General features: G+C 38.9%; 11 protein-coding genes, 1 long non-coding RNA gene and 1 other non-coding gene across 24 annotated transcripts; 9 read left to right on the top strand and 4 right to left on the bottom strand.

Moving 5' to 3' along the window:
- Window positions 1–4,724: 4,724 nt before the first annotated feature.
- LOC122641061 (signal peptide peptidase-like 1) lies at window positions 4,725–24,126 on the top strand. Of its 2 annotated transcripts, none has more exons than XM_043834380.1 (4): window positions 4,725–4,777; window positions 5,320–6,278; window positions 15,892–16,092; window positions 23,822–24,126. In XM_043834380.1, the coding sequence occupies exons 2-4, from the start codon at window positions 5,481–5,483 to the stop codon at window positions 23,936–23,938; spliced, it is 1,116 nt and encodes a 371-aa protein (XP_043690315.1). In that variant the 5' UTR covers window positions 4,725–4,777; window positions 5,320–5,480; the 3' UTR covers window positions 23,939–24,126. The 2 variants fall into 2 exon arrangements, with proteins under 2 accessions (XP_043690315.1, XP_043690323.1); XM_043834388.1 differs by lacking the exon at window positions 4,725–4,777 and adding an exon at window positions 4,951–5,199.
- A 3,951-nt stretch (window positions 24,127–28,077) lies between these two features.
- On the top strand, window positions 28,078–28,151 carry TRNAV-CAC. The gene has a single exon. It is a non-coding gene; the product is annotated as a tRNA-Val (tRNA).
- Window positions 28,152–34,632: 6,481 nt separating this feature from the next.
- On the top strand, window positions 34,633–36,769 carry LOC122654702 (protein IQ-domain 26-like). Its single transcript, XM_043848914.1, has 4 exons — window positions 34,633–34,722; window positions 34,786–35,076; window positions 36,116–36,286; window positions 36,368–36,769. The coding sequence occupies exons 1-4, from the start codon at window positions 34,633–34,635 to the stop codon at window positions 36,767–36,769; spliced, it is 954 nt and encodes a 317-aa protein (XP_043704849.1).
- Window positions 36,770–40,327: 3,558 nt separating this feature from the next.
- On the top strand, window positions 40,328–42,292 carry LOC122654692. Its single transcript, XM_043848905.1, has 3 exons — window positions 40,328–40,417; window positions 40,525–42,200; window positions 42,248–42,292. The coding sequence occupies exons 1-3, from the start codon at window positions 40,345–40,347 to the stop codon at window positions 42,290–42,292; spliced, it is 1,794 nt and encodes a 597-aa protein (XP_043704840.1). The 5' UTR covers window positions 40,328–40,344.
- A 55-nt stretch (window positions 42,293–42,347) lies between these two features.
- On the top strand, window positions 42,348–43,894 carry LOC122661812. 2 transcript variants are annotated; one of them, XR_006332924.1, is made up of 3 exons: window positions 42,348–42,692; window positions 42,893–43,067; window positions 43,848–43,894. XR_006332924.1 is itself a non-coding variant. In XM_043857330.1 (2 exons), exons 1-2 carry the CDS (start codon window positions 42,375–42,377, stop codon window positions 42,986–42,988), a joined length of 414 nt encoding a protein of 137 aa, XP_043713265.1. In that variant the 5' UTR covers window positions 42,348–42,374; the 3' UTR covers window positions 42,989–43,113. The 2 variants fall into 2 exon arrangements, 1 of the variants encoding a protein (XP_043713265.1); XM_043857330.1 differs by lacking the exon at window positions 43,848–43,894 and having other exon boundaries at window positions 42,893–43,113.
- A 2,339-nt stretch (window positions 43,895–46,233) lies between these two features.
- Window positions 46,234–54,315, bottom strand: LOC122661799 (30S ribosomal protein S6-like). 2 transcript variants are annotated; one of them, XM_043857318.1, is made up of 3 exons: window positions 54,304–54,315; window positions 47,228–47,443; window positions 46,234–46,725 (listed from the first exon to the last, which is right to left on the bottom strand). In XM_043857318.1, exons 2-3 carry the CDS (start codon window positions 47,408–47,410, stop codon window positions 46,447–46,449), a joined length of 462 nt encoding a protein of 153 aa, XP_043713253.1. In that variant the 5' UTR covers window positions 47,411–47,443; window positions 54,304–54,315; the 3' UTR covers window positions 46,234–46,446. The 2 variants fall into 2 exon arrangements, with proteins under 2 accessions (XP_043713253.1, XP_043713245.1); XM_043857310.1 differs by lacking the exon at window positions 54,304–54,315 and having other exon boundaries at window positions 47,228–47,466.
- Window positions 52,474–62,019, top strand: LOC122661713. 3 transcript variants are annotated; one of them, XM_043857212.1, is made up of 10 exons: window positions 52,474–52,772; window positions 55,586–55,672; window positions 55,946–57,030; window positions 59,368–59,456; window positions 59,606–59,709; window positions 59,833–59,932; window positions 60,480–60,555; window positions 60,655–60,769; window positions 60,865–61,396; window positions 61,551–62,019. In XM_043857212.1, exons 1-10 carry the CDS (start codon window positions 52,493–52,495, stop codon window positions 62,017–62,019), a joined length of 2,937 nt encoding a protein of 978 aa, XP_043713147.1. In that variant the 5' UTR covers window positions 52,474–52,492. The 3 variants fall into 3 exon arrangements, with proteins under 3 accessions (XP_043713147.1, XP_043713152.1, XP_043713160.1); XM_043857217.1 differs by having other exon boundaries at window positions 52,748–52,772; window positions 55,575–55,672; XM_043857225.1 differs by having other exon boundaries at window positions 52,759–52,772; window positions 55,572–55,672.
- Window positions 62,020–63,757: 1,738 nt separating this feature from the next.
- Window positions 63,758–65,401, bottom strand: LOC122661825 (60S ribosomal protein L36-2-like). 2 transcript variants are annotated; one of them, XM_043857339.1, is made up of 4 exons: window positions 65,258–65,401; window positions 64,577–64,684; window positions 64,079–64,278; window positions 63,758–63,879 (listed from the first exon to the last, which is right to left on the bottom strand). In XM_043857339.1, exons 2-4 carry the CDS (start codon window positions 64,676–64,678, stop codon window positions 63,849–63,851), a joined length of 333 nt encoding a protein of 110 aa, XP_043713274.1. In that variant the 5' UTR covers window positions 64,679–64,684; window positions 65,258–65,401; the 3' UTR covers window positions 63,758–63,848. The 2 variants fall into 2 exon arrangements, with proteins under 2 accessions (XP_043713274.1, XP_043713280.1); XM_043857345.1 differs by having other exon boundaries at window positions 64,577–64,681; window positions 65,258–65,363.
- Window positions 65,402–72,760: 7,359 nt separating this feature from the next.
- On the bottom strand, window positions 72,761–73,155 carry LOC122661840. Its single transcript, XR_006332928.1, has 2 exons — window positions 72,986–73,155; window positions 72,761–72,945 (listed from the first exon to the last, which is right to left on the bottom strand). It is a non-coding gene; the product is annotated as an uncharacterized LOC122661840 (long non-coding RNA).
- LOC122661742 lies at window positions 73,000–81,886 on the top strand. 2 transcript variants are annotated; one of them, XM_043857245.1, is made up of 5 exons: window positions 73,000–74,191; window positions 76,940–76,998; window positions 79,358–79,486; window positions 80,585–80,720; window positions 81,482–81,886. In XM_043857245.1, exons 1-5 carry the CDS (start codon window positions 73,487–73,489, stop codon window positions 81,788–81,790), a joined length of 1,338 nt encoding a protein of 445 aa, XP_043713180.1. In that variant the 5' UTR covers window positions 73,000–73,486; the 3' UTR covers window positions 81,791–81,886. The 2 variants fall into 2 exon arrangements, with proteins under 2 accessions (XP_043713180.1, XP_043713188.1); XM_043857253.1 differs by lacking the exon at window positions 79,358–79,486.
- Window positions 81,887–83,204: 1,318 nt separating this feature from the next.
- LOC122661734 (beta-amylase 2, chloroplastic-like) lies at window positions 83,205–96,531 on the bottom strand. The gene is made up of 10 exons (XM_043857234.1): window positions 95,979–96,531; window positions 95,086–95,376; window positions 94,363–94,440; window positions 93,934–94,137; window positions 92,972–93,166; window positions 90,997–91,161; window positions 84,576–84,836; window positions 84,039–84,257; window positions 83,335–83,554; window positions 83,205–83,253 (listed from the first exon to the last, which is right to left on the bottom strand). Exons 1-10 carry the CDS (start codon window positions 96,480–96,482, stop codon window positions 83,231–83,233), a joined length of 2,160 nt encoding a protein of 719 aa, XP_043713169.1. The 5' UTR covers window positions 96,483–96,531; the 3' UTR covers window positions 83,205–83,230.
- A 7,953-nt stretch (window positions 96,532–104,484) lies between these two features.
- Window positions 104,485–119,441, top strand: LOC122661783. 2 transcript variants are annotated; one of them, XM_043857290.1, is made up of 5 exons: window positions 104,485–104,766; window positions 105,340–105,406; window positions 118,222–118,270; window positions 118,852–118,896; window positions 119,154–119,441. In XM_043857290.1, the coding sequence occupies exons 1-5, from the start codon at window positions 104,503–104,505 to the stop codon at window positions 119,218–119,220; spliced, it is 492 nt and encodes a 163-aa protein (XP_043713225.1). In that variant the 5' UTR covers window positions 104,485–104,502; the 3' UTR covers window positions 119,221–119,441. The 2 variants fall into 2 exon arrangements, with proteins under 2 accessions (XP_043713225.1, XP_043713233.1); XM_043857298.1 differs by lacking the exons at window positions 118,852–118,896; window positions 119,154–119,441 and adding an exon at window positions 118,423–118,693.
- A 2,332-nt stretch (window positions 119,442–121,773) lies between these two features.
- Window positions 121,774–133,569, top strand: LOC122661755 (probable prolyl 4-hydroxylase 7). 4 transcript variants are annotated; one of them, XM_043857270.1, is made up of 8 exons: window positions 121,774–121,927; window positions 125,859–125,978; window positions 126,250–126,307; window positions 127,122–127,219; window positions 128,265–128,271; window positions 132,597–132,654; window positions 132,743–132,915; window positions 133,065–133,569. In XM_043857270.1, exons 1-8 carry the CDS (start codon window positions 121,854–121,856, stop codon window positions 133,431–133,433), a joined length of 957 nt encoding a protein of 318 aa, XP_043713205.1. In that variant the 5' UTR covers window positions 121,774–121,853; the 3' UTR covers window positions 133,434–133,569. The 4 variants fall into 4 exon arrangements, with proteins under 4 accessions (XP_043713205.1, XP_043713198.1, XP_043713209.1 ...); XM_043857263.1 differs by lacking the exon at window positions 128,265–128,271 and having other exon boundaries at window positions 127,122–127,226; XM_043857274.1 differs by lacking the exons at window positions 121,774–121,927; window positions 128,265–128,271 and adding an exon at window positions 125,700–125,803 and having other exon boundaries at window positions 125,835–125,978; window positions 127,122–127,226.
- Window positions 133,570–139,744: the final 6,175 nt, after the last annotated feature.

The following is a 139,744-nucleotide window of genomic DNA, read 5'->3' as shown; positions in this document are numbered from 1 at the left end:
AGTATTGAGTGGGTTTGTTAGAATTAGGGGTTTTGATATCGTTCTGGATATATTTGCAAAGATATTAAGGTCTGGTGTTCGCTCGGATTTTTATGCTTACACGACGGTGGTTCGTAGCTTTTGTGAATTGAAGGATTTTTCTGGGGCTAAGAATGTAATTCATCACATGGAATCCGATGGGAGTAATTTGAGCACTGTGACCTATAATGTCTTGATCCATGGTCTCTGAAAGAACCAGAAAGTATGGGAGGCTGTTGAGGCGAAGAATTCGCTGAGGCACAAAGGATTGCAAGCTGACATTGTGACGTACTATACCCTAATTCTTGGCCTTTGCAAGGTGCAAGAAATTGGAGTGGCTTCGGCAATGATGGATGAATTGCTCGAATTAGGACTTGTTCCCAGTGAAGCTGTTTGCTCCTGCCTGGTTGATGCGTTGAGGAGAAAGGGAAATATTGCAGAGGCTTTTACCTGGTTGATTCTGTTATTCTTTATTCCTAGGAAATTCAGAGTAAAAGCCCATTCAGGTTACTTGTAAATTTCAAACCTTACTTGTTGGGTTTTTTACTTATAAAAACATTTCCAGAACAGGTTTACCAAGCGGGTCAAAAGCGGTTTCTCGGCTCAGTCTCGAAAAAAATTATTCTGCTGTTTCTCAGCACAGTTTTAGCATAGAAACAGTAGTAAGGTTATCAAGCGGGCACTAAAAGTTTCGTAATTTCCAATACAAACAAGTCACAAGTGAGTCATTTACACTATTTACTACACAATAATAGTATATTAATTGCTACCAAAAAATATATATAGTATATTAATTGTATTTTCCAAATTAGAGAAGATACCTTCTCATCAAAAAAAAAATAGAGAAGATACCCCTTGAAAATGAATGTCCGTAATTAGCATGAAATACATAAGGGCTTGTTATTAAATAATTGTATAAAGCATTAAAGTCCATTACTATCTCAAGGGTGTGCTAGTCAATGCTTGAATTACCAAGAGAGTGCATAATCCCATGTCGCCCTCCTATGTGTTATTACAGCAATACAGCCCACTTTTTATCTTAGATATATTATATGGATAAAAGTTCTTAAGTGGGGAGTGTACCACCCACGGTCAGACAGAGAGAGAGAACGAAATGACCGCCCCACTCCCATGAAAGGTAAAAATCCCGCCTCCTTAAATTTATGTTCAATTTCAAGATATCCATAATTAAAGTGGATATACTAGATGGAGTCTACAAGGTCAAGGAAGGAGAAAGACACTTAATGTGGGATATTAGATTGCAGTCATTCATTCAAAGTCTATCGCTGTGGTTGTAAGTTGCTAGATTTTAACCACATAAGTTGAAGAAGGAAGAAAGAGAAATAGGATAACCATATGATTTTAAAGATTTCAAATTGGATAATTTAATGATCCACCTAAAGTTACCTTTCTATATTGTTGCAACCATAGAACTTTATTAGAACAAGCATCATGACAATTCTATCACAATGCATGTGCATCTTATTTTAAGTCACATGGAAGAGCTAAGTGGTCCATCCAACCCTTTCGTTGGATGGGTAATCTAATAGATTGACCACATGCCAAATCTAGTGATCCAACTCAATCATACAACACACTTTACAATAACGAACAATTTCTTGCTTTATCCATACCTTTAATTTTTAATCAACTGTGACATTCTTTTAGTCAAGTGTATATTTCCATTTGAGTAGTAATTATGCAGGTGTATCAGTTATGGTGGGTGTGCTTCCACCAATGTTTTGGGTATTCAAAAGAATTGCCGCATTCCAATAATAAGGTTCCAGATGTGAATGGACTAGCGCAATTTGTTATTCCACCACCCTTCCTATTTAGATATCAGGTAATAACTTGTCAGTATATTTGTTTCGATATATTATACAAACTTGTTGTCAGTGTCACCAAAGTGATAAATTCAAAAATTATAATCTTTTTCTAAATGCCCCTTATTTTATTTTCAAAATTTATTTAAGGTAAGGATAAAAAGAATGCAGACTTATCATTTTGGGTTGTCATTGTTTTTTGTGAAATGACAGAATTTACTTTCATTGAAAGAAAAAAATTTGTGTTACCTTAGAAAGACCAAAAAAAATAAGGGTTACATCTTTTTTTCACAAATTTTGATTACAAGAAAAAATTTCCTATTATATTATATATTTTATAATTATTTCTATTTACATAATAAAGAAAAAATACTTCTTGGGAAACATCATGGTACTCTTATTAGTTTCTAGAATATATACAACCTTATCCCAATTTAATGGGGTCGGTTACATGGATCCAAACAGAACAAAGTAGGGAAAACAGAATTTAAAAAAAAGAAAAAATAGAAAAAAAAAAAAGATGAAAGATAGTAAGAGGAAATAGGCACAACCCAGCACGTCAAGAGAATCTCAACTAAATGGGGTCTGTAACATAAATCCTTGCTCTCCAATAGGCTCTGTCTAAGGTCATACTTAGTTCAAGACCTAGGTCATGCATGTCCTTCTTCACCACTTCTTCTATGGTCATTTTAGGTCTATCCCTAGCTCTTTTAACTCCTTCAATCGAGATCATATCACTCCTCCTTAATAGAATATATAGCACCCAAAATTAGTCGGATATCAAAGGATTCAAATTTGAAAATCTTAATCATTAATCGATCTAAATTTGTTTAAGTGAATTAACCATTAGACGTCACATATATGCTAATCAGGACAAATTCAGGTATTGGTACATTTGGATCTAGCTCCTCTCCAGGGAACCCAGCGCCCAGGAATGGCCAGGGGGACATCTAACGGCTGGGTTGTGTCGCACACATCCTGGCGCACACCAATCAGCCGTTGGAATGTGTGTGGCACAACCCAGCCATTGGATGCCCCCTAGGCACTCCCTGACGCTAAGTTCCTTGGAGAAGAGCTTGATGCTAGTACATTTTGCTCCATGTAAATATCGGATCATGTAATTTGTATTGTGCTTATTTCAAGTTGACATGCTTCATAAAAACTAGTATATTTATTTGGAGAGAAGTTTCTTGTGGGAGAATGTACTGTCCACGCCCAGACACAATAGGAGGCCAAATGACGATCCTACCCCCAATGAAAGGTGGAAATCCCACCCCCATGATGTGTCCATGTGTGCTCTTATTGGCCCTCGCATACACGTAAGAGCCACGCTCCCTCACAAAGAGCTCTTATCCGTTTTATTTTTAGATTTACATGATGAGGCACGTTCAATTTTGATCTGAACCAGCTTAAGCTCCAACCATTCCCGCCGATTTGTACTGAATTTTAAGGGTCCAAGCCAATTCCGTGCCGATTTTAACTGATTCCCGCTGAATCAAAATGGAAATCGATAGATGTTGATCCATTACTTGAACCATGGCTCCAACTATTCGATTAAATGTCTAGGAGAGATCCATGCAATTTGGAACTTGTAGTAGGAAGATTGGAATATAGGAGCGGGAACTGTAGGAGTTTTTGTTTGTGTGGGTGGGGTGATGGGCCGAAGGGTGTTAATTCGGTTTGGTTCGATTCGGTGCAAGATTTTTTAAGTAAAATCGAGATCAAACCGTTTAGTAACAATTTCCGTTTTAAACGGTTTTATTCGTTTTAATTTTTTATTCATACAATTTTATTCTCATTTAATTTTTATATTGAAATAGATGTAAATGTAACATTAAATTGATTATTGTCATATGTTTTTTTTTTTAAATAATAATTGTAAGATTCTAATTGTTTATATGCTTCAATTTTTATTCAAAAGGTTTGAATGTCTCAATTTTTTTAATGGATTTATTTATTTTAATCATGAATGACTTAATTTACCATGTATATATTAATAACAGTTTATTGTCGGTTTAAACTGTTTAACTAATCAGTCTCAATTTTGCAAAAAAAAAAAAAAAAAATCATTTATTAAACGGTTCCATAGTTAAAGTGTAAATGGCTCGATATGGGTTTGGTTTGGTTGACACCCTTAAGAATTAAGATGGGGTAGGGGTGTTAAAAGTTGGTCCGCATCAATAAGTCCACATGAACTGATCAGTTGAAACCCAAAATCGATTTGATCAATTATAAACGAGTCAGGCTCAAGCACCAATTGATTAATAGTCAGGCGTTTCCAATGCAAGGTAGTGACCATCGGGCTTATCTGAATATTGTAACCGATCAATAAATGATTGTTTATAGTTGAATTAGTCAATTAAACCATTTAAAGCCCAACAAGCATAATTACCTTGACCTTGATTATAAACCATTAACAAGTGGACCGAATATCAAAGTCTTGACCTATGAGGCCTGATTACTTGGAAACATTTCATGATCTTCAATTGGTGGAGATTGATTCGGCTAAATCGAAACCGACCGGTTGACACCCAATTCGGCTCTCCTCCAGATGTGAAAATGACCAAATCCCCTCTATTTTTGCTGGGCCGGATCTTCCAGCTCTCGCCACCACTGGAGGAGTGCCAATTCGGGTTGACACCGAATTTTTATCCTATGTTGTAACTGCACAGTGCTGTACTGCATCGTGTGGCGATACTGTGCCACATGGTCTATGCAACGTCGCACGATGCAGTACAACACCGTACTCTAACAGTAGAGGATAAAAATTGCCCCATGGGCCATGGCTATCGAAAATGGAATAGAGCCCTGCTCGTCCTTTCCTCGGAGAGATGGCATTGTTGTTATTTCGTTAATGCAGAGGGGCAATGACGTGAGGTGTCCCGTGAAAACACTCTCCGCTCAAGGAGCTCTCTTGGTGGAATCTTCAGTCCAAGGTGAGTCCATCCAAAGCCTCTTTCAGTTTTTGTGTTTGAGAGGAACTGGAACAACTCTTGTCGCTCTGAATCTCATCGTCTTTGTTGTTCATTATTTTCTTTTTCCTTTGTTTATTATAGCTGATAGGAAGAGGTTTCAACTCTAAATTCACATGAATTGATATCGTCAGTTGTTACTGCCGATCTTGAGTTTTCTTAGTTCGATTCACTGTCTAATCGCTCATTCTTGTTCTTGATTACCCATTTATTTATTCGAAACATCTTTTTGGAAGATTCTTTCTTTTTCGATCCCTGATTCGGATCCCTAGATCGCCGGATATGGAAAAAGAAGTTTATCTTTACCTTTTAGAAATTTGGTCTCAGATTCAGTTGTGAAATTCTAGCGTTTTCAAAGCTATCAGTTCATATTGGGGGACTTTCGTGTAAGCTTTTTGTTCTTAGTTGCAGGTGATTATTTTGTATGTCGTCTAACACTGTAATTGTTTATCTTCAGGTACACTTTGCGTGCATTTTAACCTCATTCTGCGGTGATTATTTTCCAGGTTGCATGAATTTCTCCAGGCAAGTTTCCGTTGGAGAAAGACTGCAGCCTTGGTAGCAGATACACGGCATCTTTAGGGCTTTGTTCTTCCGAACATGTTAATTTCCTCGCAGAAGGACTAAGTGGGAAGAGATTTAAAGACAATTGTTTATATATTTGATAATGGAGCCGTTATGGAAGCTCGCATTTTTGCTGGAGCCTGCTCCGGTCACTCTTATACTAACAGCAGTAGCAGTGACCTTTGGATCGGCACTTCGAGCTCTGAATTATGGGAAAGAAATGGAGCGAAACCGGGATTTGTCAGAGGCATCCATCACATTAGATAGTTCCCAAGCACTCATGATCCCAGTAATGAGCTCTTGTAGCCTACTGCTTATGTTCTATCTCTTCTCCTCTGTATCGCAGCTACTTACAGCCTTCACAGCAGTGGCATCTGCCTCTTCCCTCTTCTTCTGTTTATCTCCATATGTCACATATTTCAAGGTACAATTCGGCCTGGTGGACCCTTTTGTGTCGCGTTGCTGTTCGAAGCCATTCACTCGATGTCAGGGGATACTTGTATTACTGTGCACAGGGATCGTTGTAGCCTGGCTTGTTTCTGGGCATTGGGTGTTGAACAACTTGTTGGGAATTTCAATTTGTATTGCGTTTGTTAGCCATGTTCGTCTTCCAAACATCAAAATCTGTGCACTGCTTCTTGTATGCTTGTTTGTGTACGATATATTCTGGGTTTTCTTTTCAGAGAGATTATTTGGTGAAAATGTCATGGTCTCTGTTGCCACACAGCAAGCATCTAATCCTGTTCACACAGTGGCTAATACTTTGAGCCTTCCAGGGCTGCAACTGATTACTAAGAAACTGGAGTTGCCCGTAAAGATCGTCTTTCCTAGAAATTTGTTGGGTGGAATGGTTCCTGGAGCTAATGCAACAGACTTCATGATGCTTGGGCTTGGTGATATGGTACGGAATTCCACTTTCTTAAATGATTTAGTCTGATTCTAGCAGGCTTTGCAGATGATGCCATAATTTATCACTGTAGCAATTCGGTGGTCTGCTGGAATTTAGCTCTCTTTTATCCATTAATGGCTGTCCAGTAACATGGATCCATTTATGCGAAGAACAATAGATACAATTTTTTATTTTTTTTTTTCTCTTGGGATGATTAAATAAGGTTAATCTGATATCCATACTCACTGTTTCAATTGACAAGATCCAAATTTGGGATTTCGTAGGTCAAAATAATGCCTTCCTAAGAAATTTAAATGTTCTAGGATTCGACGATGTTATGGATCTGATTCAGATCATCCATTTGGTATTGCTTCAAGGCTCAACCTTCAATTTCTTTCTGTTCTGCATGACACATTATTTCTTATTTGAAAAGGATTGCCTTAAATGCCATCAACTGGCCTCAGGCTTCTTTTTTTTTTTGGGGGGGGGGGGGGCTTGGGGTGTTGAAACTTGGTTCTGTACTCTGTCATGTTGGTATATCTCAGTTGGAGCATTTTGTAAATGGATGTTAATTGTACAAGGAAGCTTTCTGTCATGATCTCTGCATTGTGTACTTAGCCCTTTCTTCATTATTTGAGATGCAGAGTATAAACAAAAGAATTCCTTTAGATTGTTGTCATCTGTGTTTTAGGCACTGATTGCTCTCTATGTAAGACGAGTCATTGGAATACAACGGTTGGTTATCATCACTTATGTTAGCTCACTTATGCTTCATTGCTGCTGCAATGGAATGCCGCAAACAAGCTTCTTTACCACACAAGATTTAGTGATAATATTTTTATAGACAAATAGAACTTGTTCTTTGACAACGGAAAAATTTAATAGCATTATCTTAATACATTATTGTGAAGGGCATCTGTCTGGGTTGCCGTCTACTACTGCATATTGTATGCCTACATTTCTACAGGATTAGGGTTCTCCTTGGTTGTGGATTTTAGTTATGGAGTTGAATTTCTCCCAGTTCTTTTGATGGAGCCTTTGTGGTTCCTTGGAATGCTTGTTACGACATGAAATCTTCTATGGAGAATATCCATTGTCAGAATTTCTTCTGGCTGTCAACTCCATTTTAGTACCTACCAAGAATATCCTATATGTCAACTGAATTTGCATACATAGGAAATTTTATTTTCCATTAGAAATTCTTCTGGCTGTCAAATCCAATTTAGTACCTTCCAAGAATATAATATATGGCAAGCAAAATGGGAATTTTTTTTTTATTATATTCCATTTATTTCTCTTTGGGTTGAAATTTCAATTTACCATTGAAGAATTAATGATGGAATGCAAAAACTTGAAATCCTCTCCCACCATTTGTTGGTTGATAGGCAGCATCATTCAACCACTTATCTTCATTCTTCCCTATAGTATCCATTGCAGTCCCAACTCTTTCAAGGGAGCGATGCACTAGCCTTTGGGTTCTTCCCATAGCTGCTGTTTCTTTTTCTGTTTTACTGTTGAGATTCTGGGGTATATGCATTCAATTCCTTCTTAGCCAGAACGGAAAATTGGGGTAAGTTGAGAATAGATGATGGAATCAAGGTATCCTTGAGGGAGGTTTCTGATTCCAACCCAACAGGTAGAATCGTAGGACATAAATAAATGCCAGAATAGGAATAAATTAATAACAACCAAATAACAAATTGGATCAGCCTCGAAATTGAATCAATTATAGGGCTGGTATGGGGGAATAACTTCCCTAAACCTCGTAGCAATCCAACGGTTGGATTCAAAGATATGAGTGGGTGAATCAAAATAGAAACTCAAGTTCCGGATTTAGCAACTATGCTGTATTGCTGTAACTTCCAATCCACAAAACAAAACAGTACCAAACTAGCATTGATTTCACCATTCAATAGGTAGAACATGATATCAAAACATCCCTACATCTAACGGCAGGAACCTCTCAAGTGAAGCATAAAAAAGTAGCAACAAAAACCCATCGTAGGGCTGTCTTACCTTCAACAGTAGCTTACTATGAGGCACTGATATCTCCTTTAAAACAGTGATATAACTCAACCAATATAGCCCACATAAACTCAGTTTTCAGTTTGAGATGATGCACGACTGAATTTTGTATACTCATCCAAGCTTGAAACAATAATATATCAATGAAAACAATTCACAGCACTTACTTGAATGCGCAGAACATATTTGAAGAGAATAAAGTAGAAGAAGATATGACAAAGGCATCTAATTCACACCTTGCTAGCCTCTCGCCAGCACCACTAGAATCCCACTAGGGTTTTCTGCATCCCACAGAGATTTCCTGGTTCACACAAGAAGAACAGCACATGCTATAGGTATTTTGCCAAAATCGTTGGCTACTACAGCCCTCTCCTCTTATTTATAAACTTGTAGTCAATAGTACAAAATAGAAGCCTTCTAGAGATTCCCAAATTAGTAACTAACATGTAGTAACAGAATAGTATCTATCTACTACCCTATATTTAGTAACAAAATAGAAACAACCAACAAAAATAGAAAGTAATAAGGCTTTATAAGATCCAACCTTCTAAAACAAAGTTTAAACACCAAAATAGAAACTAACTAATTGGCAGTAACTAATCACTATGTAATAAATTCCAAGCAAGGACTCAATAACATGTGTATTGGGCCCAATCCTGGCTCATAAAGACTTGGACCTATGCTGAGGCTACTTGGCTCGATGGCTGGCTGAATGAGGGCTAAGCTCGATGGGCTTGGGCTGGTCTTTCTTCTCTTCTTCCTCCTTCGATCTATATCAATAGGTTTAAGTGTTGGCCTACTATGGCCCTAATATTGCCTAGGTATGTGGCACATGTGGTGAATGTTCAGCATCTTGACCACTGTACCAAAACCACAAATGGCGAAGATAATTTAAAACATTCTTGAAGGAAGAGAATAGAAGTAAAATTTTGAAGACATAAAAAAGAGAAATGAAGGTAGGTTTCTGAGATTTGGAAAAACAATAACTATGAACTTCATTATTGACAGATAGATTAAAAAAAAGAACTTTGACTAAAGAAAATAAAAAGAGAACTTTGACTAAAGAAAAAAATCATGTTGATTTAATTATGAAAATGAGAAAAAAAAAGAAAAAGAGGGACTTGATTCATAAAATAAGGAAATAACAAATAGGATAAGCAACCTAGATATTCCTGTTAGAAATTTAAAAAAGGGCATACCCAGTGCACAAGGCTCCCTCCACTGCGTAATGTAAGACTGGAATACCAGTCCCCAAAACCCACAAAAATCCAAACAAGAACAGAACCAGAATTAGAAACTTAGGGTTTATGATCAAACCAACCAAGTGATGGTCACTACACTTGGGTCGAGTGTAGAGAACAGTAGGGGAAAGCTTGTCTCCAAAGTTGATTCAATTCTGATGGTCTGATGTAGAGATATCAAAGGATTCCCAAAATAGAAGGTTTGAGGAAAACCTTCCAAACAATGCTGTTCTGGGCTTCCAGCAGTAGCCAAGTGTCAAACTTGTTGATTGGAATCTGGTCTGCAACTTTGAGTCAATTCTGATGGTTAGAATTGAAGATGGAAGGGTGAGAATGAAAATAGAAAGTGTGTGGAATATGGAAGTCTTAGGCAGTGGGATGGTGTGGAAGTCCCAATCGAGTGGAGGTAATGGAGAGGGGAATCTGAGCTTCAAAACTAAGCAGGGTAGGTGGTGATTTGAAGGAGATTTGGAATTAGAAGGTTGCAGCCTTGAGAGTTGCAGAAGTTGTAACACAGTTCCAATCAATGGACCTTCCAACAGCAACAGTCACAGTGAGGGAGAGAAGTCTTCAGTCTTGAATAGGTATCAGCAGCAACAGCAGCAGTAGCCTGTAGCAACAGCAACAGCAATCAGATGACTTCTGGGCAAAGAAATAATCACCAGCAACCTTGGCTCGATGGAGCTTCTTAGCACCTGTGGAGAAGCAGCAGCAACAGTTGCAGTCACAGAACAGTGGCGGTAACACTGAAGGAACTCGAGCAGGGTAATGAAGAGGAGGAGAAGAGAAGATAGAAGAAGGGGGTAGGGGGATGGCTTTCTCAGCCTGGGTCTCTCACCCACAGCTATCTCAGCTGTTGCAGCAAAGGAGGAACTCCCATACTCGATGGCTAAAGTGGCCAAAATATTCTTTTCTCTAAAAGTTCTGATCTTTCATTAAGATGTGATGCCTTTTAATAGCTTAGGCAAGCTTACAAAAGAATAGAAACTTCCAAAAAATAAAAGCTAATCTAAGATAGAAACTTCTAAATCCTAACTAAAGAGAAGTTAACTAAATCTACTTGGCTTTATAATTCAGCCACAAAATAGGAACTAAAACAAATTAGAAACTAATAAATATAGAAACTACTAAAGTGCACCAAATCCAGCTGACTGGTCAAAGAAGGATCCTAGCAAAATTGTGGAGCATCTTTCTCTCAAAAGTGGAGAGCATCTTTGACTGGTCAAGGAGGGTCCTTGTCACAATCGTGGGGCATCTTGGACCCCTGCTTGGCTGGCTCGAGTTGGCCCTGCTGGGCTGACTCGAGTTGGTCCATCTCTGCCCCAAGGGGGGGGGGGGCTTGGTCCTTTGTTTCTTCCTCTGGCCAGAATCTACATCACTGCGGAGTCTGAGGAGGGTCATAATGTACACAGCCTTACCCCTGCTTTCACAGAGAGGCTATTTCCAGATAAGCAACCTTGATATTTCTCTTAGAAATTTAATAAACTTAAATGTCACACTTAAAAAATAAGTAGTTTACTTAAATACCAAAACATAGAGTACAGTTTGCACGCTTTACTTTTGCTACACTACTGGACATCTTTTATTTATAACTATTGCCCCAAAATATTTGATTGTCTTTTCCATGTTTTCCATTTTACCTTTTCTTAGACTGATAAACTCGTTTTTATCACTTTTCTGGTATTGACCAGAGTAAATTATACTTGTCTTTAAATCAGAAGATCGGTAAATTTTATGAGGGTCTAGAAATGATAGAAGTGGAGACATTAAGTTGTGCTGTGATAAACTTGCACAAAGTATATCTGTCTTCAAGATATGAAGAGGTTTCATCATGAACTAACATGTCTAAGAAGGGCAAACTGGAATTTCAAAAGGTCACTTAACACCTCTCATCCCAACTGTTATTTTAGGGTGGTATTTTATGAGCTCTTTAGAGCTCCATTTAATTACTTTAAGCGGAAATTTCAATTGGTGAGCAAGGGAAATTGATGGAATTAAGGCATCCTTAAAGAAGGTTTCAGATTCCAACCTAACAGGCATAGTCTTAGGACTCACAACCAGCAGGCTAAACACCACAGATAATCCCCGATCTAGGGTTCAGATTAACCTGGCAGGACTTCAATCCCTCAAAGTATGATGACAATCCAACGGTTGGGTTCAAAGTTATTTACCAGGGAATGAAGATAGAAATTAACTTTCAGAATTAGAAACAATAGTATATCTCCAAATCCCGATGGCAGAATAACACACGAATATGGACAGATTCATTACTCCATGAACAGATCATCATATGTAAAAGTCGGTACAATCCAACGGCTGGATGCCTTACATCAGTATACAAAAATAGAAACTTAGTCTCAGATTTGGTAACCACCAAGATACATGAATCCACAAGATAAAACAGTTCAATACCCCTAGTCGAAGGCAGCCTATGTTTACCTCTTGGAAGCCTCAAAGCTGCTGATTAATCCCATGGCCAGAATCTCAGATCAATAACTTATCAAAATAGAAATTTAGTACAGAATTTAGAAACCAACAGTACTTTCTATCCACAGAGTAGATCAAGCCTTAAACTACATTTCTAATACAATCAGTTATAAATTAAATTTATATATTTGATCCTTGTAATTATTATGTTCCAATTGTGCTGGGATAGTATGTGAAGTGTTAATGTGTATGATTAGGGTATACCTTGTATAGTTGTATTTGATAAACTTAGAAGGTGCTAAAAAGTTTCTGATTTTTCATACCACAAAACCTGGGTTCTAGGCAGATAATCTCACTAACCTCAAGTTGCCTGTAGCTGTTATATGGAGTTATATTTAGTTATTTATTTTTTTGATAAACAATGTAAAGATTTTGGAGAAGAGGATGTCTTGCATTTCAAAGTTTTTATTTTTTATTTCGTATGTTTTTAATAAGTTGTGGAACTTGTTGATTAACTCATATAAATAGGAATATTTGAATTCTAGTTGATTTAGTTTTTAGCATTTTGAATTGAAACATTAAAAAAAAGTGTGGTAACATTCATCATCTGTGTGAGATATGCTAGAATCTGTAAGGCCTTTACTACAGAAATTGATTCCCCAGTTCTTTACTTTTGTAGCCTTCACAACAGAAGTTCATTATTGGAACTTGCAAGGTTGTGTTTATTATATAACAAGCCATTAATTGAGTTATGAACTTCTTGGCGGGAATCTGTCTCTGAGAGAGCTTTGATGAAAATTTTTGTAATGTTACCTGTGGTTTCCGTTGCTTAAGATGGCCCAAGGAAACATAAAATTTTCCTAGTTTTTGTATGGTTAACAGTTAGTTTTGGTTGGTGGGTTCATTGGTCGGTCTTCTCTATTACTTATGCTTATTCTTAATTACACTTAGGCTATCTTTGGTATCATTTTTCTTTTTGATTTTTGACTATTTAACATAAATCAATAACGAAAATCATTTTTGATCAAAACATAAAAATGGTTTGGTAACCAATAGACACAAAATGGTTTTTTTGAAGAAATGGTTTGGTATCCCTATGTGCAAAATGGTTTTTTTGAAAAAATGGGTTAAGAGATGCTCCCTTCACCCACCTTCCTTATAGCTCGATACTTTTCCGTTTCCTTCCCAGGTCTTGCTGTGCAACCATGGAAGTGGGTAGAATTACATTTACATCCAGGAAAGGAAAAGAAAAATAAATATAGAAATCCCAATTCAAATTCAAATTGCAGGAATTGCTGATGAATGATTCAATAATGCGTGGAAATGGGAAAATAGGAAAGATTTCAGTCGGTTGTGCTCGGTCTTGCAGGAAGGGATTTAAAAATCAGAACGAGAAATGGGTCTTGTGTAACAAATGGGTTTGATTTTGGGAAGAAAGTGGGAATTAAAGAGAGTATACAGTCAGTCGATTAGAAAGATGAAAATGAAAAAGGGAAATGGAGATGATAGGTTGCGGCTACTAGGTTTGGAGTATTAAAAAAAAATGGAGAAGATGAGAGGGTTCGGTCAGTGGGTTTTGGAAAGTGGGAAGGTCAAAGTGCTGACAAAATTTTTGGCCAATGGAGATGGAGATGGGAAGAAGAAATAGAGAAGAAGAGCTATGGAATCTGGGCGACGGAGATCAAAAATGAGGGAAATGGGTTTTGGTCGGATCGCAGATGGTGATGGCGGTTTCCATCGGTGAAACAGAGAGATTAGGGGAAATTTGAGGGCATACATTTGTAGAAGAAGAAGTGCGGGTGGGGTTGCATGAAGAAGGAGATGAGGGAGGAAGAAGAGGATGGTGTTGCAACAGGAGGAAGAAGAGGAAGAAGAAGAAAAAAAAACAAAGGGTCGATCTTCTAATTAAACACGAAATGACACTTCTACCCTTTGATTTTTAGACTTAGGAACACGTGCTCTTTAAAGTGCCCGAAAAAATGACCAAAAGTGATTTTTGGCCAAAACACATAAATGAGTCCTAACCTATTTTTGGTTTTTGGGTTTTTTCAATCTTTTTTAAATAGAAGTAGGCTCCATAAACGATACCAAACGCAACCAAAAACGTTTTTTAAGGCAAAAATAAAAAATAAAAACTATACCAAAGATGGCCTTAATCTAACCAATTGTATCATATATCTATTTTGTCATGCCATTGGTTAAATTCCCTTTTGATGTCTGAAGTGGTCTTGGTTTCGCTAGGCCACGAAACCGAGTTCTTCCGAGATCTCGGTTAGTTGGTGTATTTTTTCCCGTCTTGACTCAGTTGTGGGTTTCGATGGCCATATGACCAAGATAAGTCTTGAAACTTGACATCCACCCTATTTTAAACCTTCTAAACACAATGGAAACATTAGTTTTTACAAATTCAAACCCAAAATGGTACTTTGACTTCGGACCCTAGGTTGGTAGTCTGCGACATAGGTGAACTCTACCCTAGGCTATTCCACACAATATTTAGAACATATAATTAAAGTTGAGATGTAAAACAATATAATTAAGCATTAGGAATTGAAAAACATCAAACCATAAACCATTTAAGCATTAGGCATCATATTCATAATCATAGGTAGTGATGGTTTGACAGTTTGTTAATAATTATTAGAAACTTGGAAAGAGACATAGATTAAACAAATACAAGTGTAAGTGTGTAACCAGTCCTACCATTTGAGAGTAGCTACTACTGAAACGAGTGTCGGACCAGATCATCAAAACAACCATGTTGTTGTTGTTGTCGAATCAAGCTCTGCTCTTCTTTTTTACTTAAAACTGTTCTTGAGATGCAATGCAGCGCCCTCTCTTGATGTTGAAGGTTCAATCTTGAATCTCCAAGCTTTAATCTTCAGTTAAGGTGAGATTTGCCCCAAAAAAGCACCAAAATCCTCAGCTCCAAGTGCTTTTCCTGTACAATAGAGCAAGAGAGGGGAGACAGAGGCGAGATTTCGAGTTGAGGTCGAAATCTCGCGGAGAGGGTGCCTTTTTATAGCTTGTTTTGGTCTCGAGTCGAACCGAGATCGAGATATACCACGAAATCTCAGCGAGATACCGAGATCTTGACCGAGATCTTGCTCAAATCATGTATCGCCTACCGTCTCATCTCGAGACTTCACGAAAACGAGATTTTTTCGAGATCTTGGTGAGATCTATCCGAGTTCTTGTTCTATGTTATTGACAACCTTCCCCTCCCCTCCCCTCCCCTCTATCCCAACTAAATGAGGTCGGCCACATGGATCCTAGCTCTCCAATCAGCGCTATTCGAAGTCATACATGATATGAGGTTTAAGCTAAGCATGTCTTTCCTCACTTCTTCCCCTATGGTTATTTTAGGCCTGCCCTTGGTTCTTTTTGGTTCCCTCAATCTGAATCAAGTCATTCCTCTGTACTGGGGCATCCGAAGGCCTCCGTTGAACATGGCCATGCCACCTCAAATGACTCTCTCTTGGCTAGCTTATCATGGGTTGGAGCTACTCCCAACCCAGTTCTAATATGTTTATTCCTTACTTTATCCTTCAACTTGTGCATGTTGGCTCTGAATTTTTAGATTTTGTAAATCTTCTCATAGTTAACTTTTGCACATGATAACTCACAGGATAATTTCTTCTCTATGCACATCTTTCACTTCATTATTTTGCATGGTAATATAACTTTTGGCTTCCAATAAAAAATAAATTGGAAATGTATTTTAGTGGAATTTCTTCTTCTTTTCTCTTCACCTCTCAACAATTTTATTATTATATAGTTTATTATGAGTATAAGTTTTTTTTATCATAATCTTCTGTTGGAGTGATAATCTCATATTTGACCTCCAACATTGACATTTCTGCTTTCATCATGAAAATTTTCTGTTATTTCTTGGATACTCAATTAGTTCTGATTTGATGTTGTTTTTACAGGCTATCCCTGCCATGCTTCTTGCATTGGTGCTCTGTTTTGATCATCAGAAGAGCAGGGATTCAGCAGGAATGTTAGATATATCTTCTCCAAAAGGACACAAATACATATGGTACGCACTTCCTGGATATGCTATTGGACTTGTATCTGCTTTAGCGGCTGGGATCTTGACTCATTCACCCCAACCAGCCCTTCTGTATCTGGTACGTTTCCATTGATATTGCAACTGTCTGCTAGAAAAATAGCATCTTGTTTACCTTATCTTACTAGGATGTTTTATGCTTCATCTGTTATTGGTCCCAGAACTGGCCCCAAAAATTTTATCTGGATAGAGATTATTCTCTTATGTGTGATTTTCACCTTCTATACTCAATCCGAGACCTTAACTGAAAATTTTGAATTTGTCCTTTGTTTTCTCAACCCTTTTGTTGAGCTGCTTTTACCACTTGTAATATCAGGGCTTTTGATAAATACTTTTAGGGGGGAGGGTTCCCTCCGACGCCCGTGTGCAGTTTCGGGTGTTGGAAGGGGGGTATTAAGGACATTTTAAAGGGGGATTGCTACAGTAATCTGGGTGGGGAGGGGTGCCGGAGTGCAATTTCGGATTTCAGCTGGCATCGTGGGGATCTTTTCCCCATACTTTTAAATCTGCTCTATGTAGCATTTTCTGTATGTATGAATGTGATGGACTTGATTTTCCTTATTGCCATATTTTGACTCCATCATCAAATGTGTACCCATATTTTTCATTTTAAGAATAGGGAAAGAATTGACAACTACATTAGGCATGTTATAATTTAAGCCAGAGGATGTGCTTTGTACTAAATGCTAGAAATTACAGGATTTGAGAAGATTAGTATTAGTAGTAATTTAGATGTGTTAGGACAAAATGCTAAAATGCCCAAATCTCATCTATATTTCAATAGCATCTTATTAGGATGAAATTCCATCTCTAGATTAATATTAGTAGTAATTTATGTGTTAGGACAAAATGGCAAAATCTAATCTAAAGGAAATTGATATCATATTATTTTAAGATTTCAATAGTGTCTTTTTTTTTTGGATGAATAAAATATTCATTACCAAAGGAAAGAGAAGGGAGGGAGGGAGAGCAAGCAAAGAACAAGGCCCTGCCTTTACAAAGGGGGAGGCAAGGGCCAGTAAAAAGGAAGGGGAAGAACCCCAAGGAACCACAACCAGATAAATTAGGGAAACAGCCTAATCACAACCCGACAAACTGACTCATCATCAAGAAAGCCCACTTTGTCATGATAAGTTGTCTTGGCAAAGGACATGGTAACGAATATCCATAGTTAAAAGCAAAAGTTTTTTGTTTTTGGGCAAGTAATAGTTCCAGAGGGGCTGTCTCTTGGGATAAGGAGGGGAGCTTATGTCATGCCGGTGGTAGACACGAAGGGGGGGGGGGATGAGGGACAACAGAGGGCTGAAGGGGACCGGAGGGAGGGAGATGGGCACTGATGAGGGTGCACGGTGAACCATCCTAGGGGCAGCATGAGGGGGCAGAATTGGGTGCGCCAAAAGGGATGAGCTGGAGTTGTTAAGGTGAGAACACTGACCCGAAGGCAATGTACCCAAGGAAGTCAGGCGATGTGGCGGGTTGGGAAGGATAGGTACCCAATGGACTTGAGCAGCTACAAAGGGATGAGGGCCATCAAGAAGGGGAGAATGGCCCAATAGGACTGATTGTTGGGCTTGAATAATAGGACTAGAGGAGGGGGAAGGGTTAAAAGAGTCAGCAGGCCCGTAGGGGGGGAAGGAATAGGGCCCAAGGGTAAAGTGATGGGGCCCATCGCAATAGAAAAGGAAGGTATTTGTAAAAAGGGGGTAGGGTGAAGTTTCTCGAAAGGGAGGGGATCGCACCAAACGAAGGAGATGGCAGAGCGGCTCGTGGAGAAGGGGAGGAGAGGGGTGGGGAGACCTAAGAGTGGCCAGAAGAGGTCAACAAGCAATGATGACTAGTCGACTAGCAGAGAGGAGAGGATTTGACAACAGGGGTATCTGCAATCGTCTCAAAAGGGAGAACAGAGATGGTGACAGCAGAGGGGATGGTATCAGGTGACAGCAGAACCGAGAAGGCATTTGGACCAACGGTCCCTGAAGCTAAAGGATGGACCGATGGGAGGGATGGAGCAGCTAAGTTTTGAATCGTCTGACCACACGAAGGGGGGGGGGGAACCAGAGGCCGGTTTGTCTTTCTGGCGTCCGGCTTGCCGACTATGGCTTTTCCAACAGTCACTGATGCAGTAAAGAGAATCCTGCGGTTCTCATATATAACCTGGTCCACATGTTGGTCCAAGATCAGCACCAAGCAAGCTCAGACCTTGCGGATAGGCTGGCCAGAACCTGGTCTGCTGAGTTTATTTTATATGGTTCTTTTTTTGGTTCACTTGGGTCCATTATTTTGGAACAGCTGCTGGAGAAGACTTTTGGTATTCTTAATGTGTCTTTTAGAATTCCAACAGTTGGTTAATTTTCTTGGTTTATATTTTCTATGTATGGGAGATAGGATCAATGTATTGGAACTCCTTTTCTTGTTTGGAGTTCTAAGAGTGCATTTAATACTTTTTGATGTAACCAAGAGGCCACAACAGCCTCTTCTGTCCCCCCTCCTATATAATGAAATTCGTGGGTTGTGGTTACAACTTCCAGAACATTGTGAAAAACCTCTCTCTCTCTCTCTTGAGATTGAATGCTTGTGTAACTCAAGTAGGGATGGAAGACTGGTGGGACTCCAGTTCTACATCTATCTATCCATCTCCATTATCATCCATCTTCATCTTTACCACCACCAGCATCATCACTTTCATCCAAGGTAACCTCCATATCAGATCTGAACCACCATATCAGATCTGACTCTTCATCTTCCGTCTCTTATATTACCTATAGGTCCCAAGATCTGAACCTGATCCTGAAACCCATAATCCCTCTATCTATTAACTTATAACCTACCCCATAATAGCCCTATCAAGTTAGTATTCTCATCCAGATAGATCCTGGTATGCTAAGCCTTCCCGGCTCTGCATCAGTCACGACTAGGAGAGTGATTATCATTACGGGGGAAAGGGCCATGGCTGGATGAAGGAGCAAGGGAGATAGATGGAGAAGCGATGGTGACTTGGATTTAGGGCATTGGAACCATATTCATTTTTGGGTTTTAAAAGACTTAAATAGTATCTTACTAGATTGAAATTTCATATTAGGTGAGAGATATTCTACTTTTATAGATAGAGAATGTGAGCTGCGATAGCTATTTATTTCACACAAACAAGTGCACCAGGAAGAAACACTTTCTTTTTTGGTACCCAAAAGGAAGTCTCTTGGCCCATTCCAGAACATTCGATGTTGAAAGGACTCAACTGGGTCTTGATTTTACCATCTTGGGAGAGACCCCTAGCCGCTATAACAACAACAGCATTGTCAGTGGGTGAACAAACTTAAATCAGACGAGTTGAGTTGTATATTACTAGTGTTGAAGGCCAATTAAGTGTATCCATTGAACTCTTTAAAACTTGCACAGAAGTCTGTTCACAGCTTAACAGGCTAGAGCCTTGTGGCATATTTTTGGGAGTTTTTATAGCTTGCGGTTGTAAAGTTCCTCAATTTCAGGAATCCTCTCTACCAAAATTCTTGGGCTAGTTATTTTAAGTCATTTATTTATTTTCCTTCCTTGATAGTTTAGCTTTGTTTTTAGGAAGTTTGAATCAATCAAGGATTCTCCCAATAGCCCTACGGTTGTAGATTCATAGTTTGTCTTTTCTTTATTTATTTATTTCCTTTTTAGATAAGATTAGTGTTGGAATATGTAATCCAGAATACCATGGGGGTATTCTGGTTCTTTTGGGGTAGTTTTATTTCTATGTTATTAGGTTTAAGTGGCTGCAGAGTCAGCTAGTTAGGGGTAATTATGTCTATAGTTGGCTATGTGGGTTTTAGTCCCACATCGCCTAGTTCATTCCTTTGTAACTTTCCCCTCTATTATAAATAGAGGGGCTTACCCATCAATATGATTATTATTCCATTCTCTCATTCTCTCTTTCTAACTCACGATTCTTCCAACATGGTATCAGAGCAGGCAGGGGTCACGGTATCGAGTCCCCCTGGGAGCAGGCAGGTGTTGAATTATTTATCCACCCGTGTGCCCTTTTGGATAGTCCGCCATGTTAGAGCTCCTGTATGATATACATATTGTTTTCTCCCTTTCCTACAAGGTTGGCCTTTTAGAGGAAGCGGTTCCAACAATTAGTTTGATTATTATTAATATATGTAAGGCCTAACAGCCCCCCACAATATGAGTTATGTTTGTTTGAATTGAAGAGACTGTAATCTTTTCTCTCTCCTCCCTCTCCCCCCAACGATTTGGGCTTTCCTTATCCCTATTTTCTCTCTCCCCACTGTCTAGTCTCTCTCCTCTCTCTTCTCTCAAACTTGTGATCTGAAAACTCACCACAGCAGTTCCTCCAATTGATCTGCATCAAATCCACTTGAAGAATTTGATGAGACAGTTCAATCTTGTGTTATGGGATTCGGGATTGGATAGGACTGATCCTGGTTTGCATTGTCCCAATTTTTTGACTGTTGCCCAAGTGTGTCTTCTATTCGACAGAATGTAATGTATCCATTTAACACGAGTTTAAAAGCAATCAAAGCACAATTCCATTTGATTGCTAATCTAGGATAGAAGTCTCAATGTTTCAAAGTTCCCTTCCTCCTTCTCCTCAAGAATTACCTAACCAGGGTAATGTATTTAAGTAAAGTGGGTATTCTGATACAGTTGTTTGGCTGGACCGGTTTGACCTGACGGGATTCCTAGACCACAAGGAACTGGTTCTAAACTGGGTTGTCGATTTAGTAGGATATTTAGGGAGATTTATTTTGTTTGGAAAAATATTATGTAATCTTTTATTTTGGGTAGGATAAGTAGGAAGATTTCAGCAAGTTTTTGGAGTTGTTTTTGGTTAGGAATCTTAGTAGAGCTGTTTCCTTACTGGAGTCTTTTTTTGTTTTCTTATTTATAAAAGTGTAACCATCGACATATTAGGGAGATATGGAATTAATTGAGTTTTGTTTTGGTTATAGCCTGTGTGGCCTGAGGCAGCCGGTTGGCTGAGGTGATCCTTTTCTTCGCCCCCTTCTTCTGGTACGATTACTCCCCTCCTTTTCTCTTCCCTGCGTTCAAAACCTCCTATCACAGGGGTGTTCTTCTGTCCCTCTTCTGTTTATTCCTTTACTTTTCTCCTATTTCCTATTCTGTTATGGTACCCTGTCCTGCAAACAGCTCTACTGTCTCCTACAGGTTGATGTTGGTCTCTTTCCTCTTATTGTCTTTTGACCTGATATTTTGGGCGAAGGTTGCCCTCCTATAGGCGACCCAAATCCCAGATATTCAATTCCCAAGTCTCATTCAGTTGTGAGCTTAGTTGCCACGGCATCTAGGACTCTAGGTGATCCTAGACGTTAGAGGAGGCAAAAAATCAAGGCGCCAAGGTGTTGCTTATGCACATGGTGGCAAGGTTCAAGGTCTCGGTATCTCGGCTGGTTTCGGTCAGCCAAAAAATCGAGTTGTCTCGGTAACTCTACGAGATCTCGGCCGAGTTGGTGTATTTTTTATGTCAAATTTCGGCCCTTGGTTTGGTGGCCATATGACCTAATTAGGTCATGAAACTTGCAGGACAGCCTATTTTAGGCCCTAAAAACATGGTGGAACACTTAGTTGCTTTTTTTTTCTTCTTCAAAATCACATCCAAAATGGTAGTTTGACTTAGAACTCTAGGTTGGTAGTGTACGCTGTACATATATAATGCCATGACCAATTCCACACAATCTTTAGTATTAGAACACATATAATTCAAGTAAAACAACTTAAATAAGCAACAAGAATGAAATTTCTACTCGACTCAACCGAGATCTCCTTTTTTTGGGAGGTCGAGTCGAGTTGGTATACGAGTTCTCAACTTACATTTTCTTGGTCGAAATCTCGGGTAACTCAAGATATCGACCCGAAATCTTGGGTCGACCCAGATCTCGACCCATCTACTTCTTTAAAAGTCATCTAACTCGACAGAACTCGATATTTCTCGATCGAGTTCTGTCCAAAAGCTATTTTCTTCCCCATTTGAAGGCTGTGACTCATTTTACCTCTGGATTTCAAGTTGTAACCTGCGGGAGAGTTGCTTCAGTTGCACATTTGAAGGATTCAGCTACACATCTTCAAGATTCATCTCAAATTTGAAGGATTTTTCAAAGGCCTATATTCCTATTCCAAACCAGCCACACCCATACATACCTCAATATAACAGTAGCAGTGGGTCTCATTCCTCATGGCAACAGCTATACCCTAGGATAGGGAACTTGACATATGCTGATGATAGCTCTTATGCACTTGCTGTGGAGCACTATATGCAACAGTGCAGCAACTCTATGTCATGGGAAGACTATGTGGCACTACTGGGGACTGAATACTTGATTCAAACTCAGTTTATGTGATGATAGTTGTAAATTGTAACATTGTTAAACAGTTTGATGTATCACTTTAACATTTCTAATGCTTATTTAAGTTGTTTAGTTATTAATTGAATGTTTTGCTTGCTTTCTATTACTAACTTATGTGTAGAGTAGGGTATTTTAGTACATTGTCGCCTAACAACTCAAGGTCTAAAGTAAAACTCCTATTTGGACTTTGTTTTTGCAAAATCTGATCATGCATTGTGTTTAAATGGCCTAAAATAGGCTGAATACCAAGTTTCAGACCCAAACTAGGTCTAAAACCCACCGAGTTGAGGTTTCGAGTTGAAAAAAAAATGCACCAACTCAACCGAAATCTCGAGATCTCGGTTTTTCCTAGGGTCGAGTTGGGGTCGAGTTCCAAGTTTTAGTACCTTGAAGAAGCCTAATTCAAATATGAAACATGAACTAACTTGCAAACAACTCTATCTCCTAATCCAACTCTATGACTTTAACTAGCCTATTCCTACGTTTCCAACTCAAACAAATAAAAGACATAAAGAATAACTAAACTACTTCCAACCCTTGTTGGACCAAAAACCGGGGTTGGACTGGTTCTGTCTGAGTTTGGGTTTCCGAACTCTATCATGCTGGTCCAACCAGAACCAGTCAAATGCTACTGCTTATCTTTATACGGGTTAGTTCACATATGATTTATGCAGGGAACATTGACACGAGCCATGTAAATCTCTCTATTATATTGGAAGACAATTGATTTTGAGAAAGTATTACTTTTTGCTGGAGTAATTTTCTTGTCTTAAGAGCAACAATATGATGATACAATACATGTATGAAAATTTGCCTGTTTAGGATATGCAATTGTTATGTAAAACAGCAACTCGTACTGAACATTTTTCTTGTTCTGTTCTTCTGAGCTTCATTTCTTAGTGGGTCCTTGTCTTCATTGTGGTAACAGTATAGATGTATTCACTTACTGGCTATCCTTGTCTTTCAATGTTCTGCACCTTATATCCGTGTTTGATTATTTTTTATAACTTGAAAGTTATTGTCAGCTGTGATGCATCAAATTGCTATAAATGCCCCTAATCAGAAGTTTTTAATTGATTTTGGTATTCTTTTTCTTGATAAATAATTGGACATTTTTGGATGAGTTGTAGTCCCAAAATTAGAGATATTCCCTTCAACTAATGAATTATTGCATATATGGCAGGTTAGATTTCACCTATTTGTCAACTTTTTCAGGGATTTCTGTAAGCCTCCTATTTTCTAGAACAGGGAAAATGGTAGAGATGGGAGTTAATTAGATCAATTTTGCTTCCACCTATAGATGCTATCAATTGGCAATCTAAATAAGTAAATATATCTAGAATGCTTATTTTTTATTTTAAAGAAGCACTATACTTTGACCTCCTGAACTGAAATTTTTTCTTCTACCATATGTGAGTGCAGGTGCCATCAACTTTGGGACCTGTTGTTGTCCTCTCATGGCTGAAAAAGGAACTCTCAGACCTATGGGAAGGGACAACGCAAAACCTCAATGAGAAGTCTCGTTTGCCAGAGGTTTAAGCCACTTTATCTTCAGCATCCACCACCGGCATAGATGTACTGGTAGAGCCAACCTATACTGTAAATTCCCCTCCGGGTAGCTCTGTCTTTATCAGAGGAACCTAACCATAGAAATAGCAATTTAATGTTTATCAAATAGTAATTAACTTTCTGATATTTGACTTCACCATATGTTCTTGCCTGAAATGGCCCTTATCAGAGAAAATATGGACTATCCTCCACTGTCTAAGACGACTTTGATGAGGTACTCCAGAAACAAGGTATATTTGTTATGGACAATAGTCTGTAGTTGCATATATATATATATATATATACTAGTAAAGTTGCACGTGCAAATGCACGTGTTTGTTTTTTTTCATGTATGAGTCATCGATGAACACCCAACATTTTAGATGTTTTAAAATTGTTTAAGATAAGATGTTATTAATGGAACAGGGGAAGATAAGATGTTATTAAGAGATAAGATCTTAATTAATGCAACATTGAGGGGGGTTTTATCATGGATAATATTGTAATATTTTTTTAAAGCTAAGATGTTATTAATGGAGGAAGAATTGAATTTAGCTAAAAATTATAACAATTAATTGAGGAGGGTTTTCTCGATTGTTCAAGGAATAATGGATAATATTGTAAATTATTTTTTTGGTAAAGATAAGATGGGATTATTTTATACATTGGAAAGTGGGGTTTTATAGATTGTTCAATGAAAAATGGGATTAATTTACTCTCTTTTTTTAATTTCTAATTTCTAATTAATACTTAATAATAGTTATCTCTTATTGAATTTATCTGAAAAAACGTGAGAAAACTGAGTAGGGAAACGATTGGTCCCTTAATTTTTATAAAAGAATGATTAATTTAACAAGAGGGGTTATTAATAGAGGAAGAATTTAATTTAGCTGAAAATTAAAACAATTAATAATTAATAATTAATGAAGGGTATTTTTTAAATTATAACAATTAATTGAGGGAGGGTTTATCAATTGTTCAAGGAATAATGGATAATATTGTAAAATTTATTTTTGGTAAGATAAGATGAGATTATTTTATATATTGGAAAGTAGGGTTTTATACATTGTTCAACGAAAAATGGGATTATTTTACTCTCTCTTTATAATTTTTAATTAATAATTAATAATAATTATCTCTTATTGAATTTATCTGAAAAAACGTGAGAAAATTGAGTAGGGAAACGATTGGTCCATTAGTTTTTATAAAAGAATAATTAATATAACATTGAGGGGGGTTTATTAATGGAGGAAAATTTTAATTTAACTGAAAATTAAAACAATTCATAATTAATAATTAATGAAGGGTATTTTTTTGGGCTTATTGATATTGTTGAAGGGTATTTTTGGTATGAAAAGATTTACCATGACTTTTGAGTTTCTACATTTATAATATAGTATAATATGATATATTGATTGTGGTGGAAGCACTCCAAAGCGGCTGCTTAGCCAGTGCTTTGCATGGGGACTACTGCAGTGAAAGAGCAAAACCACATTTGGAGATTGGAATTTAGCTCGTCCTTTCCCAGTATGTAGTTGTTGACTTGTTGCACACTTGCACAGTTGCATCATCTCAATGCAGAGGTTCTGGATATAGATTGCAGGCCAATCTCCAAGTGCAATGTATCTCACTTTCACTATTGGGATCGTCAAATTTTTTTTTTTATAGGTAAAGATTGTTACGCTGCCCTTGTACAAATTTCTTTATTCCCTTCTCACATAATAAACAGTGGGGGTCCATACTGACACTCTTTCCATTTCTGATCATGTGGACGTGATGATATCATTTTCAACCCTGCATTGGTGTAGTGTGCAGATTTCTTCTTACACTGCCTTTGTAGAAAACTTATTTTGTTTAATAGAAAAATATTATATGTTAGGGAAAAGGGTTTTTTTTAATAACGCAAGCACCCTCTCTATCTCTCTCCTTATATAAATGATCTTGCTGCCCTCGTATGTTCTGTAGCCCCTTATTGGTGCATTCTTTTATGTTGCTTGCTCAGAGAACCCTGCTTATATTTTAGGGAAAGCGATCGCTGCCTGGGCCTCTAGAGCTTGTATGCATGTGCTGGTCAATAGGAGCGTATACGCAAGCATCGTCATGGGTGATATTTTTGTCTTTTCATGGGGTAACATGGTACTTTCATGTGCTTCTGTGTCTAGACATAAGAGCCATGTGGACCACGTGACCAGGTAACGTTATTTCTTTAAATGCCCAAGGGATTTGGAATTTTTCATATTCAACCACGGCACTCATTCTACATTGTGGAAGGATCATATAATAAATTCACTCACGGGAAATCTAGAGATTGGTTTGGATTGGACATGTGACAAGTTTCAACCTCAGTTTCAATCGTTTACCTGTACAAGTAATGGCATACTCTCCATAGTATGTCGTGCATTCCTTTAATTTTTTTTAGTAGAAGATTTTCTTTAATAGTTTAGGCCTGGTCTCAAAATTGATTTCTAGGTTGTGTTTTGTATGCATTCTTGGAATGCATTCTAGGTCGATTTCGCATTATGTCGAAATTGTTCTTGACAAAAAAAAAAAAAGTTTCATTCTAAGGGTGAAGTCAGGTTTTTGTTTTCTATCGGTAAGTCCCTAGGAAATTTGACTCATGACCTCTTATTTGTGAGGTGTTGGTCCTTGCCAACTAAACTCTTCTTAGGGTTTAGGTGAAGCCAGTTTTCTGAGTGATGAAATAGTCTCCTCCATCTCCAGCACTATATCTGCCACTTGGATGATTTTTACCTTCTTGGTGCTTTTAAAACTTTGTACACATTTTTGTACACACCACTTTCTAGTCACATGTCCAGAAACAATTAAAGGTCTAGAGAGTGGTTAAGAAATCTAGATGATTGACACAAGGAAAAAATCCAATACATGGTAGTACTTTACAGTGGGAGAGACCTAATTCGAATTGGGGACCCCGAGCGTGTGAGGGTACCGTGATGAGCAACTTAAATTTATATGTACATGTCCATATTATTTCTATCCATATTGTGAATTCTAGTTCAAATTTTTTTTTTTCACTCGATACAATAAAAAGCTCAAGAATGTTACTGCCAAGTTCTAAGGATTGAATCCCTCCTTCACCAAGGGGTTAGGTTGAGAGATTAAAGAGCGCCAAAAAAAGTTGTAAGTACAAAGAATAAGAAAAACATAAGAGGTCAAGAATTCTACCTTAAAAAAGAGAGCTAAGAATGCATTTTTGAGAATGGGAAATATAAATTCTAAACACAAATCCCATTCTAAAATTATGAAAGCATTCTAGAAAGATATATTCCAAGCAGCATTCCCATTCTATGTTAAGAATGTATTCTTCACTTTGAGAATGAGAATGTGTATTCTAAAAATGAGAATGCATACCAGATAGAACCTCACTAAAAATATTAATTTGCACAAGGTGGACGGAGAGAACTAGCAAGAGAGTGAAATAGACCCTTTTGGTCTCATGTTTAAAAACTGTGATTGGCTAAGATAAAAGTAAGGGTGTCAAATTGGAATCGGAACTGAAAACTAGAACCGGATCCCGATCGAATCGAATCAAATTGAATTTCGTTAAAATTCGAAACTAAGGAACATAACTGAGGCGAGACTTGGTTGGTTTCCGGATCAACATAGGAACCGATGGTTATAACCGAAATTGAACCAAATTTGGATATCAATATATTATAATATATTAATATAATATAATACTAATATACATAGTATATTAATACATTATACTAATAATATATTATCATATATATTTTACTAGTATTAATACTAGATTTTATAATATTATTATATTATATAATATATTATACTATACATTTAGTGTAAACCAAGTATAAGAATTGGATCCAAATTGTGTAGGAACTGGAACCGTACAAGTTGCGAGTATCGAATTTCAGAACTGAGGCGGGACTTGGTCTGGATCTGGATCTCATTAATACTCCCTGTATCCGAACCGAATACTTGGCTCCGGACTGATTTACACCGTTAGATAAAAATATATTAATGACCACATTAGTGAGTAATTCACTCGTGCTTCTTTAACATGGGCCGGCCTTCATGTCTACAAATTTGGGGCCCTAGGGCTGTACATTTGTACACTTACCTATTTAGGTGAGAAGATTTATTAATTCGTCTGGGTGGTGTAGTTGGTTATCACGCTAGTCTCACACACTAGAGGTCCCCGGTTCGAGCCCGGGCTCAGACAAATATTAAACTTTTTTGGCATTCTTGCTCAATTACATTTCCTCATTTATTTTTGGCAAGCACGTGCCAATAGTCTTATGCCTAGGGTGTCCGAATCCGTCCGAAAGCTAAACGGATGCGGATACGGATAGGCTATAGCTATTCGAAAAGCTATATTTATATGTAAACGGATAAAATATCTGATCCGTATCCGTGTCCGTTTCCGTTTAGCACTATTCGAATCCGTCCAATAGCTAATCGGATGCGGATGCGGATATAACACTATCCGAGCCGAATCTGATCTGTTTACAGCCCTAGTTATGCCACCTAACAAAATTCAATCTTCTCATTTTTTAACAAATCCTAGTAATTTTTTTTATTTTTTTTATTTTTATCATAGTTATATACTTATATCATTAATTCTTTTAAAGAATTAATGAAAGTTATTAAACAAATGAGGCTCCAAATCGATGTTGAATAGGTTCTCTGTCCTAGGGGTTGTAGGATATATTCCTATCATGTGGTAATTTAGTTTGCACTCAAATTTCATAAACAAATAGTCCATTTGATCAGTCAAGGGGTTTTGGTTTTGGGTGTTTCGCTGGTTTGGTGGGGATTCTCCTCCCTGCTTGTACAATTGACTTTATGTAGGAGGTTTTCCTTCTATGATCTCTCTTAATAAAATTTTTCAAGGCCGCGTTTGGTTGTATGGGAAATTAAATGGAAGATCGAGTGCATATTTCAGACCTGAAAAATGAATTTTTATAATTAGTATCTCATGTGATTGTAAAATAACGTGAAATTTAGTAACCATATATGGAATGATTTGGAGTAAGTGATATAGTCACATGAGGTAATGGCTAATTCCCCTTGCAATCAAATGAAACTGAATTGTTATCCCCCCCACCCCCTGAAAAAAAAAAAAAAAAAATCATAAATAATAGTCCACACCATCCCCTTTTCAAGGTATATTATTGTTCTCTATACCATGCAATGTCACGTAAGCCTTCAATTCTTCTAGCTTATTTGAATAAAAAAGCGTCATATGCTTACATTCCGCTTGTTGCCTGTTCCAATTTCCTCCAAATCCTCACATAGGAATAAAAATGACCATCCTACCCCAAGGGTAGGATGGTCATTTTTGAATTGGAGGGAATTGGAGCGGGGAGCGAATTGGAGGTGATAATTATTCTCAACCTACTTGATATCATCACTATATAAGGATGTGAGAAATACTTATTGTTTGGTTGCAAGAGAAAAAACAAATAATATTTTTTCAGAAAGTGAAATATATTTTTATTTTTGATATACAAATAAATTTTTTTTTCACTTTCCTTGCCGCCAAAGAGAACTTTAAAACTCGAAATAAACGAATAACCCTAGAGCATGGTGGGCCATATGGGATGAGAATCGACCATTGAGTCTGACAATGGATCTATCCAAAAGTTCCCCATCTATCCATCTATCTATCTATCTGAATGGTTGGAGTGGTTAGAAAGGCCGGGCTGAAGCAGGACCATATGAAGAGACTTTTGCTTCAGGTGTCTTTGGTATCATTTGTATTTTTTATTTTTATCTATTTAACAAAAATCATTTGTGAAAATCATTTTTGATCAAAACATAAAATATGTTTGGTAACCAATAAATATAATAGTTTTTCAAGAAAAATCATAAACGAACTATCAATCTTTTTTGGTTTTTGTATTTTTTCAATCCTTTTTTAAATAGAAACAAAATAACAAATGCAACCAAAAACATTTTTTTAACCAAAAAAACAAAAATAAAAAGCATATTAAAGATGCCCTTCCAAGAGAGAGAGAGAGAAAAAATAAAAATGGAATTTCGAATTTGAACGAACACCTACGAGATCTACGGCCACACAGAGACCGAATTAAAACAATGGCGGACGAGCATTGGTTATCTTGAATTGAACACATATTGTTTGTACAATGTACAGTTGCATACAAAAACAAAACATATAGAGTGCTTTCTTTTGCACTTTGATACTTGGGGTTTCTTCTTGAATAGCATTACTTTATAGATTCCATTTCAATACATCCTTCTCTGTTCTGAACTTTTTATTCCATCAAATGTATCTTTGAGTTGGTTACCATCTTGAAACTGTGCAAATGCAGGTGAACATATTGAGTCAACTAAAGCTGCATTACTACCAGAGGAGGATCCGGAGATCAAGGAGAAAATATGCTTGCTAAATCTAAAGAGTTCTAGTAATAAAGTCTCTGCTATGCCCATCATTTTGAAGAGGATGAATGACCGTATTTCTATGATTGATAGACTAGCTAGATTCACTCAATGGAACCATACTTAAAAGGAAACGGACAAGTTGTTGACCAAATTCACTTAATTGTGAGAGTCCTTGCTGTCCATGTCATTTTGAAGGATGAACGACTGTATTTCCCTGATTGAAAGTGTTGGTATACATACACAAAGGAACTACACGTACATCATGCTTCTAAAAGGAGAAAGGCAAGCTAACTAATCTTATGTTATTGATATTGAGTTCCACATTATTGTATCATAATTACTAACAAGATATGCTTTTGGGTGTGTACTAGTAGTGTACCATAATGTATTTGCCACTCGTGTTCCAAAAGATTCATTTCAATACACTAAGGTGACCAAAATGAGGCTGATTGATAGAGTTGTTTTCTTTCCTTAATTGCTTTCTCATCTTGCTCCCAACACCAAAAGGTGCAGTGCAGTAGCATGTCCTTAAGCATTTGGTAAGGAGGATTCATTTTATAGTTTATAATTCCTAATTTACTGGCTCACAACCAATAAACATTTATTTTTTCATGTTGCAAATAATCTGCTCTGTATGTTTTATTTATTTACTTTTGGATTTTCTGTTTTTGTATTTCTTTTTCCCTGGTGTATGTTGTATTGGGAACATAAGTTGGTACCCGACCGATCAAAGAGAACTAGAACCGGTAGTTGGTTTGGTGAAACCACCTTTAACTGTGAGCACAAAATTGAGTTTTTTTTTTTTTTTTTTAATCATTAATTTTGTCCCCCATGTGTAAGTGTATCTATGTTATCATGCATTGCATTTTTCAATCGATGGTTTTTTGGTCATGAACTTTATAATAGGTGGTTGGAAAACCTGGTGTTTTCTTTCTCAGCCTTGTTAGCTAATATACATTTAAGTTTAATATCTGAAATGAAAGCTATGGTTGTTTCATTGCACACGCTCTACAATCTTGTCCCTCAATTCCTTTGTCGGTGAGTTTTTTTTTGTTTGTTTGTGAAAAATGTACAGTAACTCATGGGAGGGTGAAAGGATGAGTGTTCTTTTAAAACTGAGGTCTGACAAAAAGTTTGGGAAAACAATGAGATGGTCAGCTTTGTTGTATCTTCTCTGCTCATGTTGCTTTAAGACATAGGAGGCAATAAATGTTCATCCTCCAGTTTTCAAGCTATGATAACTTATAAGGTTATCAATGCATGAAATTTATCAAGGATGGATTTATCAAAAAAAGGGAGAAAAAAGGAGAATAATATAATTAACTTGAACTGCTGCTAAGCTTCATGATCTTTTATTATGGTGATACAAACTCATTCTTTAGGCTGCATTTGGGTGTTTCCAGAAGAAAACAACCAGAGGGAAGGGAAAGGAAATAAAGATACTTACAATAAAACCTTTAATGTTCAGTTTTCCTAAGAAAAGGGAAGTGAGAGGTGTCAACCCTCTCTTGTTTTAGTCTGGTGCTATGCTCATCTTATCCCTCAATTTTCTCAGCTCATGGGTTTCTTTCCTAATGATTGATGTGAAAAACTAGGGGTGCTTTCTCTCTAAAATTGAAAGTTGCCTTGCCTTTCTCTCATTGTCCAAACAAACACATGGGCAGACCAAATTTCTCTTCCTGTTACCGCATGGGAAGACAACTAGATGCAGCCATAGGGTAGCTATGGAGAATATATATTCTATATTTGACAAGGATGATTATGAGCCATTTGTCATTCATTGTGTTTTCGTTTTAGCAATGGAAAATTTTCCTTTTTTCCTTTTTTCCTTTTTTCCTTGCAGCTCTATGAGAAGGAATGGGCCACCCTTGGGATGTTGAGTGCTTTGTTTAGGGATGCCCTATGTTAGAGAACTTGGTTCCTTTTAAAGTATGTTGGTGTTTAATGAAAAGGAAAGATTAGCACAAGGAGGAACCAGTGTAGAAGGTTTTCAGTGTGATCTATCTATAAATCTTAATCCTCAAAAGGTTTTATCTTTCATTATTTCCGTAGTAGTTGGTTTGCTATTATCTGTGACAATTCATACTTCATTTAACTTTTGTACATGACCCTACTCACGGTTCTTGTTTATTGATTTAAGTATTCAATGCTTGTGATGACCTTTCTTGGTAGAATTCCAAAGGTTAGAGGAAGTTTGTTTTAATATTAAACATGACCTTCAGAGCCCCAAAGGATCTGGGACAGGATTCTGTTGGGTTTAAGGATGGTACACTACATGTAACTCAACTTGTAGTCATTTGTGCAACCTTATCTCTTTATAGTAGAATCTGCTCTGGTTCAACAATGATGTCAGGTGCTCACAATTCTTGGTCTTTGTTTATGGAATCCCCTAACATATTTGAACTTTTGTTTCTTCACTTTTTTTTTTTTGGAATATGAAATATAAAACCAGCAGAGGCTCTTAACGGCTTAGCTAACCAGCACCATATTTCTTCGCTTATTCATGCTGTAACATTTTTTTTTCCATTAAGATATGTGGTTTATGATTTCTCTTGGATTTCTTTTGATGTTGGACACACTGAAAGGAATGATACCCTAAAACTACAGTTTGATGAACAATTCCATGATTTTATTTCAAACTACTTGATATTTTTGTGAGTCTAGTTTCTCTTGGCGGGTTTGTCTACATAAATAGGTGGACGAACACCTATTTTTCTTGTCACATGGTAGATTGGATGTGGCTGAAATTTTGTTATCAGGTAAACCCCAAGGTTCTCTGCTCACATGTCAAATCTCGGTTAAAAAAGAGCTTACATGTGACCAATTCAGACCATTTGTTACATATCCATTGATCTGAATGGCTGAATCACCCTTCCACAACACAATTAGGGGTGTTTGCTGAGAAAATTTTACCTAATTTTATTTTTTCTTTCAGGGAGAGGTTTTAGTGCACTGTCGTGCACCAATTGTTGGATGGGGTGAGGGGTCGCATACCATATACAGTCAGGCCCATCCAACGGTTGGATGCACGACCCTGCACAAAATCTTTTGCCTTTTCTTTATAAGTAAAACCAAAGGACTCAAATCAGTTCTCATATCAGAGGTATCATACTAGTCTTCTGGTTAACGCAGTTGTTGCAAATGGATTCCCTTCCTACTAAGAGGAACTTAGGTTATTTTGTCATTGGGAAAATCTTTCTAAATTTAGAGACGGTTTATTATAAACATTCCTAAAGCCATAATTAAACTGTCTCTAATACCCGGTTGTGCAAGTAAGGCTTCTCTAGGAACTAAATATATGTATAATATAATGCGCAGGAGCAAATTTAGTAACTAAATATGTACAAGATAAATGCTAGCACAGTCACAGCTATACACAGAACAATTTTATTTTAGGAACTAAATAAATGTACAATATGATGAACAGAAGCAATTTTAGTACCTATTACCTAAATATGTACAAGTTAGAGATAATGGCATCAATCTCTAACTAACTCTAATATAAATGTGAAAACCCAAGTTGAGCTTTCAATGTTGCAAACTGAGAACTGAGTCAACTGACAATCGAAGAGTGGAGAAAAAAAATATTAAATTAAAATAAGTGAAAAGGAAAATAACAACTTGAACTCAAATTAAACAAATGAATTATACGTAATACCAACCATATATGGTTTGAGGTATCGGTATCGTATCGTTCATATCGGGCGATATGTACTGGTTTTGCAAGTGACTGTGCCGATATTGAATACATGACACAGTACGGAAAAAGGAGTACTATGGTCAAAAAATCCATTTTTAAAAGAGAATCAAGGGTAAAATTGTCTGATATGGCTGATCTGTGTAGATACCGATCCGATACTGTCTCGGTTTCCAAGTTGACTGATACCTATTTTGATACCGTATCAGCTTCCAAGTTGACCAATACTCGTTCCTCAAATTATTTTTTTTTAAAAAAAAAATCCAAAATTTCCCTCTTTCTTCAATGAGAAAGTGAGGATAACTACAGAAGGTAGGAAGGAACACCCTGGACTTTCTTTCTATTTATTTCATGGTTTCACTATCCCTTGCCTTGCAGTATTTCCATTTACCGCTTTGTGTAAATATTGTATTTCTTTTATTATCTCACCCTCAATCCCATGATCAAATGAAGAAGGGATTCATTCATTCATTGTATAAATATGTTTCTGTCAATATCATCAAAGAAAGCACACAAACTATTATCTACCTTTTCAACATTTGCTAAGTTCTGACATAATTTTACACATTCTTCTTTGTTTTATATCTTGTTTTCCTCAAAAATGGGAAGAACCCTGAGATGGTTCAAGAGTCTGTTGGGGATGAAGAAAAAGAAGGCACAGAGAGAGAACTCTAACAGCTGTGATCGCAAAGTTAAGAGAAGATGGAGTTTACCAACGAACTTCAAGAGTCTGTTGGGGATGAAGAAAGAGAAGGCACAGAGAGAGAACTCGAACAGCTGTGATCGCAAAGTTAAGAGAAGATGGAGTTTACCAACGAACATTCCTGTGGCTGAGGCTGCTTTCTTGAGTTCCCATTACACCGAAATCGAGGGAGAACGGAACAAGCACGCAATTGCCGTGGCTGTAGCCACAGCTGCGGCAGTTGACGCTGCTGTTGCCGCTGCACATGCGGCGGTTGCCGTGGTGAAACTTACTAGCAATGAGAGAGAAACTGTTTGTTGGTGGGCTGCTTTGAAGATTCAAAGTGTCTTAAGGGGATATCTTGTCAGATTTAAAATATATTTATTATATATTTTATTTTATTTTTTAAGTTTTAAAATATTTTGATTGCTTTGTTATGGTGTGGGACCTATGTAATCAAAGATGTAATGGTTGAATTCCAAAGGTTGTAATATCATATGGGTACCCTAAAGTCTATTCATGGTCATTATCATGAGTGGGAAGGTGGGTCAAGGATATTGAATGAGATTAATTTTTCAATTCATGGCCATAGGTGATGTCTCTCCCTTTATGGGGTATTAAGGCCTTTATGGTCCTTAGTGAAAGATGATCATTTATGGGGTTTTAAGGCATTTATGGCCTTAGTGGAGAATGAATGAATTTTAAGACCATTCATGACCCTTAGTGGGGAATGACCATGAATTTGAAATTAACCTTCAATTTATGTCCATAAATCTCATTCTTTAATTTGATCATAAGTGGATGATTATTCTTGGGAATTCCAAGGGAGTGCAAGGATTGGTCTTAGGCCTATATAAACTCAACCAATTGCATTGTAAGATACATCTTTGGATATATGTTCATGCTCATACTTAGAAGAAAAGAGAGAGAGAGAGAGAATAATACTCTTAGTGATTGCTAAGTGTGTTAGACGACTGCTGTGTTGAAGCTCTTGGTTCCTTCAAGGGACTAGAAGGACTGCTTCATCTTCTAGTTGGAGGTTGTTTTATCTTGGGGTAGTGGTGCAGAACACTCCTTGGCAGTAGGAGGCATCAATTACCTTAAAGGCAGCACCACAAGTGTGACTCAACCTCAAGCTTGTTCAAGTTATTGCAGGTGTGGTTCTACATCAAATTCAAACTTTAGTCTTCTCATTTCAGCCAAAGGTCAAGCCTAGTTTCTACTGCTCAATCTATTGTATTACAATTTGTGTTGTTTCAATTATTTGTAAAGAATTGTAATACAATTATCCAACATATCTGGTAAGTAAAGGTTGAATGGGTTCTTCTAGATTTGGTACTTGTTCTGTTTTTGCTGGGAGATTGAATTGGTTAATTGGGTACCTGGGTGGTATTTGTTGTAGGCCAAAAAGGCCCTTCGAGCTTTAAAAGGGGTGGTGAAGGTACAGGCCCATGTTAGAGGTTACCTTGTGCGAAAGCAAGTAGCCGCAACTCTGCATAGTATCCAAGCTCTTACAAGAGCCCAAGAGACCATCATCTTGCAAAGAGCTCTACGACGGCGTAACTCCATTATTGTAAGAAAGATTCAATCTTTTTCACATCTAAAATCCATTAGGTGGGTTGTAGTATAAACAAATTACATTTTCATCTTTTAGGAAAGATTTGAGGGAACAAGAAGCAATCACAGGGCTTCATCAATTCATAATAGGAGGCTATCGGGATCCCTAGTAGAGAATTCTATCATTAACAACTTGAATGAGAGCCCAGAAATTGTGGAAATCGATACGTTTAAGCCAATATCAAGATCAAGATCCCGTAGAACCAACTCATCAACCATATCGTCACCTCTGTCGTGCCCCAATTACATGGTGAACACGCAGTCGTTCAGGGCCAAAGTGAAGTCTTGCAATAGCACGAAGCAACTGAATAAGATAGTTGAGTCGAGGGCCAGGTTTAGCGGGGTTGGGATGCAGAGGTCCTGTTCTCAGGTTCAAGAAGCTTTCCATTTTAAGAATGTAGAAATGGGTAGACTGGACAAAGTGGGCGGAGTTTGTTAAGGGGGAGAGAGAGAGAGAGAGAGAGAGAGAGAGTTTTAATGGAGCTTCCTTCTGTGCTATGAGCTCTGTTCTAGAATAATCAAACCCAATAGGACAACGGATCGGATTCGGCTCGGATAGTGCTATATCCGCATCCTCATCCGATTAGTTATCAGACGGATTCGGATAGTGCTAAATGGATACGGACACGGATACGGATCGAATATTTTATCCGTTTACATGTAAATATAGCTTTTCGGATAGCTATAGCCTATCTGTATCCGCATCCGTTTAGCTTTCGGACGGATTCGGATAGTGCTGAACGGATACGGATACGGACACGGATACGGAAATGGATTTCGGCTATTCATTTACACCCATAGATAGAACACAACAATGTTAATTTGTGTTTGTGTTTATATATAGGGTCCTTCTATTTGTCACTATAAATAGTGAAGCAATTCACTTCACTATTTTTAATTTACCTTTACAAGTTTTTTTTAGTTGAAGTGAAAGGATAGTTTTGTCAATTCATTTTAAATATATCACGATAGCAAATCCTTGCCCCTTCCAACTCTCCCTCTCCGACTCCGGCTTCCCTCCCCTACCCTCTCTCTTTCTAACCCCTCCATTCCGGAGCGGTCAAGGAATTCAATAATCAGATGGCCAATTTCAAGAAGTTTGACACACAGAAATCTCTGGAGACGTTGGATTTTCTGTGTCGGGTGTCAATTTCCAAACAGAAGAGCGTTGGAATAAGGGAATCCCCAGGAGTGATGCCATGATTGAGCATCAACCCTACAGATTAGGCATAGCTTTTTGATACTCACAAAAAGTCTTCTCCTCCTAATTAGACACAGATTTAGTAGGATCTTCCACAGTAAAACCTTGCGCTTTGATTCTGTGATTCTATTCTCCACGAATGCACCCCTGAACTCCTACGACTTATGACCACATTGAAATTTCAAAATGGCTCGGTTTCTTATTGATGAAAATGTTCTCGCGTTCAAATTTACACTTGAAAATAGGTTATAAATCTTGCTGATGGTGTTAGTGCAAGTCATGCTCTCATCGAAGAGACGATCGTGTTAGAATAAATCGATCCGAATAGGGATAAAATCCCAAAAGCCAGGATCTCCATAGGGCGTTCAAGAACACAATCAAATAAATAATAGAAAATAAGGATAGAACCACTGACCTTGTTTCACATCCATAGTGATGATGATTGCAGCAGAAAATAAAGAACAAAGATCTAGGTGCTTCCCCTCTGTTCCCAAAGTAACTGGCCTGATGAGAATACCGTATACGCAAGGATGATGAACATTGAATATCTCACTCTCTTTCCAAAATGCACTCCTCAATAGTGATTAAGAATAATTAGTTGTGATCGGTAGAGGGGGACCTAGCTCTCCTTATATAGTAATTCCTATAGGATCTGACTCATCACAGTCTCAATAGGAATCTATCTGGCCCACACTAAGCCAGTCCACATTAGACTTCTAATATAACTTAATGACCCCACTTTATTAGACCAAAACCCTAATTAGCTTGGTTTAGGGATTTAATTATGTCCATATGGAATTTTATTAGAACTAAAATTCTAACAGATCGAACTCAAGGTTGGCTGCAGTAGTCCCAGATGTGGCAACCATGATGAGCCTTGGAGAAAGCCACCGTACCTTCTTGGACACATTTGTTGAAATAATGCCCTCCACTAGCACCATTGCTACCCGGCTTGGCTTGGAGGAGTTGGTCAGTCCATAGCCTCTTGCCATTGATAATGGATTGGGATTAGATGAAAGATGCGTTTGAGCACAAATAGCCGCCTGACTCATGCGAGGCAGTCAATATAGCCAAAGGAGAGCCGATGTTGGTAGTGAAACAATCCACTTCGCTTGCCTTAATGCTACGGAAGATAACCCTCGAGTTTGGGCTTGAGCTTAGATTGAGTTAAGGAAACCTAGGGTTGGGCTGGGATTTTAAATCCCTAGTAAACAAAGACTTGAAGCTTAAAATAGATCTCAGTTCGCCAGATACCTTGTCCAATTTTAGTTACCAGTTTACCACAATACACTAATTATATTGGGAAAGCCATTGATTAATATCGTCAGATTGGAATCTATTTCAACCCAACAATATCTTAGCCTGAACCTCCACACACCCCCTCAAAAAAAAAGTTGTAATGCTACAAAAGTTTACTTTAGATTATTTGACCAAATTTGACCAATCCTAAATTTTACAATTACAAGTCCTAAGCAAGACAATATTGACTAATTTTATGGCTCCATGGATCTTGTACATACTTTAAAACTTTATGGTTCCTATGAGGATCCATGTTTGGTGTTTAGAATTGACAAGTTTTAGAGAAGATACTCTATCAACCCATCTTGAAAATTATGATTATAATGGAGATATTAGACCAAGGATTTGAAACCCTGTTGATTTCAATCCGGATCGGACCGAATCAAAACCGGCCCGAATTGGTCTAAAAGAAATGGGCCCCTCAAATATGAAAACTAAACAATTCGGCCCCAAAAGGCTAGAATCGACTGCTCTAAAAGGTCCTGAATCAGCCGATTTGATTGATCCAATTCCAATTTTGAAACAGTGTCTTACCAATGGCATATGGTTCATGTCTAAGTTCACAAGTGCTTGTTTAGAAGAAGTGAACGCACAAAACCCTGTCAAACGGGACATGGTTATGGACCTCATATAGGGATGTAAACGGATAGTCGAAAATTCGAATTCGATTCACATCTGTATCCATTTAGGGGTATCTTTATCCAGTCAAAGGGTATTCATATACAAATTCGGATAATCCGAAACATAATTTATCTGATTTGAATAAATACCAACTAATAATAAAAATTATGTAACTAATATTCTTGAGGATTCTTGAAGATTCAATAGATTCTAGACAATGAGAAAAAGACCTAAACAACTGAAAGACATGGATTGAGAACGAATCATATCCAATGAGGGAAGATCCATGGCCAACTACAGCTAAGAAAGGGGGAGGGGGCAGAGAGCGGGAGGGGTGGGGAAGAGAAATTGTGATTTAATATGACACAAATGTGACCATTAGAGTTGAACCCATGACCAACCGAGCTAGCTGCTGTTCACTGTTACCCAAGGTAGGGGATGTAAACATATAGTCGAAAATCCGAATTCATTTCGCATGAGTATTCATCGGATCCGTAATTGATCTCTACTCATAAACCTAAGGTCCATGATTAATTCGGATGGGCCTGGCCCATACTTGTGGGCATGCCTGGGTCTTGGGTACGATACTTATAAGCCCATGAGCATGGACCACAGATTCCATTCCTGGAGATCAGGGTATGAGAAATCCAGGATCCCAAGATCAGAATTGTGTCGTTAAACACTGACAATTGTAACGGTCAAAAAATTTGATTCAAATTTTGGATGATAAAAGCCGTTGGCAACAACCGGAGCGGCCATATCTCTCATTCAACAGCCAAAATTTACTGATCTACTACACTTCGTTCCGCCGGAAAAGCCTACTTGCCAATACAAAAAAGTAAAATACAGAATCAGAGGAAGAAGGAAGGCGGCAGATTAAAAAGAATTTCAGAATGGATGGTTTCAAGAAGAATCATTCATCTCCCTCAACCAAGCCTTCTTCAATTCCGAAGTTCTCTTCTCCTGGTAAGACTCCTCTCTAACTTTCCTGTTTTTGCCATTTATTTCTTTTAAAATCTTGAACTGTTCACTGTGTTTTTCTCCTCTGAAACCCACTTCCTTCGATATTCCAGATCTTCAACCAAGAACTTCTTATTCCAAAGACGTGGGAATGATTAACGAGAACGACCAGAGCGCTCACCAAATGGGCTCAAAATTGCAGAGTCCAAAGAATTTCATGTCACCCACTATTTCCACTGCTTCCAAGGCTGCGTCCACCAAAAAGGTCTTGGGCGAGCGGAACGAACCGTCTAGAGCGATCATCTCTGCTACCCATGTCGATAAATCCCCTATTTCAAATCATAGGTCGGCTTATACAGATATGGGTTTTAATGATCTGGATCGCTATTCATCGCTTACCCCAAAAATATCCTCTAAAGTTTCTGAGTTGGACCAAGAGAATATTTCTGCTGCTAACCCGTCTTCCCAGCCTTATGATCCATTGACGAATTACTTGTCCCCTAGGCCCAAATTCCTCCGGTACAGGCCTAACAGGCGTCATGAATTTCTTCTTCATAGAGAGAATGAACTGACAACAGAGGAGAAAGGGTTCAAACTCCAGGGATCGGTTGAAGAGGAAGATTCTAATCAATCAATTGATGCTGATGGGTCATCGTCTTCTTCGTCAGGGGAGGTTTCCCTAGAACAAGAAAGCAATCCCAGTGACGATGATGAGGACATGGAAGAGTTTGAGGTGCATAAGAGGCATTGGGATTTTAACAAGGTATTCAAATCTCTGCTTCTCCTTGGCATTCTAATCCTTTCCACCATGTATATCTCTTCTATGAACTCTCCCACGCCTCCACCCTATAATCAAGCACTGCAAGAGTTCAGAGAATACTACCAGAAGGTTCAGGAATTTGTTCTCCGAACAACTATGGTGAATATTGCGCCGGGTAGTAGTTTCTTGGATCAAGAACATGAAAACTCTCAGGGTGTAACCAATCGAAACGAGACAGTTACTCCTGAGGGTATTCAAGAGGAGGAGATGATATGTAGCATTGGAATGCAGGAAACAGGGGAAAGTTTTGATATTGCAATTGAAGTGTTAGACCTTCAAGTTAGAGAAAACATGGAGGTCTCTGACAATCACATGAGGAAAGCAGGGGAGAATTTTTATCAGTTGGCTGAAAAGTTGGAGCTACAGCAGTTAGAAACTGACGCACACTCAGTGCCAGATTCTCAGACCCAATTCATGTCACATTGGGTGGACAATCAAATTGCAAGTTCAGAACCAGTTATGGTTGAGCAATGGAAAGATGAAGCTGTGACTGAAGCATCAGGGGGAGCTGCCAATGAACTCACTCTAAAACAGGAAATTGAAGCACACTCAGTGCCAGATTCTCAGTCCCAATTCATGTCACATTGGATGGACAATCAAATTGCAAGTTCAGAACCAGTTATGGCTGAACAAGAGAAAGATGAAGCTGTGACTGAAGCTTTAGGGGAAGCTGCCAATGAACTCACTCTAAAACAGGAAATTGATTGGTGGAGAGAAAGGGTAAATAAATGGATGGAGGAAGTTGAAAACATTTCTGGGGAGACGAATAAAATGTTTGAGCTACTGGACACAGATGATGACGAGAGCAGCCAAGTGTCTCAAACCCAATTGATTTCAGGTGCAAAGGCTATTGAATATACAGCTTCTGATATTCACAATACTGATGGCACAAAGGTTGATGTAGAGGAGGAAGATCAAATCAAACTCATGAAATCTAAGTTCATTGCCATGGCTGCTGTTGGAGTGTCCGTAATTGCCATATCTATGGTTTTTGGGCTGTTTCATCTCAAGAACAGAAGAACTATGAAGCGTTCGCAGTTGAGGGTTCAGTCATCTTCTGAATCTATGATAGTAGAGACAAGGAGCTTAGAGCTTTCACCTTCTGAGTCTATGAGGAGCTTAGAACTTTCACCTTCTGAATCTATGGCAAAAGGTGATTCTGTCGTCTTTCTTTCACCATCTGTTCATTCCAAGGACAAGGCTTTCAAAGAGCTTCACCAAAGTGGAGTGCCAAAAGTGGAGTTGCTCGGAGAATTCAGAAGCTCTCTGAAGAGCAGTGGTCTGAAATCCAAGAAAGTGGAAGGCGAAGTAAGTAACTTTTCAACATCTCAAGATGAGAGGCCAAGGAGGAAGATTGCTTCCTCTGTTAATGACACACATCTATCCCCTTCAGAGTCCTCTGCTGCAGAATTCCCTTCATATGGAAGCTTTACTGCACAGGAGATCATTATGAAGAAAGAGGTCAGCACATTTTTATTGCACCTGTTTTACCATTTTGTTTGTGGTTGCAGAATTCTGATTTTCTGAACTCAACTACTCTAATTGTGTCACAATTTCTACTATACTGAACTAGAAAAAAGATTTCCTGGACATATCGACTACATAAGATGCTTGATAAATTAACCCTTACCTCTTTCTGTTCTTTTGTATGTGTGAAACAGGAGGGTAACGATGGTGAAGAAGATGTAAAGAAGATGCTCAGAACTCCAGTCAGGCGATCAAATCGAATTCGCAATCGAGCAGTCACATCTCCTTGAATTAACTCCAAGTTGATGATAGATGATTTTTTATTTGAATTGCCATGATTCAGAAACAGCTTCCTGTTGTTGCATGTTAGAAACTCAGCTAATGTAGAATGAGCTTTTTTTAATCTGTAAGCATATATTTCTTAGTGAAGTCCCTAAACACTGACACTTTGCTGTTCTCTATCTTTTTCTATTTTGTTTTCCCTTTTCTCTCATTACACACAACAGTCCAGAGATTTTGGTTCTAAACTTCCCTACTTGCTAAAAAAGAGTGGGGTAGGGGGGGGGGGGGTTCCTTTAATCCTTTATTATGATTCTCATTTTCTCCACAGGCCATAGCTTTCCTTTCTGCCCACAGGGCCTTGTCAAACAAGTTTCAGGATTCACTGTTATTGGTGAAGCCTGATCACTTCTAATCCAAAAAATACTGTTGTTACTTTGCCGTGCTGTTTCGCTTTTGAAAGGTGCCAGAAGGGCCAAAAAATGCATACATGAGTGCCGTGTAGGCCTTGACTCCTGAAGAGCTCGTTGAGACCTTCGATTTGATATGTATTTCACCCTATGTTGGTTCAGGACCAGACCAGACTGGGTGGGATTTTGGGGGGCAGTTTTGTATTTTTGTGGGATATATATATAGTTGTTATCTCTTTGAGAGATGTGAGGGTTGTGAGAGAGGTTTTGTAATTTCTTCACAGAAATAGTGGACCGCACCAGACTGGGTGGGATTATCGCTGTGCCATGGATGTAGCCTACCTTCTTGGGGGTGAACTACGTAAACATCTGTCTTGTATGTGTACTTTCTCTTTCTTTTTATTTTTCTTCTTCAAATCGCTATTTTGCGGCATTGTTGAACTTCCCCTAGAAATATCATAAAAACCAAGGCCTGTGTAAAGAGCCCTCTCTTATGTTAAAGCTAGCCGGATCTATCCATTATAAGAACAAGTTGTTGGGGTCCTTCAAAGTGAAATTATATAATCAAAGCATCTTGAGCTATAACACCAACAATTTTGTCTTCTCTATATCCCTGTTGATCTGGTCTATATCTTCTTCATATTACAATCAAAAGGTTCTTTACGTCTAAAAGCCTTATTGTTTTATCTGCACTATAGTGATATTCTATAAGGCCATCCAAATGTAAAACCTCTATTAAACCCCTTGTATTGGCCTGAATTCCTGCATATATCTTCAGGAGAGTGTGATGACAAGGTCTTGACTCTCTACCATTTTCATTGTAAAAAAAAATTTAACCCAAAAACAAATTTTGGGCCAAACAAAATTTGATCTGTTCTACTAGTTGGAGGGGTTAATGTAGGTGCATATTATGCAATATATGAGAGGAAGAGAAGGGGAGGAGGTGCATCTAGCACAAAGTGAAGGTAGGTTTCGTTAAGTTACCATTGTTGCCATCAATAAACATCACTTCTATTTATAAGAATGGGAAAAAGAAACGCACGATGCCGAAGTGCAGAATCCATTATACAGTCGTTCTCATAATGAGCTACCGGTTCACATTGACACACTCTCTCTCCTATTCTGACACATTTGGGCCCTATATGAATGATACCATTCTCCACACCGCCATTAGCATGGTGTGCAGATTCCTCCTCACACTAGCGCCATGAGGAACCCTTTCCCTACAATTATGTTGTTATAATCTTTTGGGAAAGGGTTCTCCGAGGCTCCATCTGGTTGAAAGGAAAATTAAAGGTAAGGGAAGTGAAAATTTTCAAACTTACAAAAATAGATCTAGCTCCTCTGTAGTGAAGAGGTGCGCTACAGATCTTGTGGCGCGGCACCAGAGCTCACCACATGGACAAGCTCCCATTGAGCTGGAAATCCTGAGTGTGGTGCTCATGCGATGGACAGAAGGATTTCTTAATTTTGAAATCAGGATTTCCAACTTGATATGATGACTTCATATGGATGAATTTGGTGACCCAATTTTCCATAGGCATGTAGCAGATATTTCTTCTATTTCTGTTTATTCAATCTCAGGCAATATTTGACTCAGATACACAAACTTTGGTTTCTGTCAATCTGAATCATTATTGTCTTTCAGATTTTACTAGGATAACAAAAACTGAATATGATTTGATCTGTCAGCAAAGTCTGTAATGCTTACCTTCTTTCTTTTCATATATTTGAAGAAAACAAAAGCAGCACAAAAAGTATATACTCATAAAGGTAATTTTAATTTTTGGCACTCCTGTAGGCTCTTCTTGAATTCAAATTCTGGGGGTCACAGGTCCTGCATCCACCAAGAACATTTCTTCCCTCAATTGTAAAACTGCAGATTGTGAGGCATTCCACTACATAAGAAAAAACTGGAATTAGATCTTGGAAATGATCAACTCAAATAGATGCTCATCATAAGCTTTTTTCTCCCCCCCCCCCCCAACTCCTCTTCCTATTGATCAGAAGCATCCAGCGGCGCCACACCAGTTTTTTTCAGCGACAAGCATTTGGGGGCTAGTTGCTCTTAAGCTTGCAGATGAGGGATTCCTGCCTTCTAACTATCTTTCTAATGCATAGAAGCTTCAGGTTTCTCGATGATATTTACATGTTTACACTTGTCAATTGTCTTCAATCTGCCTCTCTTTTTTATGCTTATGTCTTTGTATGTTTTACATGCATAGATTAATCCACATACACAAAACAAATTTCCATCTCATGTAACATGTATGCATCAAGATTCCAATTTGCATATCTTCAGTGCTCCACTTCAAAACCATGCAACATGCATGTAATTAAGAAAAGCATATAGTTTTAATGAAAATGCAACTCATGAGAGCCTCTAAATTACAGGCAAGCACACAGGAATTTGAAGATGAAGCTTCAAGTAAGGGTGTAAGTCTCATTCCCTTATACAAGTTCATCAAAATAAACAAACAGATAAAGTTTCTATGACAGATAATTACTAAAACACTGAAGCCTGGGCTATGCTTGCATTCTTGTCACCAATTGCTTCCTCCTTTTCTCTACTGCTCAGTGCCCTGGTTCCATCGCTTCCTAAGCCCTGTACTCTCACTCATTCCCTGTTTCTCTCTCTTCACCCAAGCCCAACCAATAGCCAGTCTGAAAGAAGCAAAACCTGATAGAAAATCGCTTCTCTTGCTCTTCAATGCTCTTCATTGGATTGGACCACCATTCATTGGTTAATGAATCATCAAACCAGAAATACTAATCATCCACATAGACATATGAAAACCCAAGCTGAAGGAATTTTCTGTATTATTTAAAATCCCATTTGGTAAAAAAAAATCCAAGCTTTCAAAGATTAACAAAATTAACCCTGTCAAACCCATACAGATTACGCTAATCATGCATTTACAACACAACCAAGAACAAGCAAACACAACTTCAAAGCTAAAGAAGATTCAGAACTCAAAAAGACATTGAAGGAACTTTGAAACAGATAAAATCATTAAGAATCTAAGCAAGATCAAAATCAAATAGTTTCAATTCACAGTTCAGTTTTCCTTGGCCTCCTCTTCATGCTCCTCATATTCCTCATCATCATCATCATCATCATCGTCATCATCATCAATGTCTTCATCATCATATATTCTGCTCTTGGGAAACTTGTTCAGCTCGCCCTTTCTATCATTCTCAACCACAAATTCCAGCCCATATTTTATGTCCCTGTGCTTGACTAGAAGCCATCGTAGTAGCCGGTCCTCCTTATTCAGGTACTGTAGCTCCTTGTTGAAGTTTGGCGTAACCATCATTGTCATCTGCATCAGCTGACCCTGTTCAAAGTTTCAAAAGTTTCAGAAATGCGTAATTGAATCACATATATAGGACAATAATCATTGGAAACTCACATTTCCTAACACCTGTGCTTGGGTTGGATCATTGGACTTTAACCAATCTGAATAATTAACCCTTTTCATAAATGACTAATTATACATCAATTAAAAAAATTCTCTTCACAATTTCCTCTTCAAATTTCTTAATTTAGACTTATTTCAGTCTACACTATTGCTGGTCTGATAACTAGATAAACCCACCAAGTGTTTGATAAATCTCCCCACTAGCTTCCATAGAGGTAATACAGCTGGTTCAAACTGCACTCTCTTTCTTTTCTTCTTTTCCTTAGTTGAGAGCAATTAAAAGCGAACGAGAATTTATTATAATAGTTCTCAAATACAATAATGACAGCCATGTCTGCTTAAAATTGGGAAAGAAACCAAAGGCAAAACAGCATCAAAAAGAAAGAAATTGAAGACAGAATTGCAAATATAGATGTACCTGGTAATGTCTCCCATCAAGTTTTCTAATACCATAACCCAACTGAACAGTACCAAAAGATTTTATATCGGAAAGAACACCATTACTTCTGTGAACATGTCCTCCAACCCGAGCAACCAACTCCATCAGAGCCTCCTTCTTAACATGGGGCTTCAACAACAGCATACAATCATAAAGCGGCATTTTTCTCAGTTTCTATTTCCTATGTTGAATTGTCTTCTCACCTGGAGGGGAAGGGTGAAAGGATAGTTTGAGGAAACAGAGATACAAGAAATAGAATAAAACAGATCCCTATGGTCGGCAAAATACTCAAGCTTTGCTTTCAACACTAAAAGGTCCTGTTTGGTGTGATCCTTAAGTGAAGTGGAGTATTATTTTTTTGGTAGAATGTTCTCTGTGCCGGAGCGCAGTGTCACGGCCTTAGACCTTACTAAGCAACCGCGCCGGCACTTAGTACTCACTCTAGCACTAAGTCAGCCTTTCACCAACTCTAGCAAGGGACTTGGGAAGAGAACTTAGAGAACACTAGAGAGACTTTGAAAGAATGCACTTGAATTGCTTGAAAGCTTTTAGTACAAGACTTGATAGCTTGCTTGCTTGATCGGGTGGTTGGTTGGTTGATTGGTTGGTTTCTTAGCCAAATGAGGCCACCTCTATTTATAGGCAACTAAGAACCCAAAGAATACTTAAGATATTTACGAGTGTCCTCCATCCAATGGTGGAGAACTTTCTAGCCTAAGAGACTAGAACCTTCCCACCTCCTTTGTGGAGGATTCTAGCTACTTGGAGAACTCTAGAAGTCTCCTCCTTCCTTAGCTATTTACAAGGTTTTTTCTAGAAGCTTCTCTAGAAAATTCTTTGACCATTCTTGCTTCTAGAGGTTCTAGAATATATCTAGACTCCCTTCCAGTGTAGAGAGTTCTAGGCCATGGACTTGGTCTTAGCCCAATGTCCAAGTCCATGGGCTTGCAAGTTAGGCCCATGGGCCTTTGTTGGGCGGGCCGTGACACTCTCCCCCACCCAAGTTGGCGACGCCCTCGTCGCAACCTTCTTGGAGAACTTCTGTATATGGCCTGCATGAACGCCTGTATAGCCTCCTCCCGTGTGAAGTAACAACATCCATTGAGCCACATTTGGAGTCTTCCATGTCTCTCCTCGTATGGGCCAGTGTGTCGGCGAGCCTCCTCCTTAGACACCTCCTTTAGGGACTTGTCGAGCACTAACTTCCCGTCTTTGAAGCTTGTTGGTCGCCTTCTTTTGCTAGCCCTCCTCTTTCTCTTCTTCTTGGTCTTGTCTTTGCAAGACCGGGCCACATCCACCTTCCCCTTAGGTGGCTATTGTTTGTGCATCCCTGATGGCCTGATGTCCTTGCATCCATCAAGGGCCTTCTTAGTAGGCCTTGCTTCCGCCTCTACAATGCCATCTTCCTTAGCTCCAGACGATATGCCGAGAGTGGAGTCTTTGAGCTTCGTTCCTTCTTCCTCAAGTCGCATCGCTGTCAAGAGCTTAGCATTCTCCTTGGTCCCTGACACCGTGGGGACCATGCATGGAGCACCTTCCTCTATGATGCATACTGTGTTGATGAATGGCTTGGGTATAGCCTTAACCCTTCTAAGAAAATCCATGCCAAACACCACTTGATAGTCGTCCATAGGCACCACCGACAGATCCAAGGTGCCATTCCACGTCCCCATCCGCATCTCGACCCCTCGAGCTATGCCTTGTATGGGACGAGCTTGGGAGTTGACAACCTTGAGCCAACCTCCCTCCTTGGACACCTTAAGTCCAAGCTTCTTTACCTCCTCCGTTGAGACAAAGTTGTGGGTAGCACCTGTGTCGACCATGACACGTGTAGGCTTCCCGTTCATCTGCGCCTCCACGTACATCAATCCCTTCTGTGGAGTAGTGACCTTGACCTCCGTCTTGGCCTTGATAGCACCAAGCTGCATTAGGGAACCCATACGGATCGGCTCTTCTTCTTCACCCTTCTCTTCGAGTAAGGCACTTAAGGCCTTTCTCTTTGGGCAGTCCCTGGCCCAGTGTGGCCCATCACACAAGAAGCACTTGTCCTTGGGCTTGAACTTATCCTTCTTGTCAAGACGAGGCTTACCCTCCTTGCCTGAAGAGGGTTTACTGCTGTCTTCTTTGGGGTGATGAGCATCAGAACCTTGGTCTCCCCCACCATTCTCCCCATTGTTCTTTCTTGGCCTGTCTTCTCTTTGGAACTCCATCAATGATTCTGCCGCTGCTATGGCTGAAGCAAGGTCTTGCACACCACGGCGTTGCAGCTCTTGTGCAGCCCAGTTTTGGAGACCATCCATGAAGTTGAACAATAACTCCTCATCGGTCATACTCGGGACATCGAGCGCAAGAGTAGTGAACTCTTTGACATAGTCTCGAATAGACCCAGTATGTTTGAGCCTTTTGATGTTCCTTCTTGCAAAGAAGGTAGCATTGTTGGGATAGAATTGCTTCTTTAATTCTTTCTTAAACTCATCCCAGGTGTCTATGGTGCACATACCTTTTTCAATATCTGCATGTCTTTTGCGCCACCATAGAGTTGCTGTGTCGGTGAGGTAGAGTGTAGCCGTTTGTACCTTAGTAGGTTCATCCTCGAGTACCATTGCCTCAAAGTACCTCTCCATGTGCCACACAAAGTTGTCGACTTCCCGCGCACTCTCTTCCCATCGAAAGGCCTGGGCTTAGGTACCTCCACCCTAGGTACCTCACGGGAGGTAGTGGCTCCCCCGGCCGCTGCCCTCCTACACATTGCCCAATCTGCTTGTACCTCATCGATGCGAGCATCCATCTTGGCCAATGCTTCCCACACTTGGGCCTTGAAGCTGGCAAACTCTTCCTATTGGGCGTGCACTATGGTGTTGAGAGTGGTTTGTAGGGACTCCTTGAGCTTCTCCATTTGGCCCACTAGCTCCTCCTTGAGCTCCATCATGTGGCCTTCGAGCTCCTCCCCACTTTGCTCTATAACATCGAGGCACTCCTTCACCTCGGCCTTTGCTAGCTCCACCCGAGCTAGGCGTGGCTCCATAGCTCCACTAACGTCCACAGACTTGTCCTTGCCTCTTCGCCTCTCCTTGGTGGGAATGGCCTCCCTCCCACGGGCTTGCTCACTCACCATCATGTCTAGCACTTCCGATTCGTTAGCCATGATGTCGAATCTACAAGTATCTTCCCTCGCAACCGAAGCTCTGATACCACACTTGTCACGGCCTTAGACCTTACTAAGCAACTGCGCCGGCACTTAGTACTCACTCTAGCACTAAGTCAGCCTTTCACCAACTCTAGCAAGGGGCTTGGGAAGAGAACTTAGAGAACACTAGAGAGACTTTGAAAGAATGCACTTGAATTGCTTGAAAGCTTTTAGTACAAGACTTGATAGCTTGCTTGCTTGATCGGGTGGTTGGTTGGTTGATTGGTTGGTTTCTTAGCCAAATGAGGCCACCTCTATTTATAGGCAACTAAGAACCCAAAGAATACTTAAGATATTTACAAGTGTCCTCCATCCAATGGTGGATAACTTTCTAGCCTAAGAGACTAGAACCTTCCCACCTCTTTTGTGGAGGATTCTAGCTACTTGGAGAACTCTAGAAGTCTCCTCCTTCCTTAGCTATTTACAAGGCTTTTTCTAGAAGCTTCTCTAGAAACTTCTTTGACCATTCTTGCTTCTAGAGGTTCTAGAATATATCTAGACTCCCTTCTAGTGTAGAGAGTTCTAGGCCATGGACTTGGTCTTAGCCCAATGTCCAAGTCCATGGGCTTGCAAGTTAGGCCCGTGGGCCTTTGTTGGGCGGGCCGTGACAGCAGGCTGTGCCCAAGCACATGGGCCTGCCACTCAGGGGGCAGGGTGATCATTACGCCCACCCCATGTACCTGGGCGCAGCCTACGCTGCGGCACAGAGAACAACACCCCTATATTTTGGGTATGCTAGCGGTATATCGTATGCTAGCATCCTATGTGTCTATCTCTTGCATGCGGTAGTTATTTTGCAAGCGGTTGTGCCTGGGCGAAAGTACACGTCGAGGCATAGTTCCGGTTAGCGTTTTTTTCCCCCTATTTTATTTAACCAATATTTATCATCTCATCCTCAACATTTTGTGTGTCCTAGACGCCCCACCCCTTAAGATCTCAACTCTATAAATCGTGGCTCGTGGATAAAGAGAATGAATTATACAACTAGGAGACGGTTTTCCTTAGGCCACAGTTTCTCCCTTGACCGAGGCATTCAGATGATATTTATAAGATATCTACGGGCAATGCATGGGTATTATCGACCCTGTGCTATAGAAGATAGACATTTATGACTATTGTTGGCTGTACTTTTCCTTCACCAATGGTGTAGGAAAACTTTTTCCATATAACTATACTCATATCGTGTAGTTTTTGAAATTGAGGTTGCATTTGGTGTGATTTCTTAGAATGCATTATCGACTTAGAAGGGAATCCAATATACCAAACACAACATAAGATAATAGTGACAAATACATTATAACTCAATTTAAGGTGTTATCTGAAGTATATATTAAGACGAATTATTATTGTCACAAATGTCTTAACCTGTGCCCAATGTGTCTGTCTCTCCTCCCCCCCCCCCTCCTCTTTGTCCCACCCTACTCGTTGGGCACAATCGATGGTTTGGGCAGCGTCCCCAACTCTCTCTCTATTTTATAATACTACTATATTATAGTAGGGAAAAAGAACTCTGCCTCCATATGTGAAAAGACACATCTGCCCCCTTTTTTTGAGGAGGAGAGAGATAGACACATGGGAGTGTTGGCGTAGGCCACACTCCCGGACAGAAAACTACCTCCCATTATAGTATATTAATTGAGAACAGGAATCGAAACCAAACATGTAAGAACCGAATCGGGCAAGTTCAATTTGAGTATCGATTTTCAGATTTGGTTCGGTTTTGGTTCACACCCTTTGGAACCAAAAATACCTAGAACCGAACCGATTTACACGGTCCGTGGAACTTTCCTTTTAGTTGTAGACTTGTAGTCATAGACACTGTGGAGTGACGAACATGTCGGATTCCGTTACCGTTGCCGGAGAAAAGAGAGATAGAGACATGGTAAGAGAAAATGGTTATGGGAGGTAGACAAACAGAAACCCTTTTATTTTCTATCCTCTCTGACTCTGATAGTGTTTGAAGGAGCTCTCTGCAAACTGAGCTTCTTCAATCCATAATTTCTCTCTTTTGTCTCGGCAATTCTTCATTCAACTTCTCCGGCTGAGAGGTACATATTATGGCATCTTTGATTATTCCTTCGTGGCCGAGTTCATCTCAGCTTCGACTTGGGTTGAGATGCAGGAATTCTTCCTTCACATTATCCCGGACGCGTTTGTGTACGAATTCAGACCGTAGATTTCGTTTCTTGGCTACCACTGGTAATGCGGCGGAGCGTGATGGAACTGACCGGAATCCTACTGGAAATTCTGGAACGAATTCAGACAAATCAAATTATAATTTCTCTGGCTGGTTTGGTGCGGAATCCGGTGGCTCGCAGCGGAAGGGAGGTTTCGGAGGTGAGTGAGCTTCTTCTGCGTGCTAATGATTGTGCTATTCAATAACTGCTGCCTCTTTTGTTTTGTTTACTCGACGAAGGAAAGATTTTTAGTTACGAAAATTCAAAGTATAAAGGAAAGACTGACCAAACTATATATTAATCGCTGGGGTCAGCTCCTGAGTTTTCTGGACAATGTAGGGCAGTCTTCGATGTCCTTTCATCCTGCGAGGACCCAAGCCTAAACAGTTGCATTGCTTGATTTTTCCTTCCGTCGCTTGCCAATCAACCTTTACATCTTTAGAAATTTTTAGCATTGAAGGAGCGCATTAGCTTTATATAAACATTAAGTCAACTCACATCGGGGAGCCTTTGATTATCCTGGCACTACCATCACCCAACACTTCCCCTTTCCTATTGAAGTTGCCAAGTGAACCTCCACTGAGGCTTGTCTTGATGATATCCTCCACAAGTCCACTCAATATTTATGGTTTTTAACTATTGTTAGCAAAATGGTGCAAAACATTTGCTCCATTAACAAGCCTATATCTAATATGAGACTTGCAGATTCTTTGTTCACTTGAACTATTGTCTTGGAAAATTCCTCCTATTCACAATTGTACCATAACATAAAGACTACATAACAGTCCATGCTTTCCAAATAACTTTGGTATACCTCAACTAATTAAACCATCAATATTAAACAGGAAAACCCAAATATATCTTCCCAGTTCAGAGTGATTCTATCTCTGTAGATACTTCAGAGTGGATGAGAAGGTGGTTTATTGATTCTCATTCTTTCCTGTACTTCATTGACATGTGGATACATAAGGACTTCTAAACCCCCTCCCGGATGGCTATATTCTCTTATTGTCACGTCTTCCCAGAATCGAAACTCAGGTGTGTCAAGACAAAATAAAGCAAGAGAATGAGGCTGAGACAGTGGATTTATATGGTCTACAAAAGTTATGAGTCTATAATTCCATTGAAACAAAAGGCATATCAAAGTCGTAAAAGAGAAAATAAGGAAGATCATATAATATCTGTGGTTGTTTTTTTTTTTCTTGGGGTTGGGGGTGGGGGAGTGGGGGTAGGGTGTGGAGATGGGTGGGTTCAGGGAGGATGGTGTCTCCTAACCACCCCCCCCCCCCCCAAAAAAAAAAAAAAAAGAAGAGGGGTGATGGAACCAGGTTCCCACTTGGCTCCATCCCTGTAATTATCTATACCAGGTCTGCACATATAAGCTGAGACCCATTCATACCTCATGTGATATAAGTAAACATGCAAAGAAGCAAACTTGGTCAGCTTCAATTCAATATTCATCAGCCAATTAGGATATGGTTGAAAAAATTTTAAACTTCTATCACCTTGGGTCTTTTGCCTAAATACATAATCTGTAATTTTTTAATGAAATAAAATATTATTGAAAATTAAAAGGGGTACAGACTCAATAGATTGTTCAGTACATTACCAGTAATAAGAGTGCGGCTGGAAAGATTAGGTAGGTGGTGGGGTAAAGAAGTAGCTGTTCTATCCACTTTTTTAATACAGACAGAATTGGAAGACTTAAAAAAAGATTGAACATCAAAGAGGATTCCAAAGATTTCCCATGGCCATGGTGAGTTTGATGGTTGTTGAAAGAAGTGCACCACTCCTTGAGAGTCCGTCCAAATTTCTAGTCCTTGTCTTCCCAACTGTATTGCACTTGAGACTCCTTGCAAGATCCCTCTGGCTTCTGCTTCTTGGGCTGATCCTGTATCACCAAAATTCACATTTGCAGAAATAATATGATTGTTGGTGAGTATTACTGCTTCCCATCCTCCGTGTTTGGTTTTTGGTCAAAGCTGCCATCAGAAATGATTATAACTTTGTCTTTTGAAGGGATGTTAAGGTAGAAGTCCAACGGTGGGGGTGGTAAGGTAGGTGTGGTTATGGAGTCATGACAGTCATCTGTAGGGAATTGTAGGAGATTTAAGCCACATTCCCATCTTTTGATATTGTTGAGGATACTGACTGGGTTGGGTTTGATACTTTGAAAGATGGATTGGTTCCTTGCAGTCCAAATGAAGTTGACAGTGATGCAGGTCACCCCTAGGATGAGATTCTTCTCTGTTTGGTTTAGACCTGGGTTTGAAAGTAAACATTCAAAGAGGTCAAGGATATTGTTTGCTTGGAGTAGTTCAGTCCGAATACCCAGTGTTCCCCTGCCCAGAATCTTTTGGAGAAGTTACAAGAGAACATAAGGTGCCAATTTGTTTCGTTCTCACAAAAGAAGTGGATTGTGATCAGATCCACGAGATGGAAGAGATTGAAGGGTAGCATTTGGTCATAGGGAGAACCAGTTGGGTGTGCCAATGCACCTATCTGAGTGTTCCATGATGGTGTTGGGGGGTTTTTGTTTGTTTGTCCAAGTGAACCAAGAACCCGAAGGGTGGATTTCATCAAACTGGAAATCCGCGAGGAGATGTCTACATTTTGCTGCAGGCAAGAGGTTGAGATTTATTGGTTTGCCCCCATATTTATCTTGGGTTTGTGGGGGTTCATTGAAATCTCCTATGATGGCAATGGGTAACGAGATGGAGGAAATAAATGAGTGGAGTTCTGACCAAAAAGCAGATCGGTCTGAATGTTTTTTTTTTTGGGGAGGGGGGCAATAAATATAATATTTATGTTTTTTACATTCTGAATAACACATATGTTCTGACATCCCACAGAATATAAATCTGTGTTATTCAGAATGTAAACGGCATAAATCTTTTTCTTGTCCATACTCAAATTTCTTTGAAGCCTAGGTTTTAGTAGATTAATGACACTTTTATAGTAGTTTACTTTCAGGAATTATTGGAGCAGGCATAGCTGGAGTTGTTCTTGCTGCTGGACTTACCTTTGCATCCATATCTCTAAGCAACCGGAGCTCTTCTGGTATGTATGCATATATGAAAACTCTCTCGCAAATTTCCTTTTTATGTTTATAGACTCTTTTCATCTTTGTGAATATTTTACCGGAGCTCTTCTGGTACAGATCCATATCTCTAAGACAACATTTTACCTTACAAGTGAGTTTTAGTTCATAGATTCTTTTCATCTTTGTGAATATTTTGTTAGTATTGGTGTCCATCTCCATAACACTAGTGCTAGTTACCATCGGGAACTTCTCTAATCACGGTATTTATATGAATATTTCAATTTACACAGAACTGAAACCAGAGATGAAGCCTCTTACTGTGCAGCAGGAAGTATCGTTAGCCTCTGGTGACTGGGATGATGGAGTTGACATGGTCAGAAATAAGGACGACACTGTTATGTCTGATGAGGGAAGCTTACACAGTGATTATAGTCCTGTAAGTAAGACACTTGTAATCATGGATTCTTCATCATCTCCAGAAATTACTGAAGCTACTTATGAAAGCACTACTGATGATAACATTAATGTGGGGAGTTCATTAATGGAAAATGTTGAATTGGCCTCCAGAGGTATTGATGCCAGCACAAATGCTTCCAATCAAGATCATTTGCAATTTAGACCAGCTGTTGAGGAAATAGCAATACCTTCCACCTCTAATATGAGCTCATCTAGAATGCCTGAATACATTGTAGTTGATGGGTCTTCTAATGTTTCCAACTTTAAAGAGTCAGGGGGTGACCCAGCTGCTTCTCTGCCAGACTTCGCTATGGAACTCAATGATGTTAACCTCGTTAACCCATGTGTTTCAGACGCTGATTCAAGAAATCTTAATTCCTACTATCAGGAGGGAATTACTGTATTAAGGGAAATCGAAAATCCCAAGCTTCCTCTGGATTTTTCTGGTTCTGATCAACATATTCCTGATTCACCTTTAACTTTGGATAAGTCAGTTGGTCCAGAGTTGGATTTGCTTTCAGATTCACAGGTTGAGTCCAAAGATGTAATGGAGAACGTGGCCCCTCTTTCGACCAAAGAAGACCTCAACCTCAACAAAACGCTGCAGGTCCCAAATGGGGGCATTACTTCAACTCTAGAAGGGAATGATCTAGGTGATGCTGGGCCATCTGGAAAAACCTCTCTGTCAATGTTAGCAAGTCCAAAATCAAATGAACCCAGTACAGATGATTATACTGAGATTGATGCAATCAAAGAGTCATTTGGGTCACCCATACCTAAGTGCTTCTCCTCCTCTGCTGGTATACCTGCTCCATCTTTAGTTTCCGCAGCTCTACAGGTTCCGCCTGGCAAGGTTTTGGTTCCTGCGGTTGTTGATCAAGTTCAGGGGCAGGCATGTGCAGCATTGCAGGTGTTGAAGGTAATGCTTTGATCCCACTTTTGCAATAACTGGTCATTCTGTAGTTGCTTACTGGATTGGCTTTGCATTGATTTAAATAATTTAAGTGGATTTTGTAAGCTTGTGTTTGCTACTCGTCAATTTAGCTCAATACTTTAGGCATATAATTGATGTCTGTTGGTCAAATGTTGTATGTATTTTTAAATGCATTATTCTTCATTATTTTCACATTGACTTTGTACAGGCAATCAGTTGTGTTTCATTTAATTTGCTGCATTCTTCCTGAAATCATCTCTTAACAAACGCTAAGGTAGCCATTTGAATTTTTAGGGTAACATCATTGTCCTCAGGATTTCAATCTCTATCCTCATGAAAAAATGCTTTCTGCAAATATATCAATAAATTAGTATGTTGATGTTATTATCCCTTCAACAGGAATAGTAGGGGTATGAAGTGGCAAAAGCCTGTGTCTCCAAACTTCAATTGTTGGCATCTTCTTTGATTGTGCACCCCCACTGTCATTTTTATCAACTGACAAGTGTAAGGAATTCCATTTTGGTGGTTAAGAGGGGGGAGGGGGAAAGGAAAGAGAAGAAATATACTATGTACGCAGTGAAAGTGTCATGAGAAGACATCCTTTCAGTATTTGATTTCCTTGATCTTCTCAGCATCCTTCAATCACAATCCTCTAAAATTGGTTGATGGAAAAATCTCTGGAGAAGGTTTCAACTCATCCAAATTAAAGATAAAACTCTAGTCTGTTAACTAGGTTTGTGAATAACTGTGAGCTGTTTGTTTTTCTATTTTGAAAAAGATGAGCTTATAGGATTTTACTAGAGAATCTGAGTAAGAATCAAAATATTGGTTAAGGGAGGTGTATCCACCAGGCATCAGATGCTGCTAATGTACCTAAGTAACTACACTGGTGATGCAGTTGCTCTAGCCTGCCTAGACAAACAAGACCCACTTTGGAGGCCCAAACCAAGAACCGGTCCAACTTGGAAGTATTTTATTTATTTAGTAATTTATTTGTTTTGAGTTGCATACGTAGGAGTTAGATAGAGTTTGAATTGCAAGTTACAAGCTGTTTCAGTTTTAGAGTCTAACTAGGAGTTTTTGGTTTTCTCTTAATTAAATACTTGCATGTACCCAAAAATGGACACAGTGAATATTGAATATAAATTGTTTGGTTGCTCAATCATGAGTGTGTGGTTGTGTGCTTCCCCTCCCCTGCAAAATTTCTTCTCAGATTTCTTCCCTCTTCTAACTGGCCCTCCACCAACTGGTATACAATTACTAATAATTTGAAGACTGAGTATATTACTAGCATCAACCAATTATGAATCCTCATCAGCAACTTGATGAATTATATACAATGGACACTTTTAATAGAAAGGCACTTTTCTTTCTGTTACTTATGAAAGAAAAATTAGTAAACAAAATTCATGTTGCTCCTGTGTTCTGGTTTGCAAATTTCCTCTTTTAGCATGGAAGTTGTATTCGAATTCTTGTATTGTATTGTAAAATAGGTCTCTCCTTTACCACTGAAACAAACTGAGCCCAAGGGAAAGCACACAAATTGTCAATATATTTTTTTCTCTATTTTGGTGCAACCAGTGGCCATGCCAAACTATAAGCACCTTCAAAGCAGAAAATCAAAAGATCTAGCCGGCCGGGGGGGGGGGGGGGGGAGGAACAAATATTCACCCTTTTTTTTCCTTGCTTAGAGAAATGGTAAAAAGGTTGCCAGGGAAAATGCCTGGGTTCAAGTCTAGAGAGCGGCCACCTTGCACAAAAATGCCAAAGGTTAGGATCGACTCCAAACTCACCCTTCCCAGGACCCATCATAGGCGGGACCAGCAATGTGTAATGGCCCTTTTTCTAACAATTGAACACCTTCGATTAGAAATTTGGTCCAGTAAGGTATATTAAGTAGCCTCCTGTACACTTGTTTCTGAATGATCTGTCCACTCCCTGTTAAATGAATTGGAAATTTAATTGAATACTGTTGCTATATCTCTTAATATTTAATTTATCACAATTTGTCATCCAATTGCAGTTTGATGCAAAATGAAACCAGTGGATGAAGTGATACAGCTGAATTTCTCTAAATACCATGCCAGATTACTGAAAACCAATACATATTGGTCCATATCAGGGGATTTATGTGATATTTAATTCTATCTATGTAGCTAAAGCAGTACTAAATTATACTGCTCATACATGCACAGGAACTTGACTTGCATCTTTTGAACCCCAGGAAAAAAAAACTGGCATTTTAACATTTTAAGATTTTTAGAATTGAACTTATATAATAGTAAGTTTCAGTAGTAGCTATCTGAAATGACTGTCTTTTAGATTATTGAGGTTGGTGTTCAACCTGGTGATCTATGCACTCGCCGTGAGTATGCTCGTTGGTTGGTTTCTGCTAGCAGTGCTCTAACGAGGTATATTTTCCCTTATTTCCACTTCTGTAGTGAAAACTCCTAAAATGAGCAGCCGAATGCTTTGTAATGATTGTGAAAATTTTTGCTGAGCAGCACCAAGCAATGTATTTACATGCACCTCTGACAAAGAATTCCCTTCTGCCTTGTAGGAACACAGTTTCAAAAGTATATCCTGCAATGTACATAGAGAATTTTACTGCTCTTGCATTTGATGATATCACACCTGAAGATCCTGATTTTCCATCCATTCAAGGTAAGAAAATGCAACTCATGCTCAATTCTGATGTACAGAATAGTTGGATTGTGGAAATGTTTCCTGTTGCTTTGACAGGCTTCCATTGACATGCATCATCATTTCTGTACATTGCAATTGCAGGCTTGGCTGAAGCTGGAGTTATCTCAAGTAAGCTTTCAAGATGTGATGTACTTTCTTCTATAGATGAAGAGCCCAAACCCTTCTTATTCTCTCCAGAAAGGTGAGAGCTTAAGTGCGATTCTAATTTATCGCCCCCTGCCCCCCCTCCCTTTTTGGCTGCCTTAGTATTTATTATGCATTGGCTTGTCTGGCTACAACATCTTAGCAATACCATGAGTGAGGACACTTCCTTGTTAGGTCTAAAGTTTTGGCTTGTTAAACAATCATCATCTTGTTTCTCTTTTTTAATATATTCATTTTATACTTCTAGTTGCCTCACAATGACTATAGTGTTTCTTCACAAAAAAAATGTCTTTTGGTATACATTCAGTTATACAAAATGAGGAAAATAATATTGATCAAAGATTTTGTCTTCAATATTACCATATATATGCACTAGAGGTTGGCTTTCCAGCCATTTTTCAATCTTTTAGTTTGACATAAACTTGTCACTCGTGTCTCCATTCGAGTCTCATGGTTATTACTCATATATGTGCATCTCAGTGTTGGAATCCAAGCTTGTTTCAGTTAGGTTGACATAGGTTCATGTCATTTTCTGAGTCTCAAGGTTATACATCTATTTTTTTGGTTAAACTTTTGCAATGCAGTCCCTTGTCTCGTCAGGATCTTGTAAGCTGGAAGATGGCCCTAGACAAAAGACAGCTACAAGAAGTTGACAGACAGGTCATTTAAGATTTTGTTAAATTAGTTTATTTTAGCAATTAATCGTGAGCTCTTGTGAATGTCTGACAAATTTTGATTAAACTATGTGCTCGTTGGCAGATCCTGTATCAACGATCTGGCTTTATAGATATTGAAAAGATAAACCCAGATGCATGGCCTGCTGTTTTAGCTGACCTATCTGCTGGGGAACAGGGAATCATAGCACTAGCTTTTGGTATACCGTTGTTTCCATTGTTTCTGCTTAGATTGCAAAGGTTGAATATTCAATTTGAGATTGGATCTTTAAAATGCTCTGTTTCTCTGATATAGGTTACACAAGACTCTTTCAGCCGGATAAGCCAGTCACGAAAGCTCAAGCTGCTATTTCTCTCGCCACCGGTGAGGTTGCTGACATTTTCAGTGTGGAGCTTACACGTATCAAAGCAGAGTCTATGGCTGAAATTGCTGTTGCAGCACGTCGTGCTTTAGTCACACAAGTGAAAAAAGATGTCAATGCAACTTTCGAAAAGGAGCTCGCCAAGGAAAGGGAAAAGATTGATGCTGTTGGGAAATTGGCTGAGGAGGCAAGGCTGGAGCTGGAAAGGTCAAGAGCTGAAAGAGAGGAAGAAAATAATGCTATGTTGAGGGGAAGGGCTGCTGTTGAGTCAGAAATGGAAGTTCTCTCACAATTAAGGCGTGAGATGGAGGAGCAGTTGCAGATCTTTATGAGCAACAAGATGGAGATATCATTCGAAAGAAAAAGGATCGACAATCTTAGGAAAGAAGCTGAGAGTGATAAACAAGCCATTGCCCATTTACAATATGAACTGGAGGTTGAGAAGAAAGCATTGTCCATGGCCAGGTATGAGATGCAGTTTTTTCCTTTCCAAACTAAGGCGGTTCGTCTTTATTTCTTAAATAAAATTATGCTCAGAAGAATAGGAATTTGAGACTGATGGGAACGAATGTTACATGGGATTTGTTTGTTTTCCCTTTATTTATTCTTGTTTGTACAGGGCTTGGGCAGAAGACGAAGCAAAAAGAGCAAGGGAGCAAGCAAAAGCTTTAGAGGAAGCTAGAGAATGTTGGGAGAGGCATGGCATTAAAGTTGTTGTTGACAGTGACCTTAAAGATGAAGCTAATGCTGCTGTTACTTGGCTCGAGGCAGGAAAGCAATCTGCGGTTGAATCTGTGGACCGGGCTGAGAAATTGGTGAACAATCTCAAGGCCATGGCAAATGAAATCAAAGGAAATGCCAAAGTGGTTATCGAGAAGATAATTGAGAAGATAACCTCCTTGATTACCATTTTAAAGGAGTGGGTCAGTGAAGCTACAAGATGGACTGGAGAGATTCAAGGGATTGGTGTTTTAAAGCTGAGTGAATATATGCAAAGGTTGCAGCAAAACACAGTTGCCCTTCAGGATGGAGCAAAAAGGATCGCAGGAGATTGCAGGGAAGGTGTAGAGAAACTTGCACAGAAATAGTATTGTTTTCATGGATGTTAGCTGTTGAGAAATGATGTATTCTTACTTTCATTTTTGCTGTCCTCAACAAACAGGGATTAAGGGTTTCATTTGTTTCCTGGATGGAAACAGTATAAGTGTAATCTCAGTTCCCTCGGAAAGAATAATGGAATAATATGGTTAATTGTAAAATTAATAAATTCTATAATAAATGAAAATCTTTTGTTTGAAAAGCTGTGGGGAAAAAAAAAATTCCCGAGGGGAAAATCTATCTTATCATTTCACATCTCAATTCGGAAAGAATTAAAAAAAAAAAAAAAAGTGTATAGAATTAATAATGTCATAAAAGTAAAAAAAAAACCTTTTACCATTAATTTTAAGAATTTTTGTGAATAAAACAAGTGGTAATAAAAAATAGTTAGAAATTCTAAATTCACTTTTTGGTGACACGAAGAGGCAACTTTTTTTTTTCCTCCTAAGTTTCACACATGATTCATGGAAAAAATAATTTGGCTGGAAGAATTGGGAAAATCTTCAATGCGATACTCACTAGTAACTTGGGTAAAATTTGGGTGACAAATGATTGGACAAAAAAATTTTGGAACTAATGAAATATTTGACACCCACATGAATCTATTCAAGTTTTCCTTCAGCCACGGTCAAAAAATTTAGGAACTAATGAAATAAAAGCCTTCTATTGGTGTCAATTAGGAATCACGCACAATGGGAGAATATGTTCGACCATTTGTAAATAAAGGAGCAGATTTTTATGGGCATTGATTGGGTGATGATCTTTCACCATTTGGCAAAGGAAAACTTCTTCCCTTTATTTTTGCCTCGTCTTCTTCCATTTTATTTAACCAAACTTTTTGCAAAAAAATTTTTTTTTTTTTTTTGGCAAATCAGATCATATTACGTTTTTTTTTCAATTTTAATGCATGCCCAAGTTCGATTCAATGAACCAACCACCAAATTCAATTTGCGATCTAATTTTTAGCGGATTCCAATTCAGTCCTGTCGAGATCAAAAGAAGGCTGATCCTACTTGCCCATCCAGAGTTTTAAAAGCTCGAGTTGAGAGAGAGAACGAGAGAGATTCGAATGGGGAGTTGAATTTAGCCTTTTATAGATTGATTAGATTCATTTGTAAGGCAAGGGAAAGGGAAGGATGAGGAAACGGATGACGAGGGGTTGACAGAGGTGGCAGTTCCCACGTTTGTTGCAGGAGACACAGAAGGGAGCAAAGGTTATACACAACTCGAGGAGAGGAAGAGAATCAAAGGATCGATACTGAATTGCTGACGACATGGCAGAGAAGAAGGAAAGAGGATGGTTGTGGGAAGAGGGTCCGGTCCCATAAGGTAGTAGAGGTAGATGAGATTAAGGACGTAGATGCCACCGCAGCGGGGCAGTAGCTTGAAAAAGGGACAGAGAATATGGGAAAGAGCCGGAGAAAACAAGGGGTAGACAGGAATCATCGAGCCTTTTAGCATCCTAAGCTAATCTAAGAAAGTGGATCAATTTGAAGTAATCATCTGATTCCTGGCCGATCCAACTGATTTGGATCAGAATGATCAGTGGCCAATTTCATTTGTAATTCTGATCTCTTGAACCATGGTGGCCTCTGTTGCATGAGACAAAGGTTATGAACATTACTGATACTCGGAACAAAACAAACATCTTCTTGAACAATACTGAAAATTTGCCAAGCCATAGTTTCCATTTTAAACTAAAACAAACTGGGTTAGGTCAAAATTTTGTTCTCCATTACAAACAATGAACCATGAATGTTGAGCAAACATCTTCTCTTTCAACAGACTAAGCAAGTTGCAGGTCAACTGATGCATATCCTCACTTCTTCTTGTCACCTACTCCAGCAGATCTGCATAAAATCATCACCTCCAATATGTTAGAAATGAGATAATAAAAAAATAAAAAAAGGAACTATTTTGAAAATTCAATATCTGGTTAAGTGATTAACAATCTAATATGCCGGGTAACTAAAAATGGACACATTTAGTTTACATCCTTCAACTCGCAAGGATGGCCAAAAAGTCATAATAGGGAACAAAATAAATTACCTCATCTTGCGGAGAACATTGGACATCTCCTCACGCTTCTTCTTTGCTCTCTTGTGAGTACCAAGCTTCCTCTTTGCTACTTTCAATGCACGCTTGTCTTTGCCAACTTTCAGAAGCTCAGTGATTCTCTTTTCATAAGGTGCAAAACCAGCAACTTCCCTGATCAGGTTTCTCACAAAGATGACTCTTTTACTGGTTTTCTGAACAAACATAGTGAAATGTATGTCATATTAACAATAAAAGCATTGGACACATTTAGTTTTAACAATCTCCAATGCTCGATGCACCAAACAAAAACAAATGGGGTATAAATTATAAAATGAGAGACCCAGCAAGGAGCACAACAATTGACAATGTCAATCCACTCAATATACAATTATTAAAATATGAAAAGAGAAACTTCTGGAAATCAACAAAATAACTTGAACACAAAAGGGGCAAGTGTATGAAGCAAACAGAGCATAAATTGATAGCATGAATGACTCTAATGTCACTTACTCCTTTTCTAGCAGATGGGCGAGGAGCCAATTCTTTCTTAGTCACAATATGACCTTTGTTCAGCCCCACAAAGAGGCCACTCTTCGGCTGTTGTGGAGCCATCACCTGCTCCTGCCAATTACAATGCAACATCAGCCAGAATGCAACAAGATAAACATAACTGATTTCTTCCTTGACAATGTCTAGAATAATATCATCTTAAGGCATGAAATGGAGTTCTAGTGATGCAGAAGTTTCAATTAAGAGTTTAAGGAAATGGAGTTCTAGTGATGCAGAAGTTTCAATTAAGAGTTTAAGTAACAACCCCGCAGCTACAATAACACAAACCCGTATCAACCAAAAGTTCAATAACTATAACCTCCCTTGTCTATCCATGGGGGAGCACATGCAGAGAGGAGTCACCATGAACAGATTTTTCAAGAGCAAATGTTAACATGAATACGAAGCAAAGTACACAGAAGGAAAAAATAATTAAAAAAAGGAGCATTTCCACATCTCAAATGACCTAAATGCAAAATCATGGCTGTAGGAACGAAGTTACAGTTTTCTACATTTGGAAGAGAAGAACCAAAACGAACATAATTTAAACCTAAAACCATAAGTTCTCTTCGAAAAAAACAATCAAACACGCACATGAGGGTTAAGAATTTAGGGTAAGGATCAACAAGAGAAAATACTCACCTCCTGATGTGATCTGGTATAGATCGTTCAGGACACCTCGACTGAATCTGCAAAACAAAGAACTAATTCAAACTCCATATCTCAAACTAGATAGGGTTTAATCAGAATAGATTTCAAGCCACTTCTCACCTTCAACTAAAAAAGAGAGAATGTGAGGGGAAAGTTAGGGCTTTAGGCATATGCAATATTTATATGATCCTGAGAATGAGCGGTGGATACTATCGTAAAAACGTGCAACATTGAAGGGCAATTCGGTCTATTAAAGTATAATTTTTAATTTGATCATTTTGTCCCTCAGATAAGAAGAAATCCCATCACCACCCGACCAAAATTCCAAAACGATCATATGAAACTTCCAAAAACCCTAACTTTCCCTGCACATTCTATCTTCTTTTAGTTTTTCCGTTGAAGGTGAGGAATGGCTTGATCTCTCTTTTGATTAAACCCTCTGGTTTGAGTTACGGAGTTTGAATTAGTTCTTTATTTTGCAGATTCAGTGGAGGTGTTTTCTGAAAGATCTATTCCAGATCACATCAGGACGTAAGTATTTTACTTCGTTGATCCTTACCCTAAATTCTAGACCTACATGAGTTTATTTGATTTTTCAAAGATTTTCATATAGTTTCCTACTAGAACTTACAATTTTAGATCCTTATAGTGTTCGTTTTGTTCTTCTCTTCCAAATGTTAAAAAATGTTACTTTGTTCCTACTTTGGTGATTTTATTTTAAGGTGTGCAGATTCCTCTTCGTCATTTTTGAGATGTTGAATGTTCTCTTTTCATTCTCTGTGTTTTGCTATGTATTTATGTTAACACTTCCTTCTCAAAAATCTGTACATGGTGACTCTGTGCTTGTGCTCCCATGAATAGATAAGGGTAGTGATGTGGCTGCGCGGTTGCTACTTTCACTCTTAACTAAAACTGCTGCATCACAAGAACTTCATTTCATGCCTTTTGTTATTTGTTGACGACTTGGTTTAAGATGATATTACTAGTTAAATTTATCTTGTTGCACTTTGGTTGATGTTACATTGTAGTTGTCAGCAACTCTGCTTTGTTTGACTTAAAATGGATCGAGTTCCCAGCTCCGATTTGAAGAGCATTTGGCAAAACAAGGTCAGACTTGTTTGGAAGCTAGACCTTCCCTCGAAAGTCAGAATTCACATCTGCACTTTTCTGAAAGAAAGTTTCAAGCAAGAGAAAAATTTGAAGCCATATCTCCGTGGTAAAAGCTCCTATGCTAAGAAACGTAGATCAAAAAGGCTGAATGTATGCTCACACTGTGCAAGATCAAATTGTAACGGTGAGTTTCAAGACAATGAATTGCCTTGTGATTGAGGTGAAGGGGCTTCGAATAGTAGACTAGAAACATTAAATTTTATAAAATATGGCACAAATAGCCTTGGGCTAGACGCATCGTTAGAGAAATTTGGGCTTAAAGAATTTGAAATCGAGCGCCTCACCATTACTGATAATCAATGTTCATGATTGGATTTATCTTTTAACATGGGCAAGAGAAGGGCTTATGGAGCACTGTTGGTGGAGAGTTATCTTTAAAGTTGCTCATGTGAAGAATCTATCTGCCGTGTCTTTTCTTTTGTTAAGTTATCTTATCATGTCTGTAAAGTTGTAATTGACTAATCTCTGGTTGTAATTAAGTCCATCCTGTAATGTCTATAAATTGCTCGAGTCATTATTAGGGGGCATAACCTGGATATTTCTAGTCCCTTTAAGTGATGAGTGGTCTAAGACTATGAGTGTTAGATTTATGTATTCTTATGTGAGAGTCATGTTGTTCTGTATTCTCTCTTGTATTGGCTTAGCAATCGCTGCTTCCTCATCAAGCAATCCCTGGACATAATTGAGTCTACCCTGTAATGTCTATAAATAGCTCGAGTCATTATGAGGGGGCATAACCTGGGTATGTCCAGACCCCCTAAGTGATGAGTGGTTTAAGACCATGAGTGTTAGAGTTCTGTATTCTTATGTTGAGAGTCATGTTGTCCTGTATTCTCTCTTCTCTTGGCTGAGCAATCGCTGCTTCGGAGTTTTTCCCACCTCTTGGGTTTTCTCTGTCATCAAACTTTGGCGTATTGTTGATTATATCAAGTACTTCATGTATGTATAAATCCTTCCTCTTTTAATGTCATTAACAATGTTTCTTTGTATGTATTACTTCTTGTTATTACTACTTGTTAGTCTATGAATTCTTGAGTGTTATTCTTATTTGTTAGTCCTTGAGTTGGTATCAGAAACACTTGTATATTGTTGGTTGCAACCCTTCAGTTAGGCATTTGTTCTATGAAAGAGTTTTCTCTGCTTTCTACGTGGTACCCTTTGAGTTGTGCATAAGACCAAAGAGTGTCAACAAACGAACTTGGGTTGCACAGTAGAAACATGGAAATGTACTTCCAAATGTCGGTTTGAGTTCTTTCCCTTCTAAGTTCTCTTCTCCTCAAACATTTGATATCTCTAACATAGATTATGGGGAAGTGTTCTCTATCTCCGAAGCTTGCTCAAGACCTAATCAATCAGTGTCCTCCTTTTTGGTTCGATCTAGGGGGAGGGGGTATAGAGGTCATTTCACAAGGAGGAGAGAGACATTAGAGCGCAGGCGTAGGAGCCACGTTGTCGGAGAGGAAACTTTCTTCTATAGGTTATATATATGAGATTACTTGTTCCCCTACAGAATCATAAACCTCTTATGTTGTAAATCCTTCACATATATATTACAAACAAAGGACATACATTTTCCATGGTAGTTCGAATTTTATTCCATAAACAGGTTCCAAATAACATAAAAGGGAGGAGTTCTTTTGTTGGGGAACATGGCCTATGCCAGCACTACTTGGGTTTATCTTTGTCCTCCCCTAATAGGGGGTTAAAAATTGTCATTTCATGGGGAGAGGAGAGAAATAAAGACTGTGGAGCAATGGTGTAGGCCATGCTATCGGACAGAGAAACATGCCAAAATGCTTGCCCCTCCTTTGTGAATCTGAAAAATTCCCCCTCTGAGAAATTGTAGAGTTTCCAGTTTACTAGTGTACAAACTTGCTACAACAGAAGAGGTTTACGCGGACTTGGCTCTTGTGCAGCCGTGGCGGGAGCTGCACAGGTGCAGCACGAAAACCACCCCAAATATAGGGTCGGGGGTGTGGTCATTTCACATGTGGGGCCCAGGGGGGACCCACCTGTTTAATGACTACCTTACCCCTGTTTTTGCTGTCGTTTAGCGGTGCTGCACCTGTGCAGCTCCCGCCATGGCTGCACAAGATCTTTTTCCAGGTTTACGCACTTCATGAACTCTCTCTCTCTCTCTCTCTCTCTCTCTCTCTCTTGCAGAAGTATCAAATTTAAGGATATTCTCATCTCTATTTTGGGTTTTCAGATTAACTTTAATCTTTCATGGTCTCAAGTGATTTATCTATTATTTTACTTATTGCACTTCTTGACCAATGTGTCGAGAATAAAATCAGGTTTTCCTTGGTATTGTGGAAACTACCCTAAATGTTGGTACTGTATTTGTAACCCTGTATCCCAATTTCACAATTCCTTTCCAAGATCCTTGTTTCCCGGATATGTTGCAAGATATTCACATCATATGAGACCTGTCACAACCCCCCCCCCCCCTCTAAAAAAAAATGGTTCATAAATAAGCCTATCGTATATATTAGACTTCTAACTACAACTACTATAAAGGGATTGAGAAAGGGAAGGGAAAGGAGGAGAAAAGAGAGGTTAAGGGGTGTCTTAAAATACATGGTGAAGACAGGATTACCAAAACTATTCCCTTAGGGTTCTTGCACTATATTCTAGGGTTTAGGTGACACAGATACTGATACCAATACAGAATAGGGTATAATTGTCAAAATACAATATGGTAGCAATATTTTTTAGGGCAAAACTGTTAGATTTCGTATACGGATTTTTAGGGCAAAACTGTTTGATTTTGTATACAGCTCGATACCAATACCTAAAACTATTACACCAACTTGCAAGTCTCCGACTAGCCTCGTTGGGAGCTGCTGATGCAACCAGTGATCTCTCTCTCTCTCTCATATGTGAAGTCTAAAGCCTAAAGACAATTATTAGCAGTAGGTTGATATCTTGCCAATACTTTGCAGGCATCCTAAGAAAAACCAGTTCGACTCTCCTGTCTTCACCTTGTGTTTTAAGACACCACCTCAGCCTCTCTTCCCTCCTTTCTCCCCCTTCCCCCACCTCCACCTTTTTCTCTCTATAGTAGTAGCTCCCCCCTCTCTCTCTCTCTCTCTCTCTCTCTCTCTATATATATATATATATTCAAAGTCTCATGCGGCATTTAAGGTAAGCTGACCCAACTAAAAAAAACCCAAAATTTCATGATTTCTGTTTTTTGCGTATAGATAGATCTCATATGGTGTGAGTATCTTTCGCATGAAGTTTGCATGGTTAAATCAGAAGCAACTGACCACATATTTAAAGCTAGTTTTTTTTGGATCATCCGATACTATAACCCTCTCTCAAGTAACCCTTTTCAATTAACTTTGTATTAGTTTTGACTTACAAAGTTAGGATGGAAACCTTCACTCATCTTCTTCTAATCTTTCAAGTCTCAACCACACATTCCAACAAAATAAAATATGGAAACAATTGGATCTATTTCCTTAGAATTAAAATGACAAAAAAAACTGAGTCATGCACTAATGCTAAGAGGTCCAAGGTAAGGTATATCTAGCAAATCCTCCACCAGTTGCATTGCAATACAAGGTATCCTATATTTAAATTCCTTTTCCTTCAAGAATTTTTATTCCACCTGGTCCAACCCAATTTAAGGATCCTCTAGATGACTCATCTTGAGGTCTTTTAGAAACTTTTCAATGAAACTTTCCTCAGTAAATTGATATAATATAGTTACAAGAAAAAATCCATTTTTTTTTTTGTTTTTGGTGATAGAAAAAAGAAAGTAGTTTTCTTGGATGGTAGAGATATCTATCATCTGGTAGATGGGGCTGAAATGTTTTGGATGTATTGACTCCAAAGTTCCATTGCTGCTCACCTGTCATCATGGTTTCAAAAATCAAGAATTGAATAGGTGAATTGATTGATTTGGATTGGAATCGATCAAGAAGTTTTTTTAATACGAAGGTGAATTCTAGGGTTTTTGGGATCGATCTGGATTGAAATCGATAGCAACTGATTCAATCCCTGATTCCATGTTATGAGACCTTGTATGTCATATTGTCATCGATCAAATAGAGTTATCAATGTAGTAAAGTAAAGCTTTAAAAATTAATGGGAGAATAAAACTTATTGAAAACGAGTGAATGAGTGATAGAAAAAGAATAGAGACATATGCCAATACATGGGAAGTATATAAAATAAAGGTAAAAGATCTCTCTTAGGCTGCATACACCTGTGCCCAAACACATGATCGTGTAAAATGACCATTCCACCCTATGAGATGAAAAAATCCAACCCTAGTTGATGCTCCTACACACTCTCATTGGCTCTACACTTGTGCAATAGCCTGACAGCGATCTTTTGCGGTTATGCCCATAAATAAATTTGAGTTTGAAATTCTACACAACCAATGTAGAACATTTGTTTACCTTAAAAAAAAAAAAATTTGTAGAACATTTTATTGATATCAAATGATTTAATTTACCACATCATCTCTCCACATGGCACAACTTTGATTTGATGAATCTGAATCATATTCAAATCAACCCATTCCCAATCCAATTTTTATCTTCTCAAGTGCAGTGCACTGTCTAATGCATCTTTGAATTGCATCCGAAGGTGGCGAAGAACATGTTCTTGGATTTGTATCCTCTTAAGTGCAGTGCCCATCAAATGCACTTTAAATGTGCATTGGGCAGGGTCTGCACTTGAGAGGATGAAAATCCTTCCCAATTCAGTTGAATCGGATTCGGAATTCATGGGGACCTCTGGCTCTCCTCTAGTTGTGGCAGGAGCTAGAGGATCCAGCCCAGCCAAAATAGGGGGGGTCACCTGTGAAATGACCCAAACACCTCTGTTTTGGTTGGGCTGGATCCTCCAGCTACCACCACGACTAGAGTAAGGGTGTCAAAACCTAGTCCGAACTGTTAAGACCGATCGAAACTAACAAAAAAAAAACCTGGACCGAACCGAACTGATCCTTATCGGATTGGTTTTGGACTGGGGTAGACTGGGACAAGCTAAAAATCGGACCGGATCGGACCGACCGATATCCAAATCGAAAATCGAACTAAATGAAACCAATTAAAAATCATTAAGTATAAAGTTAAAAATAAGAAAAATGATTATCCATTGATTTCAATATTAGTTAGAAAGGTTGTAAGGAGAATTGTTACAAATCAATGAGTATGAGGTTATGAATAGAGAATTTGATTTATGATAATGCTTCCAATGATCTCCTTGTTCACTATATTAGTTAGATAGTAAATGACTAATTTCATAGTAGGATTCATTTTGTGATTTCGATAATAGTTATCTTCTCGGTGACTAGTTATTCATTGACTTCAATGATAATCATTTTCTTCTTTTAATAATAACAACAACATTAAAAATAAACTCAGCCTTATCCCAACTTAATGAGTTCATTTACATAGGTTCAAACAAAACAAAATAGGAAAAACAGAGTTATTTAAAAAAAAAAAAACCAGGCCGAATCCACCGTTTGACACCAGTAGGCTGGAGGAGAATCGAATTCAATCCATGGAAGCTGATTCCATTGCCAATTCCGCTTACTTAAACCGTAAGAAACTCACTTTTCAAGGAGAGAGAGAGAGAGGCTATTTTTCTCTCACCAAACTGAGCTTGTAGATGGGTGACGACGTGTTTGATTAACAGATGCAACAAATGGTCTTTGCTCTCGTAGTACCAACCTACCGTTCCAACTTCCAAGTTCCAACGGGCATGCAAAGCACGCGTAGCAACTCCCCTCATCTGATGATGGACCAAAATTTTAATGTTAAAATCCATTCAGAAAAAGCTATTTTTCCATTTTTCCATTTTAAGGATCTGTTTGATCTGTCAACATAAGTGAAAACCACGCCATTTAATCTGTTCCCGTTAGGAGTTTCAAGAATCAAAGACTCAAGAAGGAACTTGTTGAAAAGTTTTTGACAGGTTGACACAGTAAAGGGTGAAGGCTTTTGATTTGAATCCTTTGAACACAGTGAACGATTCTTCTTCAATTTACCCAATTACCCTATTTTGCCAAGAAGCTGATAATGACTTTCCACAATGCCTTCCAAGCTCTGATCATGTAAGTTTTCTACAATCTGGCAGTCGTTTTGATTATATTTCCAAGGGACCCAACACCCAGTGTGAAGCTTTTGACTTGCAGGTCTCCTTCATAGCTCTCTCCTTAAATCGAGTTTTTAGCTCAGGGTCCCATCAAGACTAGACATTTTAAAAAACCAGACAAAAACCCATCACTGGTGTCCAAAACCCCTGCAATTTTCGTATAGAATTAGTGCTTTACTAGTTTACGCTTCTTCCATATTCGATGTCAGCTTTGTTATTTTCTTCTCGAATAAGGAATCATTCGTGAAGGTTATGATTATCGGCGGCTGAACCTCAATGTTCCTACAGTTTTCTTGTCCAGAAAACCCTAATCTTATTCCTATTCGAATACCCAAATCAAAGTTTCCTTGATCAGTCTCAGCTACCTTTCATTTTGAGTTTTCCAAAATTATCTCTTTCTCATAAACCTTATTCAATAATTCAATATCCTACCAGATAGTAAAATTTCTATCTTCCATTCTCATAAAATCTCCTGTCTGTAGAACCCAAGCTTTCGTTTGTTTTTTGTACAGATTCCTTTTCTGCGCAACCCCAACTGTTTTCTCTTTCCTCTGTTATAAAATCCTATATTCAGCTGCTTGAGTTCCTGTTTACTTTCGACTCTCCTCCCCCGGTGGGTTGTCGGTGGCAGGTTGAGTTACTGTATAGTCCTGTATTTTGGTTGGTGATCACTTTCTTGTATTATGTTGTATTGGTCCATTTAAGTGTTTGAGATCTTGGTTCTGCTGCTCGAGTTCTTCTTCTTGTGGACTCCAGTTTAATTCTTCCATCCAATTCCAAAAGCCCATATCTGAATTCCCAGTTTGTTCCCTTCGTCTCCAAATCAGTTCTGTTTAGACATTTCAGCTTAACAAAATCGTTCACTGAAGTCGACAACTCTAACTGGATCTGGATTCTTCAATCTCTGTTAACATGCGAGATTCATAATCATCAATGTCGATTATTTGCGGTCTCCCACTCCTTGAATGTGTATACTGCCTTGCATGTGCTCGCTGGGCGTGGAAGCGATGCCTGCACTCTGGTGGCCATGACAGCGAGAACTGGGGCCTTGCAACTGCAGAAGAATTTGAGCCCGTTCCTCGCCTCTGCCGGTTGATTCTTGCTGGCTATGAAGACGATCTTCGACACCCGCTATGGGCTCCTCCCGGTGGATACAGAATCAATCCTGATTGGGTAATTCTGCGCAAGACTGATGAAGAAATCCATGGCCGTGCCCCTTCATACATAATCTACCTCGATCATGACAATGCCGATATCGTTCTCACAATTAGAGGCCTTAATATGGGGAAGGAGAGCGATTATGCTGTTCTACTGGATAATAAACTCGGGCAGAGGAAATTCGATGGTGGGTATGTCCATAATGGGCTCTTGAATGCAGCTGTTTGGATTCTGGATGCTGAGTGTGAGCTTCTTAGGGAGTTAGTAGAGAAGTACCCGAATTATACCTTAACTTTCACTGGACATTCTCTGGGGTCAGGGGTAGCTGCATTGTTAACAATGGTGGTGGTGCAGAATAGGGACAAACTGGGTAACATAGACAGGAAGAGGGTTAGATGCTATGCAATTGCTCCAGCTAGGTGTATGTCACTCAATTTGGCTGTCAGATATGCAGATATCATAAATTCTGTTGTGCTCCAGGCAAGTACACAGTCTAGACTCTCATTTTGTTCTGCTTTTGCAACAAGTGAATAGAACTTTGAATAACAAATTTATATGGATGTGTTGCATAGGAAATTAGCCATGTTAGGAATTGTCTCCCATAATGATGTCAATCTTATTCATTTCCTTTTTCTTAGAAGTGCAATTTTATTTGGCATCTTTCCTTCTTTCCACTATGTGTTATTTTCCTTTTTATCTTCTATTATGCATTAGTAGTTTTATTATTCAAGGTCACTGGCATGAGTTCTTTGCAAAACTGTATTGATCTTCTGGCATAGTAGATTAGCATGAAATCTAAAAGCTAATGGGAAATTTATCTGCCCCCTCCCCCCCCCCCCCCCACCTCAAAAAAAAAACCTTATTTTATTTGAGTAAGTAGAGAACTAGAGATTATGCTTTTTTTTGGGGATAAGAAGCAGTGATGTGATTTTATTCATGAGAAAATCTGGACTGTACATGATCATTGTCTTTGAAGTGCTTATGTGAAGTACAAAAATGCAAATATTTAGTCCCAAAGGATGGAAGTTCAGGTCTATTCCAAAAGCCCTTCTACCCACTTCTCCAAATTATCTGCATGTAATGAGGTTTTCCATAATATCCCACAATGAGCGAGAAACATACTTGCATAACCTTAAGAAATCTCTACCTTTTCCTTCATAAGTCTATTGTTTCCTTTTCTTCAAAGATCCAAGATGTTTTAACAATCCCAACAGCCAAAACATATAGCCTTTTGCTCCAAAAGCGACATACAACCACATTGAGAAATTCCTTCAGTTTGGAGACATAGCCCCAAACACCAATGTCCAGAAAAGAAATACCAAATATTTTTGTATATTGTGCACAACAAAAAGAGAATGGTAGGCAGCCTCTTCTTTTAATCCACATAATACAATTCTGTATGCGGCCTCCCTCATCTTGGAAAATCCTGTATGCCTTGAAATTTGCAGTAGAGCTAAAGCCATATTCTTCATATGAAGTACAGTAAGAGCATGGGGGCCATCATACGTCAAATATTTGTGATTCCAATGATATAAAGTGAGAGCAAATGCTTCCAAAAAAGAAGCTAGTATTTAATGGGTTATAATATCTGTTGTTGATTTTCAGTGTACTATAATATCCACTTGCAGAGCTATTATATTATTAATATAATCTTTTAAAGTAGACTTATTCAACTATTTTTATCATTTTGAGCAAGGAGGAGAAAGCAACTGCAATAGTATACTCCTAGACTCCAATATTTGGGTCGATTCTGAAAGTGTATTATCATAGGATGTTGTCCTCTTGGACCATGGACAATTTTGTACAACAAGAACTGCTTTGCCCTCATATAATTAGTGTGAATCAATAAAGGCCTGGTCATTGCCATGGTTTAGCAGTTCTTCCTATAAAATATAACCTTTTTCATTGAGTCTGAGGGGAGGTAATTCTAGTATAATCCTGCTAGGTGAAGTAAATTGTTGGACTTTATTAGAGAATGTCTGAATCAAGACAGAGAATTATAAGCATGTAGACTTTCAACTTGAGAGAACTTCAATTGAAGAACAGATCCACCTTAAGTCCGCTTCCATCAAATCATTGATTTCCATCTTACTTGCCACAGTCATGATCTTTATAACAGGAGTTGGAATAACGAACAAAGGATTAAATAGGCATCTTTGGAGGGACTGGAGTGATTGATTCACTTGAGGTCACTGCTCTACTGTTTTATGGGTGATGGCCTGACCTTGTAGATGTTCCATCAACTAGTCAAATTTGCTTTTGGGTTCAGCAATGAATTTGTTGATGTTCATGTGTAATTTTTTTGCAAGACTAACCAGTTGCTTTATTGATACATTGATGGCCTAAAATTTGGAGAAAAATTGTTAAACTGGACGGCTATCTCAGATTTAGTCATCACCGTTAAGGTACAGTACTTTGCTCTGTTACCTAAATTAAAGTTGAAGAGCAGCAGACTAACACTATCACCACCCTCTCCCCAAAAAAAAAAAAGAAAAAGAGTTGAACTTTTGAATGGTTAGCATTTTTACATAATTCTGAAGCGCATATCATTTTGGAAGAGGTTATCTGCATCAATAAGAAATCACTTGTCAAGCTAAGAATGATCAAGCTAAGAATGACAATCAAGCACCAGCCTTATGCAGTAAAAATTTGGTTCCACTTACAAACTTGGTTATTAATTTGTGGATTTTTTTCCTTATTTAAAAGAATATAAAAGGAACAGTTGTTCTCAAATGGTAGGTGATACTCCCAAGTTGCTCTGGACTTGGAACAATTTCTTGTTGTCTACATCTCTAACTCCCCAGAACCTGTAGTGCTGGGAGCCTCGTGCACTGGGTATGCCCTACATCTTTAAGTTCCACCATCATAAGAAGAATGGCAGAGGTTGTGACCTATAAATTATCTTTCCAAAGAACTAAAAGGTTACCATTTGCAATAACAAGACGGTTATTCATACAATTCAACTCAATTCACGCTTATCCAAACTACATAAGATGGTTCTGTATATATCATAAAAGGAAGTCAAACATATGGCTTGCTGTGCTGCCACTTCAGGATTGGTATAGCTGTCTTACACATGTTATTACATTGTTACGCTTATTATCCCCTCCTTTGTTATGACTTTTATCTTGCCCTTGCGCTGTATGTAGTTGCTACTTTTTGCATTCTTTCTTCATAAATGCGTATATGTGCTCAAATTCTGACAATTATTTACTTTTACTGAATCAGGATGATTTCTTACCAAGAACTTCCACACCCTTGGAAGACATTTTCAAGTCACTTTTTTGGTATGAAAAGTTCTTTTGCATCATCTTTTCTACCCAATTCTGTCTCCATCTAACAACTTATTTAATTTCATGGTTTAGTTCAAGTTAAAAACCAAGCAGTCTTTAGGATTTCCTAAGTTATAAGGCCTTCTAATATTTCCCCATCAAGTACACCAAATTTTGCCACATTCTTTTTATTTTTTCCCCAATGAGTCACTATATATGATGCAGTTTAAGGAAGAAGAAGGTTTGGTTGTACTGTTCATATGGTACTGTTCACAAAGAGTTGTGTGGCCCCCTCAATGGACAACTGTGCTGGAGCTTTGTTATGATGCTAGATTTTATTTAGTTTCTGTTTTGTAGAATACTCTTAGTCATTAAGTAATTACAACTAAGAGTATCTTTTTATTTTAGTAAGTTCCTTTTCTTGTAGCAAGGATCCCCTCCTTTTTGGAAAGATCTTTGAGTAGGATATTCTTAGTCATTGATGTTAAGATGTTAGTCTTGGTTTATGTTGGTGTTTGTTTGTATATTAAGTTAGTCTTAGTTGATGTGTTTAATTGTGGGGTGTTTTGGGTATTAGTGGTGTGTTTTAGTTAGAGTCGGTGGATTATGTTGTATTAGGTTAAAGTCTTGATATATATATAACAGCACCCCCACGGTTGGAGTAGGTTGGTCAAAACTCAAACCGTGGACAACATTCTTTTCCATTCCTCTCTCCTTCAACTTCTCTTACTTTTCTCTCTCTATTTCTCTCCTTCTTATCTAGTACTGCTGGTTGACTAATGCTTTGATATTGTCACGTGGTATCAGAGCATTAAGATCCAATAGTTATATATACCTCCATTATGAGAGTCCTCTTTTGGTTTGCCATTATGGTTCACAGCAACCCTTTTTTTTTTTTTTGTCTGAAACTCTAGTTGAGTAGATCATGAAGAACTAGGCTTTCCTATTATCATGAAGATCTCTTATTTCATCGACATTTGCCTTATTTTAACTGAAGCTGCGGTAGCCTGTTTTTTGAATATTTGTTTGCAGGATTTGAATCTGCAATTACTTTTGATCTACCCGTTAGATCCTCTCAATATTTTAGGGCATTAAAAGCTCCCTCTGGATAGGTCTTTCAATCCTGATTTGAAGCTGATTCAATCCACCACTTTCAGATCTCTTGCTGTACTGCTATAACAACAAACAACAACAACAACAACAACAAAGATCCCAACTAATTGGGGTCTGCTACATGGATCCTTGGCCTCCAATCAGCTCTATTCGAGGTCATATTTGATACAAGACCTAAGCTATGTATGTCTTTCCTCACCACTTCTCTTAAGGGCATTTTAGGTCTGCCCCTGGCTCTTTTAGTTCCTTCAGTCTGAATCAAAGCCAATCTTGCTGTACTGCTATTTTCTGGATTTTTCTGCCAGATCTTGTTGTTGCAATTACTCCAGATCTAACCGTTAGATCTGACTGAAAATTTAGGCCATTGAAGATTCCGTATATTGGTCCTTTGACCTGGTTTTTAGGCTGGTCTCAGACTCTGATCTGCTGGAATTAAATTTCTCCCTTGCATCCTGCGGTATTCTGTTTCCGCATCTGTTAGGTAGTATCGATCTCTGCATCTGGTCATCTACTTCAAGTGGTATTTCAGGGCACTAAGTAATTAATTACAATTAAGATCAACTTTTTAATTTGGAAAGTTTCCTTTTCTTTTAATACCAAGGATCCTCCTTTTTGGAAAGATCCTTGACTAGGATATTTTCTGTCATTGGGACCATTAGTGGTTTCTATTTTTTGTAACTAGCAATCAGTTTTTATAAATAAAGAAGAAGGATACACTAGTCCATAGATTTTGAGTGATTGAGAAACCTGGCTTTTGCCTCTTTGGGTCAGTGGTGATGTTGTTCCTTGGACTATGGTGATGCAGCTCAAGCCCTATTGTGATGAAGCAATAGTTTGGGATTGGCGGTATTCCATTCTCACAGGCCAGGTGGTGAAACCTTGGTCATATACTTTTTATGTCTTTTTTTATATGTAAACAAAAAAGTGTTATAAAATTCTGTTATCAATATTGGTTTATCCCTATATGCGATCCTGTTGCAATTGATCTTTCACTGGCGTTACTGGTTCGAGATCGATTCCGCATTAATATGGATTATCTTCTTGTAGAAAAAAAGGGAGGGAGGGAGCACTGTTATCTTCTCTCTGCAAGTCACTCTTGACACTTATGTCATATGAGGTCTGCAAGCAAAGTGTGTACTGTAATGTTAGGATATGGGTGCTTTTATGTCAGAATAATATTGAATGCTTTAATTTTGGTTTGGCACCTGTTGATTGTTTCCATAATTGTATTTATTGAGACAGGCTTTCTCGTTTTGGACAGTTTACCTTGCTTATTGTGTCTAGGATGCATGAAAGATACATGCATTCCAGATGAGAAGATGCTCAAGGATCCAAGGCGGCTCTATGCACCAGGTCGCCTTTATCACATTGTTGAGAGGAAGCCCTTCAGGTATAACTGCTTTGCAATTACACTTCTGCTGAATGTAAGTATGGAACTTAAATAGGAATTTGGGGATGCTCTGTAGTTTGGTTATTCTTCAAAGGATACATTCAATTATTGTTTCTCAAGGAAGAGAATAATTATAATTATAAAATATCAAAGAGTTATTATTTGGACAAATACTCTTTTCAGAATCCCAAGCAGCTAGAAGATTGCTGATTTGTGAATGCATTGACATGGGCAGAGACACCTCGGGTGGGGTACTATTATCTGTCATTCATATAATTACAATATAATTCTTTAAATAAATAGATCTTTTTATTATGTACAATATGCGTTTGATATTAGTGAAAATATGATGGTGCCTAGTGCAACCGGGATCCATGGTGCTCTTTCTGTAGTTAACCAATTTATGTAACCTGAGTTTTCTGAGTGGGCTTCCTTTTAGATGGTCCATAGTCTAATGGTAGTACTTTGCAGTTGAGAATAACCATCTCGACATGTGGACATTTGGAAGGCATAGCTATAATATAATCATAAACGTCTAGTAGAGAACATAAACCCTCCCATCTGATAATTCTTCTTTTCAGAATGTGTCTAATCCATCTAAACTCTTATCATATATTAGATGGCAGTTACCTTTTGTTTGTTTTTGTTTTTATGTAAGGGTGATGGATGCTATACATTTTGTCAAACAATTTCTGTTCATGTTTGGCATAGCTGACTCCATGTAGTTGGATTAAGGCTTGATCTGGTGTTGTCTTAAGTGGGCAACATGTGCATTGTGGGAAAGATGTCACTGCTAATGTTTAGGCCTAATATAGTGTTTATTTTAGCTGTCTTTAGTGACTAGAAAGGAAATGTAGCTTTGTCAAGGCACTAGCAATAATGGTGAGCCTTGGATTCCTTAAACTGCTAGTCCAAGCTCTGTTTGTTTTGGGTAAATTACACTTTCTTTTGTTGTTAATACATTTGCTTATCAATCACATGATAAGTGAATCTTTCTCTTGGTATATTATATTGGCTGTACTGAAAAAGAATTGCACCATTGATTTCAGTATATCAACAGGTAATGGATGGGTGCCTTATGCACGTATTTGGTTGCAGGATGGGAAGATTTCCTCCAGTTGTGAGGACAGCAGTCCCTGTGGATGGGAGATTTGAGCACATTGTTATCTCTTGCAATGCCACTTCTGATCATGCCATCATTTGGATAGAAAGGGAAGCCCAAAAGGCGCTGGATGTGAGTACCCATCATTTTTTTTTTCAGTCCAAAAGAATTCAAAAAAAAGAAAAAAAATAAACATTCTTTTAGTATGCAAGCTGGTAATTGATGAAGACAAATTCTGAACTATTCTCCCCTTAATTTTGATCTTCTGAATTCCCTATTGTTGTGCTCTTGATCCAGCTTAGTGCTTAGATAGCACCCTGTTTCAATCCAGAAAAAAACCAGACTACTATTTAACTGGGGACTGCGAGTGCAGTATGCCAACTCTTTTTGGAGTAATATTCTCTCATTTTCTTTTTATTTATTTAAAGCTCCATCATGAGGGGCTGTTGCTCAGTGAGATGATAATAGCCCGGGCTGCCAACTTGAAGATATGGGTTTGAGTCTGAGGATGGCCATTTCATGCAAAAAATGGTTAAGGTTAAAATTGACCCTACTCTACCCCTCTCTAGACCTTGCAGAATCAGGATTTACACCAGATTATGGCCCTCTAAAGAACCCATGTGCAAACCATCCCAGTTCGGTTTATAAATTAGCGATGGGAATTCCGTTACACCCTCATTCAAGAAACCAAACTATGATTACTACATTGTTCCAGTTTCCAGACCAACCTTCCCGCAAACACCCCCCAAAATAACATCGCCTTTACAACTTGAACAAGTACTTGAGTTGGATATTTTCCTGTGTACCCTGATGTTCCATAATTTCTAATTTCTTGGGTGATTCTTGGATTTGCATTTCTGGTGAGGTTGACACATGCTTTCTCTTGACATCAGTTATTGTTAGAGAGAGATCGGATTATAGAGATTCCTACGAAGCAGAGGATGGAGAGGCAGGAGACTATTGCCAGAGAGCACAGCGAAGAGTATAAGGCAGCACTAAAGCGGGCAGTAACATTGGCAGTCCCACATGCTTTCTCACCTTCACCTTACGGAACATTTGACGAGCAGGAGAATTCCAGCAGCACAAGTGGGGAAGCTTCTTTGGAGACATCTGAGAAGAGCAAAAGGAAAGAAAGCTGGGATGATCTGAGTGAGCGTCTCTTTGACAAAGATGAGTCTGGCCATATGGTGCTTAAGAAGTAATAGGCTGATGATGGGTGATATATTTCAAAAAAAAAAAAAAGGGAAAATCTAATCGAATATTTGTTTTTAGGAAGCATTCAATTTATTTATTTTTCCCCAATATTTGATCCTGTTGTGTTTGATCAAAGGTATAATAAAAAAAAAATGAGGGTCATTTGTACTTTTGTGCTACTCTAACCCCCCCCCCCCTCTTCCACACACCCCACCAAAGAAAAAGAGAAATTTTAGTTCTAAGTTTTTAATACCATCCTTAGTAGGCTTGCAGGATGGGCAGTGTGATCTTAGCACCATATAGGGCTGAAGCAGTGAAACAGAACTGTTGGATAGATAAGAATACGGGTCTTCCCAGGGTTCAATAAACAGGAATCGGGACCCGGATCAGTCTCGGTTGATTCAGATCAAAATTGTTGGAAATCAGCAAAAAACCCTTGAAACCCTAGTTTCCATACAGGTGTGGCCCAAACTGGCCAATCCCATTTTTGAAACCCTATGGTTCCTCTTGTAGCTGTTAGGGCTTGTTGTGTTATCATCTAGTACTTAAAACATACTTCAAAATATTTTTTGGGGCCATCTTATATAACCAAAGTGGTGATTCTTTTACGATCGCTCTTCTTATTCCCAAAAGTTTTATAAATCAGGGTTAAAAAAAGATTTTAAAAATAATTTCGAAGTATTTTACCATTATATGATTTTCAAGAACTGTCACTGATTTGCATGCTTTTTGAACCCACATGTGAAACGATATGGTTTTACTTCAGTTGAGGGGAAAAAAAGTGTTATACTAGAGCAGTAAAAAAATAAGATTAGTTTTTCAACTTTAATTATAAAAAAATTGTCCCATTAGAAAAATTACTTGACTGCCAATAAACAGTGCCAAGAGGGGAAATATTTGTCTTGTTGAGTGTTTCTGTACAAAAGGTACTACCAACTCCACCCCCCCCCCCCCCCAACTCTATAAACAAAAACAACAAAAATAGAGGAGACACAGCAAAATATGGAAGAGTAAATTCTACCTTAGCTGCTCTTGAATTAAGAAAATTTGCATTCAACTAATTCGTCCAAATTCATCCCAAAAAGAAAAAGAAAAAAAAAATTTTGAAACCTAATATGTCCAACTAAATCAGACTCCTGCTAAATAAGCTACCGAGTACACGACTAGCCAACCCCAACCATTCCAAGTTGTGTACTAATAATACTTTACTTGACCAATTCAACAAGGTGTGAGCTAAGTGATTGAAGAGCATTTGCAACATCCAAAAGCTTGGGATGATAAAAATGCCCATTCATTATATGGAATTCCATTTACAAAGGGAAGATGCAAAGAACTGAAATTTATATATATATATATAACTGTACTTTTCACCTACACCTACAAAGAAGAAAACCACATCCACCTAATGGGCAATAGCAAAATATAATGCTGTTCCCCACTCTGTACAACTAGACAGCAAGAACTGCTTCTCCTGCACATAGGGGAAAGAAGGGTTAGCAACACATTATTTGCAAAATAGACAAATCAAGAACATAGTGTCCCAACATTTTACCATGCATTCTCTTAACAAATCGTTCAAACTCCAAGAAGTTTTGTCTCTCCATCAGCTGTTGGCTAAGCCTGAGGTAGGTAAATGCAGATAAGTGCTTCCCATCAGGATCATTCATGGGCTTAGCATTTTCCAAAATCTTGTTGTAGCCATCTCTATCATGGCAAGGAAGAGCATTTTCGCTAGCTACAGGTATGCAAGCATCCCATGCAGCATTGAGCACCTGTAAACAATAACACATGCATAGTCCTGATTTACCAATCTTTAGCAATGACAACAATTTCACATCCTCCTCACTAGAAACAAAATATCTAAGAAGAAGGACACGCATTTCCTTCTGAGAAACAACAAAAAACAATCCTCAATATGATTGACAAATATTATAAATTTAGGTTAAGTAACAAACCTATGGCCGATCTGTTCTTTTGGGAATATAGCAAAAGAATATACAAAAAACCATCTTAAAAAATATACAATATCATCATTATCTAGATAAACATCTCAGATTCGATAGAAGTCCCTTTCAAATAGGGAATATAGCTGGAAGATAAACTTGATATTTTCAGATTCTCTTGCAATACCCTATTTTTATTTTAGGAGTTTATTTCCAACTGATTGTAGAGCTACTGCCACAATAAACATGACCAAAAAAAATGTAATAACATTGCAGAAAATCAGCAAAGTTGTTAGGGACCTCCACAGCTTACCTGCCAAACAAGGCCCTCAGGATCGGCTAATGCCTCTGGGAAGTCCTCATGTTGGTTCAAAGTGCGCAATTCAACACATGTGAAGTTAAGAGCAACTGCATGTTTCTTTAACATTGCAGCAATAGGAAAATAGCCATCCTTGTTGCAAGAATTATAAAACCCAGCAGTCAATTCAGCAGCATGGCTGGCTGTCTTGTACCACCAATGAATACCTGATACCTGCTCATCACGAAAAGAGAGATTAGATGTAAAAACTAGTAAACAAACTGAGAAAGTTAAGCTACAATGATTAACAAAAAAAGTGAGGTAACATGGTGGAGCCCACCCATATGTTAGCACAGCCGTCTCAACAATCACATCTTTTCCTTTTTTTTACTACTTTCCCAAAAGCTGAGCATCAGAATATGAGATACAATTTTGTTTTACATGACAAAAATGCAATTTCATTTTAAATGATGCCAAACAGAATTATTTAGATTAATTAGGATTCATCTGCAATAGATGGAATTTTCATTACTATTAAGGAACTAGGCTCACCTTTAAAGCAATAGAGGAGCCTTCGAAAGCCATGTTGGCAAAAGAAAGCACTCGATCAGCATGGTCAATCAAAACTTGAGAATACCAATTAAGGAAGAATCTGCCATAGTAGCCATCATATTCACCCCCATCACAAAAGAAGCCTGTTTCATGAGGCTGGGAATTGTAAGAACCTGCATTCTCTGGCCCTCTAGCCCAGATGACATGTCCCCTTGCTTCTGCTGCCTTCCTCAAATTCTTTAATAAATATTTATCATAACACTAACAAGAGAAAAAGAAATTTCATGAACGCTCAAAGAAATCATATTTTCAAAATGAAAATAACAAATATACAAAGGTTAAAGAGAATAATGGAAGAATTAAATGAAATGAAAAGATAGTGTTAAGCCAGACCAAGCAAGCAGTAACTAAAGGCTGGGTTGGCAACATTCCCAGAATACCATAGACCTTGTAAAAGGACCTAAGGGGCAGGAAGTCAAGCATCATTGTTGTTAAGATATGTACCATGATATTCCCTATCGTGGTTTCCTCTATTATTTTAAGTCTTTGGTTGTTAGTAGGAGTTAGGAGTTAGTACTTAGTTGCTTTCCTATTCAGATTACAATTGTATGTACAAATATATAAATAAAGGCACAACTCACGATAGATCTCTACAGACTGTATCTATCGTGGTTCAGCACATCCTCTCCCATTTTTCTCTCTCTCTTCTCTTCATAGATTCTGGTTTGCTTTCGATTTGATTTTGTTACAACTGTCATTTCATTCAAGAGGAGGTTATTATTTGCATTTTAGAGGAGTTAAAAAGTGCATTTTGGAGGAGATAAGAGAGATGTGAAAAACCTTAAGAGCTTATAGGTGAAGAAGGATTGAAGAATCTGAAGGATTTTCAGCATAAGAGCATGATATTGTCAAGAGATTGGTTGCATGAAAGCTTGAAATGGAATTAGGAGACATCTAGAACTTCCAGAATTGCTTTTAGAACGTTCTGACTTGGAATTGGTCAAAATTGAGTTAAAGGTAGGTTTAAATATAGTTGGCGATAGCATATATACGTTGGGACACTGTTGTTGTAATACATGGCTTTCTCGAGGTCAAGAGCGAAATGTTGAGCAGTTAAGATGCAGTTCGTAGCTAAGTTGGGTTGATGCCCTAGATTTTGTGCCATTGTTGTGTTCTCCTTCCTTCACTTTTTTATTATTAATTTTCTGTTTCTACTGGATCCATGTAGCCGACCCCATTTAGTTGGGATAAGGCTGAGTTGTTGTTGTTGTATAGCATATATAGTAGGTCCCTTTGGTTGTCTAGACCTGTCATGAGAGTTGAAATCCATCACAACTTGCCACATCCACGGACAAGGGTGAGTCCATGTGATAGGTACTCTAGACTCATCTCACTGGTCAGGTTCTAACCCAAAATAAGGCAAATGGCTAAGAAATCTGTCCAGAGTTTTGAAATGCCATTAGACTCCCTTAAGTTAAATAAAAAAATTAAGGGCATACCCAGTGCACAAGGCTCCTGCTACTGCAGGGTCTGGGGAGGGGAATGTGTACACAGCCTTACCCACAATTTTTGTGGAGAGGCTGTTCCTTTTAACCCGCGACCACCAGGTTGCAATAGAGCAACCTTACCGTTGCACCAAGGCCCGCCCCATTAAGTTAAATAGCATTCTTATAATTTTATGGAACTTTGAATTCACTTTTTAACAATTTCCTGTTCTTGTGTCTGGCTGAAATTTGACCAATGAGATGGTTTGAGGTCTTCTGCAACATGGGCCCACCCACATCCATCCAAGTCTACCACATGGCTAAATAAATGATCTCATGACAATAAACAGGTCAAGTTACATTTATATAACTGTTTCATTTCAAACATAGTACATACAAGAAAAGAGGGAATTAGAAAGTAGTTATGTTACTAACTTTCAAAAAGAATGAAACCTATATAAAAGTTAAGGAGACCTCCAAGGCTGATATGCTTGCTAGTTTGCTTGTTCTCAAATAAAGTTGAGTTGTTGCTCTTCTACTCTACTCTTATGGTTGTTCCTTGAATTTTAGTGTTAGTTGTTGCTACATTAAACCCTAGATGAGTAGTTTCTCATCTCATTAGTCCTCTATTACTTTCTTTGGAAATTCCTCACTGTTTTATCACTTCAATCCACAAGGCTCAGAGATTCTATTGAAAGTATTTGCAGCTCTATCATTGCTGGACCCTGGATCTGTAGTTCTGCAAAATTGGTAAATTTGCAAGAGTTGAAAGTTCTGGCATCTATTTCCCATTATCACTCTTTCTGTACAGCCAAATTTAGTGACTTATTTGAGTAACCTATTATTCACTGATTGCCTTGGGATTGAAGTTAATCTTTCGGGTTCGAAGATTCTCATCTTGATATCATCTTTAACTTATCTATTTTGAAGTATTTGGATCATATAGAGCTCGATTGATTTGGACAAGTTATGTAATGTAATACTGATTTAAAGGAATAAAACAGTACCAAAACAGAATCTTTTCATAAAGAGACAAGCAAGAAGTTTTTGGAGAAAATTCCTAAAACAGAATCAGACCAATAGATGGGCATAAAATTCAGACCGAATCCCCATGATACAGCAAGGAACGTTCGCTGAAAATTCCAGAGTAATCTATGGGGTAGATCTAGAATTATGGGGCATTCCTAATGACAATAGGAAAGGAGTAAAACTGTAAATTCACAAATCAGATAAAAAAAAAACCAAGAAACAGAATTGATATTATAGATATCAATTTCAGAGATAATGAACCAACAGAACAAAGGAAATTGAGTCAGCCATTAAACGGGTAAGAACAATTCTAATGGAAATAAGACTCCATTAAGTAGAAACTCGATCTAAGATCTGAAAGCAGAATAATGATTCAGACAGAATCGTTGGTGTACTTCTGTGATCAAATCATAAATCAAGTATGCTCTCCACCTTTAAACTAACAATCCTAGTGATGTGACAAGGGGGCATCGAATTGGTTTCAAATTGGGTTCAATTCTGGCCCATATTCAGAACCATCAAACCAGCATGTATCTGGTTCAAAACTTGGACCATATTCAACCCCTCGATTTTGTCCAAAGAAGAGATCGAACCAGCAGTTTATTTAGGGAAATATTAGCTACCGACCTTGCCTAGTTGGAAGAAATATCTCCAAAATTATTTCCAGATAAGGAGGATTTCAATCAGAATTTTAGGAGATTATTTCGAGATTTATTTGGAGATATCGTCCAGCTCTAAAGGAGAAGATGTTTCCAGAATTCCAGTGGACCCATGGTCAGCCGTATGAAGATCAAGTTGAATGCCAATTGCTAATTGCGTGGAGGGGAATATGGAAGATTCTTACAGTTTGATTGGTCCTATATTTAAGCATTCAGTTATGCCTTGCGTGGGGTAGTTTCTATTACACTACATACTGATTTATTCCTTGAAATCAGTATTACAGGGGCTTTATTAGACTAGAGAAGTTTCTATTTTATAGAGTTGTTTTATGTAATGGATAGTTTCTATTTTTAGGATTCTTTAGTTGTTAGTTAATTAGATTGTTATTAGGATTTTATTTTATTTCTAGAAGACTTTGGTTGTAATTGATTACTATTTAAATAAAGAATAAGGCTGAACACAGTCCACAGTTGAGTTGAGTAAATTGAGTTTGATTTTTAAAACCTTGCTAATGGCTGAGAGTTTCAGTTGAGGAGTGGGATACCTATGCTATGAGGGGGTGAGAGGCCCAAGAGAGAGAGAGAGTGAGAGACTCAATCCTATTTATCCATCTTCTTCTTCTTTTTTATTTTCCAATCAATCTGTGTGCTTGATCTACTGCAAGACTAGGTACAAACAATTGTGTTTTTTCTGCTACTGAAATCATCCATCGGTTGGTGCTGGTTGACTCATAATCAGCTACTGGAAATTCTGATTGAAGACTAATCAACTAGTTCCTGCTATTCTGCTTGGTGGAAGAAATTTTCTGCAACCTTAAAGGCATCGATCTCTCCATCCTTCAACCTGTTGCTGCCCATCTCTTGAGGATCTAATAAAAAATCAAATATTGCTAATTGGCAGGAGTTGGAGGTGATCTGAGTTGTGAGTTTGTTTATTCATACAAATCTCCAAATTTAACCCTAATTCAAGAATGGGTTATTAGTCTGTGGTGTGTTTGCTGCAATATTAATCTGATTTGGCAATACCAGAGATCTTACCTTGGGTTAGGTCATTCGTGACCCAACCATACATTACCTAGTAGAAGAAGCACTGCTCTAGATAACCCATTAGATGAAGAAATTGAAAACAGCAACAGGTACAAGACAAAATCGATGGATGGTTACTGATAGCAGAAATCGAGTCAAGTATGAATCTCACTTTAAAACCAGCAAGTATAATGGTGAGTTGCCTGAAGAATTTCAGAGATCAGAGATGGGCAGAATGCAGAAAATCAATAAAGCAATACCTTCACCACTAGAGAGAATAATTCACCCGGGCTTCTCGCCACAAGGTGTTTGGAAGGATCAAACACAAGCAGTCTTCACACAAGGAAGAAAGAGCAAACGACTTTTCACTAATCAAAATTCATGTACTACGTTGGCCCCACTTACAAACTTATATAGAAGACTCGACACTAAAAAAGAAAGGCCTAACCCAATCCTTAACTAATTAAGTAACATAAACTGACTGAAAAACTAAAATATTAAAGAAAACCAACTCAAAACAGGACTGGACTTATAGAATCCTGATCCAGCCTAACTAAACACTACATAACAATTAAAATAAATAAATAAAGACACTTAACTAACTAATCCTGTACATGAAACAAGAACTCGCCAAGATCCCGGTAATAGCTCGGTTTTTTGAAAAACCGAGACGAGATGCAAGGTGAAATGAGAAAAGTAAATGTTTTTATATTTGTTATTTCATTTACTTAAGATGTAATTCATAAATAAGCAAATACCCTCCTATTTGAATCCAATAAAAATAGTTAAAAAATAAAATTCCCTAAGGATTAAAAGTCAACCCCCTCAATTCAAGAAAAAAAACAGGATTTTCGGCGGTAGGTGCAATTTTCAACTTTTAAATGCTTTGGGTTTTCTCAAATCTATAAATTCCATAAATCTTAATATGATAAAAAATTGCTAAAAACCAAAAGTGCGGTAAAATATTCTTTTTTTTTTGTCTAAAAAAATATTTTCATTCAGAGCGATTTTGACAACATTCATGCACACCAAATTATTATGTTTGACGAAACATAACAAATCTAAGATTGCTTAAATCTGATTTATATTGAAGGAGTTATGTTTCGGTCAAACCTTATTTGATGACATGTAGGTGTCTATTGGGTTTGGCTCTAAAATAAAAACATCCAACTTTGGAGAATGGAATAGATATCCCTTTCCTGCCACAACTCTTATCTATCTAAAATGTTACTTCATCAATAGAATTCTGCTGGGTTGTTCTATCGACCAGGATTCTGATCCAACAGTTCAATGGAGGTTCATCTGAGTCTGAGATTTTGTCATTTAGGGCACCTCTTTTAACTAGCTAGAGAAGATGATTTGTTCATTAATAAATCTTCTCAATAATGGTGACTATGATTATTGCACCTTATTGGTTAGAGCTTTTTGCAAATAGACATAGAAGTCCACAAATTTAGGCCCATATAGAGCTTCCTCAGTAAGTTCTCGCATCAGTATGGTGGGAAGTGCACTCCCTACTACTTTACAAGAGGATCCACACTTGTACTAGAAGTGAGTATAATTGTCTACGCTTCAGAGCACCTTGTTGGAGTCACCTTGCATCCAGGCCCCCTCCAACATCTTGGGTCACCTAGATGTCGTGACAACTATGAAAGTGGGGTCAACTATGAGGTTGGGATCACTATACTCACCTATCTTAACAGTCCAAAAATCAGTTTTCCACTGTGTAAGGAGAAGTGGAGAAGTAAAAAACTCATATCTTAATTACAAAAGGCAATAATGTGGATGAGCCTGACACTTGCACTTATGCAGCCAAAAGGGAAAAGTTCTTAAAAAAGTGGGGGTAGAACAAAGGTTTAAAGTCTTGGTATTGGGTATCGTATCAGAAGGGTGATTTTAAGAGAAATATCGTACCGGAGAGACGCAAGATACACTAAACATATGTTTGGAAATAGTCAAGAAACATATGAAAATGCTTAGATTTGCAAAATGCAATTTTGAAGCATAAAACGCTATAAATAGATAATATGTAAAATATTTCATGTATAAAAAGGATAATTAAGTACAAAAAGACAAGTGCATTCAATTGATTCATGTACTAATATCAAATTTTTATTAGATATCATATCGGTACCTTAAAGATACGATACGTATTGGTTAGCATCGACGGATATGGAAGGATACTTAAACCATGGGGTAGAACAACCAATAATCAAAACTCACCTGAAATTCACCAATGCCAGGATATCTCCAGCCATGCTTCACAGGATAGGAGGGATACCGCAGCTCCCCACAGGGACCTAGTCCAACTTCAATCTCGGAGATGATTCCATCCTCAAAAAACTCATCAAATTCTACTCGGAAGCTTCTCATGTATTCATAGTAAACCTATAATGAATTTATTACAAATATAAATTGATAAAAAGTTTTAAAAAAGGGAGATTAAGAGGAAACAACAACGAAAAAATTCATTGAATAGAAGTGACAATTTAGAAACTTTGTGATCATGTTACATGGAACACTATTTGGGGGCTAGATTTCAATTAGAATCATTTTTATTTAATTAAAGAATGAGTCTCAAAAGGTAGCTTAATTATGCTGGCTGTTAGTGAAGATATGTTTTAAGAGGTTTAGTTAATTTACATTTCTGTCCAGTGGTGTGGAGAGATAAGGGTCTGTTTTCTTTTGTGTTTGGTCACTTTAAATAGTCAGTTATTTTGCCACTTTTAAGAAGTCCTACTTGAGTTCAAAAGTTAGAATCAAAGCCACTTTATATCGTCTTTATATATATATACCCATGTAATCCATTATTTAGTTGAGTTGCTTGTCAATGAAATTATTTGGTTTAGGGGAAGGTTCAACAGCACCTTTCTAGTGCACTTGGTAGCTAGTGGTGCGTAAAGGCCCACTGCTACCAGGAGGTCTTGAGTTCAAGTCTCCTGGTTCACATCCTACATCCTCCCTTACCTATCAAAAAAAAAAAAAAAAACAGCACCTTTTAGTAGTATGGCCATTGCTATTTGACTATTGCTACTGCTATATCCTGCTGTTCTTTATTCTTGGTTCAGTACCCAGATTCTAAGGTTTGTCCTTCAGCTCACATTGCAATTCTGGAAGGATTTCTTCATTCTTAATTGGATCCGGAACTTGGGAGTGATATCTGCTTGATTGAAGTAGTTATTATTGAGTTCTATGGCCTGCAATTGACACAGGATTCATTTGAAATCACAGGTTTTTAATGTGCTTGGTTCTGTAAGTCATATTCATTGTCATCAGGATCCTGTCAAATCTGATCCAGTCAATCAGTTATTTTGAGACTTGAATCACACTTTCATTAGCTATTATGTGATTTGTTTATCAGCGAGATTAGATTTTAAATAAAGTTAGTTTATTGGTTCAATCAACATTTTTTTTCCAAGAGGATTTTGGTTAGTTGTTAAATGTAAAAATGATAAAATCTCATTGATGTCTATTTTCTTAATTGAAGGGGTGGGCTCAGCTGCAGGTTGAATGGAGTTCCTTATACCCCTTGGCTGCATTAAACATTTTACAACTGAAACCGCTGTAAAATGTATATCCCATTAGTAGGGGTGCAAGTGGTCTGGGCTCGGGTTAGGCCCGATCTTTTAGAAAGGGTTGGGAATTTGTATATAATGTTGAAGTTTCAAGCTTGAAATTAAGACCTTTAGCTGCCTTGATGGTCTATAGTTGCCATTCATTTTAGAATTTTAGTACACTAAATGTACACACCTATCATATTAGTATATAGCCTGTATAAGTACTACATATGGTGTGGCAAACCTAACTTATGTACATATATATAGCTTTTGGCCGGGCTTAAACAGAGGCATCAACCCAAAGCCCAGCCCAGCCTAGCGTAACCTCGGGGCTGGGGATTATGGGCCAATCCCAGACCATGGGCCAAAAACCCCACGCAAACCCGGAAGTTTTCAGGTGGATCAGGTTTTTCGGGTCCTAGTTGCACCGCTAGCCATTAGTAGCAAAGGGTGGTAAGAATGATGGTTACTCATCATCCCCCCTTCTTCTGAGTTTTCCCTTTGACAGATTCTATTGCTCATACAAAAAGAAAAAGAGGGGGGGGGGGGGTGGAGAAATAAAACAAAGGCTAGATAGAAGTAGGCAAACATGGGGAACATAATAATGTAAATAATGCTCTAGAGAGCTATCAGATGGATACTTCAACAGCAGTACGCCCTCTTAAAACCCGTTCCTTGTCAATACCCCATGTGAGGCATTCTGGGTTCCGCCTACCCTCTCTATCAGTAAAAAAAATGTCAGGATTGTTTCGACCAATTTCTGCCACCCAAAGAGGTAATGGAATGTGAACATCATCACCAACATTTCCTCCACATTCATGAAATGACATTACCACCTGTTGACAAAAACCACAAATTAGGACTGGCAACAAAAATCACCATTTCATCTTTAGGGCATAAACATGTTATCATGTTATTACTATTATAACTACATAACATGGTAAGGCAATCGGCTCTGCTTGGTCTAAAGGAACAAAACAACTGTAATTGCACCTTGGCATAAAAAGAAAAGTTGGAACTGCACAAGCAAGGAAGTCCACCACAAGGTGGGCCATATGATTCAGATTGATACTATTATTTCGCATGTGGCCCATCTAGCAAACCCCTTCTCTACTAACGGCAAAGATTGGCCACACCAGTCCTCCACATGGTTCAAATAAGGTCTCTTGTCATGATTAGCTTAGAAGCTTGACTGTTATGCTACATTGTTGCATCATCATCAGCATTGCTTTTTGTTCTATAAGTTGTTCATGCTGTCATACAACATGAATTAAATAATTAAATCCATTCGATCTCTATTAGTAATAAATATTTTCCTAAGTTTTGATATGAATGATAGTCTTAATTGGGTGAATTATATAGGCATGATTCTCATGGGTTAGATTTAGCAAAAGTTGGTGATGTTGAGTTAACTAGAATGAATGTCAAGAGCCCACAAACCAGAAATATGACATTGGAGTTAACAAAAACTTGAACAATGTTATAACCTAGTACTCAATTCATTATTTCTATTTTTTCTGTCGTTTCCCTCGTATTGCAAAAAAAAATAAAAAAAATACAATTTATGAATTGACTCCATGCAGCACATATTTATACAACGTACCTGCAATTTGAGCTTGAGTTCACGAACAATTTGAAAGAGCTGCTTGTAACCACTCCAATTATATTGTTGTGGAGCATGAGCTTCCACTATTCCCCACCAACAATCAACCATCACACCATCGACGTTGATTGACTTCAATATCCTCAGTTGCTTATATAGACCATCCAGATCAACAAGCTCACACTTCATATTGATAACTCCCAGCTGCCATCCCACCAAAGAAAATTATAAACATAAGATAAACAAAATTCATTATTTTTGGGGTGACTAGTGCTCTTATTAAAATTATCAAAAAAGCAGCTCCCACCCTCAGACCAGAACTATTTGTAAGAAGATCAAAAGTTTTGAAAGCTTTAGACAAATGATGGGTGAGAGTGAGGAAATAAAAACAAAATAGAAGTGGAATGAAGTGCGATGAAGATGGCTCACCGGTAGCATCACATAAACTGGAACGTAAGGGGTGCCTGCAAAATCCCGCTCTTGCAACTTTGGAGGTATGTCTATTACCTATAGACAGAAGTGTAAAAGACTAAATGAGGGGGGAAGACATGTAAATCATTTCGCATACCCACCAAGATGGTAATGAAAAGGGAAAGTGATAAACAGATTTAAAGTAGTAAATGTTTGCACGCTCATAAGATTCAGTGTTTTATGTATGAATCATGGATTCATGTATCGAAATTGTATCGGCTGTATCAGCCAAGTAAAATAGGATTGGTCTAGCAGATATTGCATGATATGACTGATCTCCCCTCATGGGTTGGGCAAATATCGGCTGTATCATCCAGTTAACTCAGGAGTAGCCATGACCAATCCAATCGCTGAATCCTCAGTGTGAATGCAACATCCAAGCAATAAAGTGTGCCAAAGAAATATAGAGAGAGAGAGATACATACAAGAAAAATTAGTAGTCATTGTCAGTTAGTAAACTCAACTCAAACATGCAACCTCTTTAGTGCAGGTGGAATATGCCAACCAATTTAAAGCTCATTCCTAGACAAGATTACATAAAGACGTGCACTGAAATCACACGCTAACGCCTAACGATGAAGAGTCCAGAGTCTAGACTAGCAAACCCAACTAATAAACAGAGATCATATTTGAACAGTAAAGCAAACATTGGCTTCAGATTAATAAGTATGGCTTCTGTACCTGATTATCATCAACAGCATCAATACAGCTCACTATGAGAGGCGAATTCTCAGTCCTCTCTCCTCTATCCTCCACAAAAGATCCAATGCGAGATCGAGAACTAGAAGAGCCGTCATAAGACGAGGAATTCGGAACAAAGACGTTTTTCATACGATACGGACGGTAATCCGCCGCAGTGTTCCGCACACCAGGAGAGACTACCCTAAGGGCAGCGGGTGGGTTCTGAGCTGCCACCATCTGCGACGAAGAATTAACAGCATCACCGGAGGTGGCACCAACAGGCTTTGCACTCTGGAAAAGATGAACAAACGACAAAGCCATCACTTCCTTTCCTCAAATTCGCCAGAAACTGGATTAGATCACCAGGTTCTCTTCTCAAACAATTTTTCCACTCTCTCTAAACTACATAAAGAGAAGAAGAAGAAGAACAAGAAGCCTACAGAGGGGGAGGAAAGAGAAAACCCATGACTAAGAAAGCTTGTCACCAGATCCAAGGTACAGGTAAGAGTTTCTTGAGGCAAAAGATCTTTACGACCCCAATGGTGGCGTTCTGCCACGTGGATCCTAAATAACGGGAGAGAGTCGAATCTAAGGTCAAACACTTCAGGCCACGTGGAAAGTCCAAAAATACTTTAAGAACGAGAAGAAGAGTAATCGGACGGTCTTAACATCAACTGAGAATATCGGACGATAGAAACATGCGGACGCTCCATAGTCCATAAATCTAGAGAGTAAACTGGACGGATTCACAGTATAAGATCATGAGAAAACGTTGCTCAAGTCTTCTTCAACTCTAAGGAAATCATGTTACTCTCGAGATGATAAAATGATGAGTAATGGAGTAATGGAGTAATGGAGTAATGGCACTGAGCTTCTTTCTAGGGTTAGCTTACCTGAGATCTGGAAGGAAAGGTGGTTCCATCTGGAAGAACAACCCATCCAGCTTCTCTTGCGAGGGCAGCGATTACATCGTTTATATCTGCTCTAACTCTGAGATTATAGTTTCCATGTCTTCTTAAACCGGCCAGGATCCTCGCTGTGATTGCCCTTCGATGCCGCTCTCTTAGCTTCGTTCTCTCTTTCTCCTCTTTAGGTCTACACCTTCGAGATCCTTCTCCTCCTCCACTGCCGCCGCCTCCGCTAGAAGTCATTTGATCTTGGTATTGTTGATGTTGTTGTTGTTGAAGGTGGTGGTGGTGTAGATGTTGAAATCGATTGTTGCTATTTGATCCGAAACCTTCATTTGCGGCCATCATTGCGGCAGCGGTGGCTCTTCTGTGTTTTTTCTCTTCATTATCGTCTTCATCTTCGTCGTCCCCATCTTTCATTTCCATCTCCATTTCTTCGTCCTCGTCTTCCTCGCTCGTTCCTCCCAATTTCTCCATCTCCTGTGCCATTCTCTATGATGCTCCTCTCTTCCAATACTAAATTCCCAGATCCATATCGTTCCGTAAATTGTGAAATTCTGCTCGAGATTTTGCCGCCGTTTCGATGGAAATTGTTTCTTTTACAATTCTGGGTGAATAATTGGGCTTGCTGATGGATCAAACTCCGCCGAAGCTCTGTTTACTGCACACAAATTAGATGCTCGTTTAGCGAAGGATTCGAGGAAACAAAAGAAGTAAAGCTTTTCGACTCGAATAGATGCTCCAGTTACCTTGCTAAATCTGCATGCCGATTCAAACACCGAACTCTCGAATCTCGATTTCTTGCGATGTCTGCGATCGTATACACCTAACTCCAACCCGTGACTCTGTCCATCTATATTAGGGTTCTTCTCAAATTAGAAGTCGTTTAAGACCTCGCTTGACACCTAATCTCTCAATCAAATCAATGAATCCTGCCTTTCCCCTCCAAAATCCGAGCTCCCACGACGATGTTAACCTACCTAGATCTCGCTTTTACCAGACAAGAACCAGAACTCTCTGGCAAGTCTTAGAAACATTCGCCGCCGCTCCCCGGCGAGACCGTTAACAATTCTCAGGCGAAACGTTTCGCCAGTCCTAGTTATCAGGCACGGACAGATAACATATTAATTGGAACGCCTTAGAATGGAGGTCTGAGATGGATTGTTGAAAGGTTCGCTCGGCGGCTTCCGGCGGTTTCCGGCAGATTCCCGGCGATGAAAAAGGGAGGTTCGTGGGGGATGCGAACTCTAGGGTTTCACGCGTGTGCCGCCTCGTGTCTGAGTTTATGTTAACACGAACGAGGCGCTTCTGCGAGGGAAGAAATCGAACGGCCATGGGAATGACACGTGTAGCAGTGCCGATTGTGTGGATCACGCGTATGATGGTTCGGGGTTCGTCTAGGGCACATGATCAAGATTCTTGCATCATGCATTTTCTCAGGTTGAAGATTCGTTCAATCGTATAAACACTCAAGACCCGTTTGTTTGCCGCGCAAAAAGGGTTGGGAAAGGAAAAGTCGTGGGTCCTACATGTAATTGGACCAAGAGACAGCAAAGGCAATGAAAGTAAAAGATGAGGTGGAAATGTGGAATAATAAAATAGGGCAAGAGTTCTCTACTTGTTCCCATGGTCTCTACACAAGCATCTGGACCAATGGGTGAACATGCCTAGGTATTTATCCAGGGGTAGAGGCATCATCTCACGATGCTCTGTGAGAGGGCATAGGAAACACCAAGTAGAGATCTCTTTCCAATAAAATAATAGGGCAAGAGGATGCCAATTTGTCGTGTAACCCCTGTACTAGCACGGTAGCCAATGAAAATACGCACAAAGGCGCATTAATTTGGATGTGATTTTTTATTTTATTGGGGTTGAAAGGTCTTTTCACATGCAAAAGCATTGATTTGTGTCTAGGCGCAGGAATCATTCAACCAGTTAGTATTCTTTTCCCCAAAATAATAATATGGGAAAAAGAATTTTGTCTTGCAACATGTGTGTTGCCTATGAAAGGAGATGAAATGATCACCTTGTCTCTTATGACTATGAAAAGTCCCTCGTTTATGTTACCAATAAAATAATAGGGCAAGAGGATGCCAATTTGTCGTGTAACCCCTGTACTAGCACGGTAGCCAATGAAAATACGCACAAAGGCGCATTAATTTGGATGTGATTTTTTATTTTATTGGGGTTGAAAGGTCTTTTCACATGCAAAAGCATTGATTTGTGTCTAGGCGCAGGAATCATTCAACCAGTTAGTATTCTTTTCCCCAAAATAATAATATGGGAAAAAGAATTTTGTCTTGCAACATGTGTGTTGCCTATGAAAGGAGATGAAATGATCACCTTGTCTCTTATGACTATGAAAAGTCCCTCGTTTATGTTACCAATCCCACTAGCGTAAGGGCCATGCTGCCAGGCAGAGAACCCTCTCCCATAAAATTCCTGCCAAATAGGATAAGACTTTGAAGAAAGGTAGGGTGGGATAATTTCATTGGCACATGCGAACAAACAACTTTGGTTTTAGAATTGGGAAAGGTTGGGAACCCCACCGGTGCTCTCTCTCTCTCTCTCTCTCTTTTGAAATTATCCTATTGACCCTAGGGATGTAAATGGATAACCGAAATCCGAATCCGAATTCGCATCCGTATTCGTTTAGGGGCATCCGTATTCGTTTAGAGATATCCGGAAAATAATCCGAATATTCCGATTAAAATCCGTCCGGAAAAAAATCCGAATACTTAATAGTAAAAAATTAAGTAAATAATGATTTTTAGGGTTTTTGAAGATTAAACAAGTTCTAGAATATGATGAAAAGAGAATCATGATCTAAGAGATATGGATTGAGAGAGAATTGTATCCGCTAGGGGGAGGAAGGTCCGGATTACACAAGGCAGATATGTAAACGGATGGTCGAAAATCCGAATCCGATCCGCATCCGAATCCGTTTAGAGGTATCCGTATTCGGCCAGGGAATATCCGGCTCCGATCACATCCGATCCGAATCCGATCCGTTTACATCCCTAATTGACCCTCCTATATGATACCCTATCCTACACCCCCATGCCCCCATTGGTGTCGCCCTCCCTCTCTCTTTAGAATTGTATGGACAACCTTCATAGTGTCTCATTTCTCTATTCCGCCCCACTTCTTTTTTCCATCAAACAGATAGGACCTAAGTGTTTTAAAAATTGGGATCTGGTTTGGATCGGATTTTGGTGAAGGCTGATTTGGAATGGGTGTTAGTGGAACAAATATACTGAGCCAATCCAATCCTGGTTGATGGATTTGTTTGGGGTGGGTTCGACAGAGAGAGAGAGAGAGAGAGAGAGAAGGGGATTTGTCGTTCTGGTTTCCTCCAAGTTTTGCTTTTTTTCCTTTTGCTTCTCTGGTGTCCTTCAAGTTTTGCCATTTTTTTTCCTTTTGCTGATGAGAATAATATCATCAACGAAAGCCAAGTGGGAAATGGCCTCACACCCTCTTGTAGGACAAATGCCATAAATTTTTTGTTGATGGAGGCTGTATCAATATGGGAAGATAAATGTTCAACACAAACAAGTAGGAGGACAAAGGGTCTTCCTATCGAAGACCTTTGGATGAAGATAAATATTGAAGGACTCATTAAGAAGAATAGACATTTCCATCCACTCCACACAAAACATAACTCTGTTAATCCAATCATCATGAAACCCGTATATAGAGAGAGCACCTTTCGAATAAAAGACCACTCCAGGTGATCGTAAACCTAATTCATGTCAATCTTAATTGCTATATAGCCAAACTTGCCTTTCCTCTTTTTCATAATACAAGAGAATAGTTCATGACTAATAAGAACATTGTCTTGAATGTGGCAGCCCTTGATAAATCCATTATGATTGAGGCTAATAAATTTGTAGACAATAGGATGAAGTCTATTCACAATTTTAGAAATTATGATGACACAGTAGTCCATTCACATGTTCACATCACCAATGAGGAACAACCTCCCGATCCAAGGCTTGCCTTGGTGGTTTGCTACTCCCTTGGGAGAGGGCTTGATCGGTGGTTCAAGTCTCCTTGGCGGCACCAAGCCTACATTTACTTGTTTTCCAAGAAGTAGAGCCCTATAGGTACCATTTTTCTTTTTATGGAAAAGATAAAGAAATTTATTTAAATGTAAAGGTTAATGTCATCTGTTACATTTCCATGGGAGCAATACCTACGTATTGCTTGGGCTAACTGATGAGCAATATAGATATCATGTCTGTCTATGGTGTCCTTTTTTATTATTACAACATTCTTAAAAAGAAGTAGATCTGCCTTAATGTCAAATAGAAGAGAAAAAAGTTTCCATGGCCATGGGTAGTCCTGTTGGTTCTCTAGCCACCTGACCAGTTCTAGAGAGTCAATCCAAAGTTCTATTCTGCTGCTTCCCAGTGATAATGCACTTTTGATGCCCTGTTAGAGTCCTTTGGTTTCTGCTTCTGATGTTGTACCTGTGCAACCAAAATCCATTATTGCAGTTGTCAAACTATTGCTATGAAAGATCGCTGCTCCTCATCCACCAATTGAAGTGGTTGGATCAAAACTGCCATCAGTGATGATAATGTGTTTGTCAATAGTTGGCAGTTGCAAATAGTAGTCTAGGGTTGGTGATGGGTGTGGTGCTTCAGTGATGACACCCTCTGTTTGGGAGTTGTTGAATATTTGTAAATCCTTCTCCCATCTCTGAATTGTTTTGATGATTCCCATAGGGTCCAGTTTTGTGCCTTTGAAAATGGTCTGATTTCGATCCTGCCATATAAAATATCCAGTGATGCAAGCGACTTGGAAAATTGTATTCTTCTGCAACTTTGTTAACCCCTGTGTTGTGCAGATGTTATTGAATAACTGAGTGAGATCCTGGTATTGTGCGCAGACCAAGTGACCCGGCAGCCCAAATTCTCTTTGAGACATCACACGATAGTAGGATATGCCAAGTCGTTTCCTCCTTGTGATTGCAAAGAGGGCATAGTGTATCGGTTTGTATAAAGCCTTGAAGTCGGACCTTGGTTGGCAACCCATTTTGTAGGACTTTCCAAGCAAACAATTTGAATTTAGGATGGGTCTTTAGATTCCAGATTGTTTTCCAATTCAGATGTGGACCTCTACCATTTGGAACAAGATGAGATGAAACCAGCTTGGTAGTGAATTGCCCGGTTTTATGAAGGGGTGATATGAGGAAATCGAAGTGTGGGTGTGCTGGGAGTTGGATTTGTAAAATCGCCTGTGCGACTGGCTGTGGGAACATTGAGGAGATGAGGGGTATGTTCCAAGTTTGATCTATCATGAGATCATTAACTTTGTTGTATGGAATTTGGTGTAATAATGGGGAGGGGTGAGGTTGGTACCGAGGCAAGGTGGGGATCCAAGGTGAGTACCATATTGAAGCAAGCTTGGCATTCCTTATTTTCCAACAAACAGTTTTTCTCATGTCCGGCAAAATAGAGCGAATACCCTTCCAAACCCAAGAGCATTGTTTTTTCCGACTTACACAGTTTGAATCAAAGAGGGAGGAGTGGGGGAAATACCTTGCTTTCAGAACCCTTGTCCATAAGGATTGTTGACTACTAAGCAAATTCCATCCCAGTTTCATCAAAAGAGCCTTATTGTGAACAAGAGCAGTACGGATTCCTAAGCCACCAGAGCTTATAGGTGAGCAGACCTTGTCCCAAGAGATAAGGGAAAGTCCTTTCTGATCATGCTTTTTACCTTTCCAGAAGCGGGCATTAATTGAGTCCAATTTGGTACAGATAGTCTGGGGGAAGGAGAAACAGGACATCAAGTAGTTTGGGACAGAGTTAAGCATTGATTTAATCAGAGTGGTTCTACCAGCTTGTGATAGGAGGTGGCTATGCCATCCATTCAACTTGCCTTGAACTTTGGAAATAACATCAGAGAGGCTTCTAATCTTAGAAATTGGGGGGAGGAGGGGGGTTCCCAAATATTTGGCAGTAGGGTCCATTTCAGGGATACCTAGGAACTTCTTAATAGAAGCCCGTAGGCTAGATGGGGTGTTGGTGCTAAAATAGATGCTACTCTTAGCCAGGTTAATCTGTTGCCTAGACAGATCTTCAAATAGGGAGATAATGGATTGGAGAGTGGAGATGTCTTCCTGGTTTGCTCGGCAAAACAGTAACGTATCATCTGCAAAGAAAAGGTGAGTAATTTCTGGAGCGCCTCTTGCAATTTTGATTCCCCGAAACATGTTTAGGTCTCTGTAGGTTTGGATTAGTCAAGAGAAACACTCCATGGCAGTGATGAACAGGTAAGGGCTTAGTGGGCAACCCTGGCATAACCCTCTGGTGGATTCAAACTAGTTGAAACAACTGCCCCCGATTTTGAGAGAGAAGGTGCATGCAAAGAGTGTTGTGATCATGTCTCCCCATTCTGGTGGAAAGCCCAAGAACCCAAATTTGATCCCTTGTGGGGCCTGATGGCCAATCGGCCATTGAATTGCACCAAAAAAAGAAGAGAGGAAAAACCTACTCCACAAGTTTTCTAACTATGAGTTTAACCCATTTGGTAGTCCGAAAAAGTGCTTCCAAATTGATCTCATCTTTCATTTTCAAATTCCAATTTTTCTTTGTTTAGTAATAACTTACAAATTTTCAAATTCCAATTTTTATTTGTTCAATAAAATACTATTTCTATCAATATCAATATAAATTCCGACCCATATCTTTCGACTCCGAAAAAGAATTAGACTTTAGATTAGGTCATGAATCATAATAAGAATTCTATCTATATTACTATGGATAGAATATGGGGGGGGGGGAAATCTCTTATTTTTCCTTTTTTTCTATTGCATGCAATTACATTCCAGTCCTTTCTCAAAAAAGGGGACTTTAAAAATAAATAAGAGATTACTTTGTTCCTGATAGTCATTTTCTTTAATCAGTGGATAGGAGGATACTCTGAATCGGGATCATGGGAAAGTACTTGATCGTTTCTACCAACTTAAAGCCCCATTGAAATTCCTTTTATGTAGTCCTGTTATACCAAATAACAGCCCGCTAATAGGAAACGGACACTTGGAAGGCAACTTGAGCCGCATGACTCCCAACATAATGTACCACACTCCTAGTGGGACTCTGATCACTGACGCGATCACATCGGGAACAATCCCTAGACTTGGGGAACACGAAACCCAACCAAAGGGCCAGGTGAGAGGCGTACAAAAATAGAAGTCTTCATCGTCTCAGTAACTGCGAGCCCTATATATAGAGGAAGGGGGACCACCGAGAGGTACAATCTCTTTTTTGACTCTGACTCTAACTTTGACTCTTTCAGTATCCTTCTCTTACTGTTTTGCCGGACTGACTTTGGCATTGGAGAGTCCCCCCTCGGAGTCTGCTCCGGGCCTCTTTACTGTCCTCTTCCTTTTGCAGGTCTCCACGTCATCCAGCAACATTCCGGCGGCAACAAGTCCCAACTTACATTATCTCTATTACTAATCTTTTTGTGTACCTTGGTGTTACTAACTGTCCACTCTTTTTTGTTTGATCCCCGGTATGGTAATACATGCAATAGTAAAAACTCCATACATTTGATCTTGAGAGTTTGTGTCTATACCTCCATCGAGACTTCCGATAGCATGAGACTAATCGAAAAGATTAGACCGAGATATCTCCTTCTAAAGTATGGCGCTTTTTCATTTGAGATTTTGGATCTCAAATTGTCATTCAGAAAGTGTGATTGCTTTTTCATGCTTTTGTTGAGCATGCCACATTGCATCATTTGGCAAGAGTTGGGACGAGATTTAGAAGCCATAGTAGTTTCTGACCATATTCTCCATAGGGCCCTCTTATCTCTTCCTTCTCCGAGCTCGGCTTATGGAAGAAGGAATCGAGAAAAAGGTATCAATAACAACTGGTTTTATTACGGGACAGCTCATGATGTTCATATCGATCTATTATTTACCTCTGCATCTATATACATTAGGTCATATGATTCATTAGTGGTGTCAACCTATCAGGCTGGTCAATTAGGTCAGGCTTAACCGGTCCGACCAATTTAAGGCTTTGCACCTTTTCTACTTGTTTAGGTACTTGGGCATCAGAAGACAGGGCATGTACTTCAGTACATGTTTCTATCTTGTAGATCAGTTATTGTTCCATAATCGGGCTCAAAGTAATCGAACTATATATGGGCTAAATGGATTTAAATGTGCTAATCATGGTTGGTTGTCGATTGGTCACAGACTCACAATATTCAATCGATCTCGATCGGGTATCCATCAAGCCACTATCTTGCACCGGAAATGCTCGATTATTAATCAATCAGTACTTGAGCTCAGCACATTTAGTAATTGATCGGGCCAACCTCGGGCTTTATCGGTTTAACTGATGGATTGGGTTGGGTTTATCGGTGTTGGCCAACTTTGACACCCCTATTTCACACACTTGGCGTGGTACCTGGGCCGTCGAACTGAGAGAGTTAACAGAAGAGCTACACACTAAAAAACTTCGAAGCTTTTTAGATTCCACTTCTCATGACAGAAAACCCGCGGGAAATGGAACAAAGCCCAAACGTTTCTTCGATGAATACGGAGACCCCAGTCGCAGAACCTGAACGTGATCAGTCAGAATCTTCTCCTCAAATCTGTTCTGAAGCTCAGGAAGATCGCTGTGAATCGAAAGCCTCACTTGATGGAATGGGGATTATGAAAGCTATCGAAGTTGTCGAGAGGGACTCGATGGCCATTGCTGAAAGCTTCACCTCCCTCTTTTCTTCTCTCCGTTTGGCTCTATCTGAGGTCAGTCATTTCGTTTTAGCCGAATTGGTACTTTGTGTTAGGTGAATTTATTACAATCATGGCTATACTCTAGGTTAATGATACCTGCGAATACTGTTGAGTTTTAGGTTAAATCATCGGGAGAAATTCCTTTTGTTGTATCTTTTTAAACCACTCTCATGATTTTAGTCAAGGATTTATAATTCTCTGAGGCAGTGAACCAGATGTATTTCCTATTGAATCGTACGATTAAAGTCATGATCAGGTTTTAATTGGACTTTCAATATTATCGGATTTGATATCATTAATTCGATTTCGATGAAGTGGAGGATAATTTGAACATTGATACATTAACAAGAAAAAAGAGGTGAAGCTCTATGGAAATGGTGGCAGACAAGGCAGTTACGTAATTGGGGTTGTGATGATTCACTCGATAAAGCACGAGCTTTATCAGCTTCTAAATGCCTCGTCAATTACAAAAGCTTTTGGGTCGTCATAATATATGCACGAAATCCTCTTGCTAAAACTATGAATTCTTTCAGATAGTTGTTCATATTGACTTGGATCTATAGTGATTTCAGTGTAAACTTGTAGGTTACTAGCAGTTCAGTTGATCACATGCGTTGCTTCAGTGATGCTGCAGGCCACCTGCAAGAATCTGGTAAACAAATTTACTTGAATCATAGCAATCTTTACTCATGTTACTTTGATCCTTTATGGTTGTAAGTACTATATAGAAAATTTTAAGATATTTAATTTAATTAATAATGAGGAATCCAGTTTTGACAATATTATTGTGCATGCTGAAAATGGGAGGGATCACATAGAATGTTGCCCATAGAATCAGAGCTTGGAGGATTAAGTGGAGAGTCACTTTGGAGTCATATAATTGATGCATTTCATTAAAACTAAACTTTTATAAGACAAGGATATGATCAATAATGTTTTATAGTAATTAATCTTAGTTGACAGAGAAACAAGTCATATATTCAATAAATGTAGCTGAGAAGGATCTTGACATGGATAAGAGGCAAGTCTTGGAAGTATAGGACCAAAAACAAGAGTATCTAAGTGAACTTAGATGTAGCTCTAATATGTGGCACTAGCTTTTCCTTGTTCAAACAATAACTCATCCTTATCCCTAATAAATGGGGTCGGCTACATGGATCCTGGCCCACCAATCAGCTCTACTCGAGGTCATACTTAATACAAGGCCTAAGCTATGCATGTCTTTCCTCACCATTTCTCCTAAGGTAATTTTAGGTCTTGCCTTGGCTCTTTTAGTTCCTTCAATATGACTCCAATCACTCCTCCATACTGGAGCATCCAAAGGCCTTCGTTGAACATGACCATGCCACCTCAAACGACTTCTCGTAGCTTATCATGTATCAGAGCTACTCCCAAATCAACTCTAATGCGATCATTCCTAGTTTCGCCACTCATCCATCTCAACATCCTCATCTCCGCGCACTAAGCTTATCCATATGATGCTTCTTAACTGCCCAACATTCTGCACCATACATCAAAGCCGGTCATGTGACTGTCCTATAAAAATTTTCTTTAAGTTTTAAAGGAATACGTCATTGACACAACACTCCAGACGCACCTCTCCATCCATCATATTCTTATTCTCTATGAAACATCATCCTTTATAACACCTTCTTAATTTATGATTAAGCCCACCTACCTAAATAATCACTTTGCGGAATCTCCCTCTCTTCAATTTTCACCACCTCATTATCTATCCTAGTGTAACTAATGTTACACACTATATACTCCGTCTTCGTTCTACTTATCTTAAAACCTTTTAATTCCAAGGTTGATCTCCATAACTCCAAATCGGTGTTAATCCCTACATTTGTTTCAACCACCAAAAATATCATCTGCAAAAAGCATACACCAAGGAATTTCATGTTAAATGTCTCTGGTTAAATCATCCATGATAAGTGCAAACAAATAAGGTCTTACAGTTGATCCTTTTTGTAACCCAATTGTAATTGGGAATTCACTACCTTGACACCCCCCCACAGTTTTTACACTAGTCACATCATACATATCTTTAATTATGTCCACACATTTACTTGAAACACTTCTCTTCTCTAGTACTTGCCAAATTAACTCCCTAGGAACTCTATCATAAGCTTTTTCTATGTCAATAAAGACCATATGGAGATTGATGTAAACTGGCTATCTAAAACCAGCCGCAGGTGTAGAGATTCTTCCCTACACCAGCCTAAGTAACCATCGGGTAGGTGTAGGGATGAATCCCTACTCCAGCAACAGTCGTGGGGATTTTTAATATTTGTTTTATTTTTATTGAGTTGTAATCTAATTAGGATTCCTAGTGCAAATCTGAATCCTAATTAGAAGTCCTAAGTCGTAGTGAGCATTCCTATTTTGAGTCCTAGTCATAGTTAGGATATGTTTTATGTCCAGCCTTGAAGGCTATATAATGTAAAGAGCTCCATTGAACCCCCCACGATTTAATGAAGAAGATTATTGCTTTAATGCATTCCACTGTCCTGAGATAGGCTGTGAAGGTGAGGCTGAGATAGCCTTCACTGGTTCACTATTTTCTCTCCTTCGAGTGCATTCAAGTTTGTCAAGTTTGTTGCTGCCGATTGTGTGAAGGTTCAAAGATTAGTTACTCAGATCTGTTATCAGTCCAAGGATCCATCCAACACAAGTAAGCTTTCATCCCAACCCCCCAACCCTTCTTCTCCTATCCGTACCATCAAACCCTAACTCCATTAAACCCTAACCCTAAGTTCATCTAATCCTCCATTCTGCCCTAACCGATTGCATTAAACCCAAGCAGATTCTGGTTTTGGTTTTAGTTGGATTGACATCCATATAGAGTTACATTATTTGGTATATGGAGATCCTTCTTGCAATCTCTAAAACTTTCCATGATTTTCCTAAGTAATTAAATTGCTTCTGTTGTGCATCTTCCTGGCATAAAATTAAATTGGTTCTCTGTAATAGTAGTTTATTGTCTCAAGTGGGTTTCAATAATTTCATAGTATGAATTATTAGTTTTATGCCTCTATAGTTATTGAAACTCTGAACATCACCTTTATTTGTGTAAATCGAAACCACAATGCTTTTCCTCCATTCATCTGGAATTCCTTTGCTCATAATCTAATTAAACAGCTTGGTTAGTCAAGATAAACTACAAATTCCTAAGCTCTTCCATGCTTTTATTGGGTCCTCATCTGGGCCTTGTGCTTTGCCTACTTTCTCTCCCTCAAAGTCCCACTTTCCTTGTTTGACCAATTTAGTGGGCATTTTCCTTTCGATTCGCCTAGAAGATCTTTAGCAACCTTCTTAATACAAGTAGTCATCTCATTCCACATCGTATTATTTTCTCCCTCAAAGTCCCACTTTCCTGGTTTGACCAATTTATCTGTAAATGATTTCTAATTATCTCCTTTTGAGCTCCACCACCTTATCCTATGGAAAAGTGGGGCACATATCCATGATCACTAATCTATGTTGTGCGGTTGGATTCTCCCCAGTTATAACCTTATAGTCCCTTACATAACAATCTATTGGACCTTCTAGTTAGGAAGAAATCTATTTGGCTACTACGATGCCCACTTTTGAAGGTAACTAAATGCTCCTCTCTTTTCAAAGCTAGTGTTTACAATGGATAATAAGCCACAGCAAAATCTAAAACTAAGATCCTCTCCTCATTCCTATCTCTAAAACCATATCCTCCATTTACCTTTATATCCTCTAAGATCTTTTTCAACATGTCCATTCAGATCACCCCCTATAATAATCTTTTCTCTTTGACTAAAACCTTGCACTAATCCATCCATGTGTTCCCCAAAGTGTAACTTAGTACTTTCATCCAATCCTATTCGAGGTATGTAAACGCTAATTATATTGACGACCTCTTTCTCCAGTACAAGGTTGATGGATATAATCCTATCTCCAAATCTTTTAACATCCACCACATCATTCTTTAAATCTTTATCCGCTACTATGCCCACTCCACTTCTATTACTTTTATGTATACCAAAGTTTAAAGTCATCCAAGTGCTTAGCTTTTTTACCCTTCCATCTAGTCTCTTGAATACAAGTTATGTTAATCCTTCTTCTCCTCGTAACATTTCTCCTCGTAACATCTATCAATTCTAGATTCTTACCTGTTAAAGATCCAATGTTCCAAGATGCTAATATAATTCTGCGTTTTTGGACTAACTTCTTTACCTGTACTCGTCCACAGTGTGAGAACACTTGCTTACTTGTCACCGCATCCGGGCACCGACGTGGCGTGTCGCTTACAGGGGACGCCCTAGCTAACCCTTGCTCACTTAATACTACACCTGGGTCATAGTGTAGCGCGTTGCTTATTCTGGCGGGAACACCCTAGCACAATGGGTTTTTCCATGTGCAACTAAAACCAAAAAATGCACCAATGGTAGTTTTATGCTGCTACTTGGAGGTATTTATTGGGAAAAGGTTAAACTTCATCTGGTTAAAATGGCAAGAAAAGACATGAGTGCTTATGAAAATAGCATACATGTCGTAATATTTCAACCTGTCTTGGGTTTGGGTTATATATATCTCAGGTTTTTATTGTTTTCTCTTTGCCTTCAAGATTTGGATGATTCTGTTATGTAGGTTTGAGATCTTCCATCAATCACAATGTGCAGGAGGCAATTTCTGCTTTACATCACTTATGCATGAAAAAATTGCAACACTCCTGCTTGATGTATATATATATATATATATATAAAAAAGAAGATATAAGTTACAAAATAATTGACTTGATGAGATGCATTTCAAATTGGAAAATTCAAACATGCCCAATGTTGTTCTCCTAGTCATGAAATTAGATTTTAAATTTCCTCTATATTCTTTTGATTTTACACAATGAGGTAGATCTTGCCCATAAAATTTGCGATGTCTGGCTGAAATAGATGTCCTCTTGGGCTGCTAGGTGACTGTGTATACTGGTCAGTTTAAGGTGAAAAATTATGTGATTGTAGTATGAACTGCCATATTTGGTGAGTAGAATGTTGGATAGTTAAGGAAAAGCTTGCCCGTACAATGGGTGTGATGAAGATGACAATGTTGAGTAAATGAATACAAACTCTGAAAAATAAAAACTAAATCAGAACCCACATCAATGAATCTGGGAGCCCCCAGTCTGTGTGCAAAAATGTATTTTGATTGGGATGATTTTATCATCTATGACAAAGATGATAGCCTCATGACCTTGACTGTTCGAAACCAGAGCCATACCTGTTCGATAGTTACTTTTCAAGTGCAGAATGCCGTAATAGCAACCAGTGGGTAGGAGCACTCTGATATAAGTTGGAGGTTTTAAAGGGCATAGAAATGTTGAGGTCAACTTGGATTGAATTTAGTAGAAAAGGATTTGAAGACACAGGGAATATGGTGTTTAATTTAATGGTGGATGAACAGGATTCATGTAACTCCAACAAGTTGGGTGGATTTCTGATGAAAATGGAAATAATGCTTGATATGTGGTACTCTGTCCAACTCTACGCCTGAGTTCTGTAATTGCTACAGTGTTGAATAATAGTTCTTATGATGCAGTAGCATTAGAGTGATTGGACTGATACGACCAGTTTTGGAAACCCAAGCCCAACCCGAGTTTTTGGACCAACAAGAGTTGGTAGGGGTTTATTAGCTACGTGGGGATATCTTTGTAATTGCCTTCTCTTTTGGTAGGGACTTAGCTATACATAGGAGTTGTTTCAAATTTAGTTTCCTATTTTGTTTTAACTTTCTTAGTTGAGTATATTTCTTTACTAAGTTGGATTTCTTTTTATTTATACCATGTAATCCCATCAATGGAAGATAGTGAATAGAATTGAATGAAGAACAGTTGGGTTTGCTTACCTGCATGGTATGATTGTGCTCCCTCTTTCTATTTCCTCTTTTCTCCTTCCAAATCAGGTACGTCTTCCTTAGTTTTTTTTTTTGGGTGAATAAAAATTTCATTACCAAAAGAGAGAAGAAAGAAGAATTACAAAAGGCCCCAAAACAGGAGGGCCAAACCAGCAGCCTAAGCATTAGCCTGAGCAACCAAGGAAACATTGGAGAGACCCCAGGATTGGACAATGGTCCTGTTCCTAGGGGTGTCTTTACAAGAAGAGGGGGGAAGTAAAGATAACTTTGCATTAATTTCAAAGGAAATGGAGTCCCAAATCTTCTAGTAAGGCCGAGAGTTGGAAGTCCATTTTCTCAAATTGTGCTCCATCCAAATATGGTTGAGGGTAGCACAGAAAGCCATCTTCCCGATCGCATCATAAGTAGAGGAGCCAGCAAAAGTCATATCAATCCAAATCCATTCTCTAGAGAAGGGAAGGATACATCTTCGAGCAGGCTAGCATTTGAGGAGAACACCCTTCCAAATTGCAGTTGCAGTAGGGCATTCAAAGAAGAGATGATTCAGGTCTTCATCACTGTTCCAGCAGAGACAGCAGGCACGAGAGACTAAGATCTGGCGGCTGCGAAGAAAAGCTTGAGTAGGGAGACAGTTGTTGAAGACTCTCCAGGCTGTGAAGCAATGCCTAGGAATGTGATGCTTGAACCAAAGGAGTCTATGCCAAGGAACCAAAGGGCCTTTCAGACGAATAAAATCCCAGGCAGCCTTGGAAGAGAAGGAGCAAGAGCTGTTAGAGGACCAAGTAACACAATCACCTCTTGAAGCAGCCCTTTTCTAGCGACCAAGTGGAGCTCATTCCAGATAGGAGTGAGGATAGGGCCAGATATTGGAGGAGCCCAACCATTGTGGTCAAGAATATTGGGAACCAAAGAAAGTCTATGCAGGCCTGAGGAGTAAATGGATCTGGGGGGTAGCTTGGTGAAGAAGAATTCTCATAGGATGCCAGTTGTCAAGCCAGAGGTACGTAGATTGACCATCACCAATGTTGGAGCGAATGACTTGAAGGACCAAGTGACGGCTGACAAGGATTTTCCTCCAAACCCAAGAAGCATCAGATAAAGGGGGATAGATCCAATCCACCCAAATGCTCTTTTTTTTTAGACTATCTTCTAGAGAAGCTTGATGATACCAGCTGAGTTCACTTCTTTAATACGACGAATGCCTAACCCTCCTTCCTTCTTGAGAAAGCACACAGCAGCCCAACTCAAGGGATGAAGGAACCTTGGGGAGTCAGAGCCCTTCCAAAGGAATGAAGCCATAAGAGATTCCATAGCCTTGATAGTAGCTTGAGGGAGCCCATAAACACCCGACCAGTAGATATAAGAGGCTTCCAAAACTGATCTAATGAGGACCAATCTGCCAGCATAAGTTAGAAGCTTACTTTTCCATAGCTGAAGTCTCTTCCGGATCATATCCAACAAAGGAGTGCAGTGGTGAGCAAAAAGTCTAGCAGGGATCAAGGGAATTCCCAAGTATTTGACAGGCTGCTGACCTTCAAGGAACCTAGAAATGGCTAGGAAGGCAGCTCTGTCGATATTAGAAACTCCAGCAAAGAAGATGAGAGTCTTGGAGGGGTTGATGCGAAGGCCTGATAGCTCTTTGAATTGTTGGAGACAAAGCAAAATAGACTCTAAGGAGGCAAGCGATGCCTTGGAGAATATCATCAAGTCATCTGCAAATGCCAAGTGAGTAAGCTTTAGGCCTTTACACTTGGGCAAAGGATTGATGAGCTTTTGGTTAGTGCAAATCTGAATCTGCCTGGAAAGGATTTCCATGGCAATAGTAAACAAGTACGGGGAGAGAGGGCAGCCTTGCCAAATCCCCACAGAAGCTCCGAAGTACTCTGCCGGACTGCCATTGACCAAAACTGAGAACTTTGGGGAAGAGATGCAAGAGCTAATCCAGTTAACAAAGGGTACAGGGAATCCCATCTGAGTCAGCACTTGAGCAATGAAGTCCCACCTTAGAGAATCAAAAGCTTTGTGGATGTCAATCTTCAGGAGCAGCGACGGAGAGTGATTCTTCCTATCAAAGCCTCGGACAATATTATTATACAGAAGGATGTTATCAGAGATGTTCCTGCCAGGGATGAAAGCTGTTTGGTTATCACTCACCAATAGATCCACCACACTCTTGAGCCTTCTAGCTAGAATTTTAGCAATGAATTTGTTCAGAAGATTGCAAAGAGCAATGGGCCTAAAGTCATTCATAGCAATAGCACCTTCCTTTTTGGGGATAAGACAGAGGAAGGTGTGGTTGATCCCATTGACTTGATTGGGGTTAAGGAGGAAGCTCTCAATGGCAGCAATAAGGTCAACTTTGATGATGTCCCAAGCAGCTAAAAAGAATCCCATACTAAAGCCATCTGAGCCAGGAGCTCTATTGACCTTGAGAGAGTGTATAGCTTTGACAATTTCTTCTTCTTTGGGAATAGCACTTAAGGAATCCAAGAGTTCTGGAGCAATGAACTTGTTGAGCAAGTGGTTAGGGATAGGGGCATGATCCTGTTGAGGCCCAGAGAAAATTCCTCTGAAGTGCTGAACTGCCAGATCCTTAATATCCTTAACTGTGTTAGCAACAGAGCCATCCTACCGAGTGAGCTGGACAATAGAGTTAGCATTAACTCTAGCTTTGATAGACCGATGAAAATATGCTGAATTAGAATCCCCCAGATCCAGCCACTTGATTCTTGATTTTTGCTTGAGAAAGCTTTCTTCCCTAGCTAGCAAGGAGGAGAGCTGGATAGAGACCTCTTTTTCTTCAATAGCAAGGGAGTCATTGAGCAAATCAGACTGTAGCCTAGTTTGAATGGAAGCAAGTCTGTCTTTATACTCTTTAACTTGAAGAGTAATGTTGCCAAAGATGTTTAGGTTCCAGTCCTTGAGGGCAACCTTGACATTTTTAAGTCTCTTGGAGAAGGCTATGAGAGGGGTGGGGAAGGCAAGGACAGGCTTTTGCCAAGCTTCAAGGACAACGGGGAGAAAGGTTGGATGAGATGACCACATGTCAAAATATTTGAATGGTTTGGGACCAAAAGAAGTAAAGGGCTGGATGGCAAGAGAGATGGGAGAGTGATCAGAGATGCTTGGGTTTTCAAAAGAAGCATGAGAGGAAGGGAAGGAGTTGAGCCACTCTTCATTGACCAGAACTCTGTCAAGTTTGCAGTCAATGCAACTGTTTCCAGCCCTTTTATTGCTCCAGGTAAGGGGGAACCCAGTCCATCTGAGATCATTAACAGCTATATCTTCAATGCACTCATTAAAATCATTCATAGCATCCAGGTCACAATGGTCTCCCCCCTGTTTTTCATGACTGTAACGGATAATGTTGAAGTCTCCTCCCAGACCCCAAGGCTGGGACCCAATTTGGCTAGCAAAGGATCTAAGATCGGCCCATAAAGAAGTCCTTAGAGTAGGACAGTTTTCAGCATAAACTACTGAGAAGAAAAAGGAGAAATGGCCCAAGGAATCAGAGAATATGGTATGCAGATATTGAGAGGAGGAAGCAGAGAGGGAGATGGAAATTTTTGTGGGGTCCCACAGTAGCCAGATACGGCCATTGGTGTGGTGGTTGTAGTTGGAAAGCAGAGACCAACCAGGAGCAATAGAGGCAAGGATTTTGGAAGAGTTGGGCTCCTTAACATGAGTTTCCAGGAGGCAGCAAAAACTCGAGCGAGATGATCTAATACGCAAACGAACAGCAGCCTGCTTCGCTGGAGAGTTGTGCCCACGAGTGTTCCAGACAGAGCCGTGGATCATTGGGAAAGAGGTTGCAGGGGCAGCTAAGGCTCAAGGAGCCTGGTCAGCATAGCATGAGATTTGGTTTCACTATGGTGCCGCCAGCGATACGAGCTACCAATGGGAGCAGAAGGTGTGTGAGGCGGAGGGAGGAGGTCACGAGATAAAACAGGGGAGATAAGAGAAGCGGGTGAAGAAGATGATGGGTTCAACGGACATGGGCCAGGTCCCAAAAGAGAGTTAGGACCCGCCCGAGAGGAAGAAGAGCTCAAGTTGGTGCAACCTGACCCAGAGGAGGAAAAGGGTAAAGAGGCAAATGGGCCAGGGTTAAAGGAACCCGGCTCAAATGGATGAGCAGACAGCGTAGAGCCCAAGTGGCCACATGGAGGAGGAGGGTGAGCTGGAGAGGGCCCTACCTGATCCAGGTCAGTAGAAGTTGATGTCACGGGGTTCGATAAAGTAGGAGAAAGATGAGAAAGGGTTTCTCAGTTAGCAGGCAGGGGCAAAACGCAATCGCCAGAGATCAAGGGAGCAGCAGAGCTACTCAGAGGAGCAGACATCGACTTTGAAGCAAGAGCAGCATTGATTTCTAAGCCAAAGCCTAGAATAGAAGGCTCTACAGTAGGATCTTCTGCCATACGCGATCTGCTGCGAGGAAGCCAGGAGACTGAATCGATTCTAACCATCAGACTAGGGCTTCAGCATCGACTGAGATAGGTCCTTGGTGCTTTCCGGTGGCTTCTTCTTCTTCCATCGTTGGTTCCGGTGCTGGAATCTGGATCGTGAATGACCTCGAGAGGCAGAACGAGCAACCTTGGAGTGGAGATTTAGTGCCTCGGCACCACCATTAGGCAATAGCGCAGACCTATCCGTAGGAACTCCAACAGAACTAGCAGGTCCAACGCCATCCAAAGGAATAGAGTTGCAGCAAGGATCAGGGACATCAACCTCCAAGGGCTTGGCGGCAGGAGTACAGTGCTGGGAGTCATGGCCAAAGGTTTTGCAGACCAGGCATTGAGGAGGCAGCCAATCATAGTGCACTTCCTATTCAAAAGAGTAACCCTCCCCTTTGTTGACAGTGATAAACGCTGGGAGAGGCTCGTCAGTAGAAACTTCAACACAAATTCTCGCAAAGGCTAGACGATCCTTCCTGCGAGTGCGCAAATCAGAGAACAGTGGTTTTCCAAAGGCCGAGCCGATCAGACTGAGTCCATCAGTGCACCAGAAATGAAGAGGCAAGCCTGGCAAAGTAATCCACAGAGGAATAGAGGAAAGGTCCAGACGCCTAAGCTGAATTTGGCGAGTCCATTGACACAGGAAGATTGGCCTTTTGCCCACCAGCCATGGACCTCCTTCCAGGGCACGAGTCTTGTCTAGAGAGGAGGAGAATTTAAAGATGAAGAACCCATTATCTAGCAGAAAGGTATCCAGAGTACCTTGAGGGCGCCACTGCTTGGAAAGTGACAATTTGATGATAGGAAAGGGAGGTCGAGGGCCCAGAAAGTTACCCACAAGGCAGTCTTCCCAAAGCTTTGCTTCAGCCGAGAGCAGGTCAGGAGGACAGAAGACCACATTCGAAGAGCCAGTAGAAGAAGATGGAATAAAATGCAGAGGCAGTCCATCAGAGGTAGAAGAGGAGCCTGAAACGAGGATGGAACTCCAAGGAAGGGCCTGGGAATCAAGGGGGTGAAGAGGAGCAGGGGGAGGAGAGGGAGAAGCAGGGGCAGAACAGGGGGAAGCCATACGAGAAGACGAAGGAAGGGATCAGGAGACCTGCCGGAGATTCCGGCATGGAGGGACAGGGGAGGAGCATGGGACCAACATCTCCAGCAGGATATAGTGGTCTTCCTTAGTTTCTCTCCACTGCTATTCCTCTTCTTTTCCTTTCTTACTTTTCCTTTTCCCTGCTCCCTGTTCCTAGGGGTGTAAATGAATAGCCGAAATCCGTTTTCGTATTCGTATCCTTATCCGTTTAGCACTATCCGAATCCGTCTGAAAGCTAAACGGAGACGGATACGGATAGGCTATAGCTATCCGAAAAACTATATTTACATGTAAACGGATAAAATATCCGATCCGTATCCGTGTCCGTATCCGTTTAGCACTATCCGAATCCGTCCGATAGCTAATCGGATGCGGATGCGGATATAGCACTATCCGAGCCGAATCCGATCCGTTACAGCCCTACCTGTTCCTTCTTCTGCACCCCAGTCGCTGTTACTACCAGTCTGAGAAGAGTTCACTGGAACTCTACTTTTATAACTCAGATCAACCCCAAATTCTAGGGGATGGATCTCCTTCCTAGGTTGATTCAAGCCCTAGATCCCTACCCCCAAAACAGGTCCCTGTCGAGACAAAAACAGAACCCAGGCGTGACTCAGCTCCTCGCTGTCAGGTTCTTGTTTCAGAAATCCTTGGCCAGCTTTTTTGTTGCCTCTTGAGCCTATGCTTAGGAGGATTCGACAGTGCTAAAGGTTGCGAAATCAACCCTAAAATCTTGAGTCTAATGGATCACTATTGAGCGAGTTCTCCCACCTGCAAAAGAACCCTCTCCGCTGGTTATCGAAGTCGGGAGGTTGAAGATGATTTCCTCCCATTTGTCAATATTATTTTTAAAGTGAATTTCCTTTAGTTCTCCCTCCCCTCTTATTCCTCTTTATCCTTATTTTCGTTTTGCTTCCAAGTTTTGCCCCACTCAATAATTTTTAAACCCTTTTATGTCCTCTCTCCTTTACTTAACAAGTAAACCCTTGGAAAATCTGATTAATTACGAGATTGCTTATTTGGCCCAAGGAGAACCTAAACAGGGTTTTCAAACCCTGGGACAGCATCATTTTATCTCATCAATCATTTTGGGAGCTGTGATCATTTTGCAGGTAAGCATCCTCTTACTGAATTTATGAGTTGGAAAGTGTAAAGAATTCCAGAACCTCTAACCAGTGCCTTGCAAAGAGAAGAGAGAAGATAGAAAGAGATTAAGGGAGAAGAAGAGAGAACAATGGGAGAACAGGGCTGTGCGATAGATTGTATGTTCTATCGTACCAGCCAACATATATTTATATTAAAGCCAAAACAGAATTACAAAAGGAATATAACTCTTACCTAGTTAAGCCTAAAGCCTAAAGCCTAAACAGGAAACTTACTTAGACTAGGAAACTAACAATTAAAGACATAAAACAATACAGGATACCACGTTAGGAGGACTCCCCCTATTGTGTTACATATCTTAACATGAATTTATGGTTTGACATCTAACTGCAGCATGCTATCTATATTTTGGTGTTGGAAAGTTGCATTTTCATTGCCAACAGAAATTCCAGACATTCTATATTTATGATAAGCTAGAATAAAGCTCTAAAGTAAGTTGTTGTAATCTGACATATCTTATATAATCCATCAATTATACTTCATTGTGGACTTAGCCTACCTGTTGTGCTATGCTTATCAAGTTACCTAGATATTGTTACAATATTGATTTGTGTGTAGGACCTTTGGATCTTAACTAATTGGTCCTCCTTGAGGATGTTAATTAGAGTTGATCATATATGCTGTTTATGGAAGTAAAAATTGTACATCTCCTGGATTCATCCTTTTTAAATTCGGCAATAAGAAAACCATGTGTATGATGGCATGTATATAAATTATATATTATGGTCTAAAATTCTTAGCATGATAGTACCTTTCTCTCCCCCCCCCCCCCCAAAAAAAAAAAAAACAAAGAAAGAAAAAGAGAAGGAAAGAAGGTCAGATTGCTGAACTATTCTGTGACTTTCCTGATCTTATCTTCATTCTTATTGTCTCCTTATTCAGTACTTGATGCAGCAACTAAGGGGAACCGCTACATTAATTCATGTCTCAGGTACTTATTTATGCCCCCAAAAAATTATTTATTTTATGTTTGGAAGCAGGACTAGGAAGTCTGCTTTATAGTTGTTGTGGGAGCGAGTGGGAACAATAGTTTGAATTCAAAATTAGTAAAATCCATGCATAATGCTGATTTGAGGTTGGCAGTAGAGTAGAGTTGGGATAGCAGTACATTGTTGTATGATTTCAAAGCTCTCAGAATCAGGATTAAGCATGAGATTCCAAATGGGCATGTACATGATTAGAGTTATCTTCAGCTAAATTTCAGTTTATTTCCTTTATTACTAGAATATATCCACTTACAAGCATTTCTTATGTTGATTTAAATAAGGTTGAGAGACCTTGATTTTCCTGGTCACTTTTAGTTAACTATTCTAGTTTCTAGGTCAATCAATCTTAGGAAAAGCGAACGAGCAACCATTTATGGTTTCATAGTTTACTCCACTCATCATGGAGCAATTTTCATACGTACTTAAAACAAAAATTGCAGCAGATGAGAAGGTTTTTAATTTTTTCAACTTAAAAAATTGTGCTTAACAATTCTTCCCCCACTGCCCACCCCACTTTTCTGTGCAGGCTAAATGAAGAAATGAAGGGCATTGAAAATCTAGCAATGCAGTTGTATCCTTTTATCACTGTGCATGTTTATTTATCTAATGATCTGTTTGTCTTTCAATCCACTCGCACGAGTTTCAAATAGCTGGTAATGAAAAATTGAAGTGTAGCCTTTTCTCTTCACTCTAAGCTATGTTAATCATTTAAAAGAGACCAAAAAAAAAAAAAACAAAAACATAACTTAAGGAACAATGAATCCCCCTCCCAAGCTTAATTGTGTCATCATGGGGTTCTCTTTCTTTGTTTCCTGAGCACATGTTTAGAAAGATCCTGAGGAGAAACGTAGATGTTATGGACTCAGCTGTGAATAAGCTCGTCCGTCTTCCATGATTTTGAAAAACTCTGCCATGTTGGAGCCAAATCAAATATATCTGGAGGGCAAAATTCCTTTGTAGAGAGCTATTTTCACAATCACAAAAGTCAACTCTGGGAGTTCCCAAACCCAGTCCTTTTGGGTTTGCCATTGATGTTTGTTGTTGGGATATGTATATTGTTTCATTGGTAGAGTATTATCTTTGAATTTTATTTTCTTTATGTGTTTGCAACTTTTATTTTGGGGTTCCATTTTATGTTTACAGTTGTTTCAAGGAATGTAGAAAGAAGCTTGAATCCAGTCATATATTCTGATTTTGTTTTTGCTTTTACAAAACTTGTGGTCAGTAACCCAGGGACAAAATCAGTGGGTGGGCTCATTGTTCTTTCATGAGGAAGAGTGATGCGGCAATTCTGAGCATTGGATATCTCGAAAAAATGGTCTAAATTAGACATTTGTCAAATTTTAGCCCCAAATTCAATCATTCACTCTTCCATCGAATAACATCTCTCCTATTATGCCTAGGGTTTTTCCATGCTTTGTTTTGTCATGTGGTCAATTCCAACTAAGCTAAAGTTTGACATGTGAATGGGGATATTGAAGATCTACTTGTCCAAGGAATTTCAGCCGATTGCCAGGTGGCAGATATAGGCACTCACCCACTGCTTTTGCTCATGTGTATTGGCCCTCTAGAACTGCTTTCTGTCATCTATTAAACAACAGAAACTTGAGGAGCAGAAAAGGTATTTAAGGGGTTTTCAAAGTAATGTTATACGCATCATATTTATTTAGGTTCCCTTTTCTTGATATGATTGCCTGCGCTAGCTAGCTTAATACCGATCGTTGTTTTGACTTTTTGAGTACAAATTGTATAAAGTTAAAATTTTGGATTGAGCTTGTTTGCAGCCTGAGGGTCTCAATTAAGAAGCCGTCGTGTGGATTCCATGCTGATCTAATGGCTGGTAGGCAAGTTCAATTCAAAATTGCCACTCAACCCCAAATGACCTCGTCTACCAACTATTGGATTGGCATGAAATACACGTGGTGGCTTGTTAATTGAGTGCAACACGATGGCCGCTCAACCCCAGGCTGCAAACGGGCTTGATCCTAAATTTTTTACAAATCTGTTAAAAAAACAAAAGAACAACTCAGCCTTATCCCAATTAAATGGGTTTGTTAATTGAGTGCAACATGGTGGCCGCTCAACCCCAGGCTGCAGACGGGTTTGATCCTTAATTTTTTATGAATCTTTTAAAAAAACAAAAGAACAACTCAGCAGTATCCCATTTAAATGGGGTCGGCCTATCAATCCTTTAAAGGTCACCTATATTTCTCCAAACGCCTCTATATATTTTTCAAGTGACCTTGTAAAGTTTCACCTTCTATCTCCCCTGGTAATCTAGATGGAGTAGTTTTTTTTAATGAAAGAAAAGAAACCAGCTTAAGTATTATGAGAAAATACAACCTGATTATCTTGTGCATAGGTCGCAAGGTTGCGAGCCACTTCTAAGCATTAGTTATGTTTGAATATAGAAAAGGTCATGTCTAAAGATCTATTACTTATATACATAAAATCCCTAATAAATAGCCAAGGCCAAGGAGAGTTAGTAGGGGATGGAAGAGCATTAGCGATCAATTGGTTTGAGCACCAAACCTCCTTAATTGTTAGTCCTAAAAAAGTTGCATGGTCTAAACCAGCCTTGATGCTGTACAATTCTGGATCCCAATCCTTAGAAGACAAAACAATTCTTGTAACAAAAAACAAAAACTTTCCATCCATCAAAAAAATAATTTGAATGTCCAATTACCCCTCAATAGCATTATTTATGTAATTAGAGTAGTGTGACACCCAAGAAATGATATAGTATCGATCATCCTCAAAGGTCATTGAAGAAGTGCAAATTTTAGTCCCACATCGCCTAGGGGAATAGTTCCTAGACAATTGATAACCTCAAGGTTCAAGCACTCGAACCTAAGTTTGAGGCCTTTTAAATCCATAAGGCCCATGGGCCACAACAGACAATATCATGCTAATGATGTAGGTATGGAGCGTTACAGGTAGGATAAAGGCTGGGCATGAATATAAGCATCATTAGACAATAGATATGACAATAATAGACACTAATAAATAAAAAAAATGCTAGCATACACTATACAACTGAAGAAGAAACTTAAGCTATGTTTGTATCTCAAGAAAAGAAAAAAAAATTGAATTAAACCATCATGATTTTTGTTTCATTATGTGTTTTTTTTTTCTATAAGACAAAGTACAATTTAATAATTATACTTACTATGTTTTGGACTTTTGGAGTTAGTTGCATCATCGCTGTAACTGCGTGATTAATGATTTATTTTTTGGTAGATTGCGTGATTAATGTTAGAAAGATTTGAAAATTGATTTGATGTGACTTTCTTTCTTTTATTTTTTTTTCAACCAAACGGTATCTTACTTGTTTGATTCATTGATTTTGTATTAATAGCAAAAATAAAAATCCACGGAGAGCTTGAACCAGAAAGGGCGCAGTAGAAAATGAAAGAAAAATATCTGAACCCTCATTTTCTTTTCTTCGCAAAGGCTGTTGGTTTACCAATTTCATCAGAATTGTTCGTTTGGATTCTCCCGTGACGGTTTTCAATTTTTCATTTATCAATGGGATCCCTTCTTTCAATTTCTCTGCTTCTTGCATCTCTGTGTGCATCTCTCTGGAGCTGTCAAGCCGGAAGGTGAGTGAGTACCTGTCTCGTCTTTCATATGCAATTTACAGATCCGCTTCATCTTATATTCCCGGGTTTTTTTTTTTGTTTTTCCCGATGAAAGTTTCAGTTTGATGTGCGCATGGTAGAATTGTCGTTGTTCTTGCCAGAATGATATAAAATGATGCTTGGACTACTTTTTTATTTGGATCGTTTAGAGCAAAAGAGAGATTTCAATGCAAAAAACAACTGAAGTAAAACACAGAACAAAGTGAACTATTTTTTTGAAAGGTGTGAAGGAAGTTTTAGATTGCAGAGTGTAGGGTCGCACTCCCACTGTCAGGTGTTTTGCGGACACGGGTAATCAACCCCAAAGAAGATTAGAGTTTAGTTATTTACTGGGTTTTTGGAATTTGCTTAAATTGCATGGAAACTAATCCAATTTAGTTTGTGAGAGAAGAATCTAGTTTCCAAGCTCACCGTAATCCTGTATGAAGTCTGTATTGGTTTGATGATCTAGACAGCTAATTGTCCAATTGGCATGGTGTAAATTTTCATGTCCTTGCCTCGGTTATCTTAGCAGGATTGTTTTTCTTCAGCCAATTATTTTAGATGAAGACTAGTTTCCATGTTCAATTTAAATTTTAATTCCCTATCAGCTCAATACTGATATAATAAAAAAGACGGGAATTATGGTGTATTTTGCCTATACTTTAAATAAAAATTAGTGACCAGAGGAAAAAAAAAAAAAAAAAAAAGCAGGGTTAAATTAAAATGCTAGAATTTTTTATTTATGGACAGCAATTCCATATATTTGTCTACAAAGAAGAAAAATGTTGTAGATCACTTTTAAAATACCTGTTAATCTGGTTACCAAATATGTTATACCCGCACCCAAACTACAGCTTAATTCTTCGGACCATGTTGAACTTTCATTGGTAGTTGTTGTGGCGTTGTCAACGGTCAACACCTGTGACTTTGGGTCGTGACAGTCAAGGAGATAACTGGAATAAAAGAGTAGAATTTCGATGTGATGGGTGATGTGACCGTGTGAAGGTGAGCATTTAATCTGTGTACGTGCTCCCTTCGTAACCCTCGAAAGGTGGGCCAAAGCCCGAAATCTATTGCCTTGGGTTTACCTTATTTCTGGTGGACTGGACCCTAAACTGGACCCGGTGGTGAGTCCACACCTGCCATATGATTTATTGTGGATAAGGTGTCGTGGGCCCCATCATCTCCTTTTGTATTTTAGTGTGGGGTCAAAAAATATCTTAGGGACCCACTAGAGATAAATAAGGGTTTTGGATTTGAGTGGATTAATCCAACTATCCACTTATAAGCCATAAATATCCTAGGGACCCACTAAAGACAACTATGAGTTTTGGAGTGTTGTGGATTGGTCTTATCTATCCACTCACTTACCTATGTGTTGGTCTTATCCATCCACTAAGCGCCCACTAACAACCCTCTAAGTCTTCTAACCAAGTAAAATTGTGGAGGTGAAAAGAGAAAGGAAAAGAGAGGAAAAGAGAAAGGAAAAGAGAGGAGAAGAAGAAGAAAAGAGGAGGACGGAAGTGAAGATCCTAGGGCTTGTGCAACCACTCTACTTAGGAGTTATTGCTAGGACAAGGTAGGTCATTGAATTTCTCTCTCTCTTCTTTAAATTCTTTTTGGGTTTAGAGATGAAACCATTTGGGTTGGGGGTTTTGAACCTAGGGTTCCATTTGGAACCCAAGGATACTTTTGGAGTAGTATTTCCCTACTTGGAGGCTTGAAGCTAGCCTTGAGTCTATCCTCTTCCTTTTTTTTGGATTTTAATTCTTGAATTTAGAGTTCTTGGTGGAGAAACCCTAGATTTGGGGTTTTGACGGAATTACCCTTCGAACCCGACAACCCTATGATAAGGGTAGGGTATTATGACCCTAGGTGGCTTGTAGACCTTTTCCCCGAGTCCTTGTGAGCTGAAACCCAAGAGAAATCGGGTTTGGGAGCTTGCTTGTGATGAAATTTGGATTCTGCAGGAGCTGGACTCTGTGGTGGACTCAGACTAGAAACCACAAATAGAGTCCACCCTCTCTTTGCCTGCAGCTGGACCTTGTGGTGGACTCAGACCAGAAACCACAACTAGAGTCCACCCCTTCTCTGCAGGAGCTGGACCCTGTGGTGGACTCAGGCCAGGATCCACCCAAGAGTCCAGTCTTGGGTTTTAGAGTATTTTGCCCAGGGTGGACCCAGGCGCTGTGCCTCCACTCAAGAGTCCACCTAAACTCTAATGTGTTATCCTTAAGCCTAGACTTCGGGACCCCTCTTACCTCACCTAATTCGCTTTGTTACGCTTCTCTAGGCAATATTACTTGTACGGTGGGACTACGTTACGTTGAACGGCAAACAAACCTTAGTAACGGATCGTGAATGAATAAGTGAGTGGGGTTGGGATTTGACTTAATTTGGGAGTGTTTTGCATTATGTTATGCTAGTATGTCATTTCTCATGCATACTCATTCTTACATTTTTATAACTATATTTGTGGAAATTACGAATGTATGCGTTATGGGTGTGGCTTGTTAATGTCTTCATCATGCTTATAATTGGTCTGTTATGCGCCGTATCGTGCTGGTACCCGGTACAAGATGGTATGGGACGTCATGTGCCAGAATACCTCTCAATACGATAGTATCATATTGCATTATACTGTTAGTACTATTATATGGTCTGTCATGCGCCGTGTTGTGCTGGTACCCGGTACAAGATGGTATGGGACGTCATGTGCCGGAATACCTCTCGACACGATAGTTCATATAGAATGGTTAGGATTTTCGATCCCCTTGCTACGACCCTTACCAACAGGGGTTTAGGTGTTAGGTAACCAAGGCTACTTGTGGTGCCTGAGGAGTGATACGAGGCCAGGTCAGGTGAGATCATTGGTTATCGGGGTTTGCCTCTGCGTGGCGAGTGGCTGCTACCGGCGCGAGCTCCCTTGTAACAATTGAGGTTGCATCGACGGTGATAAGATAAGTGATCCGCGATGTTACCCGAGTTGTTGCAGTAGCAAGTACCTAGTGACTTAGATGTGCTTGTTAGGTGGCTAATTGGATAATAATTCATGCATCATGGACTATATGTTATTGCTTGCATGCTCCCCATCCCCTCACTGGGCTCAGTGGAGCTTACCCCCTTTGTGTACACCTTTTTAGATATGGCTGCAGATGATGGACTTGTGGCAAACCTGGATGTTCACTCGTCTGAGTATGATTCTGTGGGTGTGGAGGACCCAGAGCCATTGATAGAGGAACACGGCGACGGGTGTCCGTGCGATGACTGTGCCTATGGGCATTCTGATTCTGAGACTTACTTTTGTTTCTTTTTGAGCTTACACTGTGCTTGTACAGACTATATTTTGATGGTTATGTAATGGTCATTTGAAATATCACTAGATTACTGTATAACCTAACACTAGGCAAATGAACATTATGTAACTATTACTTAGATGCTTCCGCAACTCTGTTTTACCTTGGAAATGTAATATTTCTCTATTTTCGTTTACTAGTATATTTGTGATGATTATATTAGTCTTGACCGTGATTCAATACACTGCAAATCGAGATCCTGGCAGTGAGGGGTGACACGTGTCATCCTAGTCATACCTACCCCTTTTATTGAATTTTATTCCCTTTCGGAATGGGGGCGTGACAAAATATGTTCTTTCCTAGTTTATGTAGCATGGAAGTCAAAGATAGTTACTGCATGCGTTTTCTGGGGCTGCTTGTTCCCTTTTGGAATTATAAATCCTTTTGATCATTCAAGTTCTGGACACTGACCATAAGGTGTTTAATTTTTATATGCTCCTTCGTAAAGGTAACCTGCTAATACCAACACCCAAAAATGTGAGAAATTATTGTTGGTTTACTAAAATTTCACACTTGATGTGTAACATTTTCTGTTGGTGGCTTCTTTAAGGCAGTTACAGGAAGGAGTTGAGAACTAAGGAGGTGGGACAAGATGCCATCATACAATTGGGCCGTTCTATGCAATTCACCAGAATTGACCCATCACGTGTTATACAACTCTCTTGGCGACCAAGGTCAGGTACTTCATTATCCAGTCACATGCATTTTCTTTCCATATGATGTGATTTTGTTTCAGTATGCATCTGATTGAACTAGAACTGTTCATCTCTTGATGAAGATCCTTTTCCCTTCATTGGACAGAAACAGTTGAAGACTTTCAAACTGATGCTCCATAACTTCCAAGAAACAAGGAACTTTATAGCTTATCTGATGAATTTCCATCTTTACTAATTGTCCTCTTTGTTTAACAATCTCACGCCATCTTTTTTTTTCATGCTTGAATAGGGTGTTCTTATATAGAGATTTTCTCTTTGATGAGGAGTGTGACCACCTTATTTATTTGGTAAGTTATCAATTTGTCACATTAAAACTACGGTGCTTTCAGCAGTGTGCAGGCACGTGTAGATGGAGCTTGATGTGAGGTTGTAAGCCTCTTACTTGAGATGTGACATTAGTCACATGCTCATGTCAGGGACATGCTTTTGCAATGCGTCAACATTTTTTTTTTTTTTTTTTGGGGGGGGGGGGTTTGGGGTTGTTGTCACATGGGCCTAAATAACAGAAAAATATGTGTTAGAAACAGAAAAAGATTTTTGATCATTTTTTTTGGTGTTTAATTTAATTCTGCAAAGGCTTCCATAAGGATAAGGGGTTTGCCAATACGCTTTATGGTGAAATATATTATGCTAACATGCAACTCTATAACTTCTATAATTTAATATTTTTTCTCTAACTTTTTGCCACAACTGTTATTTGTTTGTTTATTACTCCCTCTGTTCCATAATCATTGTCCACTTTTAAAAACATCAAGTCTTAAGCAGGAAGGTTTAAAGCATTTTACCCATGTAGTTTCCAATGTGAGATTTTCCTCCCTATTATTTTCTAAACGTTGAAATGTGGTATTAAATTATACACTTCTTAAATCCTTTTCATGATTTTGTGCAATGGACAAATGATTTAGGACCCACAAAAAAAAAAAAGGGAAGAAATTCATTGTGGCTTGGAGGGAGTACTAGAAGTGCATGCTCCTGATGCTTAGGTGTTGAACCTGGAATCTGGAAACACTGCCTGTATATTAAGTCATTGTGTTATGCTGTTCCTTATTTTTTTTTTGTGTGTATGTGTATGTGTATGTGTATGCGTATGTATGTGTCTAGGCAAATGAGAAGCTGGAAAGGTCTTTAGCAAGTGATAGTGATTCACGAGAGGCTGTAACGAGCAGTCTAAATTCAAGTTCTGGGATGGCCACAGATATTAGTCGAGTGAGTTTTCCATGCTTCTGCTTCTTACGTATGGTTGCTTTCTTTTTGTACTATACAAGTTGATATTTGTTGGATGGTACTTTTGTTTAGACACTATAATACAGTATCACAGTATGTGTTTGATACTAATAAATTTGAAAGGCATCCAGATAGTGAACCTAAACCTTTCAATTATGGTCCTAATAGATACAAAACTGTTTTATCTAATGTAATTTATGCATACATGGATGCTTTATGTTAGTCTCATAAGTTGATGCTTGATCATTGAGTTACTATTTGGTTGCCACAAACCAAACTTATTTAGGCATGCCGAACTATTATCTTCAGGTGTAAGTTGATGCTTCTTGTGGAACTTAGGGTTATGCAATCCTCACTCAAGGTTAGCAGTGAAGTTTATGAAAGGGTCTATGCTTCTATAAAAAACTTGATCCTTAGACCATCAATAAAAAATAAAGGGGGCGTACCTAGTGCATGAGGCTCCCGCCATTACGGGGTCTAGGGAGGGGCAGATATGTATGCAGCCTTACCCCTACTTCATGGAGAGGCTGTTTCTCAATTTGAATCCGCGACCACCAGGTAGCAATGGAGCAACCTTACTGTTGCGCCGAGGCCTGTCACTGATTCTTTGACCATCAATCTGTACTTTTTTATTTGATAGTCAAGCAAACAGTATATTACTGCATGGTGGAGTATGTCAGAAATCAAATGCACAGAAGGTGTGAGTAGTTGACTCTGCACTTATTATGAGTGGGTCCACTTTTTCAGTACCACACATAGTTGTCACAGCGTCTAGATGACCCAAGTGTTGGAGAGGGTCCAAAATCAAGGCGACACCAACAAGGCGCCCAAGGCGTCCGCCTAGGCGACCAAGGCGCTTGGATGCCTAGCCTTGACAACTATGGTCCCATATTAGAATGAATATTTTCAAAGGCCACATCATGCTTGTCTAATGACTTGTTTTGTACAACAAGTCACCAATTGGATTATTTAGTGCTAGTAGTTTTGTTGGAGCTTATAATGAGCTTGTTCATTTTCTTCTGCTTCAGTTTAGAGGGCCATGGGTGTATAAGAACCAATTACTTTTCTTCCGACCTGGTAATCATGCCAAAGTACTAGTATTGAAGGCATCAGGATCCACAACAGTGAAGTACTGTGCTTTCTCATTCTCCTTTTCCCACTATACTTTACCATTTTTTAAAATCCTTTTGGTGATTCAGAATGCTCCCTGCTTTGGCGATTCAGTAGGCTCCTTGGTGGTGATTCCAAGGTTGGGTATCAGGTGGGGATTCCAGCCTTGTAGATCAGGTGGTGATTCATGATCCTATCTTTTCCTTTCTATTTCAGTTTCAGTTTCAAAAACCTAGAAAGAAATCCTATCACCCATTGAATTTTACTGTACTACTTAACTTGGATTCTCCAGATTCTTGTTTTAAAATTGATCTCTGAATTCTGATTTCAGTTTTCTGTTCTGCTGTTAGTTATGAATCTTGTGACTGTTTCAAAATCTGAACTTTCCAATTAAAACCTGAAATCCTACTGCAACTAGGATGCATACAATTTTCAGATTTCCGCTTCTGTTTTGGAAATTCTGTTACTGTTCAATCAGTTATTAGAGCCTTAGTTTGGATTACTCCATTAAGTGTGAATGTAACTGATATTCTCAGGTTGACACTAAGAGGGAGGGGGGTGAACCAATGCCTTCAAAAATTCTTTCCAAATAACCCTGTTGACCACTACACTGACACCACTGTCTTCTGGCACAAGCACTGATTAATGTAGAAGTCAGTTCAACTAAGAACCACTCTACAGTAGAATCGTTATATAACCATATCAGTAGGTTACAGCAAAGATATCACCAGCAACAGAAACTGACAAAATAAGACTGAAATTAACCAGGAACTAACCAGCAGCAGATTTACTAACTCAGAAACTCAGATGAAGCTGGGAGACCAGTTGAAGGTAGGTCATATTGGGTTGAATGAACCTTCAAAATCTCAGCCACAAGTGACGGCTAGATGCTGAGATATCAACAGATCTCAGAATTAGAAGGTTAAATTCAGATTTAGAAACTCACAGATAATCAAACCTGACCATTGGATTGGACTTAATTTACCATCGAAGGAAAGGTTCAATGAGGGTATTATACTGACAAAACCTGGGCTGGTTTGGCTGGCCGGATCAAGAGTTTCAGCTGATTGAAAATCTTTGCAGAATTCTTAAATAACAAGGAATAATAAAATAGAAGATGAATAAAACAAAAAAAATAGAGAAGGAGAAGAAGGGATAGAAGGATAGAAGGAGGGGATTGGGAATAGATGGTTATCTCAGCCTTGGGGCCTCTCACCCACAGCTATGTCAGATGTTGAAACAATGATCTCTCTCAAACCTCAAGCAAGCAAACTGCAATTTCATTGGTTAAAACTGATGGCCACTTTTTATAGTTTGGCCAGGCTTCTCAACAATAGAAAGTTGAAATTTAGAAGGTTAAGAAAATAGAAACAATTACAACCAAAAAGGAAAGAACACAAAATTAGAAAGTACTCAAAATAGGAAACTACTTGTCCAACAAGGACTTACTAAAAACAAAGACTTACTGAAACTAACTTGCTTGCTTGCTGAACAAATAACATAGGAAATAGAAACAAATCAGTCTTCTAGAAGCTTTCCCACACAAGGCAGTTTGGCTGTGACACAGTTCACATGAAAAGTAGCATGAACAGTGTTTTGGTCTTCAACTTGGGTATTCTAGAAAGGCTGGGCTGGATCAGCCTAAACTAGCCCATGCAAATCTTTATTCAGTCTTCTAGAATATCCTCCATATGGATCTCCTCCAAATCCTCTTAGACAAACAAATAACACTCAAATAGACACTAACGACTTAATCCCATATAGGACTCAAATCCCCTCTTATTTAACCCAAAATACTAAGCCTATGGTCCATATAATTCATTGGGCACTCAAAATTAAGCTTAATTTAAACAAAACTTAAACCATAAGTTTTGTTAGACCTAATATACTAAACGAAGCCCAAAACAACAAGCTCAGCTTCTCTTCTTGTTGGAATTTTGCATCAACTCTCCTCGTCTTGAAAAAAAAAATCATCCCCAAGTTTTGTAGTGATGCCGAATCAGATTCGCATGATCATCCTTCAAGTGGAAGTAGAATGCAACAATCATTGATTTCGTCTGTTGTCTATCCTTAGCTCTGATATCAAATAATGTAGAATCGATCTCGAACCAATAATATTGAGGACATAATTTTCTAACACTTTTTTTTTTCTTTTCACATATGAAAGGAGAAATAAAGAGATATTACATAGAATTACCATTAGGCCTACTGGAAGGAATCACCTCGAATCCCAACATATTGATTCACCACAATAGGATTGGAGCTGCATTACCACAGTCCAAGGAACCATAGTTATCAAGGTATTGACCAATAATCGGGCTCTAGAGTCACCTTTAAAATGATGTGCTACATGAGAGAAGGAATACAATGAAAAACCGTCGCCTAGGCGTTTAGGCGCATTGGTGGTTTCGCCTTTGCGTCTAGTCCCCCTCCAATGCCTTGGGTCACCTTGACGCCATGACAACTATGCAAGGAACAACATCACCTCCGACCCAAAGAGGCAAAAGTCAAGTTTCTCAATCACTCAAAATCGTGGAAGGCTGTACCTACTTTGTGTTATTATAATATGTGTTGTATTACAAAAGGGACTGTTTAACTGACACGTATTTAGAACTTGACACCTTCTTTTGATTACCCCTTGTCTTATTCCCAAGATTTCTTTAGGTCAAGGGTAAAAAAGGGTTTTTAAATATATTTAAAAAATGGCATATCATTATGTTATTATCAAAAGTTGTCACTTTCTTGCACATTTTTCAAGTACACATGTGAAATGACAATATTTACCCTCATTGGAAAAAAAGTGTCATACTACTTCTCAACTTCGAACTGCTTCTGCCATTGCAGGGTCTGGGGAGGGTCATAATGTACGCAGTCTTACCCCTGCTTTCGCAGAGAGGCAGTTTCCAGACTTGAACCCATCCAAGAAACTAACTACTTCATCTAGTATAGGACTCAAATCCCTAATATTTGGGCTTTATAGGATTGGCCCATTACATTAAAGGGCCGTTACCTAGTGTTGGTGATCCAATAAACTAAATCAAACCCAAAACAGCAGGCCCATCTTCTCTTCTTGCTGGAATTCTGCATCATAAACTAACTAGGAAACTAAAATAATAAAGGAAACTGACCCAAATAAGGACTCTAACTAAACTAATGAAGTAAATCACATATTTCTACCTTCTAGCCATATTTTAGGCCTATTAAAGTGGTACATTACAATTAATACCCTTTGAACCAAAGGCCCAACACATATATATAATCTGTGTTTTATCTGCATCAAAAGGTTTTCAATAACTCTGGTTGCATGAGCCTATGCATAGCTCAAGTGAGTTCCTTCTTTGTCATCCTTCTGACACTATTTCATGATAGGAAGTCAGAGTTCGCCATCTACATCGTCATAGATATTAACATTATCGCATTGGTTTTTAAGGAAAGGGTTTCTCTTTTGCCCCTTTTTCTTTACTTGTGGAAAAGGTTGGTTTGCAGTGGAGATAGAATGAGGAAACTTCTATGTAGGATCATTGGGCATGACTGTCATGCTTCTGGTTATGTAGCTGTTTTTTACTTCATACATTTACTTTTGTCTGCATAGCTGCTTCATGGATAAATTCTGAAACGCATCTACGTGGCACAAGCAATCTTTTACCCCATGTATTATCCATGAGAGTTCCACTTTATCCCTTTTTACTTGAAATCAGGAAATCTTTGCAGTATGTCTTCCTTGACTTGGCATTGAACTAAAACATATGTCTCCTAAGGGCACCCCATAACTGAATGTTGTCATGTAGGGGTGTCATTATACAGGCCAGCACTGACAGGCCTGATAGAGATTGGCCAAATAAAACCGAAACTGAACCGACTGTATAAGACGGCCCTGGTTCAGTTTTGGTTTTATGAAATGTAATTTTTTGGGTTAAGCGGTTGTTCTAGTGTCAACTGATTAAGCCGTTGTACCAACCGATTAGGACTGATTAATTGAACCGCCCAAAACCCGACATGACTTAAACGACTGATTTAAGACCGACTAAAGACAGATAACTGATCGACCAATTATTATCTTATTTTTGGCTCCGAGGACCGATTACATAAACGATCAGTTTTGGTCTTGTGCCTCAGATGTGCATGACTGATTAAGGCTCAACCGAAATCAACCGGTTGACACCCCACTGTCATGGTACTGTGGCTTTACTTTTTATTTGTGTTTGCAAGGATGTAGTAAAGATGCTTTTTTGTGCTTTGAAGGATGATACAGTTGCAAGGATAGAGGACAGAATTTCCACCTGGAGTTTTCTTCCCAAAGGTATAGCGATTCTGTTTGTTCAGAAGCTGGGGTGTTTGTTTGGTGTTGCATATAGTGGGGTCGATACTTAGTTCTGTTCCATCTTCAGAGAATGGCAAGCCTCTCAAGGTTCTGCATTATGGTATTGAAGAGACCAAACAGGCTGATGATCACAATGATGATAAAAGCAGGTTGGCAGTGGATGAGCCTGTGATGGCAACAGTGGTGTTGTATCTGTCCAACGTTAATCAAGGCGGTGAGACTACATTCCCCAAATCAAAGGTGAGAAAAAAAAGAACCCATCCCAAATCTCTGCTATTTCGATCCTTGGCATTTGACACACATTAAACACAAGTATGTCATTTTTCTCTGTGATAAATGAAATTTATTAGTCTCTGAATACTGATAAAAGTGATCTCTATCTACCATAGTTCAAAAGCAGTTATCTGAGGGACAGCACATGGACTGACTGTGCTAAGACCAGTTTCTCTGTGAAGCCTCTGAAAGGGAATGCATTGCTCATCTTCAATCTCAACCCCAATACAACCCCTGATGTGAGCAGCTCCTATGCCAGATGTCCAGTCCTTGAGGGGGAGCAATGGATTGCCACCAAAAGTTTCCACTTGAGAGCTACTCAGAAAAATAAGTCTTCATCTGAATCTGATAGCACTGATTGCACAGATGAAGAAGAGAATTGTTCCCAATGGGCTGCAATTGGAGAATGCCAAAGGAATCCTGTGTACATGATTGGTTCTCCTGATTATTACGGCTCGTGTCGGAAGAGTTGTAAGGCTTGCTGACTATATTTTGGGACTTAAAATGTGCCAATAACCTCAACATCCATTCTGGTGTTGATGGTCTATATTTGATTGATAAAGGACATTGTTGATTCTTTGAAATTTGCAAATATAATGCCATTTGACCCATGCTATCCAAGAACATGATATTATTTCTATGGTGTTTGCATGATGACTACAGTGACCAGCCCTATAAAACCTGGTCTGTGTTACCTGATTAATAGATGAGCAGGCTCTGATTGGCCCTGACCAGGCCCAGCCCAACCCATTGGCACTCTTCTAATGCACAATACATAAAATGAATTATTAATAAGCAAGTCATGGGTGAAAAAAAAAAAAACCATACCAGAATCCAGTACACTTAAACATAGTTATTCAAAACATAATTACAAGAAAGCCATTATGCCCTAAATGGAAACACTAATGCATGCAACTATAGAACACACTTAATTTGGATGGAATTAATAGTGAAGTGGAAAAAATAGTCATAGTGGTTTAAGCATGCAAATGTCACTTAATAAATATCCTAAAAATACTTAATAAAAGAAAAAATTACATTTGGAAAGTATAGTCACCAATCATGATTACAAAATTCTCACTTTTCTTTTAAATGGTCAATTTCACTTTCCTTTGTTTCCTTTTTTCACTTGCAGCCCGGAGCCGAAATGTTGACCAACCCAGTTCCCACCGGTATAGCATTGATTAGGTTTTGAATAAGTTAAATTCAAGGCCCAGTTTATTCAGATCCAAATGACTAAATGGGCTGGCCCATGAATAACCCTACCCCATATGGATTCCATAATAGTGTAATGGAGATTGGGCTTGGGATCCTCCTTAGTAATGGTCCATGACTCCATGCATCCCTGAGCCATGTTAATCAAGAGAGAGAGGATGGTTTTAGTAATCGGTATCGAATCATAAGGCCTATTCATATGCCGATGTCGTTCCCATACCCATTTTTATCAATTTTTTACTATTTTTTAAAAGCTTAATACCAGGTGTCATTACCCTATTCACCCTACCACAGTACCACCGATCCAGATCATTATTGGATCAGTATTGGCTGACGCCCGACACCGATTACTAAATCACAGAGAGAGAGAGAGAGAGAGAGAGAGTTAAAATTGCATGATACGCTTGCTCCATTGCAAATATTGAAGATAGTGCACATGGTGACTAATTAATCTATTTTTCACGCTACATCAATGGCGATGCGGGAATCGATATCATCTACCACATGATTTGGAAAGAAGAGAGAAAATAATAGTAAACCTATTGTAAGAGGGCATATAATCCATTGAGTGGGAAGCTTTTTCTCTTTATCTATAGACATCATTGAACTTTACCCAGTATTAAGCACTTTTTGGTATGATTTTTATTTCAAATTTTCATTAATTTCTTTGGAGTTTGGACAAGTTAAACCGCAGGTTTGACTCACCTCGGGCTTGGATCCTATGAATATATATATATATATTCTCTCTCTCTATATATATGTCTGATTTTGTAGGCCCAAAGCAAAAAACCCACTAGGCCCATATATCGAAATCTGTGGGTCAAAAGCTCATGAATGGTATGGCACACATGATCAATATACCAAAATTAAATCATAAAATAATAGGCTTAAACAAGCTAATCCCACCATGGCCAACAGTTGAAAGGAGATTACTTTAGGGTTTGAGGCTCTAAATTGTCTTTCTAAAGTAGTGTTTTAACTTGTAGAAAATGTTGTCACAGACTCCTATAGGGATCTTTATAATAATGGTAGGGAAAACTTGTTTAACTTTAGAGAAAGAATATCTATATTACACTTTGCATGGATAAGATTCCTATAAGCTAAGCAAGTTATTGCTATATTGTTACTAATGCTCCAATCTCAATGAAGTATAGTGACCCCAAAAGTATAAAAGCAAGTATGTTGTAACCAATAAACAAATAAGAAGCTTTCCACAACCTAGGTTTCAAGTCTACACATGTGCCTGACAACCAACCATGCCTAATGAAAGCTGAAAATTTTGCCCACATAATGGCAAGATCCATTAATTCTTTTGAGGGAAAAAGTACCCCCACAATGCCACAAAGCTCTCCCCTTTCATATTGATTTTTCCCCCTTTTTTCTTACGTTGATTGTTTGTGTCTATGTAGATGATATCATTCTCCAGAGTATAATTGGTGTGACATGAAAGATTAATTCTCACTCAGGTGTCATTCGTCGAAAACAAGTTATGAAAGAGTAGAATCGGGGTTTGATCAGTCTCGACCGATCCAATCTCAAGTTTTAAAACCCAAGCTCTCATCACTAGTAGGTCTGGTAATGGTTATAATGTACACCATTTTACCCTATTCACAAAGAAACTGTTTTCCTACTTGAATCCTCGACCACTAGATCATAATGAAGCAATCTTACCATTTCGTTGTAAAAAAATTTCTTTAATTTATGTTTTAACCTTTTTCTTTTATTTTTCCATTCTTTTTGGGTGTTGGAATAGGATGATGATGCATGCAAGGTTTTAGTGGTTACCTCACCAATGAAATTGCCAATGATCTCGTGATTGTCATGAAAAGACATTGCAGTGATTGAAAGGACAAATGGTCCCTTCCACATTTTCTTTGATGTTCCTCTAAGTGGGACTACCCCTGTTTCATAAATAAATGAATGGGTCTCATCTTAACCCTTCTAGTTCTTATTTACTACCCTACTATGCTTTCATCTGGTCCTTTAAATTCCCTCCCTCCCCTTGTTTTGGGATTCATTTTAATTGGCTCATATGGAGAACCAGGTAAGATTGTCCCCCACCCCTTTTTTGTTTTTGTTTTTGTTTTTCTTCCTTTTTTGGTTGTAATCCATTATATCTAGGCTATCTTAGTGTGTTGTGTATAATGGTTATACCTTTTGACCAATTTGCTTGTGAGTGTGTTGAGCTACTTGATTATAACATGTAAGATCTCTAGACAAGAAATCTAAGTAGCCCATTTGAAAAACATTTTTTCCTTAAATACCTCCCCTAAAGGTATTCTTATAAAACACTTTAAAACTATACCCAAATATTTAAATTTATACAACAATTTCTTCTTTTTTTTCCTTCTTATTCTAACATTGTCTTTCTAGATACTTGCTTATTATCTTCTTCTCTTAAAACAAATGTTAATAGAATTAGGTTTGTGTATTGACTATCATATCCAATTTTGATTTAACTTAAACCAAAATGGCTAGTCATGCCTTCCCCTTTCTATAATGTGCACATTGACATGATCAAATGCCTTAAAATTAGAGTGTTATGAATGGTCATCTTGGAATTTAAAAAAGAATAGGGCAAATTTAGAATTTTTGGTACAGTTGTGCGAAGGAGTAAGTTTTCCTTCTTCCGCCCTCAATGCAAGATACATACAAGAATTTAGGGTTATTCTTACTCCCCTATTTGTTGGAGGTCCGAAATAACCTTACTTATTCCCTAACACCCTTCCTATCATGATAAGGCAATTCCTTCACTATAACTTGAGGAAAATTGTTTTCGCAAAGGAGAATATATTCTATAGAAAAATATTAGTATGAAAAAATTTCTCTAATAACAAAGAAATATGATTCCCTAGTGGTTGGGGAGAGTTTCTTATATGAAATAGTTATTTTTCTAATACTTGAATGCCGATCTGAAGACGATGGGATAAATAGGATATCTTATATATCCATCGTTTATTAAACAAATGAACGGAGATTTTCTGTCTGGGAGCATGGTCAAGCACGAGAACCAATGGGAGTGTACACTGATGCATCAATAAGAGCCAAATTTCCTCCTTTCATCCGTGTTTGGACCCAAGAGCCACATTCTCGAACATAGTTCTTTTTCCCTAAACTTATACATCTATCAAATGAATGGCCAACCACACATAGAATTCCATAAATATTAAATGAGAAAATAAATTTTTTTTTAGAAGAAAACTGATTCTCCAATCAATTTCTACACCAAACTCAACTAAGCCTTATCCCTACCAAACAAATCTGTTGTACAATCATGCTTTGCCATTTAATAATGATTTAGACATTTGAAAAAATCAAATTATATTGTAATTATAATTTAGAATGTGATTAGATGGTGATGTGAACAAAATATCCACAAGGCTTGAGCACCAACTAAACTGCTAAATGTCCAATGCATGTACCCATTAGAATGGCTTTAACTGCCCGGCCCTATATATTGATAGAAAACTGTATTTAATTATTAAAACAAAATCATGGATAAGCTTCTCTAGTTATAATAATGATATTCATAAATAAATAATGTGAATCGCATTAGGTAGGTGAGTGTATACAGAGAAATTTACCACACACAAAAAAAACAGTGTACATAAAGAAAGGATAAAAGATCTCTACTTGGTGGTGTTTCTTACGTCTTCTCACAGGGCACCGTGAGATGACGTCTCTGCCCCTGGGTAGATACCCAAACGTGCTCACCCATTGGCCCAAACGCTTGTATAGAGACCGTGTGACCATATACGCATCTCTTGCCCAAAAAGAAAAATGAACTGAGGCGAAGAAAAAAAAAGAAAAAAACAATCATTCAAAGTGACAATATTGTAACCATGAATATATAATATAAATAAAGGAAAGTAGTTTTCTGTATGGTGGTGTGGCCTACGCCAACACTCCCATGTGTCTATCTCTCTCCTCCTCAAAACAAAGGGCACAGATGTCTTTTCATATGGAGAGGAGAAAGATAGACTCATGGGAGTGTTGGCGTAGGCCACACTCCCACGCCAACACTCCTAGACAAAATTCTTTTTTTATATAAATAAATTTTGGGAGAGATATAGACATACTGCCTGCGTGGGGTTAGTTGGTAGGCAACACCAATGGGGACACGGGACAAGGCATCATACAAGAGGGACATGAGTCACTAGTTTGTGGTACAAGGGTGGTATGCCCAACCTTTTCTCATATAATTTTTTTGGGGTGCTGTTCTCTGTGCTGCAGCACAGGCTGCGCCTAGGCACATGGGGGTAGGTGCAATGACCACCCTATCCCTTGAGTGGCAGGCTCATATGCCTGGCGCAACCTGCGCCTCGGCATAGAGAACATTCTCCCAAATTTTTTTATTTTGAAATGCCTTTCAATGTATCTTGTTTCCTTTTTCACGTAAAAGAAAAAAAAAAGTTTTGTAAACATGAGGTATTTCTTACACCTATTCATGTAAGTATATTTTATTATTTTTTCAAAAAGAGAATAATAATAATAAATTAGTTTTATGTGAGTAGGTGTTGAGGGAGACTATTCCCAAACTTTAATTAATGTAGCCCAAGCCCTTCAGTATCTTTACCAAAACAAAAAAACCTTCAATAGGTGTTGAGGGAGACTTATCCCAAACTTTAATTAATGTAGTAGCCCAAGCCCTTCAATATCTTTACCCAAAAAACCAAAAGAGCTTCAATTTCTTTGTTTGGTTGTTCATATAATAATCACTTTTAGAAGCCATCGATTTGGAAAGGAAAAGAGAGCAACCTTTAATAGGACCTTATTGTTTCTTTATTTAGTCGTCGACACAAGAATATCTTTTGACTCTAGGGTTTATAAAATATGGGGAAGATACTTGTTGAGGTGCAGTGGTTTCTTACGTCTTTTCATAGAATTAGTTATTTATTTTAAGGGAAAAAGAACGTCACGTGATCGTGCTAGACACGGCATCACTATGTGAAGCATGTGAAATGAGTGTCACATCTTTAGTTATTTCCGAGGTTCTATGAGGGTGCGGTGATCATTTTGCACGCCCATGTGTTAGGGTGTAGAGCGACATGCGCTACAAGACCAGGTGACGTTCTCTTTCCCTTATTTTAAATAGACCAAATGTTCTCTGAAACAAGGGCGCAAGCTAATCCCAATTACATGGGGGGGCAAATGACTGTCCTGTTCCCCTAAATGGTGGTAGACCCATATGTCTGGATACAGACTGCACTACGACGGCACAGAGAACATCAGCCCTTTTGAATAGTAGAGTGTGTAGAATATCTTGGTGGCTAAGAGAACCCTTGCTCCTTTTTCTAGAAAAGTTCTCTTAAGTGCCAGGGTAGGGTACCATCCCATTGTTTTATGGTAAAAGAAAAAAGATCCCATGATTTCATGAACTATAAAGCTTTAAGAATGTTGGGCATTCTCAACGGGCTGGGTTCAAAGACTGTTGAAATGAGAGAATTTTGCATTGTCTTCATTTCTTAATTTATTTTTTCCATGTAAAGACAAATTCTTGGAGCCCCAAGGCGGTTCTATGTCTAGGAGTGGTTGCCACACTTAGCACACGATTGGGTAGTATTCTAGTCCTCATATGTAT

The sequence above is a fragment of the Telopea speciosissima genome, chromosome 1 (genome assembly GCF_018873765.1).
Source record: "Telopea speciosissima isolate NSW1024214 ecotype Mountain lineage chromosome 1, Tspe_v1, whole genome shotgun sequence".
Classification (NCBI taxonomy): Eukaryota; Viridiplantae; Streptophyta; class Magnoliopsida; order Proteales; family Proteaceae; genus Telopea; species Telopea speciosissima.
This window is presented reverse-complemented; position numbering and strand designations above follow the sequence as displayed.

Excerpts from the sequence above, each read along its gene's own strand:
- LOC122641061 (XM_043834380.1), top strand. The coding sequence starts at position 5,481 with ATGGAGCCGTTATGGAAGCTCGCATTTTTGCTGGAGCCTGCTCCGGTC. Across the intron at positions 6,279-15,891 it reads TGCTTGGGCTTGGTGATATG|GCTATCCCTGCCATGCTTCT; the intron begins GTACGGAATTCC and ends TTGTTTTTACAG. Across the intron at positions 16,093-23,821 it reads AACCAGCCCTTCTGTATCTG|GTGCCATCAACTTTGGGACC; the intron begins GTACGTTTCCAT and ends ATGTGAGTGCAG.
- LOC122654702 (XM_043848914.1), top strand. The coding sequence starts at position 34,633 with ATGGGAAGAACCCTGAGATGGTTCAAGAGTCTGTTGGGGATGAAGAAA. Across the intron at positions 35,077-36,115 it reads GTGTCTTAAGGGGATATCTT|GCCAAAAAGGCCCTTCGAGC; the intron begins GTCAGATTTAAA and ends TATTTGTTGTAG. Across the intron at positions 36,287-36,367 it reads GACGGCGTAACTCCATTATT|GAAAGATTTGAGGGAACAAG; the intron begins GTAAGAAAGATT and ends TTCATCTTTTAG.
- LOC122654692 (XM_043848905.1), top strand. The coding sequence starts at position 40,345 with ATGGATGGTTTCAAGAAGAATCATTCATCTCCCTCAACCAAGCCTTCT. Across the intron at positions 40,418-40,524 it reads TCCGAAGTTCTCTTCTCCTG|ATCTTCAACCAAGAACTTCT; the intron begins GTAAGACTCCTC and ends TCGATATTCCAG. Across the intron at positions 42,201-42,247 it reads TGGCTGCTGTTGGAGTGTCC|AAGAACTATGAAGCGTTCGC; the intron begins GTAATTGCCATA and ends TCTCAAGAACAG.
- LOC122661812 (XM_043857330.1), top strand. The coding sequence starts at position 42,375 with ATGGCAAAAGGTGATTCTGTCGTCTTTCTTTCACCATCTGTTCATTCC. Across the intron at positions 42,693-42,892 it reads AGATCATTATGAAGAAAGAG|GAGGGTAACGATGGTGAAGA; the intron begins GTCAGCACATTT and ends TGTGTGAAACAG.
- LOC122661799 (XM_043857318.1), bottom strand. The coding sequence starts at position 47,410 with ATGCCGCTTTATGATTGTATGCTGTTGTTGAAGCCCCATGTTAAGAAG. Across the intron at positions 46,726-47,227 it reads TTGATGGGAGACATTACCAG|GGTCAGCTGATGCAGATGAC; the intron begins GTACATCTATAT and ends AACTTTGAACAG.
- LOC122661713 (XM_043857212.1), top strand. The coding sequence starts at position 52,493 with ATGGCATCTTTGATTATTCCTTCGTGGCCGAGTTCATCTCAGCTTCGA. Across the intron at positions 59,457-59,605 it reads GCTAGCAGTGCTCTAACGAG|GAACACAGTTTCAAAAGTAT; the intron begins GTATATTTTCCC and ends TCTGCCTTGTAG. Across the intron at positions 60,770-60,864 it reads AATCATAGCACTAGCTTTTG|GTTACACAAGACTCTTTCAG; the intron begins GTATACCGTTGT and ends TCTCTGATATAG.
- LOC122661825 (XM_043857339.1), bottom strand. The coding sequence starts at position 64,678 with ATGGCTCCACAACAGCCGAAGAGTGGCCTCTTTGTGGGGCTGAACAAA. Across the intron at positions 64,279-64,576 it reads GCCCATCTGCTAGAAAAGGA|AAAACCAGTAAAAGAGTCAT; the intron begins GTAAGTGACATT and ends ATGTTTGTTCAG. Across the intron at positions 63,880-64,078 it reads AATGTTCTCCGCAAGATGAG|ATCTGCTGGAGTAGGTGACA; the intron begins GTAATTTATTTT and ends GATTTTATGCAG.
- LOC122661742 (XM_043857245.1), top strand. The coding sequence starts at position 73,487 with ATGTCGATTATTTGCGGTCTCCCACTCCTTGAATGTGTATACTGCCTT. Across the intron at positions 76,999-79,357 it reads ATTTTCAAGTCACTTTTTTG|TTTACCTTGCTTATTGTGTC; the intron begins GTATGAAAAGTT and ends CGTTTTGGACAG. Across the intron at positions 80,721-81,481 it reads AAGCCCAAAAGGCGCTGGAT|TTATTGTTAGAGAGAGATCG; the intron begins GTGAGTACCCAT and ends TCTTGACATCAG.
- LOC122661734 (XM_043857234.1), bottom strand. The coding sequence starts at position 96,482 with ATGGCACAGGAGATGGAGAAATTGGGAGGAACGAGCGAGGAAGACGAG. Across the intron at positions 94,138-94,362 it reads CAGTTTATGTGATGCTACCG|CTGGGAGTTATCAATATGAA; the intron begins GTGAGCCATCTT and ends GTGGGATGGCAG. Across the intron at positions 91,162-92,971 it reads GAGGGCGTACTGCTGTTGAA|GTTTACTATGAATACATGAG; the intron begins GTATCCATCTGA and ends AATTCATTATAG.
- LOC122661783 (XM_043857290.1), top strand. The coding sequence starts at position 104,503 with ATGACAGAAAACCCGCGGGAAATGGAACAAAGCCCAAACGTTTCTTCG. Across the intron at positions 118,271-118,851 it reads TACATTAATTCATGTCTCAG|GCTAAATGAAGAAATGAAGG; the intron begins GTACTTATTTAT and ends TTTTCTGTGCAG. Across the intron at positions 118,897-119,153 it reads GAAAATCTAGCAATGCAGTT|AAAGATCCTGAGGAGAAACG; the intron begins GTATCCTTTTAT and ends GCACATGTTTAG.
- LOC122661755 (XM_043857270.1), top strand. The coding sequence starts at position 121,854 with ATGGGATCCCTTCTTTCAATTTCTCTGCTTCTTGCATCTCTGTGTGCA. Across the intron at positions 126,308-127,121 it reads GTGACCACCTTATTTATTTG|GCAAATGAGAAGCTGGAAAG; the intron begins GTAAGTTATCAA and ends GTATGTGTCTAG. Across the intron at positions 132,916-133,064 it reads CTACATTCCCCAAATCAAAG|TTCAAAAGCAGTTATCTGAG; the intron begins GTGAGAAAAAAA and ends TATCTACCATAG.